This window comes from Phascolarctos cinereus, unplaced genomic scaffold (assembly GCF_003287225.1).
Source record: "Phascolarctos cinereus isolate Bilbo 61053 unplaced genomic scaffold, phaCin_HiC Scaffold_1;HRSCAF=81, whole genome shotgun sequence".
NCBI lineage: Eukaryota > Metazoa > Chordata > Mammalia > Diprotodontia > Phascolarctidae > Phascolarctos > Phascolarctos cinereus.
In genome coordinates, this window is record NW_027555514.1 from 213,189,301 (window position 1) to 213,327,617 (window position 138,317).

A 138,317-nucleotide genomic window follows, 5' to 3' on the forward strand; every position below is an offset into this window, starting at 1 on the left:
TTGGAAATGTGGCTCACTAGTCTGTCATTTGAACTACTTACCTTCTTCGCAACTTGGAAAATCAGGATATTTGCTTACTCTAACACCTGCTATCACAACTCTTCAAAACTTCAGCAATGAAATCCACAAATTCTTTCAGAACCCGAAAATATAGTTCATCTAGGCTAGGTGACGAATTCACTGAGAGAAGCTAGGTGCTCTTAATCAGTCTAATTTATTTTGAGTTTTAATTCCACTAAACATCTTCCCTTATAATGTCTTAAGACCATTCTCTTTGGTACAAAAAACAAAAACAATTTAGTAGTTGATTATGTCTATTGACCTCAAGTAGAATGCTATTCCTTCCTTGATTCCCCCCATTCCCAACCTAGCTTAAAAAACAAAAAGACAGAACCCTTTTTGTTCTTTACATTTATTTCAAGCTTCAATTTGTAGTTTTAGTTTTTCTGACATTGTTATGGGACTCTGCCACCTTCTGAATTCATCCTGTTACCTGCCTTTGCTTCCATCTCTTAAAACTTCAAATTCACTGAAAGCTCCCTTTCCATCCACATGAGTTTCTCTGGACACTTCCTCTTGATCAGAATCATCTGATGCTAAATTGCCAAAATTTTGTTCTTGAGTGTTTCCCATCCCAAGCACCAAGTGCTCTTTTGGAGTATCATTTCATGCCATGGAATCCTACCTATCCCAGCGCTGAACTCTTTAAAAAATCAGCTCTCCTAAAGCACATAACAGACAATGACCAACATTCTCTTCCTTAGTTACCACAAGTGACAAGATGGCACACTCACTGCCTCCCCTCCTACGTTTCCAGTCATTTCCACTTCATCTAGATCTTTACTGGTCAGAATTAGGTCCAGAATGGTAGCTCCTCTCATAAATATCACAGCTTTACGAAAACAAAATTACCAGAAAGGAAAAATGTTCTGCTTTTAGCACATTTCAAAGTCCTCTTTGTTATTTTTTAATCTAAGGGCAATATACAATAACAGATGTGAAAACAAATGAAATAAAGGTTATTATGTTCTAAGCAACTTGGGGGGAAAAGTTAAGGAACCACAGTGATTTTTTAATTCTACTTACCAATAAGACAAGGTTTAAGTATATGGCATGAACATGACTGGTGCCATTTCTGACCCCGACCTTAGTAACTTAATGGAACCACTATTCTACCAATTAACTAAATATGGAATCCCAATCATCTGATTTTTCCTTTTTTAGCTCTTATCAAATCAGCTGCCAAATCCTATCACTATCTCTTGCATTTATCACCTCTTTCCAAGGCGGGCCTTTATTTCAGTTTAGGCACTCAATATTGCTTACCTAGACTACTCTGATAGTCTTTAGCTGGTCTTCCTGATTATAGATTTGGATCTTCTCTAATCTAATTTTGTACATAGATGTCATCCCTTTCTTGTTACCTTCAACAATTTCTAATGCCTATCATGAAGTAATTGTAAACTGCTTAGCACAGTGCTTGGCACACAGAAGGCACTAAGTAAATGTTAGCTACTGTTATTACTATTAGTACTGAAGAAAGTTCAAATGCCTTAGCTTGACATTCAGGACTTACACAGGAGGGTAGGACTATTTTATCTCTCTAGTGCCCTTTACATATTCCACACTTCATTTGAAATGCATTTGCTATTCCCTAAACACAAATTGCCCACATCACATTGTACTCAATGTCCCCTCCTCACATTGGGTTTTTACTGAAATCCTATTAATCCCCCATGCCACATCCTCTATAAAGCCTTCTTTCATCTCCTCTATGAACTCTGATGGCACTCTGTGTGCACCTCTATTATGCACTACTTTAGGATTAGTCTTTGGTGTATGTCACTACTAGACACTGAATTTCCAGAGAATAGAAACTGTTTTTTTTTTCATCTTTGTATTCTCACAGAACTTAACACAGCGCTTTGCATATGAATTAAAGAGCATTTATTTAGCACTTATGGAGTACCAAGCACTGTGCTAAGGGCCAGAGTACAAGAAAAAAGTGACAAGGTCCTTGCTCTCAGGGAGCTCACACTCTAATTGGGGGAGACAATACAAAGAAAGTTCAGTTGAAGGCTCAGAAGTTCTGAAGTTGTAGAAAAGGGACAGCTGGCAAGGCCCAAGAATCCTTATGTTAACTTTAAGGTCAGTAGGTCACAGGTTCAATGGCTGCTGAATTAATGGATGAAACTAATAAAAACAATCTAGGAAAAAGGAGTTTATATCACCACACATTTAAAATGGAGACAGGCAAAAAAAAATCACTTGGAGAAACCATACTAAATGGCCTATAGAGAGACATAAAATCCAGTTAAGAGTATGAAAGACAGGAAGATGGGGCTGGAGGGATCAGGGAAGAGGGGTTCAGGTGACTGAAGAAAAGGTAAAACAAAATTATATGGAGAATCTTGAGGAAAAAACTTTAGACTTAAATGAAAAATCAAAAGTTAGTTCCTAGGGAAAATAGGTGTTTTACATGAGGCACATGTACCTTACTCTAAGCCAAGAATTAACGTGGAGTTTGTAAACTTGCTTTTAAAATGTATTTTGATAGCTATATTTCAATACAATTGCAATCCTACGTCTTTTATTTTATGTATTTTAAAACATTATTGAGAAAGGACCTATAGGATTTACCAGACTGGCAAAAGGGTCCAAGACACAAATAGAACTAGGATTCCCTACTCTAAGCCAAACAAAATACAGATTTACACAAGTTAAAAATTAGAATGATTGTTAGAATTTAAATATCAATTTTTGGTGAAATTACACAAATTAAATATATATGTAACTTAAGGAATATGTTTGTGGGAGAAGCAACTGTGGCCTAGTGGATAAAGAGCAGCTGAGTCAGAAAGATCTGGGTTTAAATCCTGCCTGACCCATACTGGCAGTGTGACTGGGCAAATCATTTAACTTTTCAGTCCCCCTAGGCAACTATGTAAGGCTGTAAATTACAGAGCAGGTACTGATCTGCATGGGTCCACGAATTTTCCCTACAGGGATGAATGGACTCACAGATCCATCTCCCTCTCCCCACCCTACCAAATAAATCTCCTGAATAAATCTATATTCATTGTCAGAGGAAAAAAAATGAACAAATGAGTATTAGGCTAAAAGAATTATTCAGGAAATGGAATGAAAAACTAAGATAAAATGATACATGGTAATACAACAGAGATCTTATATAATCAGGAAATTTAGACGTTTAAAGATAAGATGGGGGAAGGAAAAGGAATGAAGAAAGGAAGGAAACTTCAAGGTAAACATTAAAAATAAAAAATAAAACCATGAAAATAAACAGTAGGAAAAACAAGATAAATGACATTTCACAGGGAAGTCAATATGTTGTTGGAGCCACTTTCGGTTTTGGCAAAGAACAAACACACTCGAGTCTCTCTGCACCAACCTCAAACACAGTATTCTAGGTCCTTCCTCATTTAATCTCTGGAGTTTGGGTAATAAAACCAAGCTCTGTTTATACTACTATAATGAAAATAAACCTTTTTGCAGAGGTCTTACTAAGCAATTCAGGAACTACATCAACTACCAAAAGGATAAGTGGAAAAATTACATAATGCTTATTTTACGTGAATTAGAGCATAGATTCTATATAAATTAGAGCAAACATAGGTGGGGCATTTGCCCACGTTCTATTGCTATCAACAGAGAGAGTTCCTAACAGTCTAGGAAATAACAATGATGAAATTTCTAGAGAAGCCCCAAGGCCAAGGAACCCGAAAATAAAGAATAAAAAATAATGAAACCCACTTTGCAGGAACTGGGCTCTTTTTAGCTCTTCATTCACAAACCAAACACCACCACCTGGAATTGTTAAATACTTGCTGGAATGGGGGCAGCTAGGTGGCACAGTGGATAGAGCACCAGCACTGAAGTCAGGAGGACCTGAGTTCAAATCCAGCCTCAGACCAAACACTTGACACGTACTAGCTGTGTGACCCTGGGCAAGTCACTTAACCCCAATTGCCTAAAAATTAAAAAAAAAAATACTTGCTGGAAGGGGAAAGCTAAAGCAGGGAAGAAGTAAACTTAGTGTCTCTTAAATTCTCTTTAAAAGTAAAAATGAAAAATTCAGTTCTTCATGGTGATATAATTTCAGGTTGTTTGTAAGAGAGGCACTGCTGCTTTTCCACAGTAAAACTTTATCAGACTAATTATAGGTCCAAAGAAAGGAGTTTGTGGAACACTGGTCTTCATCTATCATATCAAACCAAAAATGGGTAATATGAATAGCGAAATCCTCGCTTGCCCCCTGCCCACTTACCCCATTGCTACAGAAAGCACTATGATTCTGCCCATCCCTTTGGTTTGAACCATTAAGGTGACAATGGCTATCACCTGGCTCCATCTCCTCAGACTTTACTCTCAGTCCTTACCCAAACATGTCATTTCTCATTTGATCTGCTACAATCTCTGTTGGCAGTATCCACCACCTTCACATCTTATCAGCTCCTTCTCTCCATTATCAATTCCACCTAAAATCCAGATGTAAAAATGATCTGCACTGTGAACCTAGAAAGTATTGAGATTGGCTTGGTTGTGTGGGTTGTAAAAGGACTCTCATTGCTTTGTATTTGGCCCTGGTACAGCTATCATTTTCTCTTCCTCAGAACTTTGAATTTGACACCTGATAAGGATTCAAGTCTGTATTCTGCATGGTACAGATACTCTTCTGGAATTAGATTATTCATTTTTCAAAGGACTGTTATAGGCAGTGCTTAAATCAAGCAAGTTGTGACTTTTTTTTTTTGCGGGGGGGGGGGGAGAAGAGGAGAGTAGAGCCAGATGGCTATCATACATCTTTATTTCTTCAATTTCAGTGAAACAAAAACTAATTACTTTCTTTTAAATCTCATTTCAGGCACTTATTGTAGGTTTCATCATTATACCAATCCTTTTCAGACTTGACACAAAAGAGGCCTGATAAGTTTTCTTGGCAATAAAAACAGCCTACTAGTAAATCTGAGGGCCTCACCTTAGGAGACACAAATGCATGTTCACTGCTGGGACTTTGAATACTTCTCTCAAAAAACTGTGGCAATTAGCATAATCTATGAAAACTGTATCATGGGCTGACATAGGAAGAAGTGGGACCAACGCTGGGGAACCAACTTGAGCATGTGGCGTAACTGTGACTACGCCCAGAAAATGAGGACATCTGACTGAAAATCCTCTAAAAGGCATGTCAGGTTGCTTTAGTCAAAGCCATGTAGAAGTTACCAAGAAACTATTTTAAATCTTCTACCTGACAGATTTTCAATTTGCTTTAAACCAAAAGGAATTAGACTACATTGCAGGATAACTTTAGTGGACAAAAATTTCCTTTGTATAAAAACCAATTAAGCTTTATCAAGTGCTTAAAAAAAAATCCAAACCCATACACAATCTTTGAACATTGTCTTCTTCAGCCCTAACTCATTCTGTAAAGGGAATTCTTGACAGTCTATAAGTAAAACATGACAGGAATACCCATAGTCACAAACACAATCATTTTTCAAGTAGAACAAAAACATATGGGAAGGGTGTGAATACAAATAGGATCACAGAATTCTAGATTTTAGAGCTAAAAAGGACCTTAGAGATCACCTTATTCACAATCTTTACTTTATAGATGAGGAAAGAGAGGCCTAAAAGGATTAAGTTGCCCAGGATCACAGAGTGAATTAATGCAGAGCTAAGGATTAGAACCCAGGTCTTGACTCCTAGTCTACGGCTCCTTCTACCCACATGGGAAAGACTTTCTTAAAAAGTACCCAAGTTAAGAACACTACAAAAACAAAAGTGCCTCTTACATAAGGAATGAGGACACAGGGTAGAGAGAGAAAAAAGTCCAATCTAGTAAAAAGAAAGGTCTGAGAACTTCAGTGGGAAAAAATTAACTTTGGGAAGTACAGTCAGTGCTCAAATCCTGCCAACTTTATTGTGTAATAGTGCCCCACCTGCAGAAAAGAAAGAGAGAGCGAGAGGAAGCAGTTGTGCTGCGTTCTTCATATCTCTGACCCTACTGAGAGGTCACTTTTGGCAGCTGTCTCCTCAGTCCTCCATGTAAACTCACATTTCAACACAGCAATGCAGGATCACCATGTGGTGTCAAGAGGGTAATGGCAGGATATACAGCGCATGGGAAAAAATTTTTTTCCCCTACCATTCTGCTTTCCAGGAGCAAATACGCAGCAGTGAAAGCAGAGACTGCAGGTATGTCATGGGGGAGTTGGTTGGTGGGTAGTCTAAAGAATATAGAGATTCATTTTTATTTATATATTAGAAAAAAAATTACATAGCTCCAGATTACCATAAAGTTTAACGTCTTTCAATTAAACATCACACAATTCCCATCATCATTATGCCCTACATAAAACCTAAATGATGTGACAAAAGCTTCTATCAATATTCAACAACAACACAGTCCAGAAATTGTAACTAAGAAATAGCTGCAGAACTGCATGCCTGACAGGAAACTGTGTGTGGCAAGAGGGTTGGGACAGGGAACAGAGAGCTGGGATTCCACCTCTGGAGTGTAGCACCACCCCACCTCCCACTCTCCATCAGTCAGGCTCCTGCAGACCTCCAACTCTCTATCCATATCCCTCTGCAAGAGGGGGAGTGTCCAAAGGGTGAAGGAAGCAGCAGCTACCCAGCATGGGATGCTCCCCTTCTATTTCAATATGATGTGGTAGCTATCATTGGTTTCAGCTGAAAAAGAAGCAGAAAGATCATTTGTCACCTCCAAAACACAGCAAGGATGGGGAGAAGTGTGACAGGTTCTTAGAAGAGAAAGACCAGAGAAAGAAAGAGGATTTCTCAGCTTTTACACAGAACAATGCACTTGTATCAGAAAAGCAGCGAAAAAGTAATGTGAACATCGGGGGCAGGATGACTGCCTCTAACTAAATAACTATGAGGTAGCTAGTAAACTTTGATAATGACATAAGACAACTTATAATAAATAATAAACTCTTAGAGAGCTTATTTCTTAACCAACATACAGAACTAACACTACTTTCCTTTTCTTCCTCTCAAAGAGACAATGTATGAAAAAAGTCTTGAGTTCCTTAAAGACTGGTAGAGTAGAAGTATGGGTATCATGGTATAGTGGGTAGAAATGCTGAGTGTTAGGAAGATCTGGTTTGAGTGACACACCTCTGACACATACTGGTTGTGTGACTTTAGGCGAGTCACTTAATTTTTTAGTGCCCCAGACAATTTTTAAAGACTGTAACTTGCAGAAGTTGCTGTTCTATTTTGGTAGAGGGAGTGTCCTCATCAGAATACTACAGACGAAATTACAGATCAGACCAAATAAAAACGAAAGTATTTTTATTATTCTATTACCTTTCATTGTGTCCAGAATAAAACAAGCTTCCTCCTGAAAGTTCTGAATCATCTAAAAGAAGCAACAAGACTAAGTGAAAAAAAAATGCTCCAAATCACTAATATAAGAGAATGTAAATTAAAACAACTCTGAGGTACCACCGTGCACCCATCAGATTGGTTAACATGACAGAAAAGGAAAATTACAAATGCTGGAGGGGACACAGAAAAATTGGAATACTAATGCACTGTTGTTGGTGGAGATGTGAACTGGTCCAACCATTCTGGAGAACAATTTGGAACTATGTCCAAAGGACTATAAAACTGTGCATACCCTTTGACCAATCAAGACCACTACCAAGTCTCTCTTCCAAAGAGATGAAAGAAAAGGGAAAAGGACTCATTTGTACAAAAATACTTATAGCAGTTCTTTCTTGTGGTGGCAAAGAATTGGAAAATGAGGGGACCTCTCTCATTTGGGGAATGGCTGAATAAATTACAGTATGTGAATGTGAAAGAATATTATTGTGCTATAAAAAATGATGAAGGTGATGGTTTCACAGAATCCTGAGAAGACCTATATGAAATGATACACAGAGATGAGAGAAGAATCAAGAAAACACTGTACCCAGTAACAGCAATATTGTAACAATGAATCAACTGTGAAAGACTTAGCAACTATGATAAATGCAATGATTAACCACAATTCCAAGGACTCATGATGAAAAATGCTATCCACGTTTAGATACAGAACTTAAAAAGGACTCAGTGTAGACTGAAGCATATTTTTTCCTTTTTCTTTTTGCAACATGATTTATGCAGAAATATGTCTATATGGCTTCATATGTATACTGAACATTGTGTTTCTTGCCTTCTCAAAGGGTGGGGAAGGAGAGAATTTGGAACTTAAAAGCTAAGTAAACTTCTAAAAGCTTAAACAAAATGCTATTAGATCACAAGTACTCTAGCTCAGAGATATTAATCAATCAACAAGCATTTATTAAGCTAATGTGTGAGGGGAGACAGCTAGGTGGCGCAGTGGATAGAACACTGACCCTGGATTCAGGAGGACCTGAGTTCAAATCCGGTCTCAGACACATAACACTTAACTAGCTGTGTGACCCTGGGCAAGTCACTTAACCCCCATTGCCCAACCAAAAAAAAAAAAAGAGAAAGAAAAAAAAAGCTAATGTGTGAGGCACTATGCTGAGTACTGCATATATAAAGATAAGTCAAATAGCCCCTGCCTCAAGGAACTTATATTCTAATTAGAGAGAAAACATGGACACATATGAATATATATAGGATGTATACAAAATGAATACAAGATAGTTTGAGGAGGGAATGTGGTAGCAGCCTGTGGGATCAGGCAGGCTTCATGAAGACGGTGGCACTTGAGCTAAAATCTTGAAGGAAATCAAGTGAGACTGAGAGGTAAGGTAATGAGGGAAGGCATTTGGGAAAACAAGTGCAAAGGCATCAACAGATTGGTGATGAAGCATGTCTTGTAAGCCAAACACTGAGTAGGCTATTGTAGCTAAAACAAAGAGTTAGAGAAGGAGGAGTAAAGTATAAGAAGACTGGAAAGGCAGGAAGGAGCTAGGCTATGAAGAGCTTTAAATGTCAAACAGAGGAGTTTATCCTTGAAGCCACAGGAACCACTGGAGTTTGTCGGGGGTGGTGAGATGATCAGACCTGAGTTATGGGAAAATCACTTTGGCAGCTGTGCAGAGGACGGACTGGAATGGAAAGAGGCTTGACACAGTACACCAAAAACGGAGGCTATTGTTGAAGTCCAGGTGAGAAATGGTGAAGATCTGAATTAGGGTGGTGGCTGTGAGTGGAGAGGAGTGGATATTTGCAGAGATGTTGTAGAGGTAGAAACGACAAGATCTGGCAACTGATTGGCTATGTGGGGTGAAGAGTCTAGGATGACACTGAGGATGCAAATTTAGGTGACTAGAAGGATAGTGTCCTACCCTAGATGAGGAACTCTGGAAAAGGGGTAATTTTTTTTGGGGGGGTAATTAATGTTCCTCTGGACATGTATTTGAGATGCCCAATGGATATTTGGTACTGTCAAACTGGAGCTGAGGAAACTTGGACTAGATATACAGTGACCCAACAATTATTTATTAAACTCTTACTATGTGCCAGATGCTGTAGTAGGGATATTCCAACAGTGGAGACAAGAAGTAAATAACCATGTACATATAAGATACGTAAAGTCTTGAAGGAAATCAAGTGAGACTGAGAGGTAATGAGGGAAGGCATTTGGGAAAACAAGTGCAAAGGCGTGAACAGATTGGTGATGAAGCATGTCTTGTAAGACAAACACTGAGTAGGCCACTGTAGCTAAAACAAAGAGAAGGCACTATCAGCAGAGGGTTCTGAGAAAGGCTTTCTGAAATAATGTGGAATTTTAAGTAATCTTGAAGGAAGAGAGGGATTAGGGAGCCATCTGCACAGGGATAGTCAGCTTTTATAATATTTCAGGTAATGTAAGTCTGCCACTTTAATTCCTCTGCCCTTGAGCAGCCACCAAATGGGGTCTTAAATAGGAAGGATATCCTGCTGAACTCATATTTTTCAAATAGCTAGTCTCTGAAAATCTTCAGAATCATGTGCCCTTTTGCTCGTGTATTTCAAGGGTGTTTGAAGAAGACATTTTAGTTTTAAGCAGAAAAAAGAAAAAAGGAGTTTAACAGAGAATGGTTCCTAGTATATCTGACTGTATTATAAGACACTTTTTTGAATATCAAATTGTTTGACGATAAAGCTCTATTCAGAATTTACCTCATCACTGATGAGCACATGGATTCCCGTCGGCCCCTGTTTGTAGATCTGACTGATCTGACAAGGGGAAATACTGAAAAGCTGAGCGATTTTCTCTGTCAGCTCAACAGCTGTCAATTCTTCCAGATAGATGGCATGGTACACTGAAAAGTGAATGAAAAAATCAGCAGTCAGGGCCAGATTATTCCCTAAGGAAGGATATTCCTGCACAATTAATCAATCAAGAGATCAACTAGCCATTACGATTATTACAAAGACAAAAAACGACACACCCCCTACTCTCCAGGACCTCACATTCTAGAGGGGAAAACAACATGTACATATGTTGGTAAACGTAAGGCAGATACAAAACAGATACAAGGTGATTCAGCAGAAGGCAGCCATGGACAATGGAGTGGGGAGGGAGGGTATTAGGCAAAAGCTTCATGTAGAAGGTAGCACTTGAACTGAGTCTTGAAGGAAATTAAGGATTCTAAAAGGTGGAGGTGTCTTCCAGGCATGAGAGACAGCAAGTGAAAAAGCAGAGAGAAAGGAAATGCAGTGTCATGTATGAAGGACAATAAGAAGGCCAGTTTGACTGGACCATTGAGTGTATGAAAGGAAGTAACGTAAAATTAGAAAAGTGGTCTGGGGCCACGTTGTGAAGGGTTTAAAACGGCAAACAAAGGAGTTTGTATTTGATTCTAGAACGAAGTCTCTAAACACAGACCTACTTTTCTATGAATTCCCACATCTGTCACTTAGTGGATTCCCATCATGTAAACTTGAGTCTCCCTTTCACCTCTCTTTGAATCCATCTTGTTCTCTTCTGAACGACCTACCAAAGAAAGCACCATTTGAGTCTCCATTCTCATGCTTCTGTTCTTGTTGCTGCTGCTGCTGCTGCTGCTGCTCCCTCAACTCCAAAGTTTCCTGGCACACATAAATCGTCAGCCTGGGCCTCACCATCCTAGGGAGGAAGCATCTTGTAAGCTGTAAAGTTCTTAAGGCAGGCACATTTTATGGGACATCAACTTTAAAGATAATAATATATATTTTGTGACCAATAAGACTACTCTGCCTATAGACAAAAGAAACTAAAAATATAAACTCTGACTGCATAAACTGTGGACCAGGCCCAAGATTTGTTTCAGGGCTTTCAGCAGAATAACATTAGGCCACCCTTTATACCATAGCTCAACCTGTTTTCCTTCTGCCCCATACACAGTCTCTTTTTAAGCCAAGTCTTAAAATCCTACTTCTTCCACAAAGTCTTCCCAAACTCAAATACTCTAAAATACACTCATGCTAGTCATGTATTTAGCGCAAACACTTTATTTCCAGTATGTAGTAACTATTTAAATTTTGTTGGCACACCCTGCACGTGTTTCTTGTTATAAGAGTTGTCTATTTTAGAGTATAAGCAGTGAGAGGGCAGGAACTGGGTCTACTGGGTTTCTCCACACAATACCTAGTACACAACAAGAACTTTAAATATTCATCATGGCCTCTGCTCCATTTCATCCATCCCTAAATTACAGTAAAATCTCTCCCACCCCGCCCCCCAGCCAAATCTTCTCTTGATAATAGAATATGGGGCACTATGATAAGGAGTCCACCATAATGAAAAAATTTTTACAAGGTAACTAAGTGCCCCACAGAATACTCTGGACTTCACATCCTAAAGCAAACTAATGTGTGAAACCCAAATTCACTCTAAAACTAATTACATACCGCCCTTTTAAGGCATTAAAGAGTCGGATTCCATCAGCAGGGCCACAAATTTGGATAACATCATCTCTGGTTAACTTCAATAAATCTGCACCTAATAAGAATAAATTAAAAACATGAGGAATACAGCAAGAGTCTGTAATATATACCAACAAGGGCTTTTGAAGAGAATGTTTTTTAAAGATTTGCAAACCTTTAAGTGTTATATAAATATTATTAGCATTTTTACAAAATGAGAAATCTGCACTAGATATCCCAGATCCTTCCAGCTCTAACATTTTATGGATCTAAGATCACTGACTTGGTGGCATGCTCTGTTTTTCCAGATTCACAGCTGTGGATGGTAAAACCAGGTTGGGAAGTAGGTGCTTCTCATCCTCCTGACCATTTAGGGGAAGAAGTCAACGAATAGTATTCCTTTTAGCATTGTCTATTACCTCTGCCATTGTAGTGATATGATGATCACTGGGAGGCTGTTGAATCATGTTTCTTAAAAGTTAACATTTTCCTTCTCATGTTAAAAAGTGAATACAATATGCCTTCCCTTTGACCAAAAGGTCCCACTGCGGAGCAGATATGCCCTCCAGTACTGTGTCTTTGTAGAACTGAGTAGAGATGAGGAGGATGGTTCTAACTGTGCTCATTTTTATCATTTCACTGTCTTGTGTTTCTGTTTTCTTCTGTCATGAAAATGTCTCTGAATATCAAGGCTGCCATATTCTTTTTAATTACTATTTTTTGCTGCGATTTTCTCCATTTGGGTAAAATACATTAGGAACGTTTGAAAAAGGATTTTTCTTTTTTTTTTTTTCAGCCAAAGACAAGGTTTATTAGAACATCTGTCATATTGGGCAGACTCTTAAGGAGTCTGAATATTAGTGCACTATTGGCTAGATTTTAAGAATCTAAGCAGTGGCTAGATTCTAAGAATCTGAGCTTGAAGAAAATTTTTAAGAATAACACTGAATAGAAGATGTCCACATTCTCTTCTTCAAAGCATTACATGAGACAAAATGGCAGAACAGTAGAAAAGTACAATGAGTTCCTCTCACAAAACTCCTCTAAACAGATCTAGGAAACATGCCAGACCCAAATCTTATGGGGAAATGCAAAAACAAAAAGTCACAGTGAATCATTTTTCCTGCTCAGTCAGCACAGGAAGACAAAGAGGTTTGCAGGTCCTGGAGCCAGAATTCAGCAAGGGGAACAGCAGGTACCAGGGTGAGAAGCAGACCCAGGTCCACTCTGGGGCTAAATCCTGAAAAGGAGTGACCAGGACAGGAACCCCAGGCCACAGGGGAGCCTGTGGTTCTGTTTTTGCCTCAGCAGAGCTGCTCACATGGCTGACAGTGGCTAAACTGAAGGCCAATTGTCAGCCATTGCTGGATCAGACGGCTTCAGGAATGCTGTTGGCTGGCAGGTCTCAAGCTTGAGCTGCCCTTGAGATACCAGAATAATAGTCAATGCCTCAAGAAAGTAGCCAACAGGACTGGTCCAGACCTTCCCTCCAGAAGCACAAAGAGCCCAGCCCTAACAAGTCCAAAGGCAGGAAGCAGGCTGGAAGAATGATGGAAAAAAATAAAAGAACTGCACCAAAAAAAAAGCTATTCTGGTGACAGGGACACTTAAGACACAAACCCAAAAGAAAAAAATGATTCCAAAACATTCACAAGGCTTATACTCTTTGACCTGATAATATCATTACTAGGTCTAGGAGATAATAGGAAAAGGACCCATCTGAACAAAAATATTCACAGCAGCTCTTTTTGTGTTGGCAAAGAATTGGAAACTGAGGAGATGCCCTTCAATTAGGGAATGAATAAACAAGCTGTGGCATATGACTGAGAGAATAATAAGGACGGGGGGGACGGTTTCAGAAAAACCTGGGAAGACACATAATTTGATGCAAAGCAAAGTGAGCAGAACCAGTGGAACACTGTAAATGATCAACCGTGAAAGACTTAGCTACTCTGATCAATACAATGATCCATGACAATTCCAAAAGAAGTCACAATGAAAATTGCTATTCATTTCCAGACAGAGAACCGATGGACTTAAGAGTGAAGACCGGAGCATATTTTTTCCTTTATGTTTGTTGCTTCCCCCACCCCTCCACGGAACATGGCTAATGGCCAAATATATTTTGCATGATGTTATATGTATCGTGGGTATGATACTTCTTACCTTATTAATGGGTGGAAGAGTGAGTGGAGGGAGGGAAAAAATTTGAAACTAAAAACAAAAACAAAGTAACAAAAAAAATCAGAAGAAAAAAATATTCATAAGAAATGCCTCAAAGGAAAAACCTCAAAATGCAGCTTGGGCACATATTCAATTTGAATTCCTGAAAGCAATAAAACAAGTGTTAAAAAGAGTTCAAAATGTTTTTATAAATGAAATAATAGCACTAAAGGAAAAAACCTGGAAAATGAGAGCCATGGAAGAAAAACTGGAAAGGGAATTAACAGCACGGTAAAAGCTCAGGTACAAAACCTTGCCCAAGCAACAAACTCCCTAAAAATGAGAATGAACCAAACAGAAGCCAATGACTCCATGACACAACAAGAAATACTAAAATAAAGTCAAAAGACTGAAAATAATAGAAGAAAATGTAAAGTATCTCATAGGAAAACAAATGAAGTAGAAATGAGATTGAGGAGAGAAAATTTAAGGATCATACGACTATTTGAAAGTTGTGACCAAAAAAAAAAAAGAAAAAAAAAGCCCAGACATGTTTTAAGAAATCTCAAAAGGAAACTGTCCAGAATCAGAGAACAAAGTAGAACTAGAAAGAATCTATTGGTCACCTCCCGAAAGAAATCCCAAAATGAAAACTACAAGGACTGTCATCGCCAAAATTCAGAGCTTCCAGGCCAAAGAAAAATACTATAATCAGCCAGAAAGAAAAAATTCAATTACCAAGGAGCCACAATCAGGATCACAAATAACATTATCATGGTTGTTCGTCCTTTGTTCTTGTAGAGGACCAAATTTAGTAGCCACTACTACAGTGAAAGAGTGGAGAGCTTGGAATATGATACTCCAGAAGGCAAAGGATATAGGTTTACAGGCAAGAATAATTCACCCAGCAAAACATAATCATACGGGGGGGAAATGGACTTTATTTAATAGACAGCATTCCTGATGAAAAGACCAGAGCAGAGTAGAAACTCTGAAGTTCAAACTCAACAGTAAAAGAAATATAAAAAGGTAACCACTAATGAACACTTCTAAAGGGCTAAACAAAAGTAAACTGCTGACATTCTAATATGAAGAGATAAAAGTCCTCTTTGAACCCAATTATGATAAGGGGTCAGGAAGGAAGTCTAATTAAAAAGAAGGCCTTGGAATGATTAGGTTATGTCTTGCTAATCTTAAGAAAAGAACAAAAGAGGAGGGAAGAGTAATACATTGGGCAAGATGGGAGAAGGTTAGGGAAAATTATCTCACATAATTAGGATGCGCCAGTAAACATCAATATAAAGAAGGAGAAAGGCTGGGGAGTGCAGCTGACACTTGAACTTTACACTCATCTGAACTAGTTAAAGGAGGGAAAAATACACAAACACTTGGCTATAGAAATACATTTCTTTTAAAAAGGAAACAGGAGGGAAAGGGAAGAAGGGTGAAAGAGGAATTAAAGGAGGAATTAGTTCTAAAGAAAACAAACTCTAAAATATTTATAGTACTTTTTCAGGTGGCAAAGAATAGGAATCTAAAGGGGTGCCCATCAATGGGGGAATGGGCATACAAAATAGGGAATACAAGTTATAGATAGATAGATAGATAGATAGTATTTGAATATGATGGAATACCATTGTATAGCAAGAAATGATGAAGGGGATGGTTTCAGAGAAACCTGGGAAGACTTACATGAACTGATACAGAATGAATTGAATGGAACTACAACAATTTATACATTGAATGACTTGGGAATTCTCATCAGCATAATGAGCAACTACTATTCCAAGTCTAATGATGAAACATGCTATCCAGCTCCTGATAGAGAGGTAAATAATATGTACACACAAATACTTGTATATATGTATATATATGTAGATAGACAGATTTCCTTTTGAATATAGCCAATGTGGAAATTTGTTTTGCTTGACTATATATGTTTTAAAAATTTTTTAATTTTATTTTTTCCCAATTACTTGTAAAAAACAATTTCTAAACTTCATTTTTTTACAACTGAGCTCCAAGTTCTCACCCACCATTCTTTCCCTTCCCCTTCATTGAGAAGGCAAGCATTTTGATAAAGGTTATACATGTGCAGTCTTACTCATACATTCTTTTTGTTGTTGTTGTTGTTTTTAAAGCTTTGAGTTCCAAATTCTATGCTTCCCTCCCTGCTCCCTGAGACAGTAAGCAATCTGATACAGGTTATATGTGTGTAATCACATAAAACATTTCCATATTTTGACTATATATGTTTATAACAAGAGTTCTGTTTTTCTTTAATTCTCAACTGGGTTGGAAGGGATGGAGAGAACAATTTTTGCTGATTAAAAAAATTTTTTTTAAAGAGAAACATAAAATGTGCTATATGAAATAGCTATAGCTATCAGAGTAATTTAAATTACTTTTGTTTTCTTCCCCAATTTCTTAATACAATCATTGTTCTAGAGAATGTATATGAAAACTCCAAATCACTAATAATAAAGAAAAAATGTAAAACACTTCTGAGGTTTTACTTCATACCCAGCAAACTGGGAAAGATAACAAAACAGGAGAATGATCAATATTTTAAAGGCTGTGAAAAGACTCAATACTCAAATGGATCTATGATACCATGGATTTTGGAGTTCTCTCTAATAATGATGATCACAACGTATCCTTTCCTGCTCATCCTATGGGGCAGGAACATCTGTTTTTTCAAAAGTTTGCCACAGGGAGCCCACAGACTGGAGGCAAAGTCCTTGCCCAATGCAGGGGAATCACTGCTCCAGGTACTCAATTCTCAGGCCTTCCCCAAATTTCAAGGGGACTCAGATTGTCATCTTGACACCCCTCTATCATGTGACTAGTCCATCTTCTTTTCTTTTGATATAAATCCTTGATGATATCTTTTACTACTGTTCTGAGTTTCTCATTGGTTATATGCTACAGCCTGCTCGTGTTGACTATATGCCTTTCCAATGATCTGTGTGACAGTCATCTTTAGTTCTATGGAAACATCGTTGTTTCAATGGTTGCTGAGACACAGCAATACCTATAAAATGCAACTATTGAAAAGATGCACCTTGAACTTCATGGGAAGTTTGGGGAGAGGAAGGTGTCAGTAAAAGATTTCTAACTTCCCAAAATCAATCTATTCTTTTTTCCTCATCATTGTCAGTTCTGGGCCCAGCTCACTGTCCATCTGACTATCTGTTCCACATATACACATTGGTGGACAAGCTCTACAGAGTATATGTCCAAAACAATGTTGAAATTTGGGCAACAGACATTCTTTATCCACTTGGTCTTTCACTATGTGTATGTACAGGCCAAACATCTTTGACTACAGGACTTCTCTTTCCGGAGCCTGCTGTGTCTTGGGGCTTAATGTAATCAACACAATGTCATCTGCAAACAGAAGTATCCAGAGGTCCTCATCATCTACAGAGAATCCCTTCTGGACCTGGATTCTGTGGTGTATCTCTTAGATCACAGTGACAAATACCTTTGGTGACCTTACATCTTCTTGATATATGCTTCACCTGATATTTATTATCAGGCTCATTGAAGAGGGTTATTTCCATTGTTACATCTTTCAAGGAATCTAAAATAATCTTGATAAGAGGCATCTTGCTGTAAATGAGCCTGTAGGTGTTTTATTCTGCCAAACTTAAAGTTTTTTCATAATCAATAAATGACAAGCACAATGGGGTTATATATTTATTACACCTTCCAGTTAACTATGAGATCTATGGTCCACTGAAACACTGCGTGAAAAAGCCTTGCTGTTTCCTACTAATACTCTCAATGAGGATACCCTCAAATTGATATATAGATGATTGTTTTAAAGACTTTGTATAGATGGGAGTACACACAGAGATCCGTAGTTATTGATCTTCTCTCAGTCATTTTTTTTTGGTAATAATGAAATTCCAGATTTTTTCCATCCTTTGGTATCTTTATTTCCTTCAGTTACCTTCTAGTCTCTCAGTGCCCCCATAGTTGTATCTTCACCAGCACAGATCTCCTCTATATCTACTTTGTCCAGGAGAGCTGACTTTTCCATCTTTGTTCTCCTTAGTGCCATTTCTACTTCCAATAAAAACACCTGAGGGACTGTGATTTTAGGATCTAAGTGTGGAAATTCCACTATCCCTGATGGAAAAAATAGTTTGTTGAAATGGTTTTTGTAAATCTTTTCTTTGTCCCTTCGGTTTGTAATCCTTTTTTAAATTTTCATCCTTGAATGTTCTTGGGTTGACTTTCCTAAATTGGATATTTTGGTATCTTTAAAGCATTATTTAAATTGATTTTATTCTTTATTGTTTCTCTCTGCTTTATGAAATGATACTCCTCATAATCATCCATCATCCTTCAGGAGATTCTACAGAATTTATAGTCTGACCCAGAGTTACCTTGGGTGGTCATCTCTTTCTGGCAAATAGGTTAAAAGTTTGCTGACTAAGGTACTCTCTGGGCTCTTTTGGAAGCCTTGTTATGGCAATTAATTTAAATTAGTTTAACTTCTGTATAAAATTACTGTAACTGATGTCAATGTCATTCCTGTTTGTCTACTTCCCATTCTTCATTTTCATTAAAATATATTTTTCATTGAAAAAATAAGCACACTAATACACTGTTACTGGATCTGTGATGAATCCAACCATTGCAAAAAGTAATTTGGGATTATACAAAGAAAATTACTAAAATGTCCATATGTACTGACCCAGAAATTTCATGGTTAGGTATATACCCTAAAAAGTCAGAGAGAAAAAATATCTAACACATTAAAAAATATTTATAGTGGCACTTTTTGTAGTAAAAAGAACTGGAAACAAAATAATGCCTATCAATTGGGGAATTTCTAAGTAAATTATAAAATATGAATGTGATGGAATATTACTGTACTAGAAGAAAAAATGAATACAAAGAACACAAGGTGGCATGAAGAGTTTCACATGAAATGATGCAGAATGAAGTAAAACCAGGAAAACAATACACACAGTAACTACAATAACACAAATGGAAAGAAAAATAACAAAAAACTGAAACTGCATGCTATGTCATTTTAATGACCAATCTTGACCTTGAAGAAGAGATACGAGACTGCATCTCCCCACCTTCCTTCTTTACAGAGGAGGGAAAACATGGAAGCAGAACACTGCCTACCCTGTTAAGAGTCGATTGACGTGTTTATCAGTTTTCAGAAATGATTTTTTTCCTTTTTCTTTATTCTTTGTTATAAGCAATAGCTCTCTGGATAATTAGGAAATAACAGTGACATAAAAACAAAAGATAACAAAAAATGTTTAAAAAGAGAAAACATCTGATAACTTCATAAGAGAAGAAAAAATGGTCAAGAGCACACATAAAAGCCTTTTATGAGAACTAAGAAGACATCAAAACTTAGTTTTCCATTACAAGGAAAGAAAGATAATCCTAACCTGAGAAGTTTGTGAAAAGTCGTGAGAAGGTAGAGAACCGGTTGCGATGTAACCACTGTTGAGCTTCCTGAGGGGTACTTGTTGGCAGAAGGTTCTGAAACCAGGAGTACAAAAGAGTAACTTTGTAACTATAGAAAGTAATCTACTGCAGACACATCATACACATCAGATTCCGTGGTAATGCTAACTTGGGTCTAATCCGTTCACAAATTTTCTGTACCCCCAAAATTACTCTCCTACTAGAGCAAGGGACGCCTAAAAGTGTTATCTGTTGAATACCATAATCCTCAAAATACTTCTAAACATAGCAAATAGCTAGCATTCAATGTGAGACTTACATCTGCAATTGGAGGAGGTGGTTCTGGCTGGTGATTTGGTGAACCATTCCTAAAGAGACATTTAAAATAAAAGAGTAAGCCCATGACAGCCTGAGGAAGAAAACTGAGAGCTACAATGATTATCACCCTTTTTTTTCCTCTCTCTAAACAGTAGATCTTCAGATCACACACACTGAGAGAAATACAGGGTATTCTAAACATCTTGGTGCAGTTTTGAACTATAAATTTTAGTTTAACTATTAAAACTTAAAATTGCACCACGTTGGAACACCCTGTACTTAAAATCAGAGAGGCAGTGCAGCAAGAGAACAGTTCTCAAAGCCAGCAAGACCTAGGTTTGAGTCTAGCCTCTGTCACATAAGTGGCTATGTTGCCTTGAACAAGTCAATGAACATCTCTGTGCTCTAGGAAACTCTCTAGGATTGTAAATTGTACAGAAGGTACTGACCAGCACTGGTAAAGGGAGTGTTCTTACCTGGGAGTTTCCTAGATCAATGAAATCACAGGCCCAGCCCCTATCCTCTATCTCTATTTAGAATTAGTATTTTCTATTCTGTGATGCAGGGGCCATCAAGAATTTTTGGTACCCTTATTCTCCCTCCCTCTTCCCACTTGTTACATGGGTATCTCCAGAGCCCTGAAACAATTTGTGTGAAAGATCCAAATCAACAGAGTGAAGGAGGAAAGAAGGAAAGGGTAAGAGGAAAAAAAGTGAATAAGAAAGCAAAATAAAATTAATATCTTTAGAACTATCATTATATAGACTATATGATCCATTTAATTATAAATACATCATAATCCCAAGAAAAAGTCTATCTCCATAGACTGTTGGTTATGTTTTCTTTCATCAGATAACATAACCTAAATGTGTCATTCTCCTAACCCCACCCCACCCCCAGCAATCAGGAAACCCAGAGTCAAATTCAGTTGGCCACATTATTAATTGCCTCAGATTGTTGGCAATGTCTTCACTCTGCTATCTTTATTTGAGCTTCTGTTCTGTTTTTATCTTTAATTGTCCTCTTTTTGCACTATGTTTAAGCTTATAAACCTCCTCAAAGCTGAAATAAGTCCTAAATAAATGAAAGAAAACATCATGTAAATAGGCCACCCCCACTACTTCAGACCTGAATGCAGCCCTTGGGAAATGCCTAGTAAAGTCCAGAGTTTTAAATGCTAAGAACTCTCTTCAGACAGTTTTCTCCCATTGGGGCTTCCCCCTCATGTCCTGACTTGGCTTTTTCCTCTCCAGTCCTGTCCACTCTAGCCAGGGTGCACTCCCCTCTCAGTTTCCTCATCTGTAAAATGAAAGGGTTAGTCTAAATGACTTTTAAAGTCCCTTCCAGCTCTAAATAAATGATCCTATGATCCTAAAATATAACTACCTTTTTTGGCGTCTGTGCCAACTTTCAATTACTTCTGGAAATGAGAGATAGGAGTTAAATGGAATAATAATAACAATAGTTTGCATTTTAAATTAAATGCACTTGACCAAGTGCTTCTATATCCATTGTCTAATAAGAGACTCGTAACAACCTTGTGTGGTAAGGTAAGTATTATTTATCCTCATTTTACAAATGAAAAAATAGGCTTAAAGTGATTGCCAAGCACACAAATCTAATAAGCATCAGAGCTGGGACTTAAAGCCGGGGTTTCTAACTCTAAATACAGTGCTCTTTTCTTTCCAGCATGCTATATCAGCCTCAACCTTCTTTGTAAGATGTCAACATTCAAATACCAGTTGGCAGTTATCTATAAAGTGTCAACAAATGGCAAAAAGGACTTATGAGGAACTTTCCTATAATATGAATACTAAATAAACAGTTGAAAGACAGGTGGTAAGATGGTGATGGTAGAACTTCCATAAATCCATCTGCATAGAATAATCGGCACCCCCAAGTAATTGAAAGTTGACCATAAATGCTATTTTCATGAGTAAAAAGGTTGTAAGGGCTATAGAAATGTCTTCAAATCTTGTATGAAGGTGGTCCAACAATGACTACCAAATTATTGCTACCAAAATGAAACAGATGGGAAAAATGTGGCATGGTCAGAAGACGTGGGTTTGAGGCCCCAACTCCAACACTTACTAGCAGTGTGACCTTGGGCAAATCTCTTAACCTACAATTTCCTTTTATTTAAAAAAGGAAAAAATACTTACACTACCTATTTCTTAGGATTGTTATGAGGGAAGTGTTTTGTAAACAATAAAGCACTATACAAATGTTAACTATTATTATTATTGATCTAGAAATGTACACCTCATTTCTGGAAAGGTCATGAAAGAATATATTGGAGTTCGAAAACAAGCCAATTTCATTTCTAAGACTTACCCTTCTCCAATTGAAAAACTGCTATGGGAACTGTTAAAGCCAGGTGATGGGGAATTATTGACATATGTGATCTCAGGCCATGGAGAACACTGAAAACAAAGTACAACTCAGACATAAAGTAGACTTAGTAGACTTAACTCTTATGTTCTTCTTTAAAATTGCGTTATCTGAACTGCAAGATGATCTCCCCAGAGAAACACAAGACCCATATCTTGATTCTAAAGTCCTAACCTCACAAATTTCCTCTATTTTCAGAGGCCTACATACATATGGGAACTTCTCCCAGGACTACTACTCATACCAATATGGAATTACAAGGCAAATACATGAATCCCATATCACTTTATGATTGCATGGGGAAAAATAAATGCATTGATAAGCAGGTGTTTTGCCCAAAACTCTCTCTATGCCATAAATTACCTAGCAGGCTTGTTAGTTTTAGTTGGGTAACAGAAAAGTTAACTCCCAGAGAAAAGGCAAATCACTCAGAAAAAGACTGAAATGAACTCCTGAAAAAATCTTTTTACCTCCGTGAGTATAGTTGTCTCATAGGAAGGTTGGTATTTTTCCTTTTCATGAGGGGTTCGCTTCTCCATTTTCTCCCTGTCTGTTTTTTGCTTCCTGTCTGCACCTTTGGGCTAGAATTAGACAAATTTTGGTTGAAAAATGTGTGCTGATAGAGACAGATTAACTAACATAGTTGGCAACTGTTTGGTGAAACCATGCAAACTTCACGGCCTTCCTCAATCCCTTAAAGCTCAAAGAATCACAGAATTTGAGAGTTGAAAGGGATCTAAGCAGCCATCTAGTCTAACCTAGACCTGAAAGGGATTCCTATTATAAAATACCTGAAAGTAAGTCACACATCCTCTGCTTGAAAACTTTCAAGGAAGAACACGTCATTACCTCTAGAGGCAGCCTATTCTACTTCTGGATAACTTTAAGTGTTAGGGAAGGGTTTTTTCCCCCAGACATGAAGCCTAAAATGCCTCCTTGCAACTTCCACTGCATTTCTGGTTCTCTCCTCTGAAGCTAATTATAATAAGTCAAATTCCTTCTTCACAGCACATTCCTTTAAATGTATGAAGCTGGCTATCATATGGCCTCAATACTTCTTTTCCCCAGGCTAAAACATTCTCAGGTCCTTCAAGTGATTTCCATCTGATACAAAATCAAGGCCTTTCAATATATCTTAGCTGTCTTCCTCCAGATACACTCTAGCTTATCTTCAGCTGTGGTACCCAGAACTGAACACAATACTTCAGAGAAGGCCTGATGAGGGCAGAGCATTAGGCAACTATTACTTCCCTATTCTCGGAAACTATGTCTCTCTTTACGTAGACAAATGGCACTAACTTTTCTGGCTGTCACACCACATTGTTGACCAAAGTTTAGTGGAATTTGCAGTTTGCTAAAACCCTTGGATCTTTTTCAGATAAACTGTTAACCAACTGTGCCTTGCCCATCTTGTAACTGTAGAGCTGATTTTTTTGTACCTAAGTGTACGGGTTTACATTTATTGTTACTAAATTTCACCTAATTGGACTGAGGTCACCCTAGCCCAGTGGTGTCAAACTCATATTGACTAAGTTTGAAAATGTGACACCTTTGCTCTAGTCTATCAAAATCTCTTTGGATACCGTCATCACTGTCAGCTGTCCCTCCCATCTTGGTATGACATACACATTTCACGTGCGTGTAATTTGCTCTTCTCTAGTCTTTTAGCACCTTTACAATATTTCAAATATTACTGACGATGGTTCAGCAACACATCTGCCAGTTCTTTCAGTACTGGAGGATGGTGTTCATTTGGGCCAGGTAACTTGAATTCATCAAGCTCAGAAAAGGATTCTTGTTTCTGCATCCACCCACCGAATCTAAAAACGAACAGCTGTCACAATTAAGCCAGCACACTTCTAGCTTAGGCTATATTTTAAAAAAATTTTATTTTTCTAAAACTTAAAAAATATCAAAATTTAAATACAAAATAAAAGAAAAAAATGTCACGTGCACGGCACAATGTAAGAGGATTCAAAATACACAGCAATAAGTTTTCATTTCAAGAGTCTATGTAGGGGGCAGCTAGGTGGTGCAGTGGATTGAGCACCAGCCCTGAAGTCAGGACGACCTGAGTTCAAATCCAGCCTCAGACCAAACACTTGACACTTACTAGCTGTGTGACCCTGGGCAAGTCACTTAACCCCAATTGTCTAAAAATTAAAAAAAAAAAAGAGTATGCAATGAATTCCATGCATTATGTTGAGAGCTATCCATTTTTGCTTCCTTTTAAGTTTTCTTTGTTCTCTCACGTTTTTACTATATTGTATTTGAAATGACAATTTATATTTCTGATTTGTTGAAACAGAGACAGAGAAAAGGAGAGAGACCAAGCAAAATGGTTAGCAGTACCTTGAAAACTTTGATCTGACAGCTGGCTGAATGCAAGTGTTCAGTGTACTCTCCGTTCTCATTCTCCTTGAAGGTGTCAATCTGAACTCGGAATGGTACACCCTTTTCTCCACCATGTTTTCTCATTGTGAACTCTGTGCTGATACAATGTACCTGAAAAAAAAAACCCAACCCAACAGTAATAAAAATAATGCTCTTTTCCTCTCTTTCTGCCATTGACATGCTTACATTCTAATGAGGGAGATAGCTGAAGAGTAATCTGGGCTAGGGAAATGGCATGTATGAAAATTCCAGGGGGGAACAAGACAAGCGCAGAGGTAGTTAGGAGGTTTGGTTAGCTGGAAAAATCTGGGGAAGCAAATCATTCATGAGGGCAGTTAAAAGGAGAAATTATTCTGCTACAGACTCTATTAAGGGCAGAGCAGATCAGGACTACTAGAGAGGGTTTGTTCCACTTGCTTTCCCTTTACACCTACCCCAACATGGTTATTCACACTGCTTGGATGATCTGGGAATCACCAACTACAATCATTCTGGGGAAATGGAGGACCATCAGGACTTACTGATATGATGTGCTATGCACTCCAGACCCCTGGGCACATGTAACCTACTCATGCATCCTAAGGACCCCTGGACCTTGCCATTTGTTCTGTCACCCTTAGGGCTTTCAGGCTTTTCCACATGCCATGCAAATGAGCTCTTTCACATGTTTTATCTCTTCCAATTACAGTTTAAGCACCCCGAGACAGAGACTGTCTCACTTTTTTTGTTTATATCCCTACTGTGTAGCATAGTATTTAGTATGTATAAAGTGCTTAGTAAATGCCTTTTCATTTATTTATTCAAAGGGGCTCTAAGGCACATGCTGAGAAGTTTGTACTTGAATCAGTTGGGAGCCTCTCTAAGGGGTTATATCTTTATCATGTGATATTCCTTATTCAGCAAAACAAGCAACTTGGGATGTACTTTATAATTGGACACCACATCTTTTTACCTGAATAAACACAGATGTCCTCTTTGCAGGGTCCCAGAGGAACTCTACGGTATTCAGTTGTGTTGGATTTGCCCTAGGGTCAATTATACCTACAGACATTGGAATATCTGAAAGATAAAATACTAGTTATCAAGCAGTTGAACGTTATTAGGCTTAAATGAAAAACCATTCATTTTCATATTCCTGTCCAGAGTTAGCATGCAACTGGTTGAGTCTTTACCCTCTTTTTAGGTAAAAGGAGTAATTATTTCAGTAAAATTAACAGTTCTAGAAAAATGACTTATTTATTTAATAACACTCCTAAGCATTTCTCCTCTGGTCTGACTTTAGGGGGTGTGTGTGTGTGTGTGTGTGTGTGTGTGTGTGTGTGTGTGTGTGTGTGTGTGTGTGTGTGTTTAAATTTCAAAGGTTTAAAACTGAATCAATTTAATAGCTCCATTCCAATTTGCCAAAATGCTACTCAGATGACTGGCTACATCTTCATTTTAATTTTGACCCAACTGAAAACTATCTACAACCACAATGTATCTGAGTACAGAATCGATCAATGTTATTGCAGAGGCCTAAAGGAGGATCACTGTACAAAGAGTCAGAAAAGAGTCAAAAAGCATTATATATAGAACATTGAATAAAATATAGTACACAGGAGTTGTGAATTGATCCAACCATTCTGGAAAGCAATTTGGAACTATGCCCAAAGGGCTATAAAATTTTGCATACCCTTTGACACAGAAATACCACTTCTAGGTCTGTATGACAAAGAGATCAAAAAAATGGGAAAAGGACCCACAAAAATATTTATAGCAGCTCTTTTTGTGGTGGCAAAGAATTGGAAATTGAGGGGATGCCCATCAACTGAGGAATGGCTGAACATGAATGTAATGGAATACTATTGTGCTGTAAGAAATGATAAGCAGGCCGACTTCAGAAAAACCTGGACAGACTTGTATGGACTGATGCTGAGTAAAGTGAGCAGAACCAGGAGAACACTGTATATAGTAACTGCCACACTGTATGATGACTGACTTTGATAGATTTGGCTCTTCTCAGCAATGCAAGGATCTAAGACAACTCCAAAAGACTCAACATGCTGTCCACATCCAGAGAAAGAACTATGGCATCTGAATGCAGACGGAAGCATACTATTTGCACCCCCTTTCCTTTGCCGTTTTGTTTTAGTTCTTCATTCTCATGGTTCCTCCCATTAGTTCTAATTCTTTTATACAATGCTCCTTTACCTCATGACTAATGTGAAAATATGATTAATATGAATGTATAAGTATCAGATTGCACACCATCTGGGGGGGAAGAGAGGGAGAAAATTTAAAATTCAAAGTCTTATAGAAGTGAATGCTGAAAACATACATATATGGAGGGAGAGGGAGAGAGGGAGAGAGAGAGAGAGAGAGAGAGAGAGAGAGAGAGAGAGAACGAGAACATAGTTTCATGCCACTGGAGAGAGTTCTTCATCTAGGATTAGGTGGCAGGTGCTACAGACAAAAAGAAAGCAACAAAGTATTACATTGTGTAGGCTTCAGTAAAGCTCTGGATTTCACTCTCCATAATATTTAATTTTTAGGAAGATATGGACCGATCCTTACTACTTAACAATATAGCCAAGCAGACAAACACTATTATTACTGGTGAGAGCAACACCTCAATGTAAAGCCAGGGATAGTAACTGAGTGGGTTCCAGAAACATTTCACTGTAAATAATTGTGTTAAATCCACCCTACGGGCAATCATACTTGCACCCATTGTGTTATCTCTGTGAGAATTACTGTTCTCATTTAAATCTGGTAGCATTCAGTTGTTTAATACCAAAATATAAGAGCTTCCTCTCCCTCTTACCTCCCCCTTTCACAAAAGTATAAATTCACTATATTAATCAAACATAGAAACATATTAAGAGTAGTATATTATATAATTAAATCAATTAAGAGTGCCTTCATTAAGGAGTGAATGAGAAAATGTAATCGTCACTGTGTTTCAAGATCACTATCCTTGTGTTAGGGAAAAATGCCTATTCCACATATTTCTGTTTCATCTGTGCATATAAATTTTTACTACAAAATTAATATTAATCAATAGAGACAAGTGTCTACTTGCAAATTTACCTAAATCAAGTTCTGCTAAATGACTACATTTTGTATATGCTCAAATACAGCTATCAATATACATCCTGTTCTGGTTCTGATGACTGTGCTTTGCATCATCTCATGTCTATATTCTTTTGTGTTCTTTGTACTTATTTTCATAACACTTCATTATTTTACATCCAATAACATCAATTTTTTTCAGCATTTCTTCACTCAATGGATATACAAATTCATTTTTTGTTATTACAAATAATGTAGCTACGTAGTTTTTCTTTTAACTTTTCATAACAGTTTTGAGATCAAGTTCTAGAAATGAAACTTCAGGTTGGGGTATCATCATTTCTGTGACTTGTATTTTTTGTTGAAATATTGTTCTCCAGAAAGTTTGCAGCAATCTACAATCCTACCAAAATGTAATAAAATATATTTCCATAGCTCTACCAGAATTGAGTTTTATAATTAAAAAAAATTTTTTTTTTGCCATTCTAGTGAGTATAACATGGCATTTTAAGGTTGTCTTGTCCTGCATTTCTCTGATTAGGGAATTTGAACATATTTTCATGTTTAACATTAACAGTTAACACTTTTTTCAAAATTTGTGTGTTCAGAGCATTGACAATCATTTCACTGAGGTGTACTTATTTTAATTCTTATGACTATCAATTTCTTATAGATTCTGGATGTCAGACCTTCATATCATTATACTTATCACAAATATTTTCCCCAATCTGCTTCTTTTCTCTTAGAGGTAGTACTTTTTATTATACAGAATTCTTTATTTTTTATAAAATTTAATCTGCTGATTCTGTCTATAACTTTATTTTCCATTTGTTAGATTGATTTAAAAAAAGAGTATTCCTTCTCTATAGCCGAGCTAAAAATATTATTTTCTTCCAGGTTTTAGGGGTGGTTTTTTCTTAAAATATTTTCATTGCTCATCCAGGTAAAACTTTACTGTGGTACAAAGTGTTAAGTATCTGTTCAGATCATTTTTTCACTACATAGTCATCAAATTTTCTCCAACATCTTTAACTGACTTATTGATTCCATTCACCAGTGTTTTTAATCATGAGTTTATCAAATACTATGCCCTTAAATATATTAAGTTCTCTATTCCTTTTCCACAATGAAAGAAAAGAGAATGGGTGAGTGTGTGTGTGTAAGTAAAGTAACTGTTTGGTAGGACATTTTGAAATCTGATACAGCAAGTCAATTTTCTTTTTCATACTTCTTACTGATATTTTTCCATCTGCTTTTCTATGTGAATTCTGTTCTGACTCTATTACAATGAACTCATTTAATGATAATGCATTAAATTTGTAGATTATCTTGGAAAGTACTGCTCTTTTTTAAAACAATATTTATTTGACCTAATGATGACTAGCAGATATTCCATTTCTTTAGTTCCTTGATTTCTGTTAAAGATAATTATTAAGTTGTCTCTGTATCTTTTATATGCCTGGTCTTTTAATGCCTAAATGTTTGGTGCCTTTTGTTGTTGTTATGAAAAGTATTTCTCTATTGAGATTGCTTGATTCTTATTGGATACCTAGAGAAATTAAGATGATTTTTGTAAGATGTATTCTGTATCCCTCTACTAAAGTCATCTGTTACACCCATTAATTTTTTTTTCACTGTCTTAGGTTTTCTAGGTATATAATCATGGAATCTATAAACAGAAGTAATTAAACGTATTTGCTAATGTTTATTCCTTTGTTTCTTGTGTTCCATTGCCACTTCTTAAAATTTACAAAAACTATCTCAAATAGCGGTGGTGTGTATGAACAACTGTATTTTAATGGCAATGCTTTTAGTGTTCTTCTACTGCACAAAAGATTAGTATATGATTTTGAATATATACTTTTTATCATATTAAGGAAAGAGTTTTCTATTCCTATGTTAATAAACACTAACTGATCACTATTTTATCAGTCTATCTCTATGCCTACTTATATGATTATATAGTCCCTGTCTAGGAGAAGTTAAGAGCTGGGGGTTCTCTAGAAAAAGCTACAGTATGGTCAGAAAGAACCAAGTCAGGAACCTTTGAAGGTAGGGAGTCAGTCAGTCAATAAGCAATTATTAAGCACCTACTTTGTGCCAGGCACTGTGCCAAGGATACAAATACAAAAAAAAGGCAAAAGACAGTCCCTCTTCTAAAGGAGCTCACAATCAAATGGGGAGATAACAAGCAAATAAATATGTACAAATATGCTATTTACAGGATAAAAATGAAATAATTAATGGAGAGAAGGCTCTACAATTAAGAACTGGGAAAGGTTCCTGTATAAGATGGGATTTTAGTTGGGACTTAAAGGAAGCTGGGGAAGCAATAGGCAGAGATGGGGACCATTTCGGGAATAGAGGGCAGCCAGAAAAACTGCCCAGAGTTGAAACAGAATGTCTTGTTCATGGGACAGAAGAGAGGCCAGTACCACTGGATTAAAAAGTACATGGCAGGGAGTAAGGTGTAAGAAGACTGGAAATGGGGCATCTAGGTGGCACATTGGATAGAGCACCAGCCCTGGAGACAGGAAGACCCGAGTTCAAATCTGGCCTTAGGGTGCAGCTAGGTAGCACAGTGGATTGAGCACAGGCCTGGAGTCAGGAGGACCTGAGTTCAAGTCCAACCTCAGACACTTGATTACTTACTACCTGTGTGACACTGGGCAAGTCACTTAACCCCACTGTCTAGCAAAAACAAACAAAACAAAAACAAATCTCACCTCAGATACTTGATACTTACTAGCTATGTGATCCTGGACAAGTAACTAAACCCTGTTTGCCTCAGTTTCTTCATCTGTAAAATGAACTGGAGAAAGAAATGGCAAACCACTCTAGTACCTTTGCCAAGAAACCCTCAAATGAAGTCACAAAGAGTTGAGACATGATTGAAATGACTAAACAACAATATAAGTAAAAGATCATACAACTAAGGAGGAAGCTGAGGAGTGGGAGGGGGAAGGGAGAGTGGGGGTGGACATCACTTGAATTTCATTTTCATCTAACCTGGGTCAAAAGAGGTAGAATACACAGTTTGGCATAAAAGTACATTAGACTCAAAAGGGAATAGGAAGAAATAGAGAGGAGGGGCAGTACAATAGGGAGAATAGGTCATGAAGGAGGTTCAAAAGAACCTGTGATTGATGTGTGAGTAAAGGGAAGTGAGAAGGGACAAGGGAGTAGAAGTAGCTTGAATCAAGAATGGCTCAAGCTAATGCTATGTATACTTCTCACTAATCACCATCTTTTTCTTTACAAAAAGAAAGGTAGGGGGCAAAGGGAGGAAAAAATAGGTAAAATTTTAAAGTTTATACATAAACAAAACCAATGCAATTAAAATGAGAAGGAAAACAGGTAACAGGGAGAAAAATCTTTGCAGCAAGTTTCTCTAAAAAAAATTCTCATTTCCCATATCCAGAGAAAGAACTATGGAGTCTAAATGCAGATCGAGGCATACTATTTTCTTTTTTTTTTCTTTCTCGAGGTTTTCTCCTTTTGTTCTGATTCTTCTTTCATAATATGACTAACATGGAAATACGTTTAATGTGATTTTACATGTGTAGCCTATATCAGATTACATGCCATCTTGGGGAGGGGAGAAAATTTACAAATCAAAATCTTATAAAGTAAATGTTGAAAACTAAAAATACATAAATAAATGATTTTTAAAAGTCTCATTTCCAAGACACTTAAGGGATTATACAAATTTTAAGGTAAGTCATTTCCTACTCAATAATGGTCAAAGGATACGAACAGTTTTTAAAAGAAGAAATATAAGCTACCAGTAGCCACATGAAAAATGCTCCGATTGAAATATGCTCTTAATAGTAAGAGAAATGCAAATTAGAGAAATGCATATTAAAGTAACTCTGAGGTTCCACCTCACACTTATAAGACTGGCAAAGTTAATGAAAAACAAAAATAACAAATGTTGGAGGATTTGGAGTGGAAAAAAAAAGATACTACTAGTACAATTCTGAACTGGTCTTGCCATTCTGGAAAGCCAATTTAGAACTATGCCCCCAGGTTACTCAATTATGAAAGTCCCTTGACAATGATACTACTACTAGATCTATACCCCTCAAAATGATCAAAGAAAGAAGAAAAATATTTGCAAAAGTTCTCATGGTAAAGAATTGCAAATTAAGGGGCCGGGGAATTGCTGAACAAAGTATGGTATATGAAAGTAACAGAATTCTATTGTGTCATAATAAAAGATAAAAGGGATGCTTCCAGAGAAACCCAGGAAGATTTCTATGAACTGATCCAAAGTGAAGTGAGTAGAACCAGAACAATTTATATAATAACAACAACACTGTAAAAGTAAACAACTATGAATGACTTAAGAATTTTGATCGATGCAACAACCAGCCATAATGACCTAGGATAATCATGTTTATCTATCTCCTAACAGAAATAGATGATGGAGTCAAGATGCAGAATGAGATATACATTTCTGGACATAGCTAATCTTGGAATTTTTTTATTTGACTATGAATATAAATATGAATACAACATATAATACAATGTAATATGGATATAAGTCTCTATCCCCTTCATGCCAATTTCTTTTCTAGTATATTCTATTTTTTTCTTTTAATGTCATCAAAACATAACAAAACCACTCCTATGAATATGTGTTACAATGGTTTTGTTTCTCTTCATTTTTGTCTTCTGGGTTTTTTTTTGGTGTGTAGAGGGAGAAATGAGAGGGAATGAAAATGTATGCCTGTTAATTGAGGAAAAATAGGTTAAAAAAAAGAAAATTAAGTAATATGTTGCACTTGGTAAAACTAAATAGGGGGACTTGCTCTAGCTATGCCACTTTGTAGCCATATGAAGAGAATTTCAAGAAACCCTTAAAAAATAACAGAAGAGCATCCCTGATGGTTCCTCCCTCACCTGCCTTTTTCTGAAGGGTAATCCAACCTCTCTCATCTTTGAAGGTTTGCAAGGGGAAGAGGGAGAGGAAAACTGATCTATTTTTATAGTGCTATCCATTTAATTAAATTCAACACACACTTTTGTGTACTATGTACAAAATACTTACTGTTTTTGACACTATCACTCCCTCTTCCATAAATATCAGTGGCTCCCTATTATACCTAAAAGCAATATCCTCTGTTTGGCATTTAACCGTCAAAGTCTGGCAACAAATAGCCTTTTTACATATTAAACACTTCACACATTCTTCAATCTAGCCAAATGGACTTTCCTGCTGCCCCTTACATGTGGCCTTCATTTCCGAACACCATGACTTTAGCACAGGTTGATCCCCTAGCTGGGCATGCACGCCTTTTTCATTCCCATCTCTCAGAATTGCCTGTTTCCCGTAAAGCTCAGCTCAAGGGCCACTTCCTCCATGAGGTCTTTTCTGGTCTCTGAGCAGCTAGTTCTCCCTCCACACCAAGGTTACCTTGTTTTCTTTTATATCTATTCCGCACATACTTCTTTGGGGACCTGTTGCTTCCCCAGATAGAAAAGAAGCTCCCTGAAGGGAAGAATATTTGATAAACTGTGTGTGTTCCACCACCACCTAGCACAGTGCCTGGCACTTAGTAGGCACTCAATGCTTGCTGAGTGATTGACGGAGGAATTAGAGAGGGTAAGTCATAAACCCTGCTCTTATACAGCTTAAAGCCTAGGAATGTCCTAGCATTTCTCTGAAGGAGCAAGTGCAATTAGGACATATAAATAAGAGTTAAAAACTTCAGTTTCTATTTCAAGATTAATTTGTTTTTTCATGCTACTTATAATAATAATTTCCAGTTTCAATGCTTAGAAAATTCAGTATTTTGAAGTATTTTGAAATAACAGTCAGAGAAAACCATTTCTCTATTGTAGCTAAATGCATTCCCTCAGTAGCACATTCTCCCAATTCACCTATATCAAGGATTCTATCCCCTGGCCTGTTCCATCTCCAGCCCTCAAGCTGCTGATGCTCAGTGTACTGCAGTCGTCTGTCATGGAATACCACTCGAAATATACTCTGGAAAGAAAAGATAAAAACCATTAATAATAGGATATATGTATCCTCCAAGGTTATGAGTATTACCAAGGAGGTATGATTAGATGATTTCTAAGGCCTCACCAGCTCTAAAGTTCTATGACCCTATGAAAAGCAGCTTTGGTGCACCAGGCACAAGAACTACATATGGATTCAGAGGACCTGGGTTCAAATCTCAGCTAACTGTGTGGGTAAGTCATATAATCTCTCTGGGGCCCAGTTTCCTCATCTGTTAAATGAAAGGGTTGGATTAAATGTTCTTTAAGATTCTTTCTAGCTCTAAATACTATGACTGTATTTGTTAAACATGTTGCTCCTTCCTGGCTGTTCTGCCAGGTAAATCAGTGATGACAAAACAAAATTAACAGTGCTTAGCCTAAGTCTGTTGCTGGATCTCATCTTCTTTATGTTCTTCTTTTGAGCATCACATTCCTGTTGAAGGTTCTAAATCAGAAAGCCCTATATCATTAGAAACCTGTTCACTGACCCAGATTTCCTAACTATTATTAGCAATGTTGTCCAGTATTTGAAACTTGACTCAAATGTTAGTTCTGATGCCAAAGAAGCATCAGGTATCACTAACCTAAACTTCGTCTTTTTTCTACTAATCATACATTACAATTGGCCCAGATTTGCTGATGCATAAGAAAAATACGCAAGTCCACACAAAATGACCCATTACAACTAAATAAGCATAAAAGATGGGCAGGGATCCTATTTGCATCATGCTTCTTTTCTGTCACATTTTACAAGATGGAAAGAGCTATTATTCCAACCATACCTCTAGTTATGGGCAGCTAGGTGGCACAGTGGATAAAGCACTGGGCTTACAGTCAGGAAGACTCATCTCCCTGACTTCAAATCTGGCCTCAGACATTTATTAGCAAAGCTCCAGTTATAGCTGCTATCATAGCAGCAATAGCTTCTATTTATCCTGTTGGTTGACCAAACATCCAGTGGGGAAAGGAAGACTGCTTTCAAAGCTCTCAGAGAACTTGCTTACTTTCAAGGCAGCAGTTCATTTTACATTAAGCCTAGGAGATCAACCATGATGATGGAAGAGTAAACTTCCACCATTTTGAGGCTTTTCAGATAGCAACCAGACCTTCACTAATTACATTAAACATAGAGTATGTGAATAGAGCTGTCCTTTGCTGAAATATCAGTGGGATTCAAAAGGCATGAAGCCTGGGCTTTCTGAGATCAGCATATCTAGTTAGCAAATTGTGGTAGGTAGGATCTACAGGAGACTATGAAATTTTTTGTCTCAAAAAGGGCAGAGAGAAAATAGTATGAGCCGGTGGTTTCTTCTCTTTCCTTTACCTTCACTAACTTGCCATTGATTTCTGGAAGTTCTCCAAGTTTCCTGTTGTCCAGCATTCGGATTTCATAAGACTGTCCTAGAAGAAATAAAGATTACATGTTTATAAGGGAAGCCAACAGTTCATCAAAAACAAACTTAAGATCTATAGAAAGTACATTTTCAACTGGTTTTAACTATGATCATAAAATAAAGTGTTCTGTGATCAATTTGATCACTAAGGTGGAGGAAAAGTGGAACTGGATTAGAAACAAGAAGGACAAGAGGACAGGAGAAACTAGAAATATAAATCCATTAATTCTTTCACTGCATTACTGACAGGAATGATATTGGCATTATAACTTAAAAGCCTGCTCCTTGGAGGTAACCTTTTAGTAGAACTAGTCACAACCATCTTCAGAAAGTTAAAACTGGTATTGTACAATGACATGAATGCAGAGGAGCGTAATAATATTAATGACAAAAGAAATAGTTCACCTTGATTGAGATATGTGAGTGTTTCATCATGGAGCTTTACTGCAGGAGAGGTAGCAGCACAAAGCACATACTGGAAAGGTAGGATTTTATTCTCATTATCAGGTGGCAAACTTGACTCTTCTTGTTTAAAAATGGGCAAAGCAAGGACATCACTAAAACAAAAGAAACACTTGACTTTCAAAAACATTGGACAATGTTATAAAAAGGAATTAATTCTCATTGTAGGTTAACTATATGTAATAGTTTAATAACTACCACCAATAAAAAAAACCAAAACCTTGAAAATCTCATAAATAATACAACCAGTTAGGTTTGATTTAGCCTACAAAGTGAAGGTGAATGTGTACACAAGCTGCATTTTAACCATGTAACAAATTCAAATGACACATCAATAATACTACTACTGACTCACATTTATATAATGGCTAACAGTTTACAAAGTGCTTTCCACACAATAACCCTGATGAGCTGCCACATTTCACAATGTCATCCTTGATCCCAAACTGGAAAGGGTTCCTTCCTCTCCCCAAATCTCTCATGTCTTTTCATTTTATATCTCTGCCAATTTAGGGTCATAGAATTTAGAACCGGAAGGGATATTAGAAACCATCTAAGGGGCAGCTAGGTGGCACAGTAAATAGAGCGCTGGCCCTGGAGTCAGGAGGGGTGAGTACAAATCCGACCCCAAATATTTGATATTTACTAGCTGTGTGACCCTGGGCAAGTCACTTAACCCCAACTACCAAGAAAGAAAGGAAGAAAGAAAGAAACCATCTGAAGAAATTAAAGACCAGAGAGTTTGATTATTATTAATATGTATTTTTTTTTGACCAGAGAGTTTGAAAGATTTGTCCAAAGCCATTGAATGAAAAAAAAATCCCATATATACCAAAGTATTTATAGCAGGACTTTCTATGATAGTTAAAAATTGGAAATAAAGCAGATGTCTACTGATTAGGGAAAAGCTAAACAAATTGTGGCACATGAACATAATGTGCTATTACTGTGCTGTAAGAAATGACGTGTGTGATGGAAACAGAAGCATAGAAAGACCTAGATGAACTGATGCAGGGTAAAGTAAATGGAACCAAGAAAACAACATACATAGTGACTACAACAATGTAAATGGAAAAGAACAACATCAGAACATCAAAAGTAAATTTAACAAAAATTATAAAGATCAAGTAGGACTCGAAAGAAGAGATATTAGAAAATACTACCCATCTGCCCCTTTATGGAAGTGAGAGGTCCACAGGCGTTATACACTGCAAGTGATACTACTTCAATGTATTGATCAATTATGCTTTTTTTCCTCTAAAAAAAATACCATTTGATATAGAGAATTAAGTCAATTTACAAGAATACAAGTCATTCCTCAACTGATAAATGGTCAAAGGATATGAACAGGCAATTCTCAGATGAAGAAATTAAAGCTATCTATAGTCACTTGAAAAAATGCTCTAAATCACTATAGATTAGAGAAATGCAAATTAAAACAACTCTGAGGTACCACATCACACCTATCAGATTGGCCAACATGACAAAACAGGAAAATGATAAATGTTGGAGAAGATGTGGGAAAATTGGAACACTAATGCATTGTTGGTGGAGCTGTGAAATGATCCAACCATTTTGGAGAACAATTTGGAACTATGCCCAAAGGGCTATAAAAATGTGCATATCCTTTGACCCAGCAATAGCACTTCTAGGGCTATATCCCAAAGAGATCATACAAATGAGAAAAGGACCCACATGTACAAAAATATTTACAGCAGCTCTTTTTATGGTGGCAAAGAATTGGAAATCGAGAGGATGCCCCATCAATTGGGGAATGGCTGAGCAAGTTGTGGTATATGAATGTAATGGAATACTATTGTGCTATAAGAAATGATGAACAGCCTGACTTCAGAAAAACCTGGAAAGACTTACATGGTCTGATGCTGAGTGAAGTGAGCAGAACCAAGAGGACTTTGTACACAATAACAGCCACGTTATGAAATGACTAATATTGTTAAACTTAACCCTTCTCAGCATTACAAGACATCTCTAGAGGTCTTGGGATGGAAAATGCTATCCACATCCAAAGAAAGAACTATGGAGTTTGAATGCAGATCAAAGCATACTAGTTGCTATTTTTTTCCTTCTGTTGTGTTTTGTTTCCTCTTTCTTGTGGTTTCTCCTATTGGTTCTAATTCTTTCTTACAACATCACTAATGTGAAAATATGTTTAATAGGAATATACATGTATAGCCTATATCAGACTGCATGCCATCTCGGGGACAGAGGTGGGGAGAGAGGGAGAGAAAAATTTAAAACTCAAAAGCTTATGGAAGTGATTGCTGATAATTCAAAATAAATTAATTTTTAAAAAGTTTAAAAAAATACTATTTGTCATGTGTGATAGCTCTCAGGGAGGGGTAAGGACACATGGAATACTATGGTGATAAAAGAAACAGAAAATATCAATGAAAAACTTACTAAAAAAAGAAAAAGTTGTCCAAGATCACACTTGTAGTTCAATAGCTCAAACTGTGTACATATCTTCTCTACCTATCAGAAGTAAGCTCTTCTTGAATTACGTTGGTTTCCATCCCTGCATCCCCTACATTAAGCACAGTGCTTTGAACACAGTAAATAATAAATGTTATTGAATTAATATTGATAAAAATCTCCATTATGCAAATGAGGAAACAAACTCAATTAAGTTAAGTAGGCAATCTCTCCATAATCACAATGCAATACTAACAACCAAAAGCCAGAGTTAAGACTTGAATCCAGGTCTTCTGATGCCTTATCTGGCACCCATTGCTAATTCTACTTCAGCACAGGTAGAACAATTAAAAATAATACATATTGCCTCAAGAGTCTATCTGGGCAACATTCTTAAGTTAGTAGATGATGGTGGAGGGAACCTTTAAAAAATGGTGCTTAAATTGGCAAAAATGGTCACAAAAGATGGGAATAATGAATGTTCAAGACAGGTATAATAATATAACATCAGTGGAGCTGTCAATGTGTCTTATCATTCTGGACAGCAATTTGGAATTGCACTAAGATAGTGACTAAGATACCCATACTTTTTGATCCAGAGATCCCAAGCCTATGCATATACTCCAACAAGGTAAAAGACAGAAAGATTTATATACCAAAAAAAAATTCATAGCAATATTTTTTATGGTAGCAAAGAATTAGAACAAAGTAGATGCCCATCAGTTGGGGAATGGGTAAGAAATTTCTAAGACATGAATGTAGGGATAGGGACTAGACTTGTAATTTCATTAATATAGAGACATGAATGTAATGGAGTCTTTATTATGACATGAAGAGACCATGAATATGAAGAATTCAGAAAAACATAGGAAAATATATGAATTGATACACTATGAAATAGAAAAAAAAAACCCAGGAAAACAATGGACACAATGACTGCAATAATTAAACAAGACCCAACAAAAAAAAAACAACAAATGCCTGAATTTGGTGTAATTATAATGACAAGGTTTGTCCCTTAAGAAGATATGAGAAAATACACCTCCCTCCCTTATTTGTAGAGGCAAGGGATTATGGATATAAAATACTACACATACTATGCATAAATCAACTAGGTTGATATATTGGTTAGTCTTGAGGAACTTTTTTCTTTTATTCTTTGTTACAAGGAATGGCTTCAAAATTTTTTTAAGATAGAAAAATGTTGTTTAGAGGCCCAGAATTAAAACTTATCACTTGCTTAATGTGACTAACTTTGTGACAAGATTGTGGACTGGTGGTGATAATGAAGAACCCACCCGAACCCCTGAGACCACAAGAAAATCTTCATGATCCACCTTAAAAATACAGCCCTGCCTTAAATCAGGGAGATGAACTAGACTCAGTAGATAATTATTTCCGACCTTTAGGGAGCTTCAGTCCTTGTTTATTTGAGTTCATGCACCTGCTCCCTCCTCTACCAGTCCCAACCAGAAGTACTGTATGACTGATATGTATGTATGTATGTATGTATGTATGTATGTATGCATGTGTGTGCGCGCGCGCGTGTAAATGAATTAAAGCTCATTTTATTTTGAGAATTTTGTGATACCACTTGAACATTAGAAAATAACCAATGGTTACACAAAGCAGGGTTGGAAATTATTGTTCTGCTTAAGATCCTTTCAAGCCCAAAACTGTAGGCACAGGTGAAAAAGTTCAGGATGAGTCTATATATATATATTGTAAGTAGTTCTCAGGGGATCAGGACATTATCCTCCACTAATGTTGGGTAAAACTAGCTTTGATTATAGAACATCAGACTCAGAATATGCCCCATATTATTTGAGCTCTATGGATCTCTGGTTTGCAAAACTGGTCTAACTAGTAGAGAGATATGATTAAATATATTCTCTTAAAGAAAGTAGATGAGAATGGGCCAGCATCTCAAATCTAAAATCTGATTGTGGTAGATAACTTCATTATTATTATAAGTTGTATTACTTTATCCACAAAAATCTATACTGCCCTCGAAATGTGGTCTATGTTGATTATTGATTTAAGTGGCTGATTACACAAAAGCAAAAAGACGAATGAAACGTCAAAACTCCTTATAAGTACCACATACCATCTGCATTTCTATCAAGTACACATCACTTCACTTCTACACATTAAAAGGATCATAGAACTTAGAGACAGAAGAGATCATCTAATTCAACCCTATTCCTTGCATTGATGAGGAAACTGAGGCCTAGAGAGGTTAAATGATTTGCTACATAGTAGAGCCAGGACATGAACCCAGGTCTTCTGACTTTAAAACCACTACACCATTTCAAGGCTATTACAGTGAGGCAAAAACTATTAATACAGACGACTAAATTCATATGAATCTACATAGAATTACTACTTCTAATGAGATATAAACAAGTACTGATAATTGGTTTTGTCTAACCTCTAAACCAGACCAAACTTTGAATAAAATTAGCACTAAAATTTTTAAAAAAGCAACAAAGCTCTCTTCTGCTGATGCCTTGCTTATTATTTTAATTCACATAGAAATTTATCTATCTCACTCCCTACATGGAAACAAGAGTTTATGAACTGCATAGCTTCTATATATTGTTAAGGAAGTATTTTAAAGGACAAGAGAAGGAGAGTCCTTTCTTTTTAACCACCTGCAGCTCTGACAAGATGCCCCTCCCAGGATAAGCTGATCTCTCCAAATCTCATCACTGTACAGTTAACTCAGCTCCTTCCCATCTCAGCCTCCTCTCCTTTCTGGCTGGAGGGTGACACACTAAAATCCTCTCAAAGTTTTTCTTTATGGAGGGCATCATTTGGACTCTCTAGGTAACTGCACTTTTCATCTGCAGCTCTGCTTGGCTGCAACTTCATGGAATAAGGAACAAGATTCCCCCTGATGTGTCCCCAAATGTTTCCCCTGACCTTTTCCCAGATTTCTCTTGTATGTTGTCTTCCCCCATGAGATTAAAGTCTCCTAGAGGGCAGGAACTGTTTTTCTTTTTCTTATTTGTATCTCCAGTGCCTGGCACATAGTAGGTGCTTAATAAATGTTTACTGAATTAAATTATCTACCCTCCCACAAAGACTGCTCTCCTTCACTAGACCAAATGAAAGAGAGGAGGGAATTCTTCTCACCCTTCTGTACTAATCATGTAGCAAAGATGACGTGTTGTACCTACAAAAACAAAGGACACTAAAAAACAAAAACAAAACAAAAAACACAGCTTGATCACTTCACAAGGTTCTTATGCCTCTCAAAATTTTCCCAAACCGTCCACAGAAGAGTATGAGGATTAAGAATGTTGTTGTTTGTCTTTGTTCTCAAAGAAGACCATGTTCTGAAGAAGGAGACCATGACATCAAGAAAGGTGATGCCATGCGTTGCAAGTGAATTGGATTTACGTGAGGCAAGGCTGAGCAAAGTCACCAGCCTCACTCTCTCTTCCAGAGTCATCCGGGTCCAGTGGCAAGATGTAGATCAGGACAATGAGATGGCCCCAGATGCATTGGGAGACCTTGACCTTTTTAAACTAAGGTCTTTCCCAGGTCTCAGTTTGTCTGAGGCAATGCCCATTCAGTGATTAAGGGTAGGTAAGAAATGAGCAGGGACTAAGATAAAAAAACCCAATAATACACCAGGGCTCAATTTGAAAATCTTTAGATTTATGTAACTGATTTTTTACTTTAAATTTGCAATTTTCCTACCACACCACTTCCTGACAATGATGACTAGGAAAAAAATGCATATCTTTCCTCAAAAGCTTAGTGAAAATCACCTGGAATATATTACTAAAGCTAATTCTGACTTCTGCAGCATGGCAACAGTTCATTGTTTACAAATAAACTTTTCCCCTCAAATGTCACTGACAGGCAAGGTCTGGTTAAAGTACCACTTGCTAATCATACTCAGGAGAACCTGGCAACAATATCTAGTCCATCATGACTAAGCAGAAGAGCTGTCATTTAGGGCTCGTATTTGGGGGCTGTAGTTCCTGTGATTTAAAAAGTATTCTATAAAATTTCCCTAAATCTAAATTTAGGGTTAAAATTTTGTTTGGCACAACCAAATGAAGTCTCTCTTCCTCAGAAACTTTCAGATTATAAACACTTAAATAAATCAGAGTTGCTCAAACTTTCGCTGGTTCAAATTTTCTCTACATTGAAAGTAAGTGTGGCACAAAGTGAAAACCAAAGGAAGTGATAAATCTGGGCTCCTTTTTGTCCTGAAGACAATCCAAAAGGGAATTAATTTGGAGACTAACATATTTGCACCCTCCTCAAAGATAGATATAGGTTGGGACAAATCCATTACAGTAGGCCACTATATTACACTAACCACCTGTATCATATAACTAATACTCCTTTAGAATATAAACTAATTTGCAAAATTTTGCAAAGAAGAATGGTGGAAGATTATTTGCAGTATTGCCTTTATTAAAACAAAACAAAACACAACACAAGAACCAGCAGGAAGAAAAACAAATTTACAGAAAACCTGGCAAGAGACTCAAAATTAAGCCAGATCTTCCCAAGAGAATCAAGGATATTAACAGAAGGAAAATAGCAAGTAAAATGAAAAATGTAAAGACAACAAATCCTATTCTGCATGACAATGTATCACATTTGTACTCCATATCACAGTGCTTGATGTGCTTGCTGCTGCATGAGGAAGTAGAAATGACACAAAAAAATGAAGAGTAGCTAGAATAGTCTTAGTACAATATACGAACAGGAGATTCATACTGAGGGTAATATAATTTAAGAATGCTGAGGAATCAAGTCTCAAAATACATGGAAGAAGGAATAATACCATGTACTTAATATCTGGCATTATTTAAATACAATACTGACCTTAGTTATTAAATAGAAAAAATTACGAAAATATCAGTAACTATTAACCTATATGACTATTATCCCATTTTTACAAAATTTTTAAGAGAATCATCTACATACACATTGAGGACATTCTTGATGAAGCATGAAAAGAGGCAAGCTCTTATCTATGATAATGTACAAAAGAATACCTTTAAAGTCATACTGACTATAAAGTGAACTAAATACAAGTTCCTACTATGTTTATTATTAACTATACAAAAAGCTTTTTAAAAAAAGTTTGTAGTAGACGTTAAAGCAATAATGTAAATGAATTACTTTGGTAAGATAGAAATGCCATTTAAAGCTCTCTTCTGACAAGGTGTTTTCCACAAGATTACTCGAAAGATGAGAATTATGTCTAATGAGCCTCTGATTGTAATAAGCAAGGCATATAACAAAGACACATGTTTGTCACTGTTATGGAGGACATGAAGCTTAAGAGTCCAACCAGAAGGATTCCTTATAGATGGTTTATGTTCTTCAGATGTTTATGTTTGTGACTAACAATGTGCTGATAAGCCTAAAGCCCCAGAATACTAAAGAAGCCTCCTAAATGAAATCCTTATTCACTTTGACCTTTGGCTACAAAGAAAAAACCAAGTGGATAAAGAATGTGTATTGTCCAGATTACAATAAGCGGTTGAATGAACAATCCATACAGCTAGTCTGTCAGTGTATGCATCTTAGACAGATGCTATGAATTGAAAATGAAATAGGCACAGAATTGAACAGAAGGAAAGTAAGTCAGACTACGGTTGGGAAATAATACAGTATTTTTGATGACCTTAAGTTCCTCCTTGAAAAAAAGGCCCGTATTTTAAACAACAATATTCTTGAGGTGGTACTATTTTATTGTCAGTCATCACACATTTCCTAATGTCTAAATCCGAGAGGTTCAGGGCCATCTCCAGTCATCCTGACTTATATCTTGCCAGTGCACCCAGGTGACTTTGCCCAGCCCTCCCTCACTTAAATCCAATTCAGTTGAAAGTCATGGCATCACCTCCCTAGTGTCATGCTTCTCCTCCAGAACAAAGGACAAACAACAACAACAACAAATCTGAGGTTCAACCAAAGGGTGGTGAAGAGGCATATGGCTAATGTGAATAAACAGTAGCATTATTATCAATGAAGAACTTACCAGAAGACACAGCATAAAAGGTATCATCAGAGAGCTATGCCCCCAAAATAGACTATAACATGGTCAAGAGTTACACAGGATGCAAAGGCATGGATATGCTACAATCTCTACCGCCGGAGGGATGTCTACAATGATGAATACACAAATCTATCAAATTATAAAAATATCTAGAATAGTCTAGATCAAGGATTCTTAATTTTTGCTGTGTCATGGGTCCTTCTGACAGGCTCGTGAAGCCTACAGACTCCTCAGAATAATGTTTTTAAATATAAAAAATAAAATTTATAGGATTACAAAGAAAACCAATTATACTGAAATGTAGTTATGAAAATATTTTTTCTTAAAAAAAGTTCTTAGGCCTAAGTAAACCTACTATTCTTTTATCATATAGGAACATATGTTCAAAAGATCCAACTGTCTTACAAGTTTTCTTCTCTGGGCTTGTTGACTAGCTACTGTCAACTGACCAACAATGACACAGAGATGGGAGAACTATAGCTTTATTTACTCAGAGTGAGTCACACTCCACCAGCAAGAAGATGGAAATGTGTCTTAGAAATGGTTATGAGAAAAAAAAATTGTAAGAAACTAACTGGCTCAAACTGGTTCTGTGGTTAGCATATGCTGGGATCATTTATAGCAAACAGCAGACTAGAACAAAATGCAGTTTATTATATCAACTCAACACTTCATTTGTGTCACCAAGATAAGAGACTGCAAAGGTTCAACATTTTAATCCCAACTCTGTCACTGACTTTCTATGTGACCTGGAAGAATCACTTAATCTCTTGACTATCTCACAGAGCAATTATAAGACTACAATGAACCTGTGAGGATAGTACTTGCTAGGAAAACAATAATTAGGCACTCGAGTGCGTGAGCAGCCATAGGAGATGTTATAGCTGAACAGTCAAGAAATGGAAGAGACAGAAAATATTGATGATGGGCACAAGAACAGAGGAAACAAAGTTAAGTACAAATAGTAACAGACACTGAATGGGTGGAGTTTGAAAATGCAAAGCCCTAAATGTTTTTTTTTTCCATGTCTTTAGCAAGGTATATGCTCACTACCAATTGCAGGAACCTAAATTCAAATCCTGGTTCTGGTATTAACAAACTGTGTGACCCTGGGAAAGTCATTTAACACTTCTAGGCCTCAGTTTTCAAATAAGCATTAACTACCCTCAAAGGTTGTTGTAAGGAAAGTGTTTTATAAAATGATAGTCACTATTATTAGGAAAAACAAGAAAAAAAATGAAAATTCAGGCATAACAGAGGACATGAGGAGCAGAGATTAGAAAGAAAATGAACACTATTGATTTATTTATTTCATTTTCCATATTGAAAAGAAGAGAAAAGAACAAGACACCTGATATAAGTGAACAGGCATGTATGGATTGTTTTCTGCATGGATGACATCACAGGTCCACCCAAATATGGAAGTATAGCCATGGCTTACCTATAATGAATGACTTATCATATATCATCATTCCTCTCTCTGAACATGAAGTACTCATGTTTTCTATAACATGAAAATGGCAATGTTTTCATTTATATTTTTGAAATAAATATTTTGAAAGTTTTTTTATATCCAAATTTTGTGAGGGAAGGAGGGATAACAGAAGGCTCTCTTTAAGGGAGGATTTATTTTCACAGGGAAAGAATAACTGGCCATCAAGAGATTTTGTGTAGATATACTGGAGTTCGTCTTAAGTGTTTTTAATAATTTAGATCTCTAGAAGAAGAATATGTGTGCTTCAGATAAGCTTAAAAGTGGATTTATGTAGGAAAAATAGGAAAAAAAGGGGGGAAACTACTGTTAAAAGAACTTGGCAACAGTGCTGTGCAACAAGCTAAGGCTAAAGGTTGTTAAATTTTCCTCAGGAATAAAATACTGCCATAAATGAAACAGTTTAAAACATACCCAGCTACATTAAAAGTTACTTTTACTGAAACAAAAGGGGTTAAGGTAAACACTAGGGAACATAAGCATGAAATGTATTTGTAGCAAGGGAAGATCAGTGTGGTGTCAATCTATGTTTCTCATTTAAGGGTAGAGATGGATTACATAACTGATAAGTGATAACCAAAGCATGTTACGGATATATTGCAACAAATCATTTTTGTTTACTGTGTAGCTAAGAAAAATGTTTCTGTTGTGAGGAATAAAAGCCTTCTTGTTTTTTTTAAGCTATACATGGTTTACAAAATTGCAGTATTTGTGGAAAGGACATTTTCTACACAAACTTCCACGAAAAATCATAATTAGAAAGAGTGGGTGTTTCATTCTGAAGTGGAAGGGTAAATGAAACCAAAGAGTTAGTAACGTCTGCCCAAATAAATGCAGGAAAGTCACCTGGGGCAGTTTGTGAAAAATAGCTTCAGCAAAGAATGAGAAAAGATGAGGGATAACAGGGGGCGACAGGGACGAACGAGAAGCTCAAGTAACTAGGATATACAAAAAGAGTTCAACAAGAAAACAGAAGAATGAATTTAACTCTTACTAAGGAAAAGACAACTTGGGGAGACATATGGGGAGAAGGAATTAATGGAAAACCAAAGAGAATGAAGATAATAGGCTTGCTGTAAATGGAAACCAGAAACAGGAATGCAGAAAAGGCAGAAGAGTCTGAGAGGTGACAGAGAAAGAAACAGTGAAAGAAAAAGTTCAAAGGAAGTTTGAAGAGCTAATTAAAATCAAGCTTGAGCTGAGTTGTGGTTTGAAAGACATGATCTGAAATGTAAAACAGGGAAGTGGAAAATATTAGTCATGCATGCCTATATGCAATCCTGCCCAACCCTTCCCCCAACACACACACACACACACACACACACACACACACACGCGCGCGTGCGGGCGCGCGAAAGGATTTCAACTGCATCTTAGGGGGAAAGGATAGGGATGTAGGAAACTGCTACATTTGGCTTAAGTAATTTTTGGAATCAGTAAGAACAGAGGAATAATGAATGGACCCTAATTTGGATACAATTTAACATTCTGAAACACTTTAATAGTTTAATCTTCTATGAGTTTATCATAGTATACTCCTTCCTCCAACACAGTTCAAAAACTCTTTCTCCTGAAATGCTGCAATAGAAACAATTGTGACCTTGTGGCCAATTCTCTGGTGATGAGCCAGAGGTTGCCTGCCATGAAACAGAAGGCATATGATATTTCCCCACGTCAATACATAAAGTCTCTTCAGGGTGACTGGGCCTGTCAGAGACTGTAATTCATTGACACAACCTTTAAGAAACACAGAAACTTCTCCACACCACAAGGAAGCACCATAACAGTGTAAGGACAGCCCAGAATATGCTTATCTTATTAAAATATTTTACTAATGAATTTTGTCTTTCATAGTTATTTCTGGTGGGCAAAGGATTCCTCTGGGCCCCTTCAGACTGAACTTCCTCCTGTGACAAAAAGCAACGATTCAGCAAAAATTTCTGATACAGTGAATGAATCTCATAATGACCTAATAATTAGAATATATTTATTTTTAAAAGGGAACTGGGTAACAGACAAAAACATTGCATAAAATTTATAAGGAACAATATTCAAGTGAAACACCTAGTGATCACTATATAAATTGTCACAGGAAGTGAATTTACAGAAGTGTAAATAATCATTTGGAAAAAGTTCAGCAGTACTAATACTTGGAAAAACATAACATGGCAACTCAGAGACATCATTTGATAATTATCAAGTAGGCAAAATACAAAACAAAACCTCAAACTCTAAAATTTACAGAACTCAATGATGATGAGATTGGTTCTTGTGGGGATCAAATGACATAATATATGTACATTATAAAACCCTCTATAAATGGTAGCTATTACAGCTATTATTATTATGAAGAAATAGGTACAATGTCACTAATGGTGGAATTACAAATTGATGGAATCTTTTGGAAGAATAATCTGGTAGTAAAAAAGAGTTATAAAAAAGTCTCTGACCAAATAATCCCATTAGTGGGAACATAATTTAAGGGTGGTATTATAAAGAAAAAAACCTATCTGTTCAAATCTTTATCCATTATATGAGTGTATATAGTACTTGCAGTTACTTGTAATTGCAAACAGGAAACAAGCTAAATATCCACAGTTGGCAAATTGCGAAATAAATTATGGTATATCAATGTAATGGGAAAATGCCATTAAAATAATAAATATGAAGAATATAAAGAATGTGGAATGATTCATATGAAGTAATGTGAAAATGAGAAACCAAAACCAGAAAACCAATATGTAAACTAGCAATAACTAGATAGATGGAAACCTATTTAGACAGAAATCTATCTATCTACATATACATCACACACATATTGATAAGGACTATACCTATAAACTCATCGGTATAAGGAACTTCCAGGTGAGATAACTCCCTATATTAATAATGCAGGTTGACCCTTTTCTGTGCTACTTAAAGTCTTAAGAGTATTGCCTTGAGCATTAAGAAATGAAATGTGTTTTCCAGGATGACACAGCCAGTACATTTAGGTCAGGACTTGAACCCAGTTCTTCCTGCCCCTGAGGACAGCTCCCTAACTACTATACCATGCTGACACTATACCACTCCCTTCCTATATACACACAAATGTATGAATGAAAAAACAGAAGGAAGGGAATGTAGAGGGAATAACTAATTAACTATTATGCTATGTAAACAGAAATTCTTTGGTAACTTAGTTATAAATATATGCTTACTTGGCATTGTTGTTTAAAATTAAGGATGTATAACAAATTTTGACATGATTGTATACCAAAACACATTGAGACATGTAAAATGAAAGGTAACACACCTCTTTTGATCATAACAAAATTTCATTTCAGAAAAGCTAGGAAATCTGGCAGAAGTATATGAAATATGAACAAATTCCTGTTAGAACTGGATCAAAGGGGCGCTGGTTGTCCTTCCTAGCTTCTAGAGCAGAAATTCTTAACTTTTGGGGGCATTGTGGACCCCTGTGGAAATTTAGTGAAGCTTTAGTGAATCCTTTCTTTAAAAAAATTATTTTCAAAAGGTGTAAAACAAAATATATAGGATTACAAAGAACACCAATTATATGGACACAAAATTTCCAATTTAAGGGTGACCAAAAAAAAAAGAAAGAAAAGAAAGGAAAAAGAAGGTCCAGCAAGATGAAGGCATCATATACCAAGGTCAATGACAAAGAGAAAGCTATATATGTGCATGTGTATGTGTCTATGTACATATATATTTATGCTTTTCATATATTTATGTATGCATACATATATATCATCATTATTTATGGCAGCAAAAAACTGGAAATAAAACAAACTTGAATTCAGCATATGAATGCAATGGCATATAACTGTGGAGATGCAGCATGGTACAGTGGATAGAAAGCTGGCCTCAAAGACAGAAAAAAGTGGGTTCAAATCCTGACTCAGATCCATATGAACTGTATGACCCTGGACAAGTCACTTAAACTTTCAGTGCTCTAGGCAATTAAGACTAAAAGTTGCAGAGAGGGTGCCAACCTGCATTGGTAGAGAAGTTTACTCATCTGAGACTTCTCTAAACCAAAGAAAGCACAGGTTCAATTTCTGTACCTATTCCTAAGATACAATGAATATGAAGAATTCAGAAAAGCATGGAAAGATATGCAGAGTGAAGAGTCTAGAACAAAGACTATACCCAATGACTATAAGTTAAATGAAAACAACCTTAAATTGCTACCAAACACAAATTAAGTGCAATGACCAATTTTGGTTCCAAAAAAAGAGGAAGAGGGGCAGCTAGGTGATGCAGTGGATAGAGCACTGGCCCTGAATTCAGGAGTACCTGACCTCAAATCTGGTCTCAGACACATAACACTTACCAGATGTGTGACCCTGGGCAAGTCACTTAACCCCACTGCCTAGCAAAAAAAAAAAAAGGAAGAAATATATCTCTATCTAGGCAGAGGTATATCTGTAGTTTTGGAATGATACATAAACTTACAAAAGACTTAATTTTGTTGGTTGGTTTCTTAGCTAAAAGGAGACTATACTGGACAGGAAAGCGGAAAGGGTTTGAAAAAGCAAAACATGAAATAAGTCATTAATTGGAAAAAATAAAATCTTCATTTAACAAACGCACAAGATATCTTAGTGTGAATATGCAAAAAAACGAGGTGTCAGTGAGTTTAAGATACTAAACCAGAGATTAAAACTGACAGAAAAAAAGTGGAGATAATAAAGAAGTTCTTTATAGTACTATTTCAGGGAAAAGAAAGGTAGAGAGAGATGGAGAACAATTGCATATGGGAAGTTAATGACCAGCACAAAGAAATAGAGAATGCTAAGTAAAACAGTCAAGGGGTGTGTATGTGTGTAATTCAACCACTGGCACAAAACCTCAAATCCTTTATTAAGTAATCTTTGTATCTCAAGACTAATTGAGACTGATAATCAGGAGAGGAAGGGAGGAAATAAGCATTTATTAAACACCTACTATGTAAAAGGCACTATGTGTACAAATATCTCATTTGATCCTCACAACAACCCTGTGAGGTATGCTGTCATCTCCATTTTACAGATCAATAAACTCAGGAAGAAGCGGTTAAGTAACTTGCCTAGGGTCCCATGGCTAGTAAGCATCTGAGGCCAGATGCTTTGTTTTTCCTGACTCCAGGACCAGCACTCTACCCATGGATCCGCCTAGCTGTAGCTTCCATAATGACTCTTGTGTGAAATTAACAAATGCAGTGAAGCCTTTTCCTCTACTGAGTGAAATACTATTTTATGGTTAACAAACAATAAGTACAGTGAAAAGGTCTATTGGTAAATTGTGTGACTGTAAAGATCAAGGTCTGCTATAGAATACTATTTGTGAAAGAGTGCCCATTCCTTTCTCACATTTTATTTCTGCAGAGATGATTCTCAAAATATGACACTGTATTGATTGCATAAAACTCTAGAACACTGCAGAGTCTACTAAATGGTATTCACAATCATTCAAGAGAGTTTGGCCTAATAATCCACACATGAAAACCTAACTCATCTCTACATATCTAGTCCTGTTCTTTCTTCTGAGCTCTAATGCTACATCACCAACTATCTACTGAGTATCTCAAATACAACATGACCAAAAGAGAATTCATTATTTCCCTCCACCAAAACCACCCCTCTTTCAGACTTCCCCATCACTGTCAAGGGCACCACCATCCTTCCAAAGTCACCCAAGTTAGCAACCTCAGTGTTGCCCTAAACTCTTCACCCCACATATCCAATCAGCTGCCAAATCTTGTCATTTCTATCTCTACAACATCTCTTCAAATATCCACTCCTCTCCACTCATAGCCACCACCCTAATTCAGATCTTCACCATTTCTTACCTGGACTTCAATAATAGTCCCCATTTTTGGTATACTGTCTCAAGCTTCTTTTTATTCCAGTCCATCCTCTACACAGCTGCCAAAGTGATTTTCCCATAATCCAGGTCTGATCATCTCACCACCCCTAATAAACTCCAGTGGCTCCTATGGCTTCACAGATAAAGAGCCTAGCTCTTTCTTGCCTTTCCAGTCTTCTTACACTTTACTCCTCCTCCTCTAACTCTCTGTTTTAGCCACAGTGGCCTACTCAGTGTTTGGTTTACAAGACATGCTTCATCACCCATCTGTTGATGCCTTTGCACTCGCTTTGCCCCATCCCTGGAATGCCTTCCCTCACCCCTTCTCTGTCTCACCTGGTTTCCTTCAAGACTTAGGTCAAAGTGCCACCTTCTTCATAAAGCCTGCCCTGGTCCTACAGGCTGTTACCACATTCCCTCCTCTAACTATTTTGGATTCATTTTGCATATGTCCTGCATATATTTATATGTGTACATGTTTTCTCCCCAGTTAGAATATAAACTCCTTCAGGGCAGGGACTGTTTCTTTTTTGTTTGCTTTTTGTAAATTTTATTATTTATTTTTAAAATTCATTTATAAAAAATGTTGAGTTCCAAATTCTCTCCCTCCCCTCCAACTTCTCCCCCATCCATTGAGAAGGCAAGTAATATGATATTAATTACATATATGAAATCATGCAAAACATATTTCCACATTAGCTATGTTGCAAAAAAAAAAGGCAAGAAAAATAAGGAAAGTGAAAAAATTTTAGTTCAATTTGCACTCAGTTTATCATTTCTCTCTCTGGAGGTGGACAGCATTTTTCATCATGAGTCCTTCAAACTGTCTTGGATCCCTGTATTATCAGAGTAGCTAAGTCTTTCACAGCTGATTATCATTACAATATTACTGTTACTACATAAAATGATCTACTGGTTCTGCTCACTTTACTTTGCATCAAATCATGTCTCCCCCAGTTTTTCTGAAACCATTTCCCTCATCCTTTCTTATAGCACAATATTCCATCATAATCATATACCATATCTTGTTCAGCCATTCTCCAATAGATGGGCATCCCCTTGATTTTCAATTCTTTGCTACCACAAAAAGAGCTGATTCTATAATTACTTTTATACATATCAGGCTGGGACTGTTTCACTTGCATTTGTATAACTTGTGCTTAACATAGTAAGAGTTTGATAAATGATTGTTGACTGACTGAAGTGGGTGAAGAACACCTTTTTTCTAGATTATTTTATATAAATAAATAGACACTTCCAAGACCTAATCTACCCCTAATACATACTGCAGATAAACAATGAGCTGGGTCCAGATTTAAAGACTGGACTAGATTGCATTTGGAAACTTGCTCAGGGTTTTCAATTACCCTAAGTTTTTCCCTGGAACAAAAACTCATGTTTTTAATCATCCTCAGACAAGGAAACAATAAAAGCACAGACAAGGTTAAAAAAGATAAGCAGGGAAACTAGATTACGTTTAAAGGCACAAGAAATAAGGAAATACTACCAATATGCTTCCAGTGATGCTATATGGCTGAGAATACTGAAATACCACCGTCTCCAAAAAAAAAATCATTTTTTTCCATCATACTTTAAAAGGCAACAGTCAAGGAATATCATAGATGTCATACATGATATTACCAATGATGAACTGTGCACAAGGAACAGTATAAAAGATCATCAAAGAGATGTATGACTAGGAAAGATGCCCTAGATGGTCTAGTGGATAGAGTGCTAGACTTAAGAGTCAGGACTTTCTGGTTTTGAATCTGTCCTTACTCACTTGTCAGGTGTGACACCTTGGGCAAATCACTTATCTCTCTAAGCTTCAGTTTGAGAATCAAATGATATAAAGCATGCAAAGTGCTTTGCAAATCACAAAGAGATATACTGTATACTGGAAAGATGCCCTTGTCATATGGTAGTACTGACAAACAGTAATAGCCCATGGGTATCCTCTGTTGTTATCCATGAAACGTAAAGATATGCAGAAGGTGTACAAGAGTGTTGAGTGAAAACGCTGCAGGATTTATGGCAATATTCACACATGAATCTCATAGGACAAAAAGGCATAAAAAAGTTTCCATTTTTACCACTAGAAGGAATATCTACATTGAGATCACAGGTTCATTAAAAAAAATTAAATACAGTTCACTCAGCTGGTTCAACAGTCAAGTTATATATATCACCCATCTTGTCAGGAAGGGCATCATTCAGTTTAGCAAGCATGTAACAAACACTGGGACACAAAGACAGAGATAGTATAGTTTTGGATATCAAACTTACAGTCTAATAGGGAGAGGGGAATATATAAATTAAACACTATGACATAATGGAAAAGGTGTTAAGTGCAAAGTGCCTTGAGAAATGCGAAGGCAGGAGGAAAGAAAAGATGATTTATGGAGGAAGTGGCCCAATTATGGCCTTAAAGGAAAGTAGATTTCAACAGTGAGGGAAGAGATAAAAAAGAAGGGGAAAAAACTTAATATTTCTCATAATTGGGGTATGAGGGAAGAGTATGTGAATGTAGAAGATGGGGTGACGGAACGCAAACCCCAAGATCATCACTCTTATATGAAATGGACAAAGGAGGGTTGAATATATACGCATGCAAAGAGTTTGATATAGAAACATATCAAACTCATCAGGAAAACAGGGACAGGAAGGGAGGATTTAAGTGGAAGGACAGAGTTAGGTAGGACAGGAATAAAATGAGGATGGATTGTAAAGGGATGATTTAAAGAAAAAAAGGAAAGTGTATCCAAGTCAGAGTAAGGTAAAGAAAGGAGGGGCACTGGAGTGGGAGTAGATAATTTCAATTATAGATGACCAGTTCTGATTCCAATCTCCCTCTTTCAGCACCTTCTTCTCCTTTGCAATGATGACAACAACAACAAAAGGGACAGTGGACAAACAAAGAATGAAGTACAAGTAGATAAGATATCATAACCATGAACATGACTGAAATAAACACAACCATAAAACAGATTAAATCACAGAACTTAACAATATGTCGTTTAGAAGTAACATTCTTTTTTTAAAATTTTTTTATTTTATCAATTTATTTTGATTTATCAACAATCACTTCCATATGCTTTTGAGTTGAAAATTTTTCTCCCCCTTCCTCCCCTCCAACCTCCCCAAGATGGCACACAATTACATTTACATACCCACTAAACATATTTTCACATTAGTGAAGTTGTAAGTAAAAATTAAAACCAACAGGAGGAACCAGCAGAAAGATGAAGCAAAACTCAACAGAAGGTAAAAATAAGTGACAGCGATTCGACTTCCATAGTTCTTTCTTTGGATGTGGATAGCATTTTCCATCCCAAGACCTCTGGAGATGTCTTAGATCCTAGTAATGCTGAGAAGGGTTCAGTTTAACAATATTGGTTATTGCATAATGTGGTTGTTATTGTGTACAGAGTCCTCTTGGTTCTGCTCACTTCACTCAGCATCAGACCATATAAGTCTTTCCAGGTTTTTCTGAAGTCAACCTGTTCATCATTTCTTATAGCACGATAGTATTCCATTACATTCATATACCACAACTTGCTCAGCCATTCCCCAATTGATGGGTATCCTCTCAATTTCCAATTCTTTGCCACTACAAAAATAGCTGCTATGAATATTTTTGTACATGTGGGTCCTTTTCCCATTTGTTTGATCTCTTTGGGATATAGCCCTAGAAGTGCTATTGCTGGATCAAAGGGTATGCACATTTTTGTAGCCCTTTGGGCACAGTTCCAAATTGTTCTCCAAAATGGTTGGATCATTTCGCAACTCCACCAACAATGTGTTAGTGTTCCAATTTTCCCACATCTTCTCCAACATTTATCATTTTCCTGTTTTGTCATGTTGGCCAATCTGAGAGGTATGATGTGTGGTACCTCAGAGTTGTTTTGATTTGCATTTCTTTAATCAATAACGATTTAGAGCATTTTTTCATATGACTATAGATGGCTTTAATTTCATCTGAGAACTGTCTGTTCATATCCTTTGACCATTTATCAACTGGGGAGTGGCTTGTGTTCTTATAAATTTGTCTTAATTCTCTATATATTTTAGAAATGAGGCCTTTATCAGAGAGACTGGTTGTAAAAATTCTTTCCCAATTTTCTACCTTCCTTCTAATCTTAGTTGCATTGACTTTGTGCAAAAACTTTTCAATTTAATGTAACCAAAATTAACCATTTTGCTTTTCATAATGTTCTCTATCTCCTGTTTGGTCATGAATTCTTCTGTTCTCCATAGATCTGATAGGTAAACTATTCCTTGTTCTCTAGAAGTAACATTCTTGAAACAAAAATTCACAAGGAGGTAAAATGAAAGGCAGAATTCATGATGCCTCAGGAAAATTAAAAAAAAAAAAAGAGGGCAACAATCATGATTTCAAACAAGGAAACCATAAAAGCAGATAAGATTTAAAAAGATAAGGAGGGAAACTAGATTATGTTTAAAGGCACAAGAAATAAGGAAATACTATCAACACTCAACATGCGTGCATAAATACAAAGGTAAATACAAAATATTTAAAGGAAAAGTTAATAAAATTAAAGGGAGAAATAAACAGCAAAACTAAAATATAGTTGTAGACTTCCATATGCCCCTTTCAAACCTTGACAAATCTAACAAAAAGACAAACAAGAAAGAAATTAAGTACCCGAATAGTACCTAAGAAAAGTTAAATATGATGGCTCTTTGGCAATTACTGAACAGGAACAGGAATAAAAGGAATACGATAATCTCAGCTATGCATGGCACGTTTACATAAATTGACCATATGCTGAGTCATAAAAATCAGAAATCAGAAAAAGCAGAAATGTTAAATAAGTCAACAAGAACATATTAACCAACTACATGTGCTAAAAACTGGGTATAGGAACTATGCCCAAAGGGCTATAAAAATGTGCATACCCTTTGACCCAGCAATAGTACTTCTAGGGCTATATCTCAAAGAGATCATACAAATGGGAAAAGGACCCACATGTACAAAAATATTTACAGCAGCTCTTTTTGTGTGGCAAAGAATTGGAAATTGAGAGGATGCCCATCATCAACTGGGGAATGGCTGAACAAGTTGTGGTATATGAATGGAATGGAATACTACTGTGCTATAAGAAATGATGAACAGGCTGACTTCAGAAAAACCTGGAAAGACTTGTATGGATTGATGCTGAGTGAAGTGAGTAGAACCAGAAGAACGTTGCACACAGTAACAGCCATGTTGTGTGAAGACTAAAATTGACAGACTTAACCCTTCTCAGCAATACAAGAATTTAAGACATCTCCAAAGGCCTCATAATGGAAAATGCTATCTACATCCAAAGAAAGAACTATGGCGTTTGAATGCAGATAGAAGCATAGTATTTGTTATTTTTTTTTCTTCTGCTGTGTTTTGTTTCCTCTTTCTGGTGGTTCCTCCTATGGGTTCTAATTTTTACTCACAACATCAGTAATGTGAAAATATGTTTAATAGGAATGAATATGTATAGCCTATATCAGACTGCGTGCTGTCTTGGGGAGGAAAGTGGGGAGAGAGGGGGAGAAACATTTAAAACTCAAAAGCTTATGGAAATGATTGCTGATAAATCAAAATAAATTAATTTTTTAAAAAACTGGGTATACATAGAAAAGCAAAAAACAGTCTCAGCTCTCAAGGAGCTCACATTACAGTTTAAAGGGAAAGACAACATGCAAAGAACTATTTACTAATAAGACATGTATATGGGATATATCAGAGATAATCTTAGAGTAAAACAACTAGCATTAAGCAGGATTGGGAAACACTTCTTACAGAAGATGAGACCTGAAGGAAGCCAGGGAAACCAGAAGATAGAGATAACAGAAGATGGAGAGAATTCCAGACACAAGGGACAGCCAGTGAAAATGAATAATCAGGAGACAGAGCATCATGTGCAACAACCACATCCTTTAATGACTCTGATGAAATAAAAATTATAATCAATAAAGTACATTTGAAGAAAGGATTCAAACTTAAACAGACTAATCCTAAAGAACTCACAGGGGTAAAAAAATACATAAATCATAGAAAAATTACATTTTAAAAAATGACAATATGCCACAACTTTTGCTATATAGCCAAAGCAGTGCCTAAGGGAAAGTTTACAATTCTAAACACTTATCAAGAAAAGAGAGAAAACACCCATCAATGTATTTACTGGGCATGCAATTAGAAATTAGAAAAGCAACACATCAAACATCAAGAAAAAAAAATACAAGTTCTGAAAATCAAAGAAAAAAATTGAAAGACAAAAAAAAAGCCAACCCATATTTAAATGATAAATACATCTGGAAGCTAGATTTTAAAAATAAGCTACAAAATAAACTGTTAGCTACATAATTTTTTTTAAACAGTGAAGAAAACCAAAATGGCAATATCAAAAAGAAAACAAATTCATGACAAAATGAAATGAAGGACATTATTAGCAACTATTTTGCCAAATGATATGTCAAAAGAGGTAACTTAAATGAAATGGATGGATGGAGATATATATATATATATATATAATGATATGATATAATATACAGATTACCAGAACAAGAAATAGAGAATTCAAATGATTCAATCTCAGAGAAAGAAACTGAATAAGTCATAAATGAATTCCCAAGGGAAAAAAAATACAGAATATCTGTCCTACAGACTACTAGCTAGAGCCACCAGCCATCATTAAGAGGAACAATTCTTACAGAGGAGGGAACCACCATTCCTGCCACCACCAACCAACTGACACAGATTGGCAGATAAGCCCAAGAGCTTCAGGAATAGGAGCATGCTGCAGACCACCCAACCTGTATCTAGCCTGATCCTCACAGCCAGTATACAGGATAGCAATGATTGTGGAAATCAGACCTTGCAAATGCCTCTGCAGGTACAATATTCCCTGAAGCCTCAGCTATTGAAGAAAGTTCTCACCATCAATGACCTCGGTACTGTCAAGCAGCTCAACATCAGAAATGGACACTGTTTTATCAATGGAAATTATATTAAAGTAGCATCTTCTTTGCCACAGGGTGAAAAGATCTCTACAATTGAGAACATGAGCTTTTTGAGAACCTTTTCATCTGCCCCGAGAGTCTCCAATCCCTTGGCCCTTCAATTCTCTCCTGCACTAGCCACTCTCCACTCCTCTCCCCACCTTGACTCCTTGGTTAATTCAACTCTACACTGTCCTTCAAGAGAATCCCTAACCCCCTTATATCACCAATTAAGCTCAGCCAAGCCTCAGCCTCGGTTCATCACCATTAGTTGTTTTCTCTCCTATGCACAGGCTGCTGAACAAAAGCAGAGAAAAGTCCCCAACCATTCTAACAGGGTCCACTACAAATTTATGTTACATAAGTTCAACTGGACCCTCACTGCTGCTAGACAATTACTATACCTTCCTTATTAACTCACTATCCTACCCTCCACAGTAGCTCTTCCAAACCTTCTGAATCCTCCTTAAACTTACCAAGGCTACCCCTCCCCTACTCTCTCAGCTGAGACCTTTGTCTCATAATTTATAAGAAAAAAATTGAGGCCATCTGCCATCTTCTTCATCTCCTATTACTCAGATGCCTTCTGCCACTCTCTCCTCCTCCATCCCTGTTTCACACGATGAAGTTGTCTTACTCCTTACCACCAAGGCTATCCCCTTTACCTGTTCAAATTGTCCTATTCCAACCTGTCTCCTCCAACAGACTACCCCCTCTGTCATCCCATGCTTTTCTTTATCTCTTTATTTCTCTCTCTCTTCCCCTACCCTGCTCATTTCCTACTGCCTATAAACATGCCCATATTTCCCCTATCCTGAAAAAATCCTCACCTGACCATTCCATCCCTGCTATTGCTCTATTTCTTTTCCGCCCTATGTAGCTAAACTCTTCCAAAAGGACTTCTACAATAGGTGCCTCCACTTTTTCTCATCTCATTCTCTTCTTAACCCTTTACAATATGGCTTCCAACCTTTATCATTCTACTGAAACTGATCTCTCCAAAGTTACTAATGATATCTCAGTTACCAAATGCAATGACTTTTCCTTAATTTTCATTCTATTTGACCTCTCTACAGCCTTTGACACTGTTGATCACTCTCTCTTCCTTGACACTCTTTTCTCTAGGTTTTCACAACAGCACTCTCCTGATTCTCCTCCTACCTATATAACAGCTTCTTCTGTCTCCTTTGCCGGATCTTCCTCCAGATCACAAAAGGTCCTGATCTCTTTTTCTTCAATAATACTCCACTTGGTCATCAACTCCATGGATTCAATTACCATCTCTTTGCTGATGATTCTCAAATCAATCTGTTCTGCTTCAATCTCTCTGCTGACCTAAGATATCTCATCTCCAGCTGCCATTCAGACGTCTTGAACTGGACATCCAGTAGGCATCTTAAATTCATTATGTCCAAAACAAAATTCATTATATTTTCCCTTATATTTTCTTCACCTCCTACCTTCCCTATTACTATAGAGGATACCCTTCTCCTCCTAGTCTCTCAGGCCTGTGACCTAGGAGTCATCCTGGATTCCTCACTATCTCTCATCCCCATATCCAAGCTGTTGCCAAGGCCAATCAATTTCACCTTTGCTACACTCCCTTCTCTCTTCTGACACTGCCACCATTCTGGTGCAGGCCCTCTCATCACCTCAGGCCTGGACTATTACAATAGCTTGCTAGTGGGTTAGCCTGACTCAAGTCTCTCCCTACTCCAATCCATTCTCCATTTAGCTACTAAAGTGAGTTTCCTAAAGTGCAGATCTGATGTGATCTCCTTACTAAAATAACAAACAAACAAAAACCAAAAAAACCCCACAAACATAAAACAAAACTCCAGAGACTTTCTATTGCATTCAGAAGCAAATACAAAATCCTCTGTTTGGCATTCACAGTCCTTCATAACCTAGCCCCCTACTACCTTTCCAGTCTTCTTACATCTTACTCCGCAGCATGTATTCTTCAATCCAGTGACACTAGCCTCCTAGCTGTTCCATGAACCAGACACTCAATCTCTTGGCTCCAGGAATTTTCTCTGGCTGTACTCCGTGCCTGGAATGCTCTCCTTCCTCACCTCCTGGCTTCCTCTGAGTCCCAACTGAAATCTCACTTTACACAGGAAGCTTTACTCAACCCTTCTTAATTTTAGTACCTTCCAGCTCATTATTTCTTATTTATCCTGTATATAGCTTGCTTTATATATTTATTTACATGTTGTCTCCTCCATTAGATTGTGAACTCCTTGAGGGCAGGGATTGTCTTTTGCCTCTTTTTGTATCCCTAAGACTTAGCACTAGGGGCTGCTAGGTGGTACAGGAGAGCACCAGGCCCAGAGTCAGGAAGACCTAAATTCAAATCCAGCCGCACACGCTTACTAGCTGTAACCCTAGGCAACTCAATTAACCCTATCTGCCTCTGTTTCTTCATCTGTAAAACGAGCTGAAGAGGGAAATGGAAATAGAAACAACTAAACAACAAGTGCTTTAGCCTGGCACATAGTAAGCACTTAATAAATACTGACTGATTAGGAGGGTTATTGAGAGCATAGACTGTTTTGCTTTTCTATAGTTTTGCTTTTCCTTAGTGCTCAGCATAGTGTTTTACACATAAATCTGTATTTAATAAATGCTCTTTCTTTTAGGACAAGATAGATTTACAAGTGAATTCTGTCAAAGAACAATCAACTGATATTGAATAAACTTCTCAAAAAGAAAGGATCCTACCAAATTGCTTTTATGATACAAATTATATGGTCTTGATATCTAGACACAGTAGAAAAAACAATAAAACTACAGTCCAATATCCTTAATGAATATCAATACAAAAATAACAAATAAAACATTAATAAAGATTATAGCAACATATTATTTTTTTAAAAATCACTATGGCCAGGTAGGCCTTATACCAAGAATGCAGGGTTGTTTCAATATTAACAAAACTATAAATATAATAAACCATATAAATAAGAAAAATAAAGTAACTCACATGATTATATCAATATACACAGAAAAGGCTTTTATAAATGTTTACAAATAAGTTTTTAAAAACATAATAATAAAGAGACCATTCATGTAGAGAATAGCATTTATCTTAAACAAAGAACCAGCATTATCTGTAAAGAAGAAATGCTATGTTTCTGCAAAATGATCAGGGGTAAAGCAAGAATGTCTATTATCACCACTATTATATGATATCATTCTAGAAATTCTGGCCATAGTAATAAGTCAAGAAAAAGAAATTAAGAGAATAAGGATAGGCAAAGGATGTGATAGGCTACTTGGAGAACCCTAGATATTCCACTTAAAAATTAAACAAAATAATAACTTTAGCAAAACAGCACAGAAAATAAACCTTAGCATTTTTTTTTCTGTATCTTGCCAAGAAAACTAAAAAGGCTAAGATGGAAATGAAAATTCTATTCAAGGGGCAGCTAGGTGGCGCAGTGGATAGAACACTGGTCCTGAAGTCAGGAGGACCCGAGTTCAAATTCGACCTCAGACCAAACACTTGACACTTACTGGGCAAGTCACTTAACCTCAATTGTCTAAAAAAAAAGAAAAAAGAAAAAAAAGAAAATTCTATTCAAAATAATGACAAAATACATAAAATACCTGGGAATCTATATACTAAGGTATACGCGGGAATTATATGAATACAACTACAAGGTACTTTACAGAACTAAATACAGAATTAAATAATTGGAACTATATTAATGCTTATGGTAGACCATGTCAAGATAATAAAAATGACAATAATTAATTTACTTCTTCAGTGACATACCAAACCACCAAAAGATTATAGAACTAAAATAAAAATTACAAAATTAATCTGGAACAAAAATTCAAAAATCTGAAGGGAAATAATAGGAAAAAAATGGAGGGGTGGAAAAAGGCCTAAGAGTAGATCTAAAATTATACTACAAAACAATGGGTACTGGTTTAAAAAAATAGAAAAGTTGACAGCAGAGGAGTATCTCATGCCATTAAGCACAATAAGCTCCAAATGTATACATCACCTAGATATAAAAGGTCCTATCACAAACAAATTCAAAAAGCAAGCAAGGAAGTACCTTTTGCAGCTATGGACAGAAGAAAGGATCTGGATGAAACAGGATAAAAAGGAGCACAGGAGACAAAAATGGGAAAATTTGATTACATCAAAACGAAAAGTGTTTTTACTTTTTTTAAGTTAAAATTTGAAAGATAACCATTAACTGGAAAAAAAAATCTTTGTAACATGTTTCTGTAATAAAGATATTATATTCAAGCTACCTTGGGAATTGATTTAAATATAGAACCAGTTCTCCAAGAGGTAAATGGCCAAACACTTCTCTAGGAAATGAAAGCTATTTACCGTAAAAACAACAACAACAAACCAAAACCCTATCAAACAACAGTTAGAGAACTTCAAATTAAAGCAACTCTACAGTTCCACCTCACACACACATCCTTGTGGCAAATATGACAAAAAAAGGGAAATTACAATTGTTGGAGGGCCTAGAGAAAAACAAGCACAATAAGGCACTGTGGGTAGAGTTATAAATTGGTCCAGCTATTCTGGAAATCAGTTTGGAGTGCTTTCCACTATATCACCTAGATGCCTAGGTATACAGATTAGAAGAGAAGGATGTTCAGAGAAAGACACAAAAAACAAAGGGCAGCTTCGTAATTAAGATGATGAATTGACACAAACACACAGAGATATACATGCACACATACATATGTGTATATATATGTATTTATATGTGTTTTTATAAATTTTATGTAACATTTATATCTTATTTTATAAATGTATATATTTGTAAAGCAATAAGTGATAGACTTATAGTTTCATATTCAATCTTCTTTTCCTGTTCTTTGTATATGAAACTGTTCATGTTGGTTGATGTTTGTCAAGCTCTCGAAAGAAAAAGGAGAATTAAAAGCAAATGGAGAAGAAAAAAAAATTAGGGACAGAGAGTGGATCTGTGATTTCATTGATAAAGGGAATTCTCAGATTAGTAAACTCTACCTACCAATGCAAGTTGGTACCTTCTCTGAAATTTAAAATCTTTGAAATGTCTAGCATTCTTAAAAGTTAAATGACTTGCCCAAGGTCACACAGTCAATACATGTCACAGGCACAACTTGCAGGTCTTCTTGGCTCAGAGGCGAGGTCTCTACCCATTATGACATGTTGCCTCTATGAAGGAAATCATTAGAAACTATTTTGCTTAATTACATGCCAATAAAACTGATAAATGAAATAGATGAACAATTACAAAAATATAAAATTAGAACATATACTTTTATCCCAAACTCAGAAAAAGAAATAATTGGCCGCAAAAGGACTCCAAAACCAAAAAGTAGGACCACCAAACACTCAAAGAAACTACAGCTACTAGCATTTTTCACTGACTACACAACACGGCCACACCAATCTGTTTTAAATTTTTTTGTTATAAATTGTTTCTAAAAATTGTTTTTTAAAAAAATTTAAATTTTAATTGTTTCCAAAAGTTCATAAAAATATCAGAAAGCATAATACACAAAGTACAGTGGCATACTACAAAGTAATAGACATTAGCTTGTTGATTAAATGTGGGAAACATAGAATGTACTGAAAAAAGGTTAAAGCAATATTCACTGTTTACAGCAAGAAAAAGATTTTTTACAACAGACTATGATTTACTCTTTAAAATCCAGCAAAGATATAATATGCCAGATAAATTGCTAAAATAAGCCCTGTGCTTGACAGGTGGGTGAGGAAAGAAATTTAAGTGACAAATGAAAAAAACAATGGTCTGAAGGTCCTTTCATTTAAAGAATATATAAATTTAAGAAGTTGAATCTAAGGATATAAAAGGGACAGTTACATGCAGGTTGAGCCCAGTTATACCACTGGCAGATTACATCACACTGCCAATAACGAGAGGGGGACCAAGTACTTAAAATACATGTAAGTAAGGCAATACCTAAGATATAAAAGTGGTGTGAGAATTTCTGGAGGGGAAAACTTTAACAGAAATGTTTTCTTGCTAAAAATAGCTCTGAACATATGGTCATACTAAAATTATACTTGTAAATCTGTAGGACAGTAGGCTGAGACTAGCAGTTTAACTTTGCCTTCTGTAAAGAATCCATTACGGTACTTTGATGCCACGTAGATTAAGCTAGTTCTTTCCCTAATAGGTAAGAAAGCTGTCTCTAAGACTTGATTGGCTCAGAGGCATAAGTCTCAATAATAACAGTAATTATAGTACTTTAAGGTTTGTAAAATTATATGTATGTATGTAAACATATATACATATGTGTGTATATATGTGTGTATAAATATATATAAAATTGAATCCACAAAACAACCTTGTAAGGCAGGTACTTTTATTATCCCCATTTTAAAGATGGAGAATCTGAGGCAGAGAGAAGTTTAGTGACCTGCCCAGGATCACACAGTAGTGTCTAAGGCAGCACTAGAACTCAGGTCTTGCTTTCTTTAATTCCAGCACTCCATCCACTTTACCACCTAGCCACTCTACCACAAGCACAGCTTCCTTTGTAACACTGTTTATAAATGTCATAATTAAGTTTCTATCCCACTTACCACTGCTCCAGACCTTCCCTTTTTATTTCATCTCCCACAGCACTCTCAATGGCTGTGGACTCTCTCTCTTCACCTTACAGCCTTTGACATCATCCCCCATTCTTTCCTCCATTATGCTAGTGTCTATCTGATCCCTCTACAAGTACCCTTGATCTTATCCCCACATCTATCTCTCTGACAGACTATCCCCACAATCACACCCTACCTCTCATCTTCAACCTCTCGTCTACTGATTCATTCCTGGCTACCTATAAGTCTCCCCCATGCTTACAAAAAATTCTCACTAGGAGATACCTTTCGTAACAACGGACGGGGGGAAATTCATGTAAATGAGATGATCATAAAACACAAAATAGACAAATTTACTACATAAAACTGGAAAACTGCATACACAAAATAAATACAATCAGAATCAAAAGTAAAACAATTACATTAGGAAAAATCTTCATAGAAAATTTCTCTGATAAAGGTCTAATGTCCCAACTACATAAAAAATTTATTTGTTATTGTTCTGTCACATTCAACTCTTCATGACTCCATTTGGAGTTTTCTTGGCAAAGATACTGGAGAGTGGTTTGCCATTTCCTTCTCCAGCTCATTTTACAGATGAGAAACTGAGGCAAACAGGGGTAAGTGGCTTGGCCTGGGCCACATAGCTAGCAAATGTCTGAGGCCAGATTTGAACTCAGGAGAATGAGTTTTCATGATTTCAGGTCCAGCACTTTATCCACTGCACTACCTAGCTACCCTAAAGAATTTATACAAATATATAAGAAGAAGGACTATTTCCAGTAAATAAGTGATAAAGATATGAACAGGAAGTCTCAAAGGAAGAAAAGCAAGCTACCAACAATTATGTGAAAAATGCTCCAAATCACTAACAATTAGAGAAATGCAAATTAAAACAACCTGCCCATCAAAATGCCAAAAATGATAAAACAAAAAAACAGCAATTGTTGGAAGAAAACCACTGATGGTGGAGTTCTGGATTGGTTCAATGATTCTAAAAACAACTTGGCACTACACACTCTTAAACCTCATTAACCTTCCCCTCCTCCTAATTTTCCTCTTACTGTTGAGGGTATTATCATCCTCCTAGTCACTTAGGTTTCCAAGCTGGGAGCCATCCTTGACTCCTCATTCTCTCTCACTCCCCATATCCAATCAACTGCCAAGTTCTGTTTACCTTCATAACATCTGCTATACTAAGCCCCCTTCTGCCACTGACACTGCCAACACCTTGGTGCAGGCTCTCACAACTTGAACTATTATAATACCTTTCTGGTCAGTTTCTTTGCCTCAAGTCTTTCTCCACCCCTGAAAACCTTCCTCAAATACAGGTCTGACCATGTCATGCCCCTATTCAGTAAATTCCAGTGGCTCCCTATCACCTCCAGAACAACATATACAATCTTCTGTTTGATTTTCAAAGGCCCTGATAATCTGGCCCCTTTTTTCCTAGTCTTCTTACACCATATACCCCAACCACATACTCTGAGATCCAATGGCACCGGCCTTATTGTTACTTATACAAGAAGTTCCATTTCCTACCTCTGGGCATTTTCACTTGCTGTTTCCCATGCCTGGAATTCTCTCCCTCCTCATCTCTGCTTCTTGGCTTCCCCGAAGTCTTATGTAAAATCTCACCACCTTTATGACAGAAGTCTAATTTTCTGTAATGCTAGTGCCTTCCCTCTAAGATGATCTACAATTTATCCTGTATATACATTGTTTGTACATAGTAGTTTGCATGTTACTCCCCCCATTAGACTCTGATGTGGACTCCTTGAGGGCAGAGACTTCTTTTTTTTGGCCTTTCTTTGTATCCCCAGGGCTTAGCAAAGTGCCTGGTATACAGGAAATGCTAAGCAAATACTTGCTGACTTGATTTCACTAACCTAGTTATAATATTAGGCATTAGCCCAACCAAAAGAGGGCAAGGAGAGAGGAAAAGGACTCATATGAGCAAGAATATTTACAGTGGCTAGGAGGCACAGTGGATAGAGCCCTGGCCTTGGAGTCAGAAAGACCTAAATTAAAATCCTGTCTCATATAATTATCAGCTGTATGACCCTGGGCAAGTCATTTCACCTCTTTTTGCTTCAGTTTAGTCATCTGCAAAAAAGGGGGATAATAACAGCACCTATCTCACATGGCTGTTGTAAAGATAAAACGGGATATTTGTAAAGTGCTTTGCAAACCTTAAATAAATCAATGGTATAGAAGCTAGTTACTATTGTCATTATAGCAACACTTTTTGCTGTAGCAAAGAACAGTAAACAAAATGGTGTCCACCAACTGAGAACTGGCTGGACAAATTGTGGTATATCAAAGTGAAATTGTATTGCACCATAAGAAGTGAAGACTGAAAGATTTAAAGAAATATGGAAACACGTAGGAACTGAGATGGAACAAAATAAGCAAACCAAGGAGAACAATTTACAGATGATTACAACAGTATACTGAAAAAAGAGACTTCATTAGATCCTATTTATCTCAACTTATCTTGCTGTATCTTCCCTCTCTTTTTCAGCCAAACTCATAGAAAAAGTTATCTATACTCCTTATCTCCACTTCCTCTCCTCTCCCGCTCTGCGATCTGGCTTGGTTTGAACATCATCATCGATTGAAATTGTTCTCTTCTAAGTTACCAATGATCTTTTAAATTAAAACTGATAGTCTTTTCTTAATCTCTTGGTCTCTCTGTTGCATTTGACACTACTGAACACCCTCTTCTCTCTGGATTTTCATGTGACAAACTTCTCTCTTTGTTCTTATCTACCTTTTCAGTCTCCTTTATATCTAAGGATACAAATTATTATCCACATCACTGCTCTTAACTGTGCCAAGCCTACATTAGACCGTCTCCTCTACTTTTTTCTACTTGGTAATTTCAGAGATCCTGTGGGTTTAATCACCTCTATGTATACAGATCACACACACACACACTCACACACACACACACATACACACACACACACACACACACACACACACACTCCGCCCTAGTCTCTCTCCAGTGTTCCAATACCACATCACCAGTGCTGAGTGCACATTCTAAACTGAACACCCCAAGGGCACATCAAGCTTAACTCTTACTTGCTTCGTGCATCCAATTACTTTTCAAGCCTTGTTTCTACTTCCACAATATCTATTGCATCTATAGCCCTTCTCTTCACTCACACAGCCATCACCTAATTCAAACCCTCATTGTCTCTTGCCTACACTACTGCAATAGCCTAATTGTAGTTACACTTTACTGTTCACATGTATATTCTTGTTATTCCTCATATATGACACTCCATTTCTCATCACAATGCCTTTGCACTCACTGCTTACATGCCTGAAATGTTCTCCTTCTTTACCTTGGTCTCTAGGGATCCCTAGTTTCCTTCGGAGCCACTTTCCCTCATCCTTCCAGCTGTTAGTGCCTTTTCCCAAAAATTACCTTGAATGTATGTGTACCCCTCTTATTTCTCCCATTATAATATAAGCTCCCTGAGTAAAGGTACTATTTTGCTTCTGTCTTCTTATCCTCAGTGCCTGGTACCCAGTGATCACTTAAAAAATGCTTGCTTGGTTGAGAAAGAAATAAGTAAAATAATATTTCATGAGGAGAAAAAATGCTAATCTTTCATTTATTCAACAAGCATGCAGGAAACAATTACCATGTACCAAGTACTGAGGATAAAAAGACAGAAGCAAAAATAGACCTGCTCAATTAACAAACACATTACACACGGTCACTACTAGGCAAATAGCTCAAGAAGATCAACTGGAAAAAGAAAGGTCCCATATACATTAAAATATTTACAGCAGCACTTTTTGTGGTACCAAAGAACTGGAAACAAAGATGTTCATAGACTGGGTAATAGTAAACAAATTATAATACATAACTGTGATAGAATATCACTGTGCTATAAGAAATGACAAAAATGTTGAATACAAAGAAGTACTGGAAAGAGGCAACATGATAAAAAGTGAAGTAAACTTAACCAGGAAAACCATATACATAATAACTACAACGACGAAAATCGAAAGAACAACAAACCAACTGAAATTGAATTATAATTCACTAATATAATTATAATATATAAAATTACAATGACCAAGTTTGGTCTCCCCTGTTTTTTTGCAGAGGTGGAGGGGATCATGGATATGCAACACTGCATATGATGCTAGATTTTGGGGGGATATGTTTTTATTCTTTGTTACAAGGGATGGTTCTCTGGGAAGGTTTGGGGGAGGTATACAGTGGGAAATTTCAGAGATAATGAAAATAAAATATATAGGCAATTTTTTAAAAATCACACACTTAACACAGTTTGCCTACCCCCATATAAATGATGAGTGCATCTGCCACTTATTAAGGTGTAGTAAGCCTTTCATTTCCTTTCAACAAGTATTTATTAAGAAGTTACTATGTGTCCAGCGCTCCGGCAGCAGCACCTGCACATAAACTCCAAACCCCAAGCCCAGCTCTACTAACCTAAGTATACACAGACACTCGCCACAGCCCCACTAAATTGAAAAACCAAGCGGAACTTTTCACCATCCATTTCTGCATCCTGATTAAGATCACTCCTGCCCAAGACGTACGAAATCCCAAAACAACCTCTTGCTTCACTTCTTACTTTACATCTAGCACCCAAAGAAGTAAGACTGAGTGTAGAGGGAAGGGGAGGGGGGTGGGGAGAGATGGAGGGGGTGGGAAGGAAAGAGAAGAGAGGAGAGACGGAAGAGGGGAGGAGAGAGACGGGAGAAAATAGAAAAAAGAGAGAACAGAGGGGGAGAGGAAAGGAGTAGTGAGAGAAGAGAGGGAAGAGGAGAGAAGGAGATACATAAGAGAAAACAGAAAAATAGAGAGGAGACGGAAGAGAGGAGAAATAGAAAGGAGAGAAAGAAAGAGAAAAGGAGAGAGGAGAGGAAAAGAGAGGGAAAAGGGGAGGAGGGACAGTGGAGAGGAGAGGGAGGAGAAGAGTGTTCCACCCAAGTTAGAGCTTCAAGTCCACACCCAAAACATCTCTTCCACTCTCCACCAGAAGACACTTTCTCAGGGAAACCTTTTGTTGTTCAAAAGCACCCAAAACCCACAAATGTCTGGCATGTAGGGACAAGCCACTCACCTCATGCTATAGGCCCCCGCGCCCAGCTCCTGCCCGATCCCGGACAGACTCGAGTCAAAGTCCTGCACCAGTCCGGACTCGATCACCTCGTCGGCCAGCGGCAGCTTCAGCGCCCAGGCCATCCCGCCTCCTTCCAAAGGGCCCCCTGGAGACAGCGGCCTTTCTTGCGCTAAGCAAAGGGCTTCGCGAGCAATGCTCGGGGCGGCGAGGTGCAACTACGCTCCACCTAGCTGCGGCTAGAGGGAAGTCCGCGTACGCCCACCCCGACCCCACACCCGGACTTCTGCCCTGGGCTGCCCCTCCCAGGACTCCGGGCCCCCTGCCTGGCCCCTGGTTCGGGAGAAGCGGCGAGGCTCCTTGGAGCTCCTCCAGCGCAGACACACAGAACCCGGATCTCCCCGCCGTCCCACCCTAGGCTGCAGCCAGTCCCCTCCCCGACCCGGCCCGTCCCCCGGCCCCCAGCCCCCGCCCCCCGGGCAGCCCTACCCGCTGGTCTCCCGGCTCCCCACCCACCCCACCCCCTACCCTCCCCACAAGTATCCCACCCCTCGGGGCCTGCTCTCTCCTCTTCCCCTCCACAGGCCTCACTTCCGGTCAGTCCTAGTCTCGCTTCCGGTCACCCTTCCCCGACTCGGAGGTCCCCTCGGAACTAAAGCTAGAATAAGTTTCCTAAAAGTCGTCCCGGCTCACTTCCCACCCCACCTCCACCCAGTCAAGCCCCCAAACCCTCCCACAGCAGCCACAAAGCATGGAGACAAACGTCCAGGGCTTGCCTCAAAACCCAGGCCTGCCGAGGCCCCTCCCTTCCCCCTGCCTCGCAGCGCCCTCCTTTGCCCGCCAATCATTGCGCCGCTCGTCACTCGCCGCTTCCGGGCTAACCAATCCTAGTGCGTTTCCCGGAGTGGGGCCGCCTCAACTCCCGTGACGTCTCTCCGGCTGTCCCCAATGAGGGGCGGGACCATCACTCTCTGCGGCAGAGATTGGCAGTACACCTCCAGGGGCGGGACTAAGGGGGTTTGAGAAGAGAGCTCTGAGTTGCGTACCCCCGCAGTCCCTCCAGGTCCTGTTTTCTGCAGTTCCGTTGGGGTTATTCTCTGCCTTTGGCTTTGACCGACAGCCTTCTGTATAAGGGTCGCGTGTCCTCAAAACCTGGTCCTGAACATTATTAACCTAATTAATCCATGAATTTTTAAATTTTTTAAAAAATGTAACTAGGCAGCTAGGTTGCTCAATGACTTGCGTGCTGGATCTGGAGTCAGGAAAACATGGGTTTAAATCCTGCCTCAGACACTTACCAACTGTGTGACCCTGGGCAAGTCACTTAACCCTTGTTTGCCTCAGTTTCCTCATCTGTAAAATGGAGATAATAATATTAGCACCTACCTTGCAGGGTTATTGTGAAGATCAAATGAGATAATAATTGTAAACCCAGCACAGTTCCTGGCACATAGCACTATATAAATGTTAGATATTAAAATCTTGCCTCAGACACTAGCTGTGTGACCCAGGAAAAGTCACTTGACCTCTTTCAGCCTTGATTTCCTCATCTGTAAAAATGTGTTATAATAGCACTTACCTCATAGGGTTGCTGTGCGGACCAAATGAGACAGCCTGTTCAACTCTAGGTTTCCTTTTTGATCCTATGTATGTTATTGTGTGCATTTTTAAATTATGAGAAAAGGGTCCACAGGATTCATCAGAATGCCCAAGCAGCATGACACAAAAAAGACTGAGAACCTACTTAATATGCTATGTTTATCTCCCAACTTTCCAACTTCCCAAGGAAAGTAGCTGTACACTCAGTGAAAATGGAGGTTTGGTGGGGTAACTCGATTAGCCCTACAAATCAGGAGATCATAAGAATACTGAGGCCTAGGAAGGTTGAGTGTCACATAGGTAGAGGCAAAGTTTGGACCTAGGTACTCTGACTCCAGAGTGCTCTTTCTATTGTACTATACCAATCCCAAACAATAAGATATAGATTCTACCTCTCCTACTAATTTTCTGTGTGATGTTATGTAAGCTTCTCTGTGTCTCAGTTTCCTCATCTGTAACATAAGGTTGTAGCAGATCAAAGGTTCTTAATAAAAAAACTTGTGAATGTTTGTATTTTTTAATGTTTTCATAACTTGAAACATAATTGCTTTCCTTCATAATTCTGTATTTTATTTTTACGTACTTTTAAAAGCATTCTTCTGAATCCATAGACTTCACCAGACTGCTAAAGGGGTGGGTTCCTGTCACAAAAAAAGGTTAAGAACCCTGGACTAGATGATCTCTGAAAGTTCCTTCTAGCTCTAACATTCTGTGATTGAACTTTAAAGCAGGGGATCTTCAAGGAATGAGTTCCACAGTGAGGAGAACTGAGATCCCAAGACCTTTAAGAAACTAGTACAGTGTTGTGGAGAGAGCACTCTGTTCTTTACGCATAAAAGGAAATGGAAATGATTGTTATCTAAAAATCTTTTTAAAGTTTTTTTTAAATGTACTAAGCTGACTTAGTTTAGGTCAGTAGTATAGTCTTTAAAAAAAATTTTTTTTTAGGCAATTGGGGGTAAGTGATTTGCCCAGGGTCACACAGCTAGTAAGTGTCAAGTGTTTGGTCTGAGGCCAGATTTCATCCACTTAAGGTGTGGTGTTTAGAGCTGCACAGAATGGTTGAGAAAGAAATAGTCCCTAATGAGATAATATTTGTGAAGTGCTTAGTACAATGCCTAGCATATAGTAGGCACTTAATAAATGCCTGTTTCTTTCCTTCCTTTTAGAAGTCTATAACCAGTCAGCTCCCCACTCTTTCCATGCTCCTAGGGTTTTGAGGGCAGAACTCTATCTCTGTTCAGTGGCATGCCCAAGGAATGTAATCTTCTAGAAACAATAGAGAGGATATCCTCTATCTTCAGGCTTTACCCAGATCCATCATGTTGATATAAAAGTGACATGCCAGGCTTCAGGAAGACAATTTTGACTTAATTTTCTGGATCTTCATTCTCTGATCAGGATGCTGTTTCCTAGAAAATTATTCATGTCTATGAAAAAATGTCAGATGAAACACCTTCCCTGTGTAACTTGGCTTTCAAAATTTCATCCCTATGACAGCTTGAAAGGTCACCAGAGATACTACAGTCCTTAGGGTATGAAAAGCTATCAAAAGCAGTATTGACTTCAAATGAATTAGTAACAAGGATGAAAGCAGAAGCTGAGAAATGGAACAAGATGTTGCATGAGGTTGTCACTCGATCCTACCCCACAGCTTGATGTTAGATTTTGCCTTGGAGACTTTTGGTCTGCTGTTCCATGTAATGTTTTCCATGTGGCCAAGAGCTTACCAAGGCTTACAAAATTAAAAGTTCTGGAAGAGGTGGACAACCTGAAGTTGGTTGCTGCTATTGCAACCTTTGCTGATACAACAAGGTAAACGTGGGACAGATTTTGGAGACTTACAGCAGTGGAGATAGAAAAGCAGAACAGAGATTCTAGAACAGAAATTAGACAGACCCAGGAATTGTTGTGGCCAGAGAGCAATGCTGGATGAGGCTAGTCATTGTGTTGGTGAGAGACCAGCTTTGCTGTGGGAAACTAGTGTTCTGAAATCAGACTTACAGCTGCCATGAATCCTGGTGCTTAACACCATTTTCTTCATTTGTTTGCAGAGCTGATGTTAGTGAATTTCAAACACAAAATTTATTCTTTGACCCTTCAGCCATCATAGGAGGAGGTTGTGGGGGGTAGATTAGATGATTGGATAGAATAGCTTCCTTATACTCTTGCTCTGAAACAATGTTTTATTGTTATTCATCTTACTTTATTTTAAAAATCACATGGCATGGCCACTAAAAGTAAGAATGCTGATGAAGAGTTAGAGCTTTCCCAAATGGAGGACACAGATGTAGCCACTGAAAGAGCCATATTGAAATTTTCATAATTCTCATATTTCATAGTAATATTCCATGTCCCTTCTCTTAGTCTAAAACTTTAATATGATGTGGAAGCATATTAAAAGCCTCATTTTTAGGGGCAGCTAGGTGGCATAGTGGATAGAGCTTCACCCTTGGAGCCAGGAGAGTCTGCGTTCAAATCTGACCTGAGACACTTAAAATATTTACTAATTTTGTGACCCTGAGCAAGCATTTAACCCCAATTGCCTAAGCAAAAACCCCCCCCAAAACAAAAAATAAACCTCTCCTCTTTAGTTTCTCTAGGAATATTAAGAAAAGATATTTTCCTCTGAAGCCCTTTTCAGACCCTTGGAAAAGACCCCTAGAAAAGGTAGGTATTAGATTTGGGATAAAAAAGCCTTTCGTTAAGTGAACAGACTGAAGGGTCTTCTCCTTTCCTTATTCCCTGACTGGATGAGGGTCTGTCCCACAGGAAGTGCCATCTTCTACTCATTCTGCGTCTCATTTAATCTAGATTCTGGATTGATAGAGATCTATGGGAGGGACCCCATTGATTACTATATAGAAATGGTCCAGGAAGAAAGGAATGGCAGCTTGGTTATTCCAATTCTGGAAAGTTAATGCGTATTATATTTTAAGATATCTCCTTCTTTTTCAAGACTCCTATAAATATTAGCTGAAATCTTCTTTGGAACATGTCATGTCAGAAGCGATAGAGAATCATGCCAGTTTGGGCATATGTCTCTGCAAGCTAAAAGTGACTTAGATAGAAATGAAATGATTTCTGACAGATATGTCTAAATGTTAAGAGGACAGTATTAGTATCAATATTTGTTTTCTTTGATGCTGGCCAGCATCATTTTCCAGCAAAGTAATAGGATAGAGAATAGTAAAAGTTGGTTGGTTGACTGCCCTGTGGTAAGACATGGGGATACTTTAGGCTTTGGCAAAGCCAATGCATGAATACTGGATGCCCTTGATGAAACCACTCCACCAGTGACTTGAGGGTAGTGCCATCTGGTGACTGAATCGTGTGCTACACTTCTTGATTAAGTAATAAGTTTTCCTCCAGGCTTGCGGAAAGCAGAAAAACAAGACAGATATGGGCTATTGTTACTGCTGCAGCACTGAGACCTCTACCAAGTTAATTGGTTGTTGTCCTTCGTTCTCTAAGAGGACCAAAATGACATCACTATGTTAGAAGCAAGTTACAATATGTCCAATTGTGGCTGATCAAACCAATAGGAACTCAGAATGCTCTACCACAGATTGGGCAAAAATTGCCCATCTGAACATTTGAGATGGATTCTCTAAATTTGTGGATCTTGAATTTCTTTTGAGCTATTTTGTACACACTTAGACTATGTCCATATCTGTTTCTGCAAAGGGATAGAAAAGGGGAATTAACTTTAAAAAAATACAAGGGGTTTCATTGAGAAAATTTTGTAATCTGTAAGAACTAAAAACCATAGTAGTGTTCTATATTTTTTTTAATAAGCAAAAATCCTCTTTCTCTTCCACCCCCAAACTCTCCCTGTTACAAACATAAAGAGTTGAGCAAAAGAGATCTCCACATTGTCCATGTCCCCTCCCACCCCACCCTGCCCCAAATATATGTCTCATTCTTTACCTTTCTATCAAATAGTGGGTAGTATATTTCATCATTGGTCCTCTGGAGTAGTGGTTTGTTAATATGTTTCCTAAGTCATTCAATGTATAAATTGTTCTGTTTATTTAATTGTTGTTCAGTTGTTTCAGTCATGTACCAACTCTTCATGACCCCACTGGGACTTTTCTTGGCAAAGATACTAGAGTGGTTTGCCGTTTCCTTCTTTAGCTTATTTGACGTGCACATAGCTAGTGTGTGTCTGAGGCCAGATTTGGACTCGGGTCTTCGTGATTCCAGGCCCAGCACTTATCCAGTGTGTCACCTAGCTACCCATTCACTCTGTATCAATTCATGCAAGTCTTCCTAACTTTCTCCGAAACCATCACTATCATTTCTTATGTGACAATAGTTTTCTATCACATTTATATATCAGAACTTGTTCAGCTATTCCCCAATTTGTGAGCACCTTCTCTTATTTTCATTTTTTTGTCACCTTAAAAAAAGCTATAAATATTTTTGTACATCCTCAGAGTTTATTTTGTTAGAACCAATCCCTCCCCCTAGAGCAGAGGTTCCCAAACTCATTTGGTCTACTACCCCTTTAAAAAAAATTACTTGGCACCCCATTGTAAATCCACTTTCTTTAACCCTTTAGCTTTTTTAAAAAAATTGCATCATTTCAAAAAATATAATTTTTTAAATGACATATCTTAAATTTAATAATTAATTGTAAACATGTGGGTTTTTTCTTGCATTGAAATTTTGATGACGCAATATTGCATCGTGTAACTTTATAGTATCATACTGTAAACAAGCCATTACATGCATGTATTCCTACCAACGCATGCTGGACTTCCTAACAATGTACAACATACTCTCCTTCCAACACTTGCTTGTTAAGACCTGTCAGAGGACTTGACCACTGATGGGTTATAACTTTCATTTTGTGTGTTTATTTGGAAAATAATGTAATCACTATGACCTTAACTGTGTTACACAACAGATGAAACATCTACAAGTAGTTTTTCAAAATTTTCTTCTCTTCTTTATACTTCCACCACCCCCTTATTTTTATTCAATGCCCCCCCTAATTACACCAAAGACTACTACCACCTCCCTCATCATTCCAGCACCCCCCAGAGGATGGTATCACCCATTTTGGGGACCTCTGTGGCCTAGAGTATTTCTCTTTCTATTCTTCTCTTAAGATTATCAAGTTCTAATAGAACCATTCCCAGGGTTTGTCTGATTAGATTCTCCTACTATGACCCCTAATTACGATAAGGTTCAGAGGGAACACATACCTCATCTCTCTGTATTTGAATGTAAGCAATTCATTCTTTTTTTTTTTTGAGTCAGTTGGGGTTAAGTGACTTGCCCAGGGTCACACAGCTAGTAAGTATCAAGTGTCTGGTGTCTAGTCTGAGACTGGATTTGAACTCAGGTCTTCCTGACTCCAGGGCTGGTGCTCTATCCACTGCACCACGTAGCTCCCCCCAAAGCAATTCATTCTTGTGCAGTCCCTTATGCCTGCTTGCCTTTACCTTTTTATGTTTCCTGTGTTTAAACTTCAAAGTTTCTACCCAATTCTGATCTTTTTGTCAAGAATGCTTGGAAGTCCTCTATTTCATTAAAGAGGCATTTTTTCCTTTTTAGCATTATACTCAGTTTTTCTGGGTAAATTATTCTTGCTGATGGCATTCAGGTGGGCCAGTAATTCTTAAATTTTCTCTCCTCGATCTGTTTTCCATATCAGCTATTTTTGTTATTAGTTTTCTTATATTTTTTCAGTCTTCTGGCTTTGTTTTTAATATTTCTTATTCTCTCATTGAGTCATTTTTTATTTGGTTCATTTTAATTTTCAGAAAGTTTGTTGCTTGGTAAGGTTTTATACCTCTTCTGCCAACCTATTAATTTCCTTTCCAATTCTTTCTTCCATAGTTCTCATTTCTTTTCCAATTTGGCCTCCAGCACTCTCAATTAATAATGTTTTGAAATCTTCATCTTTTCTAGGAATTCCATTTGAGTTTGTGCCCAAGCTATGTTTTTCTTTGAGATTTTGCTTATAGATGGTTTGGAGTCATTCTCTTCCAACACATTACTTTCTTTCTTTTTTTAAAAAATATTTTATTTTTCCCCCAATTACATGTAAAAACAATTTTAACATTCTTTTTCAAATTTTGAGTTCCCAATTTTCTCCTCCTTCCAACATTGAGAAGGTAAGCAATTTGACATAGGTTATACATGCAACACATTATTTTTGAAGCTATCCTGTTTCTCTGTACTTCCTTTAAATTTCCTTCTGTTCTCTCCTATGCATTAAAAAAAGTTTCTATGGCCTTTCCCCTTTTTTATTCCTTTTTAAAAATATTACTATTGCAGACCTTCCTTTTCACCTAAGCATCTCCCCCCCTCCTATAAAAAAAAACTTATAGAAATAAATATCATCAAACAAAACAAATCCATATAGTGGCCATGTCTACCAATGTAAGTTACTTTCCTCAAAAGGTTCCGATTTCAAGTATTAACAAAATTAAATTAAGTTAATTAACTAAAGCAGTCTATGTCATGTTCTACATAATCCAGTTCAAAATTCTGGGCCATTAGGAAAAACAGGATGAATACTGATCTGTGAAAGGCTTAGTTTTCTAAACTATCTGATGAAACTAAATGTGGAGTGGCAGAATAAACAGACACAACAAAAAGGCTCTGCCACCCTCAGTTGGGACCACTGATATGCCCCACTGAAAATAAGAGCTCCCTAATAAGACATATGGTACTCAGAAGTCCTTGGTTATATAAACATAGTATAAAACACTTTTTTTAAAATAATTTTTTTAAGGCAATTGGGGTTAAGTGACTCGCCCAGGGTCACACAGCTAATAAGTGTCAAGTGTTTGGTCTGAGGTCACATTTGAACTCAGGTCCGATGCTCTATCCACTGCACCACCTAGCTGCCCCCAAAATGTTCTTTACAAAAGTAAAAAGAGACAAATAATTAGAGAGCTATTCATTGTTAATGATTGGGCTATGTCATTATAATAAAAATGACATTACTGCCTAAATTAATTTATAGATTTAATGCTACATTAATCAAAATATAAAAAAGATCCTTCTTTGAATTAGACAAAATCTTAACAACAGTCATTGGAGAGAATAAAATAAAACAAATAAAATAAATCTTAAGGGAAATAATGAGAAAAAGCAGAAGTAAAGGAACCTTAGCTTTACCAACCCCCAGGCAGTATTATAAAGAAGTATGAATGAATAGATGAATGAAAAAAAAAACCCATTTATTATTCACTGTTTATTATGTGCCAGTCCCTGTGCTGAGTACTAGGGTTATAAATACAAAAAGCAAGACAGCCCTGTTCTCAAAAATCTTACAGTCTAAAGAGGGAAGATATCACATATAAGAGAGTGGTGGCCAGGGAGGGATATTTCATTCTGGGAAGTCACTGGCATGTTGAGCAGAGTCAAAAGGCAAGTAACTGATAACCATTTTTTCAAGAATGCTAGTGTTGATTTGCTTAGTGTTCCCAGAGCAAGGGGTGAAAGTACATATGTGGGAAACCACTTATCATCTGTATGAATAGCATGAAAAGAAAACAGCTGAGAGTAGCCTTGGTAATGGTGGGATCTGGGACCAGTTAGATATAGTGAATTCTCACTAATCAAGAGAACATAGTCCTAGAGCAGGAGGAGTCATTCTAAACTATTTGGGAATAGTTAATAGAAAACAAACCACAGAAAAATAAGTCAATATAACAGAGTAAGAACCAAAAGCAACCAAAAAGAGTAGGTCAGTTTTTTAATGAATCCAAGAATATAAATTACTGGGAAAAGGAGTGCTTTTTCAAAAAGAACTTTTATGAACTGATCCAGCTATTCTGAAAAGCAATTTGGAACGAGAATCAAAAGTCACTAAATTGTGGATAGTCGTCAACCCAGTGATACCACTACTAGGAATACAGCCCAGAGAAGTCAAAGACAGAAAAAAAAGATCCATATGGACTAAAATATTTATAGCAGCCCTTTTTATTGCAGTACACATTTGGAAACAGTGGTTGCCCACCAACTGGAGAATGGATGAATAAATTTTCATATCCGAGTGTAATGGAATTTTATTGTGTTATAAGAAATGACAAAAGGACTAGATTCAAAGAAATCTAAGAAAAAATGTAGGAATTCAAAGAAAATAAAGTGAGCAAGAGACAGGAGAATAATTTTTGCAATGACTATAATAATGTAAAGGAAAAAACTAAGAAAAAGTTAAGAATTCTGATCATTGCCAAATTCTATCATGACTTCAGAATAATTGCTAATAAAGTTTGCTTCTTACCTCTTGGCAGAGAAGTGATAGAGTAGACATATAGAATAAGACACATTTTCAGACACAGATAATATTTGAATTTGTTTTGCTTAATTATACTTATGTGTTACAAGGAAGACTTTTTCTACTGAGGAAGAAGTTTAGGGAGGAGTTGATGGGTAGCAATAATAATGTTTAAAAAAAAAGAAAATAATAGAAAAAAGTGCCAATGAAACATTTTAAAAAATACACAGAAAAAGCAGAAGCAGAAAAGGTGGACACAGATAAGCAAATCAATGAAATTTAATACTTTGAAGAAACTATGTAACAGAAGTCGACACTTTCATATGCAAGAAATCTTCCTTCGCTATTCTTTGTATATTTAAATATTCATGTTAGTTAATGTTTGCCAAGTTCATTATAAAAAGATAAACATTTAAAATAAGCAACTGCTAGGAAAACTGGGAAGAAGTTTGGCAGAAATTAGATTTAAACGAATATCTTATAACATATACTATAATATATACATATCACCTTTGGCCCAAGAGGGGTACCCTCTCCAACAAAGAACCCTGGTTCTCTACCCATTCAATCCTGGGGGAGCCTAACCCCAAAGAAAGGAAATTAAGCTTTTCTCTTATTCTTTCTGGCTCAGCTGTATGCCTTGGCTGGGGCACTACTATGCTCTTTCATAAAGTGCAGAATTTCCTGCCCTTGGACTGAAAGGCTCCTTTGGGACCTAGCTCTGAGGCCTGCCATCTCTCAGGCAAGAGGTGGGAGAATGTTCATACCAGTAAGCCCATTAGGCTCAGCTTCAGCCCTCCCTCACTTAAATTCAATTCACTTGCATTTCATGGCATCACCTCCTTGATGTCATGATCCTCTTCCAGAAAGAAGGACAAATAGCAACCTCTGTGAGTAGAGACGGAGCTGGCCACTAGGGACCAAACTTCCACTTGGGAAACACAGCTTGCTTTTTCTTTTTCTTTCTTTCTTTCTTTCTTTCTTTCTTTCTTTCTTTCTTTCTTTCTTTCTTTCTTTCTTTCTTTCTTTCTTTCTTTCTTTCTTTCTTTCTCTCTCTCTCTCTCTCTCTCTCTCTCTCTCTCTCTCTCTCTCTCTCTCTCTCTCTCTTTCTTTTTCTTCCTTCCTTCCTTCTTTCTTTCTTTCTTTCTTTCTTTCTTTCTTTCTTTCTTTCTTTCTTTCTTCCTTCCTTCCGGGTGATGGGACCTGGACCCCTAAAAGGAAAAGAACATGTCTTTGAAAGCAACCCAGTCCCTGAATTTTCCCACACATTTCAGCAGCCTAGATCACTGTCCCTCTGCCCCAGGCAACTGGCCCACTGCAGCCATCTAGATCACCTAATTAGCCTGTTTGATAGTTTTGATAGTCCTTTCACTGTAGTTCTTGGCCCAGACTACTTACCACTCCTTAATCCCACCCATCCAGATCCTTTCACTATCCTTTTTGTATATAAGCATCAGTCCCACCCCATTAAGGTACAGGTTCACTAGGAACCTGCCTGCTCCAATACACCCTGCCTGCTCCTATTGGTGTTACAATAAACTGCCCCTTGACAGGAAGATGGTTTGAGTGCATGAATTCATTCCATGTGAACACTTCCCTGTACTCTGACATTTCGAGGTTCTGAGCAACCCCAAACTGCATCACTTTCTTGTGATGAGGTGATGGAACCTGAACCCCTAAAGGGAAAAGACCATGCCTTTGAAAACAGCCCAGTCCCTGAATTTTCCCACACATTTCAGCAGCCTAGATCATTGAGGCTCACCAGAGGCATGTGGCCCATCTCAGGCCACCTAGATATTCAACAGTTCTTTCACAGTGGTTCTTGACTCACCCTAGACTCCTTTCACAGTGGCTATTGATCTACCCCAGACAACTTAACTCATTTCACTGTCACATCTGGCCCACCCCAGGCTATTTAACACTCCTTAATCCCATCCAGATCTTCTTACTGTCTTTTTTGTATATAAGTATCAATCTCACCCCCATTAAGTTGCAGATTCATTAGGAACCTAGGGTACAATAAACTTTGCTACTTTGACCAAAAGAAGGCTTAAGAGCTTGAATTCTTTCCAGGTGGATCCCCTTGTACCCTTATCTTTTGAAGTTCCCAGTACTTCTCTCTCTCTCTCTCTCTCTCTCTCTCTCTCTCTCTCTCTCTCTCTCTCTCTCTCTCTCTCTCTCTCTCTCTCTCTTTCTCTGTCTGTCTTCCCTCCTTCCTTTCTCTTTCCTTTTCCTTCTTCTTTCAACATATAGGGTATCATACCCTTACCTTCCCATGCTCTGCCCAAAGGGAATGTAAATTGTAATCTCTGAAACTTTTTTTGTTTTGTTTTGTTTTTTTCTCTTAAAGACCAGCCTTAACCGCAAATCACTCTGGTCCCAAGCCCTACTTGATCACTATTTGGGCCCTGATTTGCTCAGAATGAATGTAAATAACAATTATTTCTGTTTTGGCTAGAAACCCTAAGGGTCTTCCCTTCCTAGATCTATTTAAAAAAAAAACTATTCTTTGACTCATTTTTAAAGCCTTAATCACTGAATAGGTGCTGCCTCAGTTGTACTGAGACCTCTTAAAGACTTTAGCTTGAAAAGGTCAAAGTCTCCCACTGAAGCCTGGGCCATCTCCAATTGTCCTAATCCATATCTGGCCACTGGACCAAGGTGGCTCCGGAAAAGAAAGTGAGGCTGGTGACTTTGCACAGCCCTCCCTCACTTAAATCCAATTCATTTGCATGTCATGGCATCACCTTCCTTGATGGCATGGTCCTCTTTGAGAACAAAGGAGAAACAGCTTCCTTTTTACTACTCTTCCTTTTACAGGCTAGCTTCCCTTAGTTTATGCTTGGCCCAAAAACTGAAAGATATTGTCCTTTTCCCCATGATACTGCTAACCCTGCTATTGCTGTAAGTTGCTTGGACATTACAAGGTTGAGATGAATGGACAGTATATCTTTATGAGTTCCTCAAACTGTCTCTACCATCTGAGGTTAGCCCAGTGAGTCATTTGAATGCTTTATTTTTCTGTATTTCATCATAGACTCCTACAAGTCTTTGGTGTTCTACATATTTTCTGTGATGGGTAAACTAAAGGATGTCCTTTACTAGATTTTCATGTTGTAGATTGGGTGGGAATCGAGAACCATAGATTTAAAACTGAATGGGCCTTAGAGGTGATTTGAGTCCAACCCTTTCATTTTACAAATGAAGAAATTGAGGCACAGAGAGGTTAAGTGATGTGCCCTGGGCCACATAGTTAGTAAACATCTGACTCAGGATTTGAACACAGGTCTGCCTTCCTCTAAGTTCAATGCTTTATCTACTATACAATCCAGCCTGCCTGATATCCACTGGATATCCAAAACAATACCTAACCTTTATTTACATTTTCCCATGTAAAACTCTAAAATGAAGGCAAAGAGACAAAAAGAGATAATGGCCCTTTGAATCAGGCTCAAGGACCAGTCCATATGAGTACAGTTTCTGATCTCTGACCTGTGCTCAGTAAAGGAAATAGAAAAACAGAAGGTATCCTGGAACCAGTCATCCAGGAACTCTCTCCTGAGTAAAGACAAGTTGTTCATAGTGTCAAGTCACCATTTTTTATTCCTAGGGGAAAGGAGGAAGAGGAAAAATTTCCTCCCTTAACCTCTCTCCCTTGCTAGATAAAACCCAGGAGAAAAAATCCAAGCTGTTTCATAACTTAAGTTCATGGATCTCAGGAAAAGGGCAGTTCTGGTAAGAGTCTGTCTCTCCCGACTGGAAACAAGTCTGAGCAGTTCCGTGTGTCTTCTCAGTAAGTAAGCAGTAGAAATGCTCACTTTCATGGGCTGTGTTCTTCAGATGACTCTAAACAACTTTTCCCATGAACTATCTAACAGATTTCAAACAGGGATATCTCAAAATACGTCCAAAATAGAACTCAAAATCTACCAAATTTCCCTATTTCTTTCAAAGGTACTACCATTCTTCCAATCTCCTAGGTTCATAACCTCAATGTTACCCTCAATTCTTCATCTTCTCTCACCCCACATATCCAATTAATTGTCATCTTGTTATTTCTACTTCTTCAACATATCAGGCATCAAACCCTTTCCCTTTACTCACAAAACTACCCATTAATTTCAAGGCCTCCTAACAGTTCTCCTAGACTAACCAAAGACTTCCTAATTGGTCTCCCTGACTCATCTCTCTCTATCATAATCCAACCTCTGTAACAGCTACCAAAGTTATTTTCCTTACACATGGATATTAGTATTTCACACACACACACACACAACACACACACACAGAGGGGTGTGTAAATTCCAGTTTCCCTTGTCTCTAGGATAAAATATAAACTCCTTTCTTTGACTTTTGAAGTACTTCAAACATGACTCCAAAATATCTTTCCAACTTCATTATATATTACTCTCTTTCCTTCATTGTATTGGCATTCTCTCTGTTCTACACATGACACTCAATCTCCCATTTCAGGGTCTTTCCATTGACCATCCCCAATGCCTCAAGCATATTCCCTCCTCACTTCTTCCTCATGGAATCCTTTTTATTCTTCAAAACCAAGCTCAAGCACTATCTTTTATACAAAAGCCTTTGCTGATATCTCCAAATGCTGATGATTCTGCTTTATTTCATCCTACATCAGTTCATACAAATTTTCCTGTTTCTCAAATTCTTTAGGAATCCTTCCTATTTACTTTGAATTTATTGCCTTGTAATTATTCTCTATACACTTACATACGTACATATTTCCTTCCCTCTCCTACCCCAACACCCTATGGAATGGATAGAATGTGAGCTCCTTCAGAGTAGATAATGTTTCTTTTTCAATATCTGTATCTCCAGTGCCAAGCATAGTACCTAGCACCTAGTAGGTACTTAATAAAATGCCAGTTGATTGATTAACAAAGGCACTGTAATCTCATCAGGTTAATTATGGAACGCATCAAATTTATCAGCCTTCTTACACTAAATAAAACAACTTGGTTTCAAGTTGGGAACAGTCAATGTAGGATGTACTGCATGCAGGTAGACCAGCATACTCTTGAACAATTTGGTGGAGCTGTCAAAAAGTCCAACCATTTTATATTCCAATTTAGAATTCTGGAAGAAAAGTGACTAAACTGTTCATAGTTTTTGTTTGGCCCAGTGATGCCCAATACTGAGCAGATTGCCAAGGTGAGTCAGGGACAGGAAAAAAAAAGTCTTTCATATACCTAAATATTCATAGTAGCAGTTTTCATGGTAGCAAAGAACTAGAAACAAAGTGAATCTCTTTTTATTGGGAGATAAACTGAACAAAATTGTGGTAGTTAAAAAAAGATGAATATGGAGAATTTGGAGAAAAATGGAAAGATGTGTATGAACTGATGCAGAAAAGAAACATAACCAAGAGAACAATATACACAATGACTACAACAGCACAAATGAAAATGTCATGGAAAGGAAGTTCAACTGTGTGTGATAGAAAAACCAATAAAGGTCCCAAAAAAGAGATAACAAAAGATACATCTTCTCTCATAGCAGAGGGATGTGGGACAACTAGGATAGAATATTGGATACATTGTCAGACCTGGTCTCTGTAGCAAATATTTTTTGTTTGAATATTTTTATTTGTTACAAAGGGAAAGTTCAATCTGGAGGCAGGACTATGATGTAAAGACAAAAAAGTATCAATAAGACATTTAACTTTTCCCCCCTGGTCATCAAAATGTGGAACCTTGAGTGGCATTGACACTCATGTTGGCAATCTTTTTCTTTCTTTTAAAAAAAATGAAAATTTTTTAAAAATGAATAAAGACAAAAAATTTCATTTTGAAAAGATAGAGTAGGGGGTGAAGAGGAACAACCTTAGATGAAAGAAAAGAATTCTTAGGAGCCTAAGGGCTTAAGTATTCCTAGCCAGCCTTTCCTTCCTCCTTACCCTCTTTCTACTTTCACAAACATTTCTATGTTTAAATTTATCCATCATTTTCTTTTTTTTTCTTTCTGGCAAGGCAATTGGGGTTAAGTGACTTGCCCAGGGTCACACTGCTGGTAAATGTCAAGTATCTGGTCTGAGACCAGATTCATCATTTTCTCCATGTGCAAGTAGAGACCCTTTCTGAGGCTTAAACCAGCACCCATTTCACAGGCTCAAGAGAGAGAGAGGACCACTGTCTCTGCTGAGGAACATTGCAGAATTCTTTAGGTCGCTGCTGATAGAAGACAATACCAAGGGAAGTTTCAGTGGCCTGGAAGGTCTGACAACTTCCAAAGGCTTCAGTTTCTGTTCCTTTCCCAATCGGTTTTCTTTGTTGGTTTTCCTGTTTCAATCAAGAACAATTCCTCTGATGTGTTAAATTTTTTTTTCTTTTTTGGTGAGGCAATTGCCCAGAATCACACAGCTAAAGTGAGTGTTATGTGTCTGAAGCTGCATTTGAACTCAGCTCCTCCTGACTCCAGGGCCAACGCTCTATCCACTGTGCCACCTAGCTGCCCCTAAAAGTTATTTTCCCTCCCCATATATGGCTATGAAGGATTTCCTTGGCTACCATAGCAGGAAATAATAGTGCCCCATTCCTTCCTTGATAGCTAGATTGCTAGATATTATCAAGGGCATCTTCTTATGCTGCCTGAGAATCACACTACACTAATCAGCTAGAAAACATAGTTCTGCCCCTCTTCACCTATAGGAGCTGCTCATCTGTCTCTACACTAACTTCTCTGGGTCATTTAGAACTTAGGTTACTCTTCGGCATATTTTGTTACTCCAGCCAGAGCACAACTAAGCTGGTTCTCCTATACTTACTCTCTCAGTAGCTTGAAGTTAGGAGCCCATCCATTGTTATTCAGCTGATAGAGAGGTAGAAGTCAGAAGGGTTTCGTGGAAGTCAGATCATACAAACTGGAAGAAGTTCTAATTTAGGTGGGGTTAACTGACCTATGCTATTATATAATCTAGTTTGAAGGCATTGTGGTATAGAGGAAAACGCATCAGTTAGGATGCTGCCATGAAATAGCTATGTGAGAATAAGTCATTCTATCTCTCTTGGCCTCAGTTTCCTCACCCCGCCCCCAAATGGAGATAACTAAAAGGGTGACGAAATGGGTCTGGAAACTATGTGGCATTATATAAATGCCTTATCACCCCACCAGACATTTACCTACACAATTTCAGGTCAATGTACAGCTCTTATTAAGATGCTGGAATGAGGACTGGACCTGCTGACCTCATTCATAAGTCTCTTCCAACTTTAAGACTAAATGATTCTCCCCATATACACCAAAATATTTGTAGCAGCCCTTTTTGTAGTGGCAAAGAATAATAATAGCTTGCATTTACATATAACTTTAAGGTGTACAAAATGCTTTACACATATTATCTCATTTTATCCTCATAACAACCCTAGGAGATAGGTGTTATTGTTATCCCTATTTTACAGATGAGGTAACTCAGGAAGACTGAGGTTAAGTGACTTGCCCAGGGTCACACGGATATCCAGTAAGTGTCAGAGGTCGGATTTGAACTTACGTCTTTCTCATTCCAGGTCTAGCACTCTATCCATTGTATTACCTACCTGCCTTAAACTGGAAATAAAATAGATGCTCATTGATAGGGCAATGGCTAGACAAATTACAGCACATGCATGTAACAGAATATTACTATGCTGAACACAGAGGCATATGAGAAGCCTTACATGAACTGATGCAAAGTGAAGTTAGCAGAACCAGGAAAACAATATATATGAGCACTACAACATAAATAGAAACAACAGTAACAAAAGAATCAAAATTGAATGCTGTGAAATTATCATGACAAAATCTGTTCCCAAAGAAGAGATATCAGAATATACCTCCTCTACTTCTTTGTAGAGGTCAGGGACTTTGAGTGAGCCAACACTGCCTATTTTGATGTGTTGGTTGGTTTTGCTAAACTGCTTTTTCCCTCTTTTGGAAATATTGGGCAATGTAGGTGTTAGAAAAAAATATATCAATAATTTTTTTTGATGAGTCAATGATTCTAAGATTCTTTTGATCCAAAGACCTTGGGCAGAATTTGGGGGATTTTGATTTTTCTGAGAGTTATCTGATCATAGTTAGGAGGCTGTTTAGGGGGACATGGGAGGAAAGGAATGGTGAAGCTCACTTCATATCAGCAAAAGTTAAGTAGATATTACCAGAAAAGCAACCTAAAGTAGAAGAAACATTACAACTCCAAATTCCTAAGAAATACACAAGTAAAGAATGAGGCTCTGTTTGTCCCTCAGTCTCAGCTCTCCATTTTGTCCACTAAGGAAAAGCCCAAAGCCAGGTAAACATCTTATTTACTACTACTCTTCTAGAGAAGCCTGGACTCAGATATTGATTCCTATAGAATCTTATTCCACTCAAGTGAATGATAATCAACTAGACTGATAGAAAAAGAAAAAAGAAAAAAAATACTGTTTATTTCACACAACTACATCAAATATTTCTCCTCTCACCCTACTGGAAAAAAAAAGAAGTCACTTGACTCCATAGGGTCTGACTTTGCCCCATGACAGATAGATAAGCACAGAGAGAAATGGACTTAACAAAGTATGATCTATGAGGTGGGAGGGCATCTGGGTGTCTGCGTACCGAGAAATGCCATGACCTCCTATGTTTAGTCCTAGTTGTGCTGTGTGGTCTATCTGGATGCCTATTTATTTTGTATGTCACTCGCGGTTATGACCGACAAGCCCCACTGTTCCTTTAGGCAACTGTTTTTGGGACCACTATTCTGCTCCTTTTTGAAATGGAATGTCACGTCCTTGTGCCCAGCACAGGGATCAGCTCCTTGAAACTACAGAATTAGACTTTCTCCTTAAAGAGAAAGAAAAAAAGAGAAAGCTAATCATCTTTCCTCTTCCCCTCTCACCCATTATGCACTTAGCAGCCACTGGCTATGATTCCAAGTCCAGAGAAAGGCTCCCAAAATTCATTCCAATTGCTCTCAGTGCCTGACAATGAAAAAGATTCAAAGAGACAGTGACCTGGAACTCCCACTGATAGAATTACCTAGAAGAGCAGTGAGGCATTTAGTAATGATCAAATGACATAATAAGCTAATAATAGATAATAAGCACTTTGTAAATATTAAAGCGCTATATAAATGTTAGCAATTATTTTCCCATTGGTTGGTGGGGTTGTCTGTATATTTTTCCAGGGGAGTGATGGAAAATAAGAATTCTGTTTCTACCCCACCATTAGTGACATCACATTTCCCACTCCTGAAACCTCTGTCTTTGACAGAAAAGCTAGTCAGGCTAAGTCTCACCTAGGTCACTGGGGTTCAAGGCAATTTGCAGATATTATTAAGCATCGTTTGTATGAGTCCTGATCACCACTGAGAGGGTGTTCAGGATTTAACCTAATTCTGAGAGTGCAGATGTAGACTAAAATGGGACATAAATTGAAACTTTGTCTAGGCGAATCCCTGGATGTCTCCCTATGTTCTCTGTGATGTTGGCTCATAACCCTCTACAACTCCTCTCTTCTTTTCTCATGTTTATCTTCCTCTTTAGGCAATGTGAACGAAAATAAATCCTAGTTCTTCCCCCCACCACATTCTCCTTTCTCAGGTGATTTGGTCTGAATGAGGGAGAATAACCCTGAACATGCATGTCCTTCAATCACTGGCAGGGCTACAGAGCCATTAAGAAATGTTAACAGTGCACAGGGCTAGGAGGTCTCAGCTGGGAGTTGGAAATGAGGGAGAAAAGTAGAGCATGCCAGTGAAATCTGGAGCAGGAAGAGGATCTCATAATTGCAATGTGTGCTGCAAGATCATGGCTTATGTTTGCCAAGCTGCCTCTCCATGTAAGCCAAATTTTGGGTGAACTGGGCAATGGACAATCTCCTCTTGTGAGATAGGAGTCTATTCTAACCATGGGAAGAGCATGTGAGGACTTGGGAGTGGGCTAACCCTAGGGTGTACCCTCTTGTCATTAGGGACCTGACTCAGTAAGTAAGAGAATGGGAGATGTAGAGTGCTAAGTTGTGTAAGCAAAATCAGGTTTATCTAAAAAAACAAGTCCCGTCTGACCCTTTGAAGTCACACAGCCAAATCTATGTTATGATAGCTAAAGAAAACTGAGTAATATTTTGGAGAAGGAAGCAGGCCAGTGTTTTGTTTTTAAAGCATATCTGAAATTATTCAGGGGTGTAACAGGGTGAATTTACACATACAGACTTGCGCTGGGCCTCTGAACAAAGAGAATTTCATCTCTAGAGTCTAGGGCAAGAAGTTAATTGAGAAAGTTTAAGTTCAATCTTCTGGTGAGGGGACAGGAAGAGGGAAGCATGTCAGAAGCAGGAGTATCAGCTCTTGCTGAGTTTTGCTCCTTTTCCTGAGGCAGGCCTGGTTGTCTGGGTTTGTTTGCTTTGTAATTTAATTGGCTCCTCAGGGGAGGCCCCAGTGCTGTGCTTGACAGGAGGAAGACACAACATTCTTTTCCTCATTTTTCTCCAAAGTTTACTGCTTGGGCAGCAGGGTTTTCCAGACCACACTCTGCCCAAGCACAATTCTCTCCTTAGGTGTTGGGGGTGGAAGGAACGAGGGAAAGGTCCGGGACTGACATTATATACAAGTCTGGGAGGTTGATTGGTCCCTAGAATGACCCAGGACCTCTGCTCCACTGAAGGCATGGGTAGCTAGGGGCCTAGCAATCACTATTTTCTCCTCCCATTAGAACCATGGAATAAAGGAATCTGCGTTAGTGCAATTTGTTTCCAAAAGAACAATGGTAGGGATGGGAAGGATAAGGGAGTGGTAGGTAGCAGATATGTGACAAAGGGGTTCAGCATTCAAGGACATGGCTATGGGAACCCATCTCCTGAACAGCACCCCACGCTTCATTTATTCCTGTCCCATGGAGCTTTGAAAAAGGACAGGGCACCTGTCAGGATCAGGAGGCTCAATGAGGCTGGGTTCTTCTGTACACAACCACAGAGGGACCTAAAAGAGAAGTGGGGGCTGGGCAGAGGACGTCATAAAAAACAAGAGCATAATGGTCAGTGTCCCTTCGGACTTGCTAACCCCTCATAGGGGCAGGCATTTGGGTTCCCAACTAGAATTCCCCCCCTTAAAATCACTTTTGCAAAGTGCTTTTCTCCAGAGATCATTAGCTCCTCCGGCTTGGCTTGGCTCCAAGAACCTGGGGCCCTTAGAACTGCTCCTCTTCCCTGTCCCTGCCATGGGGCACAGGTGGAGGGAGGAGCCGGGCATTAGCCATGCACGCAGCCCTCTGCTGGATACTGTGACCCAGGATTCATGCAGCTACACCTGCAGTCAGGGAGTGGCAGTTGAAGGCTGGGTGCCAGGGGAGGAATACAAAGTGCTAGAACGCAGGCCCTCGGGGAGGGGAGTGGTCTTCTCCAGGAAGCCCCTAGGGAATCTGAAAGACATTCAGTTTGCTGGTGTTTTTAAGTGTCTGGCGTCGATTGCAGAACCAGACCCTCACAACTTCTCGGTCATAGTTGAGCTCTTTAGCGATCTCCGTGATCTCCTGACCAGTGGGCAGAGGGTTCTTTTCGAAGTAGGCATTAAGGGCCTCAATGGCCTGCGGGGTGAAGGATGTGCGTCGTTTCCGTTTCTTGGAGGGCTCTCCACCTACAAACTCCATCAGGTTCTGCTGGCCCTCCTGGTTTCGGAGCTCTGCCTCATTCAGCCACTTCTCCAGCACAGGTTTCAGCTTTTGGGCACTCTTAGGGGTGATGTCTAACTTCTCAAACCTGTAGGTGCCCCAGCCCCAGGGAAGCAGAGATGGAAGGCTGAGGTAGTCTGGACCCATCCAAACCCACCCCGCCCCGCTTCCCAATCATAACCCTTCGCTCCCAAAGGCATAGCACCATAATTTAAAGCTGGAAAAAACCTTAGAGGCCATCAACTCCAATCCCCTCATTTTACAGGTAACTAAACTGAGGCCCATAGAAGTTAAAATAAGCTCCCTAATGTTACACAGCTTGTAAATGACAGAGTTAGGATTTGAACCCAGGTCTCCTGACTCCCAGCCAGTATTCTTTCCATTTCACCAAGCTGACTCCCTTCAACTCAGGTGTTCCCCTCACATGGGATAAGAAGGACTTTGCCACCAATATCTTCCCTCACTCTTACCTAAGTCTGAACTTCTAGAACTGTCAGACTCTCCTAGATTCTAAGAAATGACAAGGAAGACCATTTCTCTCCCTCAACATATGTCCAAGACATGACTAAAATGATTGAGAATGACTTTTAAACAAATTTATCAGAACTTATACAAATATAAATAGTCTCCTTCAAAAATAGTCACTTTGGCAGATGACACAGGGATCTACTCACAACATTTTTAGAACTCCTTTCTTAGAACTCTTGGGAGTCTATTTATGCAGGATATAAGAATAATCAGTCCCATTGCTTTATTAGCACACTTTGCACAGGGATGCTATATTCCCCTGCCTCAGCTCCTAGCCCTCCTCTCCAAGGGAAGTCAGCTCTTTAAATACAGCAACTTGCTTTCATTTTTGTCTCTATATCCCCAGCAGTAGGGTACAAGTGGGGAACCTGCAATTTCGAGGCCACATGTGGCCCTCTAGATCCCCAAGTGTTGCCCTGAAATTCAGCCAAAGGGCCACATTTGAGGACCTAGAGGGCCGCATGTGTCCTTGAGGCTGCAGGTTTTCCACCCCTGGCCAATGGCTATGCCTTAAACACAGTAGGTGCTGATTAACTGATCGTTGGGTTGAATTGAGGAGGATATGGAAGCAAAAGTGGGTTAAGAATATTGTGCAGGAAAAAAACAACAACAGTATTGTGCAGGACCATAATCAAGGGATGAGCATCCGACCTTGGCTCTCAGCTTTGTGGCTAAGTACCTGAATACCTATAGCGTCTTTTTTCTCCAGAAGCCCTGAATTGAGGAACCTGACTCTCAATCCCTAGAGAATTCAGGCTTTATGGGATGACTTAGAGGAATCCTAGCAGTTACAAAGCTCTCTAAAGATTCAAGTCATACCCTTAGGACACTTTCCTCATCATGGAAAAGTCATGTGTGAGGAGTATAGGGAAAAAGACAGGATACATGGGCATCTTTGAACTCTGGTACAGCCAGGGACTCCCATCAGCTCCCCCTACACTGTTGAAGACCCTACCTAGAACTCACCGGCATATTGCTGACTGGCTATAGGCAGGTCCTTCTGTGGCAGTCAAAGCCTGGCCCACCTGAGTCTGGGTGAGGCCCAGGGAGAGCCGCCGGATCTTAAAGTTCTTAGCAAACTCCCGGATCTCTTCTAAGTTTATCCCATCTTCATCCAGACTTGGGGCTTGGGGCTCTAGGCCAGAGGAAGGAACCACAGGTGGGGTGCATAAAATGAGAACTATCACAGACAGCAGCAGCAAGAGCAACAGCAAGAGACCATGCTATTTGGCAAAAGGCTCATGCATCCTTCAGACACCAGTGACCCCAACCCTAAGCTCAGGCTGGGCTGGGAGGAGCAGGAAGGGTATTCATAGTCAGCCAGGCTAACCATGGTGAAGCCAGGGAGGCAGCTCCACAAGCTTCCACCTCTGACCATGGACCCTCCCCCATTCTCTTTATGGCTAATTCTTCATTTCCCCTTTTCTAAGCAGTTCACCCCAGATACCACATTCCTCAAATACTGGGTGAGAGGTTCAACAGGGAAGGGCAAAACAACCAGCCTCCACTATTATGCCCAGTATCTAGACTAACAGGAATGGGAGATAGGGAAGCCAATCCCAGGAATCTGCCCTCTCTCTCATCATCTATCCATGACAGAAACAGTCAGTGGGGCCCTTGAGGAGACCAGCCATTAGAGGAGAAATGCCGATGGAAGACCCTTACTCTCCAATTGCTTCCCCAGCCCCACCTACAGCCAAGTATACTTACTAGACACCAGCTGACTGACAGTAGGAGTCTCTGAACAGGTAATAGGGATAGGAGCTGAAGCAGAAGGCTTGGCCGCTGGGGCTGGGCTGGTGATGACCACAGCTGGCTGAGACACAGCTGGTGTGGGCTGGATGGGTTGCACCTAAGGAGATAGCAAACCCACCTTCTGCTGCCAAAATACCTGATCTCAGGGGGATGGTTCCCTTATCTCAATGAAAAGTGGCTATAAGTTCAAGGGTAAGAATAGTACGAAATCCCTATTTCCTGAGGCCCCTTTCTCTGTGCTAGCATTGAAACAATGCCATACTATCATGGCCCAACATAGCACCCACATGGAGTAAGAGGCTACCAGAGGGGTCCATCAAACATGCCTCTTATTCTTTTTTAATAATTCGGAATTCCCCATTTTAATGTAATTTGTTAGTGAGTAAAAGAAATGCAGAGTTGTGGAGATTTTCATACTTTTACTTGTGGAGATATTGCATAGTTTATAAAAATTCTATAAATCAACATGGGTTTGACTAGGAGTTAACGCTTCAATTTCTTATAACATGAATGAATGTTCTATATGACAACCAGTAAGAAAATGACATTTTTGTTTTGACATCCACAATTACTATGCCAAATCTTAGTGCATAGTACAGTACTTGGCACATAGTAGGCACTTAATAAATGCAAATTGAATGAAATCTATTTCTAAGGCATTCTAGGGAGGTCAGTTCACTCCAGGAAGAGCTCTGAGTTCCAGAGTAGTCCTCCCTGATTAATTCTGAAATAAATTAAACACCATGCCAGAAGCTCAGGAAGTTAACACCTTTCAGACCCTGGATGACCGAGAATCATAATGCATCTCTTGTTGCCATTTCAGGCTCAGACCAATCAAGTCTACACACAGGAGTACGGAGTGAGGACAAGAACCCAAGGGGAATGTGAAAGCCTGTTTCCTTGGATATTAACTGATCTACCTTCAAGATTCTTTCAGGGAATGTGTTCTGCAAGTCTCAAACTTACAAAGTAAGCTATTACTATCATCATCATCATTATCATCATCACCACCATCAATGATAATGGCAACCACCAAGGTTTGTTGGTCTTTCCAGCTTGACTCTTCAAGTACCACAATCGAGTCCCGAGACACTTTACATACAGCCTATTTGGGACACTGGCCTCCTTTACTCCCAGGGCAGCTCTGGCATTGTGAGTCCAGGAACTGATGGTTCATAAAATATTATCCTAATAGAGACTGTGTGCTGTTCAGCCATTGCCCAGTCTATTAACTATGTTCAAGTTATCCCATCTTGTTTGTACCTAGTTCTTTTAATGTTGTTTACCCCATTAAACAGAGAGATCCTTCAAGGACTGTCTTTTGTCTTTCTTTGTATTCTTGTCACTTAGTATGGTGCCTGGCATATGGGAGGCACTTAATACTTACTAACTAACTGCCAAATATTCTTCCTTGCCTGGCTGGCCCAGGCTGATTACCAGAGAACACTGCAGTTTCCTTACCTCACTCTTGGCAGGTGACTCTGGGGTACTGGGCTTCCGGACAGCTGCAGGGGGAAGAGGGCTGCTGGCCAGGGTAGCAATCACTTGGCCCTGGGCATTCAGTAGTAGCTGGGGGGTCACAGCTTGGACCTGCAGATTTTGTGCTGGAGCTGGGGCTGCTATGCTGGCTGAGTTTACCACCCATGGAAGAGTTCCAATGACCTGAAAAGAGACAAGGAAAGTAGGCCTGAGGTTAAAGACAGATATCAAATCTTATCATTTTCTGCCACTCCAGATCCACATGTGGACAGACAATGGGTTATGCCTTGTGAGGACCTCAGTTTCCTCATCTGTAAAATGAAGGGGTCCAACTGGAAGATTTCTAAGGTCCCTTCTAGCTCTAATGTTCAATGGCTCCCCTTAGTGTTCCTTCCATCTCCATTCTATCCAGAAAATCTTTCTGAATCCCCTAAACACAAACATTCAACTCTAATGCCACCTCCTACTCCCCTTCCATGGTTCAACTTGTGGCTCTAGACTCATCCACTTGCCTGCCCTTGTGCGTTGGTCAAGATCTGACTCGTGATCCCAGGCACATTGGGAATGGTGTTGGCGATCACTGGGGTGGTGGTCAGTGAGCCCAGGATCTGGGTCTGTCCCCCAAGAGAGGCAGCACTGATCTGTGGGAGGAGGAAATGACTAAAATGAGAACCCAAATGATAGGGATAGGAGAACAAAGACCTGAAGGAAGAGGGAACGGTGTGTGGGGGTGGGGAATTAGAGGAGCTATGCAGATGTGACCTTTATTAACCCAGCCAGACTCAGGGCTGAGTGCTTAGACTCAGCTCATTGGCAAGAAGCAGGGTGAAAAGGACGGATGAGTAGCAACTAATGTCCTCTTGGGCTGATGGTAAGATCTAATTGGTCTCATTACTCAGGCATGAGATTCCTCGGCATTGGCTTTAATCTGAATCCTGCCTTTTTTCTATCCTAGAGACATCTCACAGGACATCTTCAGTCCTCAAAAATCCCACTCCAATCACCCAACCCATTTGGCATCTGGAGAATTCACCTTGTCTTCTGGGCAGAATTCGGTGGTCTCTAGGATGAGTTAGCAGTACTTCTAAGACAGAGCCAGTTTCTGGATGATGCTGGGTATGCTTTGGAATGACATGGCTCAAGCCCCTGAACTGGGGGAGGTAAAAAGGGATTTCCCTACCCCTTTTGAAATAACTTTTTTCCTAAGCCTCAAAACTTGGATCAGACCCAGTTAGCAGAGGGTGTGGGAGGTAGCTTACGATTCCTGGGTTAAATGCGAAGCCTGCAGGCTGGACTGTGATCTGTGCAGGAGTGTCTGCTGGCTTTGGGGCAGGGGTGGCAGCAGGTTGTGGCAGGATGGCAGGTGGGGTCTGCATCAGTGGCTGGGGCTGGAACAGCGTCTGGGACTGGGCAGTGGAAGGCCGGGACTGGACAGGCGGGGAAACCTGCAGGGGCGGTGCAGGCTGCACTGGAGCTGGTAGAGCGGTGTTCAGGACAGCAGCCGCTAAGGAGCAAGGCAGAGACAGGGGCGCTGAAATGTCTTGCTGTACTCCGGACTGGTTCCATTCCCACAGGTACTGGTACAGACAGGGCAGCAGGCAGGCAGGAGGAAAGGGGACCAGAGGGGAATGGGAGACAAAGCCCAGTGGAGAGACAGAGGCATGAAGGGCAGCTGCCCTGCCTCTCTCTCCTTGGAGGCAAGGGGTCACATGCCAACATCTCTCACCCATCTGCCAGAACCACCCCCTCCCATCAGGCTGAGACACTTGTGGGTTTTAAAACCGGGTCTTGACTCTTCTTCAGGTCCTTCTGAGGATGCTGGTCACCTGGTGACCTCTTAGAGTCTGACAAGGGACAAGGGAACAGTCACAGACATTTGTGGTTGTGGCCCAGAGGCCTCTTTGGCCACCGCATGATGCTGTAGCCTCAATCTTGTGATGTGCAGAGGCCTCCATGGCTGAGTTTCTGGGCTGTATGCTCCAGTTTCTAGGATTGTCTTCCCAAGGATGGGCTTCTGGTTCTGAGCTTGGCATGGAGGATGCACAGGAGGGGAGGTCGAAGTGGGGCAGAGGGAGAGTGGCCTTGGTGTTGTCCTGGGGGTGGTGCCATTACCTTGCAAACCAGCTAAAGGCGGTTTGAAAATCCCCCCCCGTGGGAGAAGCAGCGGTCAGTCCTGGGAGGGCAGCCACGGTTGCTGTAGGAATTGTCCACACGGCCAGCCCCTGCTGACCAGCCACTTGACCTGCAATACTGATGGGGATAAGAAGAGGTTGAGTAACAGCTCCTGCTGGAACCATTACTCCTGTCAGAACTGTTGCTAAGTTTTCCTGAGTCAAGACCTGCAAAAGCAAACGAGATTTCAAAAAGAAAAGAGAAAAAAATCAACGTTGACAGCCAAGAGCACCAGGCCTGCCAGACCTGGGGGAGCATAAACAATGCATTTGAGGGGCAAGGGGGAAGAGGAAGGGGAAGCATAAATGATACGTTTGGGGGACAGGGGGAAGAGGAAGGGGATCAGATGGGTTAAGGGAAGAGCTAAGGCTTTCAAGGCCAAGTGCACCCTAGATTTAGCTGAGGGGAGTGGGGCTTTGACAGACCAGAACCTTCCCCCTCCCCACTCCCAATTGGAAAGGAAGACAGAGAAGGGTCACAAAGGGACAGTGCCCTAATCTCAGACCCTGGCTGGGCCCTAGGGCAATAGCTTCAAGATGTGGAAAAAGAGGCATGGCTCTAGTAAGGCCTGCTCAAATGGATAGGATTGCATAGGCTCCCCTCTTCTACAGTGATCAGGGATCTCATAGACTTCCCAAACTTATCTGATCTGGGCTTCTTGGCTTGGGGGCTCTTCAAAATATCCCAATAGAGCAGGGCTTGAAAGGGTGCAGTGTGGCCAAGGCCCATATAAAAATCTTAAGAAAAGCTCTAGGGTTAAGGAGAATGCCTATGTTGGGCTCTGAGGCTAGGTTCTTAGCCTGGTACCCATGAACTTATATTTTTTTAAACAACTGTATTTCTATATAATTGCTTTTCTTTGTAATCTTATGTATTTTATTTTATGCATTTAAAAAGATACTTTTGAGAAGGGGTCCATGGGCTGAATCTACCAAAGGGGGCCAGGACTCACTATTTTAAGAACCCCTGATCTAGTGCGCCTTTGTAAGTGATCAAAGGCCCCAAAGGGACTTTAGCTGACTCACAGAGCCAGATTCTGGCCATATCTAAGCCAGGATCTAAGTGGGATTGCTTTGGTTGCTTGTTAACTGTTTGGGGTCCCAGTGGAGTACCAGTTGGACCCAATAGGGTCCTACTCAGTGTACAATTTACAAAGATTCTCAATTAGTAGACTAATAAACACTCTAGTAGTCTAAAGAAATAATGCAACTTTCAAAAGACTTTGCTTTTTCCAAGGGCCTGCCTCATGAGAGTGGGATGGAGGAATATCTGGTCCAATGAATGATTTTCAATGGCAAATTCAGGCCCATTCTCCCTTGTATGCCAGTGTCTATGACAGAGAGACTGAAATCCTAGGCACTGTATTAGGGCAGGCCAAAGACCAGGGCAGGGAAAAGTGTGTGTGTGTGTGTGTGTGTGTGTGTGTGTGTGTGTGTGTGTGTATTATGTGTGTGTTGGAGTGGGGGAGGTGGGGAGGATAGGGAAAGTTGTTCTTAGGGCCTACTCCCTTCCCAAACCCCATAGCCCATTCCAAAGCCAGGCTAACAAAGCAACTTCATTCCAGTAACTTATTTCCTCCCCTGTATGCTAGCTTTCCCTTCTCTGCCCAATATGCAGATCCCTAGATGGTGCTTACCTGGGGAGTGGCTTGTACAGCCAGCGGTGTCAGGGTCTGTGGTGCTGGAGGCTGACTAGGTACTTGGTTAAAGGTGGCAGCAGCAGGTACAGGGCTGGGTGTGATCCCAGTCAGTGATTTCACTTTACATGGGAACAAGAGAGACAAGGGAATGGCACTGAGTCAGAAAAAGGTAGTCAATAGAAACTCATCAGCTAGAAGTGCTACTCCCTTCTCCCCCAGTAACTGACTAAATGACCCTAGAATTAATTGTTGCCCAATGCTTGTCATTAGTTTCCCTAGATCAGGGGTGGGGAAACTGCTAAGTGAAGTTTCACAAAGTTTGGATTCAGTCAAAGAGCTGCACAGGAGGACCTAGAGGGCCATGTGTGGCCTCAAGGTCACAGGTTCCCCACCCCTGCCCTAGGTAAACAATGGAGTGTAGATGGGTAGGAGAGAAGGGTTCTCCAACTAGCCCTGGCAAGGAAAATGGAAATTGCTAGGGAGCCCATTTGCCTATGGTAAATACAGTAAATTAAAGTTAGCCTCCCCCCGCCATGCTAAATACAGTACAAATGCGGGGGGTGGGGGGGAATCAGTCTCTCTTGAAATCCATTGGCATCCACAGCTTAGGATCCTACAATCCCATAAATTCAGGAACATAGATTGGCCCCTTTTCTGGATTTGCAGGGCACAAAAACCTGTCTTACTGTGTTACAGTCCATCTTCTGATGAGCCACAAGAAAATTGGGTGTAGGCTGTTATTATTCCCTATAACTTTGCAAATATATTTATAAGGACTTGCATGTTCCCTTCAATGCCCAGACTCCAAGTTTTTAAAGTGAAAGAGACCAAATAGATTAATATAGCTGGCAGAAAAAAACAACTTGAAGGTCAATATTCTGGGTCCTTTAAAGACAGAGAATGGAAGGAAGAATAAGGACTTAAGAAGGGGGAAGGGGGAGCTTCCTTAAGGTACTCTGAAAACCAGATAATAGGGTCATTATTTAGCTTTGAGAGAGAGGGATCAAAAGAATAAAATCTGGTCACTCAGTGGTAGTTGGCATGGTTGGGGGAGGAGGGAAGAGAAAAAGGATTGACTATTTGATACAGTCTGAAAAGATTCACTGGTTTTTCCACCTACTGTGGGCCAACAAGCTTTTAAGTCTTTACTAGGGTTGGAAAGGATGGCAAATACCACTCTTTTCTTTCCACTAGGATGCTTTTTGAGCCAAGATGCTTCCACTGGGTCACTGTCAGGCCTGGCCTGGTTCCTTTCAGCCATCTCATGAACCTGCTACCAAGGCCACTGAATAAGTAGCTTCTCTATTTAATTAATTAATAATTTTTTTATTTAATTTTTTTGAGTGAGGAAATGGGGTTAAGTGACTTACCCCGGGTCACACAGCTAGTAAGTCTGAGGCTGGATTTGAACTTAGCTCCTCCTGACTCCAAGGCCAGAGCTCTATTCACTGCACCACCTAGCTGCCCTGAAAGTAGCTTCTCTATTCTAAAGGATGTACTATTAGAGCTTTGCTTTAGGCAAGTTTTTACCTACCTCCCTAATCTACCCAGGGGTGTGAGAGTCACCTGGTGGAAAACCTCTTTGTGCCACACAGACCCAGAAGGATGTTCAGCAGGTACAAATATATGAGTACGTGGCTGTCTGTGAGATCTGATTCGTACAAATTTCTTTCCCACTCTCTCAATGATACTAAAATGTCCATTAGCAGGGGACAATGCCTTGTAGTCTATAATGGTGAATAATGCTTCAAAGGAAAATGCCCCTGTGAAAGGTTAACAGATTGAATTAAAATCATACCAATGTTTAAAATGATATATTAGCGTGCTTCTTTGGAGCAGGTTTGGATGGCAGGTAAAAGGGCACTGGGTAGCTGAAGATTGGGAACCATAAAAGGGCAAATGAGCACAGAATGGGGAAACTAGGAGGTGCTGAATACACATTTCACAATTTTGCTGAGGGTCAACCCAGAAGCCAGGCTTTAGCAGCTAGGCTAAGAGGAAAAAGGATCATTGGACACAGTGGTCTTATCTTCCTCAGGCAGGACCTGGGTGGGGTACCACTCTGATCCATGGCATACTGTATAGTAGTGGAATGGATATCATTCACTGATTTTCATTCCCAAATTCAGCAAAAGCAGGAAAAGGGAGGGAGTGATGACATGGGGAGGAGCAAAGGAAGGGAAAGCCACAAAAATGTTTCAATATTGTTTTGCATTTAGTTTTGTATCTAGGCAAATGCTTGGGTTAAAATGTTGCTGTTACTTCTTGGAGATCTGTCTTTTCTCACCTTTGTTCATTCTCCCTTGCCATTTGCAGAGCCCCAGCCCCAGGTAGTGGTGGCGGTGGTGATGTTGGTAACAGTGGGGTGGTGGGGCCTTCAATCTGATGAATGTTTTTAATAAGAGATAAAGCCCAAATAGACATAGGGGAGCATATGAATCATAGTTTTAGGGGTATCTTGTGTGGACTGGAGGCAGCTTCCTGTGGAACTAGAAAAGGTCCTGGACTCTTCTAGAAACAGCACTGGGAGTTAACGTAGGGGTTAAGCATATTGTACTTGAATGGCCAAGGTCATAGATTTGAACCCCACATAAGCCAGTTAGCTAATTTTTTTCCTATTCCGTGGTTTCCCTAACCTTGTTCCATGTACCCTTAAGCATCTACAATCTCACAAACGTGTACCATTAGTACAAAAAGAGCTAGGTGAGCGAGTGTGGCTATATCATCACAAATTCAGGCCCACTGTGGGGGAGGAAAGGGGAGAACAATTATATACTCCAAGGAGTTACCTAGACTGGGAAGTTTTTTAGACTAACTCAAGATAGTAAAGCTGGGAATTCTGCCCAGTGTGCCCTACCTATTCTGTCCTCTAGCTGCTCCATATTACAAATAAAATTACATATTTGGGGAGACAGATTTCAGTGTTCCCATGCTTTCTAAGATGAGCATGATAACCTAGTTTAGCCCTTTAATTCCCAAAGGATTTATTTAAACCCCAAATAATAAAACCTGCCCCTTTCCTCTTACCTTATCCTAATTCACACTAGCCCAGTTGTGGGCTGAGCAGAAGTGCAAACCATTTCCTGTGGACAAGGAGTTTGTTATGTACCTGCTAACCAGCAAGAAGGCCAAACTGTGGTCAGAAAATAGTGACATACAAGTGATCAACAAGATTCTGATATGAAATGGGGCCCTGAAGTTAATATTTATCCCTGGGACAACGTGGCATAGGAGATAGGGAGGAAGTCAAAAGAGCAATGGGATGGGAAGGATGGCTTTATACCAGTTGCCTCTGCAGAGGGGTCTGGATTTTCTGGCCCTGTTTCTTGGGTGGACTTGTCTGCGTTGATGGGGCCACCACTCTGGGAGGTGTCAGCTGCCATGCTCTCCAGGCCTTTGACTTCATCTTCGGCTGGGAGCTGAGCATCCACTCCAACTTCCAGTACTCGGATTGTCTCATGACCAGACATCACGATGACCTGCAAGAAAAGGGTGGGGACAGTTGACAGGGGAGATAGCCGGAGCTACAGCCCCTGGGAGCTTAAAACTCCATCCTCAGATGGGGCAGGAAGGAGAGAAGGAAATCAGGACTTAAGAATGAAAGCCTTATACCTAAGTGATTCGTGTGGCAGAAACCCCAGCTGCAATTTCCCCAAGACATATTTCTAAAGAAGATGCTGCCCCCTCACCCTGTTACAAGGGAGAATAACCTTTAGTGGGCAGATCAAACAAATTCCCACTTTGCCTAGCAGTTAAGTTTAAATATTTGCTGGTCCAGTAGAATGGGCTGCTTTGGAAGACAGTAAATTTCTAGGTCATTCGATATCTTCAAGAGAAAGATGAATGATCATTTATCAGGGATTTTGTTAGGAGCAACTTATGCTGAGATAGAATTTGTACTCACTAACCTATGAGGTCCTTTTAAACTCTGAGAACATTGATTTCTACAATTCTTTTTTTTAGCTTTTATTTAGTATTTTATTTCCCCCCAGTTACATGTAAAAGCAATTTTTAACATTTGTTTTTAAAACTTTGAGTTCCAAATTCTCTCCCTTCTTCCCCTCCTCCCCTCCCCCCATTGAGAAGGCAAGCAATTCAATATAGGTTATACATGTATAGTCACGCAAAACATGTCCATAATAGTCATGTTGTAAAAGAAAACAAACAAAAAAAAAACTCAAGAAAAAGAAAGTTTAAAAAAAGTATGCTTCATCTGTATTCAGATACCATTAGTTCTTTCTCTAGGGATAGATAGCATTTTTCATCATAAGTCCTTTAGAGTTGTCTTGAATCTTTGCATTGCTGGGAATAGCTAAGTCATTCACAGCTGGATTATCTTACAATATTGCTGTTACTTTGTACCCAGTACATTTCACTTTGCATCAGCCCATGCAAGTCTTTCCAGGTTTTTCTGAAAGCATCCTGCTCATCCTTTCTTATAGCACAGTAGTATTCCATCATAATCACTTATCACCACTTATTTAGCCATTCCCCAATTGATAGGCTTCCCCTCAACTTCTAATTCTTTACTGCCAGAAAAGACTGCTATAAATATTTTTGTATATATGGGTCCTTTTCCTTTTTGTTTTGTTATCTCTTTTGGAATATAGACCTAGCAGTGGTATTGCTAGGTCAAAGGGTATGCATGGTTTTATAGCTCTTTGGGCATAGTTCCAAATTGCTGGACAGAATGGTTGAATCAGTTCACAACTTCATCAACAATGTATTAAAGTCTCATATCTCCCACATTTCCTCCAACATCTGTCATTTACCTTTTCTGTCCTATTATCCAATCTGATAGATATGACGTAGTACCTCAGAAGCCTTAATTTACATTTCTCCAATCAATAGTGAATTTGAATATTTTTTTCATATAGCTATGGATAGCTTTGATTACTTCATCTGAACACTGATCATATCTTTTGATGATTTATCAATTGGGGAATGGCTGTTATTTTTATAAATTTGACTCAGTTCTCCATTATGTTTGAGAAATAAGGCCTTTATAAGAGAAAATTGCTTCAATTTTTTTTTACAATTACTATTTCAAACTGTATTTCCCTCCATCCTATTTTCACCTCCCCATTTTTTCTATTCTCTCTCATTTCACCCTGTCCCTCCTCAACAGTGTTTTGCTTCTGACTACCCTCTTCCCCAATCTGCCCTTCCATCACCCTCCCTTCTCTTATTCTCTTCCCCTCCTATTTCCTACAGGGTAAGATAGATTTCTATACCCAATTGAGTGTGTATCTTTTTCCTTCTTTGAGCCAATTCTGATGAGAATAAGGTTCACTTACTCTCCTTCACCTCCCCCCTCTTCTCCACTGTAAAAGCTTTGATTTCTACAATTCTAAAATGTCTACTTGCTCCCTCTCTTGGATTTAAAAAGTGCAAAAAGTTCAGGGTCCCATGTAGACACAACGGGAAATGTCCCTTTTCTAACACTGCATGAATATCTCTAGAGATGAGGCAGAACTTCGAAGGCCCCTAGCATAGAATTCACTGCATAAGCTGGGTCAGGAAATTCCCCTAGTTCACAATAAGAAATTCCCCTAAAGACAAAGAATCGTTTTTCCAACGAATGAAAAAGCATTTAAGTGCTTATTATGTGCCTTTGCATATTTGGGGAGGAGGGGCAGATTTCGTGGTGCTCCCATGAGCTCTAAGGTGAGCCAAGTGATCTATGCGCCAAGTACAGAGTACGCATTTGGGATACATGTAGAAAAAAACAAGACAGTCCCTGCTCACAAAGAGCTTACATTCTAATTGAGAGAAACTACACATACAGGAGGGTTCAGCTGAAGAGCAGGTGGAAGGACCTGGTAGTCCTTAGCGTGCAGCAACAGAGACCATGATGAGGCTCAGGGATCCTTAGAGGGTGTTGGCAGGTCAGAGGGCAATATCTTGAGGTCTAGAGGGTGTGAGTTGGCAGGGCCTGGAGGTCCTTCATCTTGCTGGAATGATTATAGTTGCCATCTAATTAGTGTGAATGGTTACGTCCATCTTGCAGCTGGGAGTTAGGAGCTGAGGGACCTACAAAGTTTTTTTTTTCTTTTCTTTTTAACAGATTCTGGGATGAAGAGATAAGGTCAGAATTTCTTTGCAATTTATATCACTGAAACATGGCTCTAAAACTGCTCACAACATCCTTAAGTCTGTCAGCACAGCTCAGACAGTAACCCCATCATTTCACAGAATCTCAAAATTTTAGTGTTAGAAGGGACCTTAAAGCCATCCAGTCCCAGCCATACCTGAAAGGAATTCATTCCCAATAAGTGATACTCGATAACGTTTGTCTTTATGGAATGCAAACTTGCTAACTCTCAAGACAACCCATTTGACTTTGGGACAGCCCTAACTGTTAGGAACATTTTTTCCTTGACAGTGAGCTTAAATTTTCATTCTTATAACTCCTACCTGGCATTGATCCTTGGGGCCAAACCCAACAGATCCAGTCATTCTTCCAAAGGGCACACAACCCTTCAAATATCTGAAGGCTGCTATCATGCCCCCATTGAGTCTTTCCTTCTCTAGATTAAATTTAAATTTCTTCAAACAATCTTCATAGGATATGGGATTGGGGCCCTTCCACGTCCTGCTGCCCTCCTTTGGACTTTCTTCACCTTCTCCATGCTCTTAAGTTATGTGCCCCAAACTCAGCACAATACTCTGCATGAGATCAGACAAGACCTCCACAAGACCTTAACTTCCTTATTCCCGGAAACAAAGTGTCTCCTAATGGAACCCAAGATGGCATTATTTTTGTTGGCTGCTGTATCACCTAGCTGCCTCATATTGGTGTGCAGTTCACAAATCACCCAACTGTTCTGACTGGGTCCACTACAAATTCATTTTACACAACTTCAACTGAGCCCCCACCGCTGCTAAGCAATCCTTCTATGCCTGCCTTATCAACTCATTGCCCAATTTTCCACAGTGGCTCTTCCAAACCTTTTCATCTCTCCTCAGACCCCCTACTCTCTCATCTGATAACCTGGACTCATATTTTAGAGAAAAAAAATTGAGGCTATTTCCTGTGAATTCCTTCTTTTCTCCTCTTCCTCATCTCCTGTCACTCTGGCAACTTCTGCTGCTCCCTCTTCCTTCACCTTTGTCTCACATGGTGAAATGCTTTTCTCCTTACCAAGGGTAACTCCTCTATTTGTCCAAGTGATCCCATTCCATCTTGTCTCCTCCAACACATCGTCCACTCTGTCATCTCCACTCTATCACTTATTTTCAATCTCTTCCTCTTTACCACCTCATTCCCTACTGCCTACAAAACATGCCCATGTCTCCACCACCCTGAAAAAAAATCTTCCTTGATCCTTCCATCTCCATTAATAATCATTCTATATCTCTTCTGCCCTTTGTAGCTAAATTCCTTGAAAAGGCTATCTGCAGCAGGTGCCTTCACTTTCTCTCTTCCCACTCTCTTCTTAACCCTTTGCAATTCCAAGTCTGACCTTATCATTCCACTGAAACTGCTCTCTCTAAAGTTATCAGTGATCTCTTAGTCGCCAAAACCAATGGCCCCAACCTCTCTGCTGACATGCAATCTCGAATTTCATTAGCTATCTTAAAGGAAACATGTTCAATACAGAACTCTTTATCTTTCTCCCTAAACCCATCCCCGCCCTCCTCCTACTGTTCCTCTAACTGTAGAGGGCAACACCATCCTAGCTGCCCCAGCTCACAACCTAGCAGTCATCTTTGACTCCTTAGTATATCTTACCACTCCCCACTCCCCCATACAATCTGTTGACAAGACCTCTAGATTTTACCTTTGCAACATCTCTCCATTACCTTCTCTCCTCTGACATGACCACCACTCTAGGTCCTCATCACCTCATGCCTAGAATACTACAACAGCCTGCTGGTGGGTCTGCCTGCCTCAAGTTTCTCCACTTGTAAATCCATCCTCCATTAATCCACCAAAGAGATTTTCCTAAAGTGCAGGTCTGATCATATCATACAGCTACTCAATAAACTCCAGTGGTTCCCTATCACCTCTGGGATCAAATACAAAATTCTCTGTTTGGCATTCAAAGCCCTTCATAACCTAGCCCTTTCCTACCTTTCCAGTGTTCTTATACCTTATTCCCTGCCACAGACTCTTCAATCCAGCACCATAGGTCTCCTCACTGTTCCACAAGCAAGACGCTCCATCTCTCAGCTCCAAGCATGTTCTCTGGCTGTCTCCCATGCCTGGAATACTCTCTTTCCTCAACTGCACTTAGAGACTTTTCTGGTTTCCTTTGCATCCCAACTAAAGTCCTGACTTTTACAGAAAGCCTTCCCTAAGCTCTCTTAATTCTAGTGCTAGCTCTCTGTTAACTATTTCCTACTTATCCTGCTTATAGCTTGTTTGTATATATTTGTTTGCATGTTGTCTCCCTCATTAGACTGTGGGCTCCTTGAGGGCAGGGACTACCTTTTGCCTTTTTTTTTTTGGTATCCCCAGTGTTTAGCGCAGTGCCTAGTAGGCACTTATTAAATGCTTATTAACTGATTGGTTGAGGCCAGCAAATCTATATATCCTTGCCATGTTATTGCCTGGGGGAACTCTCAGGCTCCAAGGGATCCCAAACTCATGGGATGGTCACAAACTCCCTAGAGTCTATGGCAGACTTGAACTTCTCTACCCCAGCACTTGGCACGATGTCTGAGAGCTCTCTCTCCAAACCTGTGCACACTGAAAAATTATTCAAACTGAGTCAAGGAAGACATAGAAGAGATACTTGAACATTTTAAAAGCCATTGGCCAGCCACTCCTGCCCTGCACATCACTCATGTCTGAGGCCACACTAGGACACGCCGCCCCTCCCCCCGCCAAGGGTTAGGGTTTCCACAATTGGAAACTACTCAGGATAACCAGGTGGAAGAGGTTCTAATTCAGCTCAGGAACAAAGAGTGAGGAAAAAAGACCAAGGCTTCTGGAATTTGAGGTAAGTATGTCAGAGCTGGGCTCTGGATGGTTATGACAACTCCAAACCCTCCTCACATCTGAGAGGCTGTGCAATCTAATGAAACAACCACAAGTCTTAGTGAAGTTTTAAGCTATTAAAACTATTAAAGCTTATAACTAGACTAAGATTCTTTTTTTGGTGAGGCAATTGGGGTTAAGTGACTTGCCCAGGGTCACACAGCTAGTGAGTGTTATATGTCTGAGGCCGGATTTGAACTCAGGTCCTCCTGACTCCAGAGCCGGTGCTCTATCCACTGTGCCACCCAGCTGTTCCTAGACTAAGATTTTTGGGACACTCTGTATTTACAAATTAGTTGTATGACCATAGGCAAGTCTCTTAACCTTTTCTAGTCCCAGTTTGCTCTTTAAAATGGGGATAATAATACTTATACAGGGCTGTTGTGCAGAAAAAAGTTTTATAAATTATAAAAAATGAGTGAGTTACACTTACTAGCTGTGTGACCCTGGGCAAGTCACTTAACCCCATTGCCTAGCTCCCTCCCCACCAAATGATTGAGTTATTCTTGTATTTTTGTCTTTGTGTGCTTCACTCCTTCCCTTTCAGTACCTGGTGTAGTAGAAAAAGTTGATTTGTAATCTGAAAGTCTTAAACTCCAAGTCTTGATTTTCTCATTAAGAAAGCAAAGAAAAATACTTGCTATTTATCTCATCGGGCTTTTGTGAAGAAAGTATTTCATGAAAATGAAAATGCTACAGAATTTTGAGCTATTTTTATTACCTGTTCATTGACAGTCAGAGATGTATCAGACCCTGCTCCAGGATCCATGGTCACTCGGAGGGGGTATGGTGGTGGGGCAAACTCACCAAGCAAAGCATCCTGCAAGGGGTGGTGGAAAAAGCAAAGGATTATGGATTGCAGCCATATAATCCCCTGAGACACAGTCCATCAAATGGAAAGAGGCAAATGGATGGGGAACTGGACCAATGAACTGGATGAGGATGAGAGAGAATCCGGGATTCTTTCAGTATACATGGAGGTGAAGGTCTCTACAGAAAACTGGAGATATCAGTGCTAGAGAGAGGGAAGCTGGACAGTTTTCCAGCTCCTCACGGACCAAATCTTCTCGGTGTAGATTCCATTATTCAGTATAAAAATTTGTGAATTTCCAGATCATAAAACACATCCACATTCATACATATGGATAAAACATATTTCTAAAGCCAAAGAGAAATATATATTACATAATCGCCTGGGTTTTTCATTTTTAAATTTATGACATGACTCTACTTCATTGGGATAGAGAATCATGCGTTGACTATAAATATAAAACATGAGGCACAAAGGAGAATTCATACAGAACACACACACACACACACACACACACACACACACACACACACACACACTATCAGGCAGGAAAGCCTCTGTCCTTGGCACTGTCTGATTCTTCTCCAAAATGTTCACCCATTATTTTCAGACAATGTGACTTGGTCTCCCTCCTGGAGTCTGAGGTCATGACAACTCCTTTGGGTCAGAGTTGACCAACACCAAGGAAGAACACTTAGTGAATGGAAGGAATCAAATATTCGCTAAGTACTGGCCTCAAGCAACAAAATGTCAAATCAGATAGCATAAAACAAGCTATCCTCAAAGACTGGGATAAGCAGCATGGGATGTACCCTTAAATCAATTGATTGAGACAAATTCAGTAAGAAGAGACTGTGGGAAGATACAAGGCTTCGTTGTGAAGAGAGACTGTATGCTGGGGTGCCCACTGATTAAGCAGAGGGTGCTGGGAATTGGGATAAGCTAGGGCATAGCTTGCCTGGGGTACCACTACCAGGAAAAGAGCTGAATAACTGATAGCATCGTATTTTCACTTTGTGTTTTGACATTTTTTTTTAACTTTTAGGCAATTGGGGTTAAGAGACTTGCCCAGAGTGACACAGCTAGTAAGTGTTAAGTGTTTGGTCTGAGGCCATATTTGAACTCAGGTCCTCCTGACTTCAGGGCCAGTGCTCTATCCACTGTGCCAACTAGCTGCCCTTGTGTTTTAACATTGTTGAGTTCATGTCAATGTGGCAGCATATTCTAAATTTTGTTGCCTATTCATATGACTTAGTTCAACTCTCTGAGTAACTCACTTTCCCAAATGAGGGAGACCTACAGTCAGTTCTGTTGGCTGTGACATTACCAGTAATTTTTATCCCTAGTTTGGCATTATATCTACCACTCACAGTTGGGAGGGCTACCATCAGCATGTGTCTGCTCAGGGAAAGTAATCTTCTTTTAATATTAGGCCAAAGAAAACATAAATTGGAAAGTAAATTTGCAGCTAAAAAGTAAAGGATGGGATGCTAGAAAATTGCAAGGTGACCTTTATTGTTTGGCTAAAATGACTTAGAATTTCATAATTCTGGTAATAGCTAGCCAAAGAAGTCTTTCAAACGAGGAACAACATAAACAAACTTGTGTACAAGGATGGTTGATGACCATCCTAACATCATCTGACAGTTGTATGAAGGATGGACTGTAGGTCAGGAGAAGTTGGAAATACGGACACTAATTAGGTTATTTTAATAGCACTGGTGAATAGTATACTATTCATGCTACCATATTACCACAGTGGAAATGGGAACAGGGATAAGGAGACAGACTTGAGAGATGTTTTGGTGATGAGCAACAGTACTTAATGACTGAATTTGGGAGATAAAGGCAAGGGAAAAGTCAAAGGCAATGCCATGGATAGAATTGCAGGTTTTTGGAGAAAAGAAAATAAGTTCTGCTTTGAACATGTTGAACTTGAGGCAGTGGTGGAATATATTCAGGAAGAAATATCCTATAGGCAGTAGAATATGTAGGTTTAGACATTGAGAGAGAGGTCAGAGTTGAAAATATCAATAGATCTATTGTTAACTAGATCTCCAGGACTAGGATCGGGAATCCTTATGCCTTGGTAATAAGCTCCTCATCTGCACAGCTTGAGACTTTTTGAAGTATTTCTTTGGAGCCAAAGGGGCTTCTGCTCTACATTTTAAAAAATACCCCAATTCAATGGCTCATGGCCAAGAGCAACGTGGTACACCTCTAGTCTCACCCCAGGTCCAGGATTTCCTTTTCCATCTGTGGAAAAATCAGGAATGAGGCTGACTAATGATACTGGGACATAAGGACCAGAACAGATAGGAAACCAGAAGGTTTCAAGTTTAAGTTATTTCAAAGAGCCTCAAGTTTACCTTGTGCTCAAGAGTATCTGCCTCAGGCCTCAGGTTCACTGAATGTAAAATGGAGATAAGAACAGGAAGAAACTTTGCAGAGCTTGCTGGAAAGAAGAATTGACCACAGTACAAGGAATTGCAGTCCCAATGACTAGAGAAATTGAATGAATTTACCCTGACATTTACCATCCAAAACATTGCCAGGCAAACAATACTGACCAAGCTAATAAAAGACTATATACATTTGTTCCTGTTTCTTCTCATCTCTGCCCTCTTGCACCCTGAGCCACGTCAGGAGAAGAGAGAAGAAAAGAGGACAAAAGCATTATACTCCTCACTAGATTTCAGGATGCTTTGAGCTTATGCATGATTATATTCCTGGAAGCTACTTTCAACACTTAACTATTCTATGTTTGGTATTCAGCACCCCCTTCAGGGTTGGGGTCACTTGAAAGTGTTTCCAAGGAAATGAGTGGTGAGCTTAAAAAAAATGCCCATGTTCATAAAACCTCAAGCCCACCACTCACTACCTAGCTCCCTAGATATTTCATCTATGGCTGTAGTCAGCGTCCACACTAACTGTACTGTCCTAAGAGACAGAGGAACTCAAATCCCATAAAATCATTCATGGCTACCTCTCAATTCTCTTTGGCATGTTCCCAAGCTGCATTCAGCTTTTCGGTATGTGCCTACCGCGGTACCACTGTTGTTTCACTATTCCCTTCATCTCTCCATCCACAGCCCTTCAGTACCTGATCAATGTCCCAGGCTGCACAGGGGCTTGGCAAGTAAAGTTTCAGCAGCAGGGTCCTAGATAAAGGTCTCCTGTAATAAATACAAGCATTCCCCAGCGGTACTTCACTGTATTGGCCACTGCTACACAGGGGGAAAGGCAGGGAATTAATTAAATATTAAAGCAGGAATAAGAATATAGGCCCTTAAGTGTAAAAGAAATCAGTCTTTGGGTCAGGATTTCCTTCAAACTAGAATTTCTGACATTGCTGATCCCCTGACCTCTTAAATTTACTTGAACAAAGCCTCCCTAAGACGTAGACTAATTCAAGAAAGGCAGAGAGCTTTTTTTTTTTTTACACCGGTAACAATGGGGGGTGGGGGTGGTGGCAATATATTTTTGGAACTCGGAGTTAGGAAAAGTGGCTAGGGTTAATTCTCTCTATTAAGACTTCTTTGTTTTCTGCTGCCCAGGTAAGACCCCTGACCCTGTCCAGACTCAGAGATTGCTGTCGCTGCAGCTGGGGTGTGCCACTTTGTGGTAAATCCTATTTGCTGCGGATCCAAAGCGGGGAGGGGGCCGAAAGAGACGCCTCCCTCGGGTCTCCATTCTCTGTGGTGGGGGGCACATTAGCCCGATTATATTATGATTATTTATTAATAATAATTATTGTGATTAAATATTTATGAAATACCCATGCCCTATTCAGCTCCAGTGACCCTCCCACTCCCCACCCTTGCACTTACTCCCAAGGTCCCTACAACCCCAACCCCCCTTTGCGTTTTCTAGCTGCTCAGCCAGTAGAGCCAGGAGGGAAACTGAGGCTCAGCCCGCTATGCGGGGAACTGATTGACCCTAGCCTCTATGAAGGCAGGCGTCCAGGTCGGCTCACGATCTGTCCCCGCAAGGTGGGGGGCGCAAGACTTCCCCTGCTGTTTCTACCCCAGCTGTGTTGGGGGAGGGGGAGGAGAAGAAGGTGGAGGACCCAGCCCGGGTCTCTCCGCGGGGCGCTCTGCCACTCGCGTCCGAGGTGGTCAGTGGGCTGGAGCGGGCGCGGCCCCCGGCCTCAGTGCCCCCCAAGTCGGGCGGGAAGCGATGCGCTGTCCCAGCTCCCTCCGTCGCCTGGTCCCTGAGCTACTCGTCGCCCCGGCCCTTGCCTTTTTTTCCCTCTCTCTCTCTCTTTATCATAAATATATAAATTATGCTAATTACGGGCATTGCATATTAACCAAACCCGAAACCTCCCCTGCCCAGCCCCCCCCCCCCTCTGCAAACCCCTCCCCGCCTCGGACCCCGCTACTCACCGGAGCCGGAGCCGCCGCCGCCTCGCCCCCAATGCACGGCGCCCCCCGATTAGGGATTCATCTCACAGCCCGGGCCTGGGGGCCCGGGGGCCCGGGGGCCGGGGCTGCCGGCCGTCCGCAGACAAAGGAGCCAGCGCGGCCGGGCTCGCCTGGGCTCGGCTCGGCCGCGGAGCCGGCCCGGCCCCGCCGCCCCTAGACCCCGGCCCGCGCCGGGTGGGAGTGGGAGTGCAAGTGAAAGTGGGGGAACTCCGAGGGCTGTCAAGGGCTGGGGGCGAAGGGGGGCGCGGCTGGGGAGCAGGGAGAGAAAGAGGGGGGACAGTCGGATAGATATTTTTCTTTTCTTTTTTTAAAAACCTTTCCCTCTCCCCCTTCCCCCCGCCCCCCCTCGCCTTTTTTCCCTCCTGCTACTTGGGAATTTTTTTAGCTGCTGCGTCATGAACATAATTTATGCAAAGAGCTTTGCCGCATGCTGTACCACTCCAGCTGGACGCTAGGGGGCGGTGGGATGGGTTGGGTCTTGGGAGGGGAAGAAGTTAGTTGGGGGTGTGTGTGGGGGGGGTGGGAGTAAAAGCTTGGGATCCGACCTCAAGGCAAAGTGAGAGCATCCCCTCTCTTCCAAGTTAACCTCCCCACCTCCCCGCTTTGGAGTCCTAGGTAGGGTCGCTTCATTTGCGTTAGGAATGCGAATCTGGATAGCTTCTGGACTCAGAGCTAGGCGGCCGCTTTCTTTCTAGTCTTGGTCGTACAACTCTAGGCGCTATCATTGGGTTTGGGAAAGGGTGGGGAGGAAGAATAAAGGTTGCGACCCTGCTCTTTCTCCCATCCCCGGTTCCCTGAAAATATTGGCCAACTTTCTTGCCCAATAAGATTCAAGGTCACCTCCTTTTTCCTTCCCTCTCGAGTCAAGGGACCCTTCAATCAAGGATCCTACTAGGAACACTAGGAAAAATGACCATAACATGCTTGACTCTGCAGGTTATTCTCCGCACCTGCAACCTTGCTGCCCCTACCTTAATGTTACCGATGGTCAGAGATAGAGCCGCACTGGGCAAAGTAGGCAGCAGCCTGGGGCGGAAAAGAGATGGATGACAACAAAGGGAAATGAAAGGACCCTTACTTTTTACCATTACACTTTATAAGTGCATATATTTTAAGACAAAAAGAAACAATAGCAATTCTGCCCTCCATAGCCCGCAGGTATTTATTTTGTGCTGTGGAGTCCCACGAATTAAAGTGAAGGCTTCAGTGCAGTGACAGGGCGGTAGGAGAGAAAGGGAGCAGCAGTGGATGCTGAAATTTTCGATCCTTGCCTAAGGTGAACAGATGTTTTGTGTGGGCTCTGGGTTGAAGCTTGCTTTTCACCCGGACACGCTCTTGTAAATCTTACCTTTTCCCACATTGTCCTAGTTCAAAAATAATCGCGAAGTGGCCGAACCGCATTGGCGCCATCATAGCTATGTAAAGTTGAAGCCAAACATTGCACCTGCAATCCTTGGAAAATTAAAAAAAAGAAAAGAAAGAAAGAAAAGAATAGCTTTATGTTAAAAATGGGGATAGGGAGAAGCCTTTTGCTTTTTGAATGGGGTAGTAGTCATTCTGCTTTCTTTTGGTTTTGATTGTTGTATTTGTTTTTGGTTGTTATTTTTCACCTTGTTGATTTTATCTTTGTGGCATTTTAAGGTGGAAAAAGGAGAAAAGACAGATTTGTGGCCAAGGGAAATAAATTAACTGGAGGAAAAAGGGGTAGATGAGGGAGACCAGAGAGGTTGATGGGAGATGGAGTTTTATAAACCCAGTGGTTGAGTGATGCAGCCCTAAAACTGAAGTTGAAGTTAGTATAAATAAGCCTTATAGTAAGAAGCCACTTGCTAGTATACAGAGTGGGAATTCCTTTCACTTATGAATTGGACTACGTTGCTGCTGAAGTTCCAACTCTTTAATTCTATGATTCTGAGGCAAGAGGAAAGGGGGTAGTTTGAGATACAGGAGCACACCAGCAATCATTAGTCTGTTCATCCTAGCTCAGTACTTTGACAATATCTAGGTAGCCTAAGGAATTTCAGAGAGTCTTGAAGGTCATCTGATCCAGTCATCTCCAAAGTAGAGGTCATGGCCCCAATTCCAGTAGTTATGTTTATCAGTCAGTAGGGGGGTGGGAAGATGGATTGCATCCCACACTCTTCAAGAGAGCCAGTCTTGGGTTTATCTCCAATACAATTATAGATATCTTTCACTAAGAGTCCCTCAATTGTCCCCCATTCCACCTTCTCCTCCATTAGCTTCCAATGGCTCTCTCTGCCTGGCAGGGGTCCCAGGGTTTCTTATATGCTAACCAACCTAACTATGGTCCAGGCAAAATTCTCACTGCTGTTGTGCCCGCAAAATTACACAACCCTCCCACCTCCAGTCTCCACACCTGGTCAACTCATTGCTGCATAGGCTCAGTGCTAGACAGGAGGTGTGGTTACAAAAATCAATAAGCCTAGCTGGGTCTCTTCCCCTATTGACCTACAATTGGATTTCATGTGCTATTGATGATATATTATTGTATAGATAGACTATAGATATAAATACTGAGTTTACTTATGGAGATAAAGTCAGTCACAGTGTCTCAGGATGAGTACAGAGAAAAGTTTGGAAGGACACACACATAGAAGGATTTGCTGTACCATTTTAAGTTAACATATACACTTTTTAAAATCAGTAAACATTTATTAAGCACCTACGTGCCAGGCACTGTGCTTAAGCGCTGGGGATACAAGGAGAAGTAAAAGAATCTCTCTCCATAGGAGCTCACAATCAAACTAGAAAGAAGGGAAGTTTATGGTTCTTTATATAATCATTTTTTCCCTTTTTCTTCTTTTTGTATTTGCGTATGTGTCTCATGAATGTTGAGTCTGTAAAAAGCACACTGTGCCCTCTAGGTGCAAATTGGCTTAGTGGTTACCAAACTTTTTTGATTCCACAACTCTATCAATAAAACATTTTGGAGCATTCCATTTCTATATACATTTATTAAATATTCATTTATTTATAAATTATAGAGGAGTTCCCTGCTTAAAACTGCACTATGACTTTTGGGACACCCTCTATACGTGTATTACTGTGCTAATATGTGCATTACAAAACACACACACACACAAACTCCAAAAAGATGAGCTAAAGATGAAGTAATTGACATTTTAAAATATTTTATTAATGAAATCTTTTTGTTTAATTAAAAAGCAACAATAATTTATTAATAATTTTAGAAAGTAATGAAATCTATTGAATCATATCATTCATTAAAAGATGTTTCATGATAAAATTGGCTTCTTGTGAATTTCCTGAAGGGTGGAGTAGATTTATAGATAATAATTGTTTGTTTAATTTGATCAAATTTCACTTGCTTAACCTAGTCAAGTATCTTTTTTTTTTTTAGGCAATGGGGTTAAGTGACTTGCCCAGGGTCACACAGCTAGTAAGTGTTATGTGTCTGAGGCCGAATTTGAACTCAGGTCCTCCTGAATCCAGGGCTGGTGCTCTATCCACTGTGCCACCTAGCTGCCCCTAGTCAAGTATCTTTTAAAAGATACTTTAATTGAAAAAAAATAAGACAACAATAAAATAATAGGTTATAACAGTCAAATGAACATAATAGCTTTTAATCAGGAGTCATATTTCTCTGTGTGTATATATTTATCATATATAATGCAAAAACAAGTAAAAACAAATATCTTGATTAAAGTCTGCAGAAAGTTTTCAATATAAATTCATTCCTTTTCTTGTGGCTTTACCTAACGGACATTATCATACCTTAATTTCCTATTCATGTTTGGGCATTTTTGTTGTGTTTTTCTGTCAGTATAAGGAAAAGCAAGAATTAGGCTGGACCACAGAACACAAGAAGGAGAGTAAGGATGGAAAGGTAGGTTGGTGCCTGGTCATGAAGAGCTTTTAATGCCGATGGGAGAGGTTTATATCTGATGCTAGAGGCAATAGGAAACCACACTAGTTCATTGAATAGTGAAGGGTGACATGCTGAGACCTGTGCTTTAGGAAAATTACTTTAGCAGCTGAGTGGAGAATAGAATAGAGGAGGGAGAGACAAGCCTCAAACACCAATCAAAAGGTTACTATAATATATCAGGCTAAACAGGATGAAGGCCTGACCTAGAAGGACGGCCCTGTAAGTGGAAAGAAGGGAACAAATGGAAAAGTGTTGTGGATACAGCAATGACAAAATTTAGCAATCAATAAAAAGTTAATAATGTATTTTGTTTTAGGCCCATCTCTCCCACTTTTTATTAATTTAGTATTATTATAAACTCTAAAATTAGTATTATTATAAATTTTTATTAATTTAGTATTATTATAATTTAGTATTCTGTTTTGGAATAACTGCCCAAACTGGCGTGATCCTCTCATTCCCTCAGATAGCATTCTGTCTCAAAACAATTTGAAGTAATGTTTATAGGAATCTTGAACAAGGAAAACAACTCACCATCTTAAAATCACTGAATTCCTTCTCTGACCACTAGGGTCAAGGGTTTTCTAGGAATTATCAGAGATACCACCATCATCAATACCTTTATTCCTTTAGAATGAGGAAAGATGGTACTGCCCTTAGGTCGTAACTCTCATTGGTCGCTTTCCAAGGATAAAGAAGGCAACTATCTTAACAAGATAAGAGGTATTTTCTTATTCTAACTTTGGTTTGTTGTTAGCATTCAGTTATTTCAGTCACATTTGATTCCTTGTAGCCTCATTTGGAGTTTTCCTGTTTTCTTGTTTTCTTTCTTTTTTTTTTTTGGTGAGGTAATAGGGGTTAAATGACTTGCCCAAGGTCACACAGCTAGTGAGTATCATGTGTCTGAGGCTGGATTTGAACTCACGTCCTCTTGATTCCAGGTCTGACACTGCATCCACTGTGCCACCTAGCTGCCTCCCATTTGGAGTTTTCTTGGCAAAGATATTGGAGCGGTTTGCTATTTCCTTCTCCAGGTCATTTTACAGATGAGGAAACTGAGGAAAATGGTTTAAGTGACTTGCTCAGGGTCATACAGGTAGGAAGTATCTGATTTGAACTCAAGTCTTCCTGACTCCAAGGCTGACACTGTAGCCACTGTGCCAGCTAGCTGCCCTAACTTGGTTACCACCCTTAATCTACTTCCCTAGGCCTTAGCTTTAGTTCTTGCCCTTTCATACACTTCCCTAAGAAGAAGTCTGGAAAGACTGTTAGATTGGAGAAATATTTATTTCTTACTATTTTAGTTCAATTAAAAAGGAGATTTTTTTAATATACTTCAACACCTTCCAATTGGTTGATCCAACTGGATCCAATTGACTCCTTGCCTCATGCCACAGCCTTTACTTTAGAGACCACTGCCCCACTTTGCCGAATTCTTTGTCTTACAACATTCCAGCAGGTCCTGAAATCTTTCAGGATGCCTTCTTGAACTCAGCGGAGGAAAGGGATAATTCTTCTGGCCCTGATGCAATGTTCCCACAACCAGGAATATGCTAGAACCAAGTTGTACAGGCTCCTCAGAGCTGGTTGTTAAATTGTCCACCTTGGAAACAGGCAATCTACAATTTAGGACTGAATTTATTGTTTTGTAGACTGTCTAGATTTAAGCAAAGTGATGGAGAAAATGTCAATAATCCAGATAGAACTTAAAGTGTGTTGTACTTTTTTTTTTTCCTTTTGGAGATCCTGATGGAAACATTTATCAGCACCAGTGCTACTGTTGAGTCATTTCGGTTACATCTGACTTCATGATCCCATCACTTTCTTAAATCTAGACATCAACACACCAATAAATACAGTCCTAATTTGTAGATACTAGAGTGGTTTGCTATTTCCTTCTCCAGCTCATTTTACAGATGGAAACTGAGGTAAACAGGGTTAAGTGACTTGCCCAGGGTCACACAGCTAGTAAGTATTTGAGGTCAGATTTAAACTCAGGAAAATGAGTCTTTCTGATTCCAAGCCCAGTGCTTTAGCCACTTCGCCACCTAGCTGCCCTTACCAACACACCTCTAACTATAATTTCCACTTTTCATCCTGTCCCACTGCATGGCCAGGTCTCTTTGCTTGTCCAGTTCAATTTAATAAGCATTTATTAAACACTTACGAAGTGCAAGGCACTGTACTAGGCATTGGGAATAGAAAGACAAAAATGAAAATAGTCTTTGCCTTTAAGGAGCTTACATTCTGTTAGGGGATACAAGATATGAATAGGGAGCTAGGTGGCACACTGGACAGATCCCTGGGCCTGGAGTCAGGAAGACCTGAGTTCAAATTCAGCCTCAAGCACTTACTAGCTGTGTCAGGATGGCCAAATCACTTAACCTCTATCTGCCTCAGTTTCCTCAACTCTTAAATGGGGATAATAACACCATCTACCTCCCAGGTGAGGATCAAGTTGTGAGGATCAAATGAGATAATATTTATAAAGTACTTAGCATAGTACCTGGCACATAGTAGAAGCTGTATAAAAGCTTGTTATTGTTATTAATTAAATAACAGATGGAAAGATCTTTGGCTTTGGTGTCAGCAGAATGGTGACCAAATCCTGCTTCTGACGCTTATTAACTATGACCTCAGGCAAGTCATAATAATTTCCATGGGCCTCACTTTTCTCAACTGTAAAATTAGGGGGTTGGATTAGGCCTTAGTCCCCTAAGATTTGGTCTAGATCTCCTATTTTATTAGGAAGATATAAAGATGAAAAGAGTATCACAAGCTGAAAGGGTCAGAAAAGGCATCTCAGTCAATCAAACAATCAATAAACATTTATTAAGTGACTATGCTAAGCACATCTCACCTGAATGCTGAAGGAAATTAAGGATTCTCACGAGCAAAGTTAAGAAGGGTATACATGTCAGGCACTGGGGAGGCAGGAGATAGAATATAGAGTCAGGGCAGCAACAGGTAGATGAATAGAATCTAGAAGGTATGCATAAGTATAGTACTGTGTTAGTAGCTCGCATGTTGGACATTGGATCAGTCTTAGTCTGGAGCCCTGAATTCTCAGGTCCTTTCTAGAAGAAGGAGGAAGAGGAAGAGAAGTAAAAGAGGAGAAAAAGGAGAAGAAAGAGGAGGAGAAAGAGAAGGAGGAGAAGGAAAAGAAAGGGAAGGATAAACAGAAGGAGAAGGAGAAAGAAGGAGGAGAAGGAAGAGAACGAAAAGGAGATCCTCATAACCAGGTCCCAATTCAAGGATACGGCTGTGAACATCACCCAGAATGACTGGTCACAACTTAACTCTGTTTAGAAGGACCTATGGAGAGATGTGATGCTGGAGAACTGTAGAAACCTCGGCTCCTGGGGCCCTCCCATTTCTAACTGTGATGTGAGCTTCCAAGTGTAATGAAAGAAAAAGCCCAAGATATTTGACCCTCAGAAAACAGAGGCAAGAGAAGGTTTCAATGAATATCACTCTAGGCTGGTAGAGTAGGTCTAAGACCCAGGAGTGAACTCTAAAGCAGAATATTTCTGAAGTAGTATCATTAATAGTAGATTCCATTAAGATATTAATAGAAAATCCAGAGGAATTTCTGTACCTGGGAGTATATTTGAGAAACACAGACTGAACTTTGAAAGGAAGACAGGGAAAGAATTCTTTTCCCGTGAGAGAGTTTTCAAGCAAATGTCAAACTTCCCAAAAAAACTCTTTAAGGATGGTGGCCCTGAATATGATGAATGTGGGAAAGACTTTTTTTTTTGACCACTCAATCCTTATTGGACATCAGAGAACTCATGCTGGAAAGAAGTCCTTTGAATGTAATGAATATGGGCAAGCTTTCAGATAAAACCCGATCCTTAGGAGACATGTGAGCAAGCTTTCAGATAGAACCTTATGCTTAGGAGACATTCACAAAAGAAAAAGCACCTTTGATTGTAATGAGTGTGGCAAAGCCTTTTGTTTACATTGTCAAATCCTTTTTGACTGCTCATCCCTTACTCAACATCTGAAAATTCATAGTAAAGAAAAGTCCTATCAATGCAGCGAATGGGAGAAAGCCTTCATTCAAAGAAGGCACCATATTCAACATCAGAGAATTCATGTTAGAGAGAAGTCCTATGAATGTAACACATGTGGCAAATTTTTCAGCAACAAGTCATCTGTTATTATATACCAATGATGTTATGCCAAAGAATAACCCTGACAATGTAATGAAATTTGGGAACATTTTATTCAGATTTATCACTTAATTTTGTTGAATACTCAAGAGCCAAGGTAGGAAAAGAAACCCCACCAAAAAAAACCCTTGATATTGATATCCTCTATTGTAAACAGATTTGTTTTTCAAACATGGTGCCAATATTTAATTTCTCTATTTTCTTGACAAATTTGATTAAAAAAAATTGATGCTCCTTTCTTGACACTTCTCATATATTCCCCCAACCCCAAAAGAATCCTCCTTTGTAACAAACAGTATGTCACTCAAAACAAATCAATACCTTTACCATGCCTGAAAAAAAAAAGCAGAAGGTGCAATAAGTAAAAAGTGCTTAGGTAAGTTTTCCTTCTCTTATTCTCTAAAAATGTTTTTCCTGTGGTCTACCTATACTGAAAATACCTAGTATTAATTTAATTTATACATTTCTTCAACAAGGTTTCAAGGTCCTTCAGGATGGAGACTTTGTCTTAATGAAATAATGTATTTATTAATCATCTACTATATATGTAAGGTATGTATAATTGTGCTAGGTGGGATACAAAGTGAAAAGACATAGGGGAAAGAGCATGGGGCAGGGTGTCAGGATATCTGGTAGACTCAGATTACCCCACTAATTGTGTCACCTTGGGTAAGTCAATTCACCTCTCTAGGCCTTAGTCTCCTCATTTGTAAAATAAGGAGATCAACCAAGGGGGATTTTAGGGCAAGTTTCAGCATTACAGTTCTATGATTATAAGATATTGTCTTTGACTTCAAAGACCTTATAATTTTTTTAGGCAAGAAAACACAAGTAAACATGAAAATAACCCACAATTTAAGGCTGTTTGCTATTCTGTACCTTGGCTAGCTCCAGACAAAGCACATAAATATTTGCTATATTAAATACAGGTCCAGTAGTATTTTTGTCCAGTACAAGCTGTGGTTTCACTAATCAAATCTCCCCTCCCTTCATTGAAAAGTTCCTGAATCCACTTATCATGCTCTATGCCAGCACTGAGGACAAACCCAGCTTACCTCAAGGAATGATGCTTCTGAGAAAAGCAAGATCACATGCAGCAGAAAGGTCACTGGGAATTCTATTGAAAACACAACTATCACTCCAATCACCCAGGCTGACAACCCCAGTATAATCACCAACTACTCACTCTCACCCACCACAACTATCCAGTCAACTGTCCAATCTTGCCATTTCTATATATACAATGTCTCTTCCATCTATCTCTTTCTCTCCACTCATGCAGACTCCAATCCATTTTTGGCCCTCATCACCTCTAGTCTGCCCTATTACAATGGCCTTCTAAGTGGTCTCTTTGCCTTAAGTCTCTCCCAATCCTAATCCATGATCAGCTGCCAAAGTGATTTTCCTTAAGCACAGTTCTGACCATGTCACTGTTTCATTCAGTAAAGCCTTTGGCTTCTTCTTACTTCTTAGATCAAATGCATGTTTGGCATTGTTTGTCAATATTTGGCATTGAAAGCTCTTCACATTCTAGCCCCAGCCTATCTCTCCAGTTTCATTACATATTACTCTCCTTGTGCTCTATGGTTCAGCCAAATTTGCCTTAAAAAAAAATAAAGCAAAACTATTCTTCAAACATTCTTCATCCATCTCTTGCCTTTGTGCTTTTTTCTCAACTCTGTCTCCCTTCTCCCAAATTTCCTTCTATCTATGATGAGAATGAGGGCTGGCCCTTAGACCTTGTTCTGATTTAATTTTCCTGGTGAATTATCTGGAGCATGTACCTGGTTCCAACCAAATAGGTAGAGACTTGGTGGTGTCTACTCTGGCCATGAGTGACCATGGGGCCAGTGCTATATGGTGCTAAGAGGACTTTCTAGTTAGTTGAAGAGATGGAATTGAATTCACATACCAAAGGATCTATATGCCCCTCTCTCAACCTCTTTTTCTGTCCTCTTCACCAGTGTCTTTTCAGTAAGGAATACTACTGTGAGCCACTGGGTAGAGAGAGGTACAACAGCTGCCTTATCTCCCTACCTGTCTGCAACATTTCCTTGAATGCATGACATCTGTTTCTTTTCTCTTATTTGTATATACTGTTTCCTGATCTTGTGTGAATGATATATTATTCAGAAATGAATCTCTAGAGAGAAAATTGACCAAATCTTGTCACTTCTATGTGCATAACATCCCTTCTATCAGTCTCCTTCTCTCCACACTCATAGTCTTCACTCTAGGTCCTCACCATCTCTAGCCTGCACTATTGCAATCTTATGGATTTTGAAAGTTTGAAAGAGCCAAAAGAAGTCTCTTCAGCAACTGGAGTTAGTAGTAGACTCTTTCTGAAACTGGTAGTAGCAGCCACCAGGGGATCTACTTGACCAGCTGAACAGTGGATGACATATCAATTGAGGCACCACAATGTGGAAGCCAGATCTGCTGAGCAAGGGAGTGACTCATCTAGCACTAATACTATTTCCTGAAGCAAACTTGGGGAGTCCTTGAAGGAATAAAAATGTCCCCCTACCCTGGGCCCAGGAGTATCCCTTGCCTTTACATGTTCTTTACATATATGCCTAATGAACCTGGTACTTTAAATCTAAGCTTATAGTCCCCTGGGACCTTTTTTAAAAAATTGACATAATATTTTATTTTTTCTCCAATTACGTGCTAAAACAATTTTTAACATTAAAAAACGTTTTGAGCTCTAATTTCTATCACTCCCTCCCTCCCTCCCTTCCTTCCTCCCTCTCTCCCCTTAGCTCTCCCTGAGATAGATGGTAAGCAATCATATAGTTTTATATTTGTGCAATCATGTAAAATATTGTATACAAGAAGACTTGAATAAAAAAGAAAGAAAGAAAGAAAGAAAGAAAGAAAGAAAGAAAGAAAGAAAGAAGAAAGAAAGAAAGATGGAAGGAAAGAAAGAAAGAAGGAAAGAAAGAAAGAAAGAAAGAAAGAAAGAAAGAAAGAAAGAAAGAAAGAAAGAAAGATGGAAGGAAAGAAAGAAAGAAGGAAAGAAAGAAAGAAAGAAAGAAAGAAAGAAAGAAAGAAAGAAAGAAAGAAAGAAAGAAAGAAAGAAAGATGGAAGGAAGAGAGCAAGCAAGCATTTAGTCTGTATTCAGACAGTATCAGATAGCATGCTTCATCATGACTTCTTTGGGATTATCTTGGATCATTGTATTGCTGAGAATAGCTAAGTCATTCACAATTCATCATACAATATTGTTGTTACTGTGTACAACATTCTCCTGGTTCTGCTCACTTTTCTTTACATCAGTTCATATAAGTCTTTCCAGGTTTTTCTGAAATTATTCTGCTCATCATTTCTTATAGCACAATAATATTCCATCACAATCATATACCACAGCTTGTTTAGCCATTCCCTAGTTGAGGGACATCCTCTCGATTTCCAATTCTTAGCCATTATGAAAAAGAGCTGCTGTAAATATTTTTGTAACCAATAGGTCCTCCCCCCACCTTTTTAAATGTCGTTAGGATATAGACCTAGAAGTGGTATAGCTGGATCAAAGGGTATGCACAATTTTATAGCCCTTTGGGCATAGTTCCAAATTACTCTCCAAAATGGTTGGATCAATTCACAACTCTACCAACAGTGAATTAACTCCCTGGGACCTTGTGTTGCATGTATATAAGGGGAAAGTAAATTCCCCCAGATCTTAGTGGATTATTTTGTAATGTCTGTTCTTGCTACACCTTATCAGCAAATTCCATTTTATAAAAGTTAATTGATGCCAATTGGTTAATTGACTTTGGAGATAATACTGGGTGAAGATTTGTGAATGATAGTATTAGAAAACCCCATCCCCTCATGATTACCGGATGACAGAATCCTGATGGGAGCAGTAATCAGTCATTGTCTGGGGACTGAACTACTTAGTGCCAGCAGGAGGTGGGAAAGTTGGCCTGGATGGAGTGTTACATGTGAAAGGTTCGTCTGGTAAATTTTAAGCCCTTTGTATTTGTAGGGAGCCACTGGAGAGATTCTCCATTCAGGAATCTTATTATTGAATACCCAAGTTTTTTAGATTTCAAGTGGACAATCTATCTAGTGTGTTTCCTTTACAAGCCAGGTCAGTTCCTTCTAAGGAGGCATATGGGTGATGCAGAAGATAGAGCACTGGGCCTGGAGTCGGGAAAACCTGAGTTCAAATCTAACCTTAGATACTTACTAGCTGTGTCACCATGGCCAAGTCACTTAACTTCTATTTGCCTTAGTTTCCTCAACTTTAAATGGGAACAGTAATAGCATTTACCTCATGAAGTTGTTGTGAGAAGTGCCTGGCACATAGTAGATGCTTAATAAATGCTTATTTTCTTCCCTTGAGATAAATTTTGCTTTTTTGAATGCCTATGTAACTAATAATTAGTGCATTCTATACTCATTTGTTTATGATCACTCAATTATTTTGCTACACATAGCTTATAAATATTCTTTTTTTTTTTTAACACTGACACAGACCAAGGCTACTTGTCTTATTGTGAGATGCTTATGGATTGGAAATCCATAGAATAAGATTTGTCTGTTGTATTAGAAACCTTGAGCAATCAATTCTAAGTGTTTAATTCGTTTTGGGAGACTCTGACAATTCTATTGTGTATACAGTTAGATGGCTCAGTGGACAGAGAACTTTGTCTGAAGTCAGAAAGTCCTGAGTTAAAATCCAGCCTCAAACACTTCCTAGTTTGGCAAGTCACTTAACCTCTGTTTGCCTTAATCCACTGGAGAAGGAAATGGCAAACCACTCCAGTATCTTTGTCAAGAAAACCTGCCATACAATGAAGAAACAAAGCTATCAGTCTTTGCAGATGATATGATGGTATACTTAAAGAATCCCAAAGAATCAACTAAAAAACTACTTGAAATAACAATTTTAGCAAAGTTGCAGGATAGAAAATAAACCCACATAAATCATTGGCATTTCTTTTTATTACTAATAAAGCCCAGCAAGCAAGAGATTGAAAGAGAAATTCCATTTTTTTTTTTTGCTGGAGAAATTCCATTTAAAGTAACTATAGACAATATAAGATATTTGGGAGTCTACTTGCCAAGACAAACCTAGCAACTATATGAACACAATTACAAAACACTTTTCACACAAATAAAGTCAGATCTGAATAACTGGAAAAATACCAGTTGCTCATGGGTAGGCTGAGCTAATATAATAATAATGACAATTCTACCTAAACTAATTGACTTATTTAGTGCCATACCAATCAAACTACCAAAAATTGTTTTATAGAGCTAGAAAAAAATAACAAAAAAAATTCATCCGGAAGAACAAAAACTCCAAAATATCAAGGGAAATAATGAAAAGAAATGCAAGGGTAGGTGGCCTGCACATGCCAGATCTAAAACTGGTATTATAAAGCAGCAATCATCAAGACTTAGTACTCGGTACTAAGAAAAAGAGTGGTGGATCAGTGGAATACATTAGGTACACAAAACACAGTAGTCAATGACTATAGTAATCAACTGTTTGATAAGCCCAAAGACTACAACTCCTGGGATAAGAACTCACTATTTGACAAAAACTGTTGGGAAAACTGGAAAATAGTATGGCAGAAACTAGGCATAGACCAACATCTTATACCATATACCAAGATAAGGTCAAAATGGGTATATGATTTAGATATAAAGGGTGAGACTATAAGCAAATTAGGAGAACAAGGAATAGTTTATTTGTCAGATCTATGGAGAATGGAAGAATTTATGACCAAACAAGAGATAGAGAACATTATGAAATGCAAAATGGATAATTTTGATTACATTAAATTAAAAAAGTTTTGCACAAACAAAGCCAATGCAACCAAGATTAGAAGAGAAGCGGAAAGCTGAGAAAGAATTTTTATAGCCAGTGTCTCTGATAAAGGCCTCATTTTAAAAATATATAGAGAACTGAGTCAAATTTATAAAAATACAAGTTATTCCACAACTGATAAGTAGTCAAAGAATGTGAACAGGCAATTTTCAAATGAAGAAATCAAAGCTATCTATAGTCATATGAAAAAATGCTTTAAAACACTATTGATTAGAGAAATGCAAATCAAAACAACTCTGAGGTACCACATCACACCTATCAGATTGGTTAACATGACAAAACAGGAAAATGGCAAATGTTGGAGAAGATATGGGCAAACTAGAACACTAATACGTGGACTTGTGAACTGATCCAACCATTCTGAAGAGCAATTTGAAACTATGCCCAAAGGACTATCAAACTGTGCATATGACTCAGCACTACCACTGCTAGGTCTGTATCCCAAAGAGATCATAAAAATGGGAAAAGGGTCCACATGTTCAAAAATATTGATAGCAGCTCTTTTTATGGTGGCCAAGAATTAGAAATTGAGGGGATGCCCATTAACTGGGGAATGGCTGAACAAGTTGTAGTATATGAATGTAATGGAATACTATTGTTCCACAAGAAATGATGAGCAGGTGGACTTCACAAAAACCTAGAAAGACTTACATGAACTGATGCTGAGTGAAGTGAGCAGAACAAGGAGAACATTATACACAGTAACAGCAACATTGTGCAATGACAAGCTTTGATAGACTTAACTCTTCTTAGCAATACAAGAATCTAAGACAATTCCAAAAGACTCATGATGGAAAATACTATCCACATCCAGAGAAAGAACTATGGCGTCTGAATGCAGATTGAAGCATACTATTCTCTCTCTCTCTCTGTTTCTCTCTCTCTCTCTGTTTCTTCTTTCTCGTGGTTTTTCTTTTTCCCTTTTGTTCTGATTCTTCTTTCACAACATGACTAATGTAGAAATATGTTTAATATGATTGTACACATATAGCCTGTATCAGATTGCAAGCTCCCTTGGGGAGGGGGACATGGACAGAGGGGGAGAAAATTTAGAACTCAAAATCTTATAGAAGTGAATGTTGAAAATTAAAAACAAATAAGTAAAATAAAATAGAAAAGAAAACCCACCATAAGCAATATTTGGGTGCTATGGGTCACAAAAAGTCAAACATGACTGAACAACAACATGAATGAAAGTAATTGGCTAGATTGTTAGCTCCTTGAGGGTCAGGAATATTTCATTTTTGTTTTTATATCCTTAGTGCCTAGCACAATGTCTTAGCATTTAATAGTATGCTTGTTAATTGATTAATTGATTGGAATTACCTCCCGGGACTATCCTTCTCTGTCTAGAGTGTATGTTTCTGCTCCCTTTACCAAGCTTAAACTCTCTAGAACTGACAGATTCTAGGACTGCTGGATCACGTCTCCAGCTCTTTTGCTAGACACTGTAGCTGATAGAGGATGCAGAAGCACCAATTAAAAATAGTTGTAGCATTTTAACAAAGTAAAGAACATTTCCCCTGGCAAGAGGCTAATGTCTATCCCCAAAGAGCCAGATTTCATGCTCCATGGGATCAACCCCACAATGGAGGTCAGAAACCAAAGGGCTAGAAAACACTCACGTGACCAGAAATGTTTGTTGCAGGTTCTCTTTCTTGCAGAAAGCCAAGTCCTCTATCATTCTTGCATGCATATATTTAATCTTATTTATTTTAATTTTCTTTAACAATGTAAAACTGGATCTTCCAGCTGTCACTGTATGTCAACATTTTATCCTCTCAGCTTGAAGGTAAATATGTTTTTGGTAGGTTTGCATAAGTATATATGTTTATATATACATATATATGTATATAATATATGTACAGTTTCTATTCAGTAACAAGGTGAGGAACATTTTATGCTCATAAATTATTTACCAAATCCCTCCAGGCATAATAGGCTCTGTGCATATTCATCAGGACATCATCCATTATTCATGAGATGTTCACTGTGGCTGCTGGAAGAAAATGAGGTTGTTGATTGAAATGCTAAAGAAAAGGTGGGTCTTTGTCTTTTCTCCTCCTCCTTCCCCCATCTGATTATGCCTGGATGTTTCCATCACCCCCCCCCCACAAAAAAAAAACCCAACCCCACAAAACCACACACAAAAAAACCAAACCTCACAACCCAACAATCTGAAAAAGGAAATGCCATTCCTTTCAAGTAAAGTAGTGGATGGAGAGAAAGGGGAAAACTTAGAGAGAAGAGGAAGAGATAGAATAATTCATCTTGGTTTGGGGGCTCTGGCTGGCATTAACTTATAAAGTGTTCCTAGGATCCTGGTAGGAGAAGCATTTGTTATCCCTGCTACAAAATAGCCACTTTCAGTAAACCCCACTAAGCTGTGTATGTTATTGAGGTTGCCAGTAATTTAACCCTATGGTATCCCTGTCATTTAGCTACTATATTCCCTAGGCTTGCAGCATTTCAAAATGCTTTCAATTAAGCCATGGAGGCAAAAAGCCTCCCCCACTAACCTCCCTCCACCACTCCTTACCCTCCCCATTCCTCACCAGATTGACTAGTCTGATCCCATGGTTCAACATAGTAGAAAGAACATTGAACTTGGAGTTCAAAGATTTGAGTGCACGTTCCCAGCTCAACTCTCATGTGAATAATCTTCAGCAAGTCTCTTTGTGGGGTGAAGGAAAGAGCACTAGATTTGTAACCAGAAGATTTCCTGTTTCTGCTGTTTACTAGCTTTAAGACCTTAGGCAAGCTACTTCACCTTCTGGGTGAACTCATTTGTAAAATGAAAGGGTTGGACTAAATGACCACTAAAGATCTTTTCTAGGAATAAAAGTCTATGATTCTGTTAACAACCATTCTGAATTTGAGTTTCTTCATCTGTAAAATGAGAGTGAGAGTGACACTATTAACTTCCAGGGTGACTGGAAGCTATAAGACTTTAATACTTCTAAGGATCTGTGATCTCATTGATGTGGGTATTACTTCTAATCAATTCATGACTGTGAAAGTCTCATCCATGTTCCCTCTTAAGTCTTCCATAAGAAGTCTACCCAACATGCTATAGGGGTTTTCTTTATTCTTCTTGATATCACAGAGATATGAATGAAGCACATGGGCTATCAACTAATTATCTCTAGTTTTGGCCACACGAACAATCCTCCTTTTCTGGTTGATCCCTTTGGATGATCTTCAACTTTAATTCTTTAGAGACTGTGGTATTCCACGATTCAAAGCCATATGGCATTTCTAGAAGAAGAAGAATATTAAAAACAAAATAAAATAAAACTGGGTCTTTATTCCAGAGAGAAATTTGGAAATTAAAAGTACCACATATGTATTGGGGGAAGGAAATTGATCAAGAGAGCCCTGGACATAGGAACAACATCAACAAGAGTAATTAGGGTTCCTGCCACATAGATTGGGCTAATTTCCCCCTAAAAGGCAGGTAAGCTGTTCTTGAGACTAGGGCTCAGGCTACTGATAAGGCATCCTGGTCACCTAGAGCATAAAAATACTAACTCACGAGGAGTTGATACACCTCAGATGTGACAAATGTCCTATTTGTATAGAAATATTGACACCCTTCTGACTCAACATACCCTTCAGATCCATATGGAGTTGAGGGGGTCTGTGTCTTCTTGAACTATGCCAAGGTTAAGTAAACTTTTTTGTTAAGTATTAGATAGTTTATGATCTTCCCATTTCATTCCAATACTGAGATTGAGCTACCAGATCTGTCTGAATAAGGCTTGGCTCAGGACATCTGGAATTAGTTGGTAGATGCTATGGGCAAGGGTGGTAGCAGTGTCAGGAGAGAGATAGGGACATATGCAAAAGATGTTAGGAAGGTAAAATGTGCAGGAAGAGATTGGATATGAGAGTGAGAGAGTGAGGAGTCTAGGATAGCACCTAGGCTGTATACCTAGGTGACTAGGAGGATTCAACAATAAACTAAAAAAGATTTACTTAGCCATTGTGAGAAGTGGATATATGCAAGTAGATTCAGCTGATCCAAGCTCACCTGCCTCTGACTTGCCCATTGTGGTCTGACAGCCAAGCATCAGACAACACATGGAGTTTTTCATGATTGTTTTGTTTCCTGGGCATCAGGAAGCAAATTCAGTAGCCTGATCCATTAGTCCCCTGAGACAATCTTGACGATGGCTTCAATAACTTTTAATGGAAATTAGCCTGATTTACATGAGTGAGATTTAGGATATTTATCTTACCACAGCGATAGATGGGGAGAACCTAAGTGATGAACCTACTGACACTTAACTTCAACAGTGTTTGGATTCTTCATATTTTGGAGAGCCCATATAATCCACCTGGGTATCCTGAGCAGCTAGGTAGTGCAGTGGATAGAGCACTGACCCTGGAGTCAGGAAGACCTGAGTTCGAATCTGACTTCGGACACTAGCTGTGGGAAGTCACTTAACCCTGTTTGCCTCAGTTTCCTCATCTATAAAATGAGCTGGAGAAGGAAATGGCAAACCACTCCAGTATCTTTGCCAAGAAATCCCAAATGGGGTCACGGAGAGTAGGACACAACTGAACAACAGTTCTGATTTACCAAATTACCCACAAGTTTGCCTCTTTCAAGTGGGGCCCGGAATATTCCATAGCCCTGGAAGACCTAAAGTGGGCTATCCTGCAATCTCTCCCCCAGCGTTCTTAGAGCTTTGTAGGGTCCATGTTTTTGGAAGTCTCTGTCCAGACTGAGGAGAGCCTTTGGTAAGCACCTAGGCCAGACCAAACAACCATTGGGCTTCTAGGGATACAAGTTCTTTCCCATTGCTATACTACTTTTGAAAAGCCATTGCTTGACATTTAAGAGGCCTTAGATGTTACTGAAAGTATGATAAAGGGTCTTAAGATCAACTTTTATCCACAGTTGTCTATCATAAGTTGGGTGACACAAGACGCCTCTTTTGTTAAATGGAAATGGTACATTTAGGATTGAACTCCTTCAAGTCCCTAATATGTTAGTGCCCTTCACAAACTGATTGTGACTCTGCTAGAGGCTGAATGAAACTGCCAGTTCTAGTTCTGACATTCTGCCTCCTTCCTTAACCCACTGGAACCTACCAATGAGGACCTGCTTGGCTCCTAGGGAATACTACTGTGCCTTTTCACTGATGGCTCTGCTCCCTGTGAGAGACATGCACAACTAGACTTCAGGGACCATTAACCTTGTAATGGGAGATTATCTGAAAGATAGGGGTCCTGGAAAGTTCTCCCAGTGGGTTGAGCTATGAGTATTGTGGCTAGGGTGTGAAAAAGCCTTGAAAGACTGGATGGATAAGATTTTCATCTACACTGACTCCTGCGTAGTGGATTTGTGTCTGATTGAGTGCTCTGGGGCTTGGAGAGAACAGAACTGGATAATTAAAGGCCCTCTACTTTGGGATTACAACCAGTAGAGAAGTTTTGCCAAAGTCCTCCTCACCCCCACCCCCATTTACAGTTGTGTGTATGTCATGCCAGTACTTATCAGAGATTAGCACATCCTCTACTGAACTGAACAACCAGTTTGACCTCCTTAAAGAGCAGAACAGTAGAAGTTGGGAAGTGAGTCTATGAAAAATCTAGACACAGGAGCCACGATGACATGTTGTGGTAGATACAGGATGCTTTGATTTCCCTTAACAAAAGACAAAAAAGGAAAGAAGCCTTTATTAAGCACCTACAATATGCAAGGCACTGTGCTAAGTACTTTATAAATATCTCATTTGGTCCTCGAAACAACCCTGAGAGGTAGGTGCTATTGTCAGCACCTCCGTTTTAAATTTGAGGAGAGTGGGGCAGATAGAAGTTAAGTCACTCACCCAGGGTCACACAGCTAGTAAATATCTGAGGCTAGATTTAAGCTCTTTGTGACTATAAGTCCAGCCCTCTATCCATTGCACCACCTAGCTGCTTCATAGCAGCAACTTCTACCCAAGGGGTCTCCTTATACTAATTAGAATGTCCACCTCTAAAAGATGAGTACAGCATGATCTCATGTGGTTCCCTACCTGACTATGACCAACAAATTGATTGTACTGCCTCCCTTTTCCCATCTCAGGGCAAGAGGTTTGCACTCACCGCTGTTGATTTTGGAAGCTCTCCCTGATACTTGATTGACCAGGGAACGAGGGCTAGAGCTGTTCATTTAGTTTCCTAGTCACCTGGACATAAAAACGTCAGCCCTTGAGAGGCTGTCATTTTTGAGAAGCTTAGACTTTACGGATATCACGAGTCAACATTTTCTTCTGACCTACCCCCCCCCCCCCCCGCTTTAAATCCATGGAGATGGGGGGGAGGGTGCAGTTCATCTGTGTATATTTGAACCGGTGCTATATCTTTGCTGAAATATCTTTTCTATACTGTTGTTAAATAAATATTGTGTTACGTGTTGAATTTCTCTGTGTTTCATTTTGGTCCAGTTCTGAGTCTGAACCACCAGACTGGCCTGAGTTAGGCCTGGATTTGTATCTGATCATCAGTCCCGTTAAAATTACAGAGTGTAAGGAGCAAGTAATAAAGACAGGATGGTAAGGTCTTAAACAAAGTATAAGAAAGTTTTGTGCTTTGTTACAATAAGACCTGATGGAATTAGACGGCAGCGAGTCATACCCTGGTAGTACTTTAAAAAGAGGAGTCCCCCTAGGGAGTCACTTTCAACATCAGACAATTTTCTAAGGAGGGTGAGATCAGATAGTTGAGAGGGAGGACAGCTAGGGAAGAAGACTTCCACTTTTGAGAATTATTTGTTGTCTCTCAGGGAGGAGATTTCTTTCTCTTATCTGCCAAAGGCCATGCATCTTCGAATAGGACTACTCAGAACTACTTACTAGATAGGAGTCAGCAGGGATCTAGCCCAGTGAGCCTAAGGAGAGATAGGCCCGGCAAAGATGCTGTGCCCAGGGGAAGCAGTATGAATATAACACAAGACAAAAAAAGACACAAGGCCTTGCAGCACCATAGATCTAAGTGTGTGTGCCCACTTTTCCTATTGGTGCTATTTTTTGCATGTATCCCTCTAGATTTACAGAGGAAATATTGTGTAGTTATTTGTATAATGCTATAGCAGTAAATGACTTTATGCATGCTGATTTCACTGGAACACTAAAGCATTGTTGGTGGAGTTATTGGAACACTAGTGCATTGTTGGTGGAGTTGTGAACTGATCCAACCATTCTGGAGAGCAGTTTGAAACAATGCCCAAAGGGCTATAAAACTGTGCATATCCATTGACCCAGCAATATCATTTCTAGGTCTGTATCCCAAAGAGATCATACAAATGGGAAAAGGACCCACATGTACAAAAATATTTATAGTAGCTCTTTTTGTGGTGGCCAAGAATTGGAAATTGAGGGATGCCCATTAATTGGGGAATGGCTGAACAAGTTGTGGTATATGAATGTAATGGAATACTGTTGTTTCATAAGAAATGATGAGCAGGAAGACTTCAGAAAAACCTGGAAAGACTTATATGAACTGATGCTGAGCAAAGTAAACAGTACCGGGAGAACATTGTACACAGTAACAGCCACATTGTGTGATGACTGACTTTGATAAACTTAGGTCTTCTTAGCAATGCAAGGATCTAAGACAACTCCAAAATACTCATGATGGAAAATGCTGTTCACATCCAATAAAAGAACTATGCAGTCTGAATGCAGATTGAAGCATATTATTTGCACTCTCTCTCTCTCTTTTTTCCTTCTTTCTCATGATTTCTCCCATTGGTTCCAATTCTTCTTTACAACATGACTAATATGAAAATAGATTCAATAGGCATGTATATGTTGAGCCTATATCAATTTACATGCCATCCTGGGGTAGGGAGAACGGAGAGATGGGGAGAAAATTTAGAACTCAAAATCTTATGGAAGTGAATGTTGAAAACTAAAACAACAACAAAACCCAAATGCTGATTCTTAAAAGAAGGCATGTAAGTTAGAGTTTGAGTATGTACATGTACAGAGTACCTTGAACCTCGGGACCCCACTAAGAAATTTAAGTTGGGAAGTGTAGCCAGAGGGAGCATTAACACTGTGAAGCCTTTGTCAGGGATATATTTGGTTACCCTTGTTAGTTGTGAGAATGAACTCCAAAATCTGAAATAGCTTTGGGAAAGAAATTTATTTGGTCATTTGGTAAAGGAGAGAGCCAGAAGAAAGGGTAGCTCCCTCTCAAGTCTCAGAAGAATTTATACTATATGGAGTTCAAACAATGGACGTTTGTCCAATTGGATTCACGTAGGCAGTAGGTAGTTTCCAGAGAAGGACAAGTTGAGTTGTATTTTAGCAGGTAAGTCAATCTAATTTCAGGAACCCAAAAAACACACTTTATTTTTAGGCATTTGGGGTCAAGTGACTTGCCCAGGGTCACACAGTTGGTAAGTGCCAAGTGTTTGGTCTGAGGCCAGATTTGAACTCAGGTCCTCCTGACTCTAAGGCCAGAGCTCTAGCCACTGCACCATCTAGCTGCCCCCCAAAAACACACTTTAGATGGAACCTAAAACACAAGCTTTGGGTGGACCCAAAACAAGACCTGAGGGACCTGAAATAAACTGGGTGGGATCTAAGCATTCCTTACAGCCATCCTGGGCTTCCCCAGGGGTCTCTTAGGTCAGCCTGGCCTATACAAGTAAGCTAACAAACAAAGAGAGGTTCAAACAATATTAATAAATGATAGATAATAAAGTATTTTTCTAAACTGTCCCAGTAGAAAAGAATGAGTAGCTTTGTTATATTTTGTTTTTAGACTATGACTAAACAGTCAGTTTTCTGGCATATTTCCTTTACAAGCCATACCAGTTTCTTTGAGATAACTTTTGCAAAGGTGAATGCTTTTGTACTGACATCTGTTATGTTATTGTATTCATTGTGAGTATGGAGGGTATTGTAAGCATTGTAGATGTCGCATTCCTAGAATGCTGGTGTACCTTGAAAACACTGGAAGTTCATCCACATTGATTTTTTAAAAATTTACTTTTCAACAGATTTAGACTTTACACCATAATGTGGCATGAGTATGAGTAGCCTATTTGAGATCCTCATGAACTGTAGGTCCATAGCTAAACTCTACCTAATGGTAGAAGAGGGGGAGAAGATGGCAGGGTGGGGGTGAGGGAGAAGAAGGAGGAGGAGAGGGAGCAAGAGGAGGAAAGGGAAGTGGAGCAGGGGGAGTGGGAATCTGCCTTCTTCTCCAAGCCCAGCCGATCATAGGGCTACAATGCAGAAGGCCGCAGAGGGGGAAAACTGAAGTCAGACAAAGCCCCCAGCACAGTTCAGAGCTGGCTACCCAGTACACATGGAAAATCAATCCACCTAGGAGCAGGATTCCAGGACCTAGGACTGAAGAGGTTTAGAGGTTTGTGGGGTGCTGCTGGGAACCCCTGAGATAGCAACGCCGGGGCCCTGCTGAAAGAATTCAACTCAATCTTCTTCCAGCCAGAGGAAAAGTTTATTAGTGATAAAAAACTTAGGCCAGCTGACACCCATAAGGAGGAGCAGGCATGAGAAAAGCTCAGCCTTTGGGGCATGTGATTCTCAGCATCGGAATGGGGGCCAGTGTGGATCTTTTATACAATAAAATCACTTTGGGTGTCCACAGGAGGGGGCTGGGAAAAGGGTCTAGGTAAGAATTCTGATTGGGAGGTCTGAGAGATTGAATAGCTTTCAGAGGGAGATAAGGGGAGTTGATAAGGAACCTGAAAGTTTAAGGGTTTTTTGGGGCCTGTAATGAAGGGAACTGGAAGGCATCTGAGTAAGGTCAAAAAGTGAGGCTAGGGCTTTCAAAGGGAGATAAAGAGCTGGGATCTGTAGACAAAAAGGAGCCAGATGCCTTTTGGGGCAAGGGGCTCACCCCTTCAGGACCACTGTAGAGGCATTAACTTTTTTCTTCCCTCCTTATTTATTCTATCATTTTAAAAATCTGGAACAATTAATTCTTTTGTCTTGTGTAGTTTTTATTTATAATTTCTTGAAATATAGATTTGGAAAACCTTGCTTTGATAAAGTCCACTGAGACTGAAATGAAGTTATTGGACTGAGCTTTTAAACCCAAATCACTCTGGCTGTCATTCATTGGCTAGTAATAGATCCCTGCCCAAGCCTCACTTGCTCATTGTTTGGGTTCTGACGGCTCAGAGTGAGAGTAAATAGCAATTGTTTCTGTTCTGGCCAGAAACTCTGAGGGTCTTCCCCTCCCAGATAGACTCTTCTGTGAAGGCAAATTGGGCCATTTTTTATCTCAGTTCTCACCTAGCCTTTAATTACCAAATGGGTGTTGCCTCAGACAAACTGAAACCCGGGAAAGAAGTTAGCTTGAAAAGGCCAAGGTCAAAAAAAAAAAGAAAAGAAAAGGCCAAGGTCTCCTACTGCATTCAGGGTCATTGTCAGTCATTCTGACCTATGTCTTACTACTGGATCCTGTTGACTCTGGAGGAGAGTGAGGCTGATGATCTTGCATAGATCTGCCTCCCTTAAATCCAATTGACTTGCAAGTCATGGCATCACCCTCCTGATGTCACTGGTCATCTTTGAGAATGAAGGATGAAAGATGAACAACAACAACCCTGGTCTAGGATCCCTAAATAATCAATCCCAAGTACTTAATTCTTTTTTAGGCAGACTTTTAAAAATGTGTTTGATTTCTTTATGTTAGCTCACTTGTGGCTTTGTAAAGCAGGATTCTATTAAGAAACTTCAAATGCCCTTTGTATTGGAGAGACCCTTTAGAAAGTTTTGTTTACTTTTTCTAGTTGGAATGCCTTATGTGTGGGAGGAGCCTATTGGAGAAAGTTCTCTGTGTTACAGAGACCCAAAGGAATTTTCACTAAGGATAGTTTTGTTTCTCACCTGAAGATGAGGAAGGTAATTTTCATTCAAGCCTATGTCCCTTATCTCTGTTGGGAGTTTTGCTGATACCAACCTTCCCTCTGAAAGAAGCAGCTACATTTTCTTTTTCTTCTTTCTTTTTATTGTCTCTGGGTTGGGGCATGCCCTTGCAAACATCAAGCCAGGTAAAAAAACCTACAAAAATTTTGCAAAATCGTCTTGTTGAAGCGATTAACCATGTATTGGTGGT

At 39.2% G+C, this 138,317-nt stretch overlaps 2 protein-coding genes across 2 annotated transcripts; both read right to left on the reverse strand.

Annotated features, from left to right (window-relative positions):
* Positions 1–1,924: 1,924 nt before the first annotated feature.
* On the reverse strand, positions 1,925–70,414 carry TFCP2 (transcription factor CP2). The gene is made up of 15 exons (XM_020966109.2): positions 70,010–70,414; positions 35,430–35,581; positions 34,955–35,031; positions 33,508–33,613; positions 25,523–25,629; positions 24,529–24,681; positions 22,647–22,757; positions 22,120–22,208; positions 19,787–19,835; positions 19,449–19,542; positions 11,845–11,935; positions 10,953–11,080; positions 10,132–10,274; positions 7,357–7,408; positions 1,925–6,717 (listed from the first exon to the last, which is right to left on the reverse strand). The coding sequence occupies exons 1-15, from the start codon at positions 70,129–70,131 to the stop codon at positions 6,680–6,682; spliced, it is 1,512 nt and encodes a 503-aa protein (XP_020821768.1). The 5' UTR covers positions 70,132–70,414; the 3' UTR covers positions 1,925–6,679.
* A 9,120-nt stretch (positions 70,415–79,534) lies between these two features.
* POU6F1 (POU class 6 homeobox 1) lies at positions 79,535–112,578 on the reverse strand. The gene is given in 12 exon segments (XM_078156875.1): positions 79,535–91,583; positions 92,990–93,158; positions 93,734–93,875; positions 95,240–95,440; positions 95,770–95,898; positions 96,517–96,761; positions 97,370–97,406; positions 97,408–97,596; positions 99,066–99,187; positions 102,352–102,547; positions 108,776–108,874; positions 111,969–112,578. Coding segments are annotated over 11 exon segments (1,824 nt in total). The 5' UTR covers positions 108,824–108,874; positions 111,969–112,578; the 3' UTR covers positions 79,535–91,237.
* Positions 112,579–138,317: the final 25,739 nt, after the last annotated feature.

What these genes read in the sequence shown, in the direction of transcription:
- TFCP2 (XM_020966109.2), bottom strand. Translation starts at nt 70,131, where the DNA reads ATGGCCTGGGCGCTGAAGCTGCCGCTGGCCGACGAGGTGATCGAGTCC. An exon ending in GTCAGATCAAAGTTTTCAAG is followed by an intron (nt 22,758 to 24,528) that starts GTACTGCTAACC and finishes GTCTAATTCTAG; the next exon opens with CCCAAAGGTGCAGACAGGAA. An exon ending in TATTCTGGACACAATGAAAG is followed by an intron (nt 6,718 to 7,356) that starts GTAATAGAATAA and finishes CTTCTTTTTCAG; the next exon opens with CTGAAACCAATGATAGCTAC.